Here is a 117,109-nt window from a genome sequence, read left to right as displayed (position 1 = left end):
AGCTACTCTGGAGGCTGAGGCAAGAGAATGGCGTGAACCCGGGAGGTGGAGCTTGCAGTGAGCCAAGATCGCAGCCACTACACTCCAGCCTGGGAGACAGAGCGAGCCTCCGTCTCAAAAAAAAAAAAAAAAAAGGGAAGAAGAAAAGAAAAAAGAGGCCCTTCATCTTATCCTGAGTGAAAAGAAGGTAGAAAGAAGCAAGGGCATCCTGGGATCATCAGCTAAGATATCTCCAGTTCAGTCTGGTCCCTGAAAGTGTGGGCCACCAACCAAAATGCTTGTCCCCAGGCCCCACCCCAGACCTGCTTGATCAGGATAAGTGTCCCTAGGTAGGAGGTAATCTGCATTTTAAAATAGGCAACTGGCCAGGCACGGTGGCTCACGCCTATAATCTCAACGCTTTGGGAGGCTGACCCAAACAGATTGCTTGAGCCCAGGAGTTTAAGACCAGCCCAGGCAACATGGCAAAACCCCATCTCTACAAAAATACAGAAAATTAGCTGGGCACTGTGGCATATACCTGTGATCCCAGCTACTCAGGAGGCCGAGGTGGGAGGACTGCTTGAGCCTAGGAGGTGGAGCTTGCAGCGAGCCAAGATCAGAGTGGGACCCATCTCAAACAAAAAATAAAAAACAAACAGAAAAATAAAACAAGCATACAGTGATTCTTGTATCAGCTGAAACTGAGAACCACTTGGGATGTTTACTAAAAATGCAGATTATGGCTGGGTGCGGTGGCTCACGCCTGAAATCCCAGCACTTTGGGAGGCCAAGATGGGCAGATCACATGACATCAGGAGTTCCAGACCAGCCTGGCCAACATGGTGAAACCCCGTGTCTACTAAAAATACAAAACTTAGCCAGGCGTGGTGGCACACGCCTGTAATCCCAGCTACTCAGGAGGCTGAGGCAGGAGAATTGTTTGAACCTGGGAGGCGGAGGTTGCAGTGAGCCGAGATCGCACCATTGCACTCCAGCCTGGGCGAAAGAGCGAGACTCCGTCTCAAAAAAAAAAAAAAATGCAGATTATATTTTAGAACTGTGGAGGTGCAGAGTCAGCAAGGCTTGACCTACCCTGGAGTCCAATTCCAACTGTACAGATGAAGGAACTGCAGCCCAGAGAAGGAAAGTTACTTGCCAGAGACACACAGCAAGTTGCCTTCTGACTTTCAGGCCTCTTACAGAGAGCTGACCAACTCAGTTAGATGTTAAGAGACTCATTTGCCTCAGAGGCATCAGCTCAAGCAGCTGCTAAATACCAACTCTATTTGATCAAGGCCAAGGAGATATTTACTCCTTCTGAGAAGGCGGGGGAAGTCCAAAGGAGCTTTTTATAGGCCTCTTTAGGGTAAGTGTTGGTGAGGTCACAGAAGGATTCACTTCCCCAAGCTGACGGGAACCGTTACTTTCTGTTTTCTCTTTTCATATTTACTAAACGTATTTAACTTAAAATGAAATGGCCAGATTTCAAATATATAAAAACTACAATCCAGGTCAGCCCAGGAAAACTAGCATCTACCTCCAGTCTCATCTCATCCCACCCACCAATTTGCCACCTGACCTTGAGGGACTGCAGGCACATCTCCTAGTCCTTCTGGGCCCCAGCCAGATGAAATGACCTCCATGAATCTTTCCAGTTCTGACCATCTGTGGTGCCCTGGGTCTAAGTCACCCTACAGTTAGCCTGTAGTCAAAGGTCCTTCCTGGCTTATCTGCTGATTGGCCTTTGAAGAGGCCCATTCTAAAACGTAGGTTTGCTCTAGTTCAGGAAAACAAAGTAGGGCCAAAGATCTCCTTGGCCAAAGAGATGATCTGGAAGGAGGTTAGCAATCAGTTCACAAACTGACCTGGACAACAGATATAAAGCATGAAGGCTGCACTTGCATGGGGCAGTAAAGCAATCCCTAAGCAAGGAGACAGAGGGAGTGAGGGAGGACAGTGCAGCCTGGAAGGCCACAGTGAGGGACGCCTTTGACTAGAACAGGAAGTCAAATTTCTTTTTTAGGTTCTGACCATTATGGGCCAACTTAACATCTTTATTTTTATTTATTTATTTATTTTTGTTTATTTTTGAGATGGGGTCTTGCTCTGTTGTCCAGGCTGGAGTGGAGTGATCTCGGCTCACTGCAACCTCCTTCTCCCAGGTTCAAGTGATTCTCCTGCCTCAGCCTCCTGAGTAGCTGGGATTACAGGTGTCCACCACCACGCCCAGATAATTTTTGTATTTTTAGTAGAGATGGGGGTTTCACCATGTTGGCCAGGCTGGTCTCGAACTCCTGACTTCAAGTGATCCACCTGCCTCGGCCTCCCAAAGTGCTGGGATTACAGGCATGAGTCACTGCACCAAGCCCACCTTAACATCTTTTTTCTTTTTTTTTGAGATGGAGTCTCACTCTTGTCACCCAGGCTGGAGTGCAGTGGCGCGATCTCAGCTCACTGCAACCTCTGCCTCCTGGGTTCAAGTGATTCTCCTGCTTCAGCCTCCTGAGTAGCTGGGATTACAGACACCTGCCACCACGCCCAGCTAATTTTTGTACTTTTAGTAGAGATGGGGTTTCGCCACGTTGGCCAGGTTGCTCTTGAACTTCTGACCTCAGGTGACCCACTCACTTCGGCCTCCCAAAGTGCTGGTATTATAGGCGTGAGCCACCATGCCCGGCAACATCTTTAAATATCTTTTTCCTGTGTGGACAATGCTTATCATTACTTGCATTGAGTGAAAAAAGAAAAAAGGTCATCATTTTGTGTACATATGAACTGATTTTCAACAAACATGAACAAAGCAATTTAGTGGAGAAAGAATAGACTTTTCAACAAAAACAGAGTTCCATGTACTAGAACAATTAAATATCCAAATACAAGAAAAAAAAACCTTCAATATCTCATACCAAACAAAAAATAACTAAAAATGGATCAGAGACCTAGATGTAAAACCTAAAACTATAAAATTTCTATTAGAAAACATAGGAGAAAATCTTTATGACCTTTGACTAGGCAAAGATTTCTTTGGTACAGGCCAGGCATGGTGGCTTACACCTGTAATCCCAGGACTTTGGGAGGCTGAGGTGGGTGGATCACCTGAGCCCAGGAGTTTAAGACCAGTCTGAGCAACATAGGGAGATCCTGTCTCTACCAAAAATTAAGGCCAGGCACAGTGGCTCATGCCTGTAATCCTAGCACTTTGGGAGGCTGAAGCAGGCAGATTACTTGAGGTCAGGGGTTTGAGACCAGCCTGGCCAACATGGTGAAACCCCGTCTCTAGTAAAAATACAAAAATTAGGCTGGGCACACCGGCTCACACCTGTAATCCCAAAACTTTGGGAGGCCAAGGCGGGCAGATCACCTGAGGTCAGGAGTTTGAGACCAGCCTGACCAGTACGATGAAACTCTGTCTCCACTAAAAATACAAAAATTAGCCGGGCATGGTGGCGTGTGCCTTTAGTCCCAGCTATTCGGGAGGCTAAGACAAGACAATTGCTTGAACCTGGGAAGAGGAGGTTGCAGTGAACCAAGACTGTGCCTCTGCACTCCAGCTTGGGTGACAGAGTGAGACTGTCTCAAAAAAAAAAAAAAAAATTAGCCAAGTATGGTGGCCCACGCTTGTAATCCCAGCTACTCAGGAGGCTAAGGCAGGAGAATCACTTGAACCTGGGAGGCAGAGGTTGCAGTGAGCTGGGATCACACCACTGCACTCTATCCTGGGCAACAGGGTGAGACTCCATCTCAAAAAAAATAATAATTTTTAAACGTAACCAGGCATGGTGGTGTGCACCTGTGGTCCCAGGTCTCAGCCTGCCACCACGCCCGGCTAATTTTTGTATTTTTAGTAGAGATGGGGTTTCACCATATTGGTCAGGCTGGTCTCGAACTCCTGACCTCAGGTGATCCACCCACCTTGGCCTCCCAAAGTGCTGGGATTACAGGCCCGAGCCACTGTGCCGGGTCAGAAGGATATCTTGATCCCAGGAGATCAGCGGTCTGGCTCCAACCTGAGTGATGGAGGGAGACACTGTCTCAAAACAAAACAAACAAAAAGATTTGAATAGATACTTCACAAGAAGATATGAAAAGATTTGTGGTCAAACTGGGCAACATAGTGAGACCCTATGGAAAGAAAGAGAAAGACAGAGGCGGAGGAAGGAAGAAAGAGGCCTGAAAAGATACTCAACATTAGTCATTGTGGAAATGCAAATTAATTTCCCTATCACATAATGTGATACCACTGTGTACCTAAAAAAACAGGTAAAATGATAAAGACTAACCTTACCAAGTACTGGTACTAGAACGTCATACATACAGCTGTTGAGAAAATAAAATGGGGCAACCTTTTTTTTTTTTTTTTTTTTTTCCGAGATGGAGTCTTACTCTATCCCCCAGGCTGGAGTGTGCAGTGGAGTCACCTTGGCTCACTGGAACCTTCACCTCCCGGTCAAGCCATTCTCTTGCCTCAGCTTCCCGAATAATTGGGGCTACAGGCGTGTGCCACCATGCCCCGCTAATTCTGGATTTTTTTTGCGTGTGTGTGTGTGTGTGTGTGTGTGTGTGTGTGTGTGTGTGTGTGTTTAGTAGAGATGGCATTTCACAGTGTTGGCCAGGCTGGTCTCGAACTCCTGACCTCAGGTGACCAACCCACCTTGGCCTCCCTAAGTGCTGGGATTACAGGTGTGGGCCACCGCATCCGGCCAGGAATCAATTCTTTTTGGAGACACAATGGCTGTAAACATTACAAAATAACAGACAAGCAGGCATGATGGTGTTCCTCATGGAAACACAACACCATGTAAGTAGTCTCATGAAAAAAAAAAAAAATTGGCTGGGCCCCGTGGCTCATGCCTGTAATCCCAGCACTTTGGGAGGCTGAGGCAGGTGGATCACCTGAGGTCAGGAGTTCAAGACCAGCCTGACCAACATGGTGAAATCCCATCTCTACTAAAAATACAAAAATTAGCTGGGCATGGTAGAGGGCGCCTGTAATCCCAGCTACTCAGGAGGATGAGGCAGGATAAACTGCTGAACCAGGAGGCAGAGGTTGCAGTGAGCCAAGATGTGCCACTGCACTCCAGCCTGGGCAACAGAGCGAGACTCTGTCTCTACAAACAAACAAACAAACAAACAAAAATCAGGCCAGGCACAGTGGCTCACACCTGTAATCCCAGCACTTTGGAAGAGCAAAGTGGGCAGATCACTTGAGGTCAGGAGTTTGAGACCAGCCTGGCCAACATGGTGAAACCCCATCTCCACCAAAAGTACAAAAATTAGCCAGACTTGGTGGCACGTGCCTGTAGTACCAGCTACTCAGGAGGCTGAGGCAGGAGAGTCGCCTGAACCCTGGAGGCAGAGGTTGCAGTGAGCCGAGATCACACTACTGTACTACTGTACTCCAGCCTGGACAACACAGCAAGATTCTGTCCAAAAAAAAAAGGCTGGGTGCAGTGGCTCACGTCTGTAATCCCAGCACTTCGGGAGGCCAAGGTGGGCAGATCATGAGGTCAGGAGTTCGAGACCAGCCCAACCAACATGGTGAAACCCCGTCTCTACTAGAAATACAAAAATTAGCTGGGCGAGGTGGCACATGCCTGTAATCCCGGCTACTCAGGAGGCTGAAGCAGGAGAATCGCCTGAACTCAGGAAGTGGAGGTTGCAGTGAGCTGCGATTGTGCCACTGCACTCCAGCCTGGAGGACAGAGTGAGACTCCATCTCAAAAAATAAATAAATTTAAAAAATCAGGCCAGGTGCAGTGGCTGACACCTGTAATCCTAGCACTTTGGGAGGCTGAGGCAGGCAGATTGCCTGAGCTCAGGAGTTCAAGACCACCATGGGCAACATGGCAAAACCCTGTCTCTACAAAAAATACAAAAAATTAGCTGGATGTGGTGGCGTGTGCCTGTAGTCCCAGCTACTAGGGGCTGAGGCAGAAGGAGAGCTTGAACCCAAAAGGTAGAGGCTGCAGTGAGCTGAGATCATGTCACTGCACTCTAGCCTGGGAGACAAAGTGAGACCTTATCTAAAAAAAAAAAAAAAAGTCAAACCCAGTCTGATCAAACCTTTTAGATATAACTACCAATTAGCAGAGAACACAAGGGGCACAGGGGCCAGGTGTGGTGGCTCACGCCTGTAATCCCAGCACTTCGGGAGGCCAAAGCAGGCAGATCAGCTGAGGTGAGGAGTTTGAGACCAGCCTGGCCAACATGGTGAAACCTTGTCTCTACTAAAAATACGAAAATTAGCTGGACATGATGGTGGGTGCCTGTAATCCCAGCTACTTGGGAGGCTGAGGCTGGAGAATCCCTTGAACCCAAGAGGCACAGGTTGCAGTGAGCTGAGATTGCACCATTGCACTCCAGCCTGGACAACTGAGTGAGACTTTGTCTCAAAAACAACAACAACAACAACAAACAAACAAACAAAAAACACAAGGGACACAGGAAGATGTGGAAACAACTCCATGGGGGTGCTGTCAGCAAAATCCAGACTAGGGAAAATGCCACAGCATAAACCGCTTAATTTCTTTCTTTTTAAAAATGTATTATTTAGTTTTTGTAGAGATGGAGCCTCGCTACGTTTCTCAGGCTGCAGCACAGTGGCTATTCACAGGCACTATTATTGCGCACTACAGCTTTGAACTTCTGGGCTCAAGGGATCCTCCTGCCTCAGTCTCCCTAATAGTGGGAATACAGATGTGCACCCCCAGCCTGGCTCTATCTAGTTTCTTAAAAAAAACAAATATAATAAAATAAAACACAGAAAGAAAGGAAAATGAAAGGAAATGAAAGAAAATAAATTTCAAGGCCGGGCGCGGTGGCTCACACCTGTAATCCTAGCACTGTGGGAGGCCGAGGCGGGCGGATCACGCGGTCAGGAGATCGAGACCATCCTGGAGAACACGGTGAAACCCCATCTCTACTAAAAATACAAAAAAAAATTAGCCGGACATGGTGGCGGGCGCCTGTAGTCCCAGCTACTCGGGAGGCTGAGGCAGGAGAATGGCGTGAACCAAGGGGTCGGAGCTTGCAGTGAGCCGAGATCGTGCCACTGCACTCCAGCCTGGGCGACAGAGCAAGACTCTTGTCTCACAAAAAAAAAAAAAGAAGGACATTTCTTTCATTCAGAGAGGTGTAAACAACTAATTCATATTTGATATTAAAAAAGTATTTTTTTGGGGTCGGAGTGACAGTTTTGTGTATGAAACATAATGTATACGTATTAAAAAGGGAATGCTTGTCCTTTAAAGACATACTGAAATATTTACTGGTGAAAACACATGATGGTATTTACTTCAAAATAACGCTGGGCAGCGGGTGCGAGGTAGGTGCGGAAACAGAGGAAACGAGATTGTCCCATGAGTCGCGTAACCGCTGAGGTCAGAGAGCGACTCTACGCGGCTTCATCGGGTTATTCCACTTCTGTGTATCTTGAAATTTTCTACAATAAAAATGTCTTAAAATTGTGCGTCAAAATGATAACACGAATATAAAAATGCAATTTAAAAGTCAGGAGGCAAAATACTGTCGCGCGAAACCGTGACGCTAGTTGTGTGAGGGCGGTAGGATGAGTCAGTTCCTCCTTCGTTTCTACATTTTCTGTCTATATAATTTTAATATTACTTTTATAATGAGAAATACTAAAACTCGGGGTGAGAGGGGGGGACACTCGTGTTTTTGCCCTCCCTGTCCCCGAGGGGACTGTTCGCATGTATTCTCTCCCCGACGTCCTCCAGGTCTCTGCTAGGCTTCCTGCCATCTTTACCAAGTTGAGATTATCCGGGTTCTGGCATTAACAGAGTTTGAGGAAAGCGGGTCAAGTTTACCGCGCCCTAACCTTGGACCCCGCCTGCAGGCTGACTTTCGAGTCACATGCCAGAGCACAGCGACCCCTAAGGTCGCAGCCCGGCTTCGCAAGCCGCCTCCTTCTACCGCGTCGGTCGCCCTCGCGCGCCCGCGAGCAGCCGGACTACATCTCCCGGGAGGCTGTGCGCCGTCCAGCGGTCCTGCCCTTGGTCGCGAAGGACTACATTACCCAGTGATACCTTGCGGGAGGCGGTTGCCAGACCTTAAGCGCACAACCATTGGTCCAGCGTCTGGAGGGGAGCTGCACGATGATTGGCCCAGGAGCCCGCCAGTTTCGTCCGAGCTCAGTAGAGTTTTGCTGTTAAGACTGCGCGAGGAGCTACAGAGAGCAGAGCGCGCGGAGCCGGGCCGCACCCGCCGAGCAGTGTGAGTAACCTCTACCTCCGTCCTTCTCGCCGCCCTCTCGGGGACCTACACCCTCGCTCCTCAGGGCGGTCGGAAGGGAGCACACGCACCCGGGCGCTCACGAGGGGGCGGGGACTGTGTACACACGTGTCACACCTGACCCGAGAAGCATCTCCAGGGACACCGGCGGCAGAGCCCCGCGCACGCCCTTGAGCACCTGAGCTCCAGGGTGTCCCCTCGGACTCGAGGAGAAAAAAACACACCCCGAGGCACACGTGGACACCTAGGTACCCACACGGGGACCTCTGCAGAGCTGCTGTGCTGAGCCCCTGGGCGCATGGGCACCCGAACACCAGGAGGAGCCTGCTATGCTCCGGTCTCCTCCTGACAGCGATCCAGGACACCTGCCGCTCGGGCTTCCTCCTCCTTCCTGCCCAGATGGGCAGGAAACTGACGCTGCTCAGTGTGACCTGAGCGGTCCCTGGGTAACCCCTGGAGAGGTTTTGCCTCTCAGTCGCTTGCCGCATGTTTAAACTTCCTCATGGGCGCCTGGGGAGGAGTTCCAGGGTGGGCGAGAGGAGAAAAGGAATTGATGTCTGGGGTGGAGGCTGCCATCCTGTAGGCAGTGTCTCCCCTCCTCCCCCACCCCCATCCCCACTACTACAAGTATTCAAGAACTAGGGTAATTCTGAAGTCTAGTTTTAGGGATTTTTTTTTTTCCGTAACAAATTCAAACAGTATAGAATTATCGACAGGTCTACCTTCCTTCTTCCCTTCCCAGCCCTTCTCCCAGTGATCAGTTACCAACACCTGTTGATGTGGGTGTGGTTACAGACTTCTTTCTATGCTTTATACAACTCTACAGAGTGTATGTAGGTATTACTGTTTTTTTGTTTTTTGTTTTTTGTTTTTACAAAAAAGGAAAAAAGTACCTCTCCTGGAAGGGATGCTTTTTAGCTGAGCTCTGGTGGATGAGAGGAGCTAGCCTTGAAAAAGTGAGTAGGGGCGGAGAGTGGGACTGCATTTCAGACGTAGGGAACTGGAGGAGTAGAGGCAAGGCAGTAGATAGGAGTGCTCGCCGACTGTTCCAGGAACTGGGCAGAAGCAGTCAGACCACTCTGGTTAAGTGAGGGAAGGGGAAGAATGGGCCAGAGTGAGGCTGAAGAGGTCAGTAGGTCTGAGTCAGGGAAGCCCAGGAGTGTCATTTTCTTTTTTGTTTTGTTTTGTTTTGTTTGTTTTTGAGACGGAGTCTCACTCTGTCACCCAGGCTGGAGTGCAATGGCGCAATTTCTGTTCACTGCAACCTCCGCCTCCCAGGCTCACGTGATTCTCCCCCCTCAGCCTCCCGAGTAACTGGGATTACAGGCGTCTGCCACCACACCCAGCTAATTTTTGTATTTTTAGTAGAAACGGGGTTTCACCATGTTGGCCAGGCTGGTCTTGAACTCCTGACCTCAGGCGATCCATCCACCTCGGCCTCCCAAAGTGCTGGGATTAGAGGCATGAGCCACCGCGCCTGGCCAGGAGCATCATTTGCTAGTGTAGCATGGCCCCACTGTGCCAGGGCGCCCTGAGGTGTGTGCAGGAGGGGAAAGGGAAAGGTGAAGGGGCTCAGGGCCCCAGGGCTCTTCCTTTGGACAGTGGGGGATTGTTAAAGAATCCCAATCTCCAGCCCTGCACGTCCTTCAGTCTCTCAGCGTTACACACTTGAGTGGGCTCATTCAGTGAGCAGGAGTTTGCTATAAAGTTGCCAGATGTCTTGGAAAACCAGTTGATCTCTGGGACCAACAAGTGCCTATCAAGCCTGTCCATTCAATTCTCAAATATTATTAAGTACTTACCATGATGGGCTCTATTCCAGGAACCGGAAATTTACGAGTGAACAAATGAGACCAAGACCATGTTTCCACGGGCTTACATTCTAGTCAGGGAGAGAAACAAGGACAAATGTACTGTATAAATAACCCATGGCGTGCCGGGCGCGGTGGCTCATGCATGTAATCTCAACAATTCAGGAGGCTGAGGCAGGAGAATCACTTGAGCCCAGGAGTTCAAGGCTACAGTGAGTTATGATGGCACCACTGCATTCCAGCCTGGGCAACAGAGTGAGACCCTGTCTCTAAAAAAGTAAACAAATATGCCATAGTAATAAGTACTGTAAAGAGGAATATAACAAGTGCTATTTTATTTTATTTTTAAATTTTTGTATTTTTTGTAGAGTTGGGGTTTTGCAATGTTGCCGAGACTGGTCTTGAACTCCTGAGCTCAAGCAATCCGCCCACCTCGTCCTCCCAAAGTGCTGGGATACAGGCATGAGCCGCTGTGCCCAGCCCAAAAATGAGTGCTATTTTAGACAGTCTAGTCAGGGAGGGCTGCTCTGAGGAGGTGATATTTGAGCAGAGACTGTAAGAAACTTGCCTGGTGTTTATTCCATATCTCTTGTATTTAGCTTGATACTGATGGACATTGTGTGGGCCAGAGGCAGGGATGGTTGGCTATGACCCCGAACCAGATGGCAGGAATAACACCAAGTTCCAGGTGGCAGTGGCTGGGTCTGTGTCTGGACTTGTCACTCGGGCGCTGATCAGTCCCTTTGACGTCATCAAGATCCGTTTCCAGGTACTCTTCCCCTTTTTCCATGCAATGGACTGGAGGACAAGTTCAGTCTTTCTTCAAAAGCAGTTCCTAAAACTTGGAATTCTATCCAGAAAAAGGGCTTGCCTTTCTGAAAGTTCCCCTTCACATTCCAGCCCACCCCGCTGTCCTGACCTTTTTTATTTTGATTCCCAGCTTCAGCACGAGCGCCTGTCTCGCAGTGACCCCAGCGCAAAGTACCATGGCATCCTCCAGGCCTCTAGGCAGATTCTGCAGGAGGAGGGGCCGACAGCTTTCTGGAAAGGACACATCCCAGCTCAGATTCTCTCCATAGGCTATGGAGCTGTCCAAGTAGGTGGCAGGGGACCTGGCCAGGCCTCTGGGGTCACGTTGCTCAATGGAGGAGCAGAGGGAGGGTGAGGCAAGCAGGAATGCCACGCAGGACAGGACGGAAGAGGCAGGCCCCACACTTCCCACCTGCCTCATCCAGGCGCCTTCCTGACCAGCGGTACCGTAGGCATTCCCCTCCCCCATGTCCCCGCGTCTATCCTGTGTGACTTAGGTGTTGCATCTTGGAGACTGATTTGATGTCATGCCTTCTGTGAGGCTTGGCAGGACAAGGACAGCACTAATGCATTTCAATTTTTGAAATACCACCTTCACATATGTGGTTCATCTGAATTTCACCGCACCGGCGCGAGGAGGGCAGGATAGGTGTCCTGTGGATCTCAGGGAGGAGAAGTCAGTTGTCCGAGGCCACACAGCCTGCACATGGCGGGGCTAGGGTTAGAACTCACGCTTCGTTCAGTGGAGCACCAGTATAGTCCTAGTGCATAGCATGTGATTTTATGCAGTAGACGTGGTAAGAACCAGCCCTGTACAGTGCCAACCATGGGCCAGGCCCCTGTTGGAAGCACTTCACATACACTCTGTCACAGCAGTCCTTAAGGTAGGGGCTGTTGTCCCTCCCATGTCATGCATGAGAAGACTGAGGTGGACAGAGCTTACATAATTAACCCAACCAAAGTCACTGGCTAGGAAATGGCAGAGCCACGACCCCCACCTAGGCAGCTAGTGCCAGAGATGTCCCTGCCTACTCTTCCTGTGACATCACAGTGACCACCCAAGTCAGGTGCTTACTGGCTGGGCATGCCCTGCGATCCTGTCTCTGTACTTGTCTGCAAACAGATATTGCAGCATGATGAATAAATACAGCAACAGGATAGTCTCACGAAGCCAGGCGTGGGCCGGACTCAGTGGCTCACACCTGTAATCCCAGCACCTGAACCCAGGAGGTGGAGGTTGCAGTGAGCCACGATCATGCCACTGCACTTCATCCTGGGTGACACAGCCAGACCCTGTCTCAAAAAAAGAAAAGAAGCCAGGCCATCTTCAGTTGGCTGAAGGAAGATCTGAGCATAGCCCTGCTATAGTGGCTCACACCTGTAATCCCATCACTTTGGGAGGCTGAGGTGGGAGGATGGCTTGAGCTCAGGAGTTTGAGACCAGCCTGGGCAACATAGCGAGACCTCCTCTCTACTAAAAATAAAAAAAAAAAAATAGCCAGTTATGGTGGTATAGGCCTATAGTCCCAGCTATTCCAGAGGCAGGAGAATAATTTGAGCTAGAGAAGTCAAGGCTGCTGTGAACTATGATCGAGCCACTGCACTCTAGCCTGGGCAACTGAGCACGACCTTGCCTCAAAAAGCAAAACAGGGCCAAGCTCGGTGGCTCATGTGTGTAATCCCAGCACTTTGGGGGCCCAAGGCGGGCAGATCGCTTGAGCTCAGGAGTTTGAGACCAGCCTTGGCAACATAGTGAAACCCTGGTTCCACAAAAAATACCAAAATTAGCTGGACACGGTGGCATGAGCCTGTAGCCCTAGCTACTTGAGGGGTTGAGGTGGGAGGATCACTGGAGCCCGGGAGGTTGAGGCTGCAGTGAGCCGTGTTCGTGCCACCGTACTCCAGCCTGGGTGACAGAGCGACACTCTTGTCTCTAAACACAAAAACAAGAAAACAAAGATCTGAACGTAAGGGGGTCACCCTGTGGAACATGCTCCCAAAAGAATCTGCCCCAGAAAAGAATAATTCTCGGACAGTGCCACCGCCAGCTGCACTGAAGGAGTCCCTGCAGGAATCAGAGCGTGGCCCTCTTTCCCAGTTCTTAGAAAACTAAGTTAGCCAGTGACATTTTCTGATATACATTGTTCTCATGTATCTTTTTTATTTTTTCTTGAGACGGAGTCTCACTCAGTCGCCCAGGCTGGAGTGCAATGGTGTGATCTCGGCTCACTGCAACCTCCGCCTCCCAGGTTCAAGCGATTCTTCTGCCTCAGCCTCCCAAATACCTGGGGTTACAGGCCCACGCCACCATGCCTGGCTAATTTTTGTATTTTTGGTAGAGACGGGGTTCCACCATATTGGCCAGGCTGGTCTCCAACTTCTGACCTCGTGATCTGCCCGCCTCAGCCTCCCAAAGTGCTGGGATTACAGGCGTGAGCCACTGCGCCCAGCCCCCATATATCTTCTTAACCCTCTGAGTGTCTGACTCTACTCAAGTATCAGATGGTGTCTGAGTTTTGCATGGAATGTTGTGGTTCCTGACCTTTTCCTCGCCCCGCCAACCTGGGCCCCAGCCGGGTCACGGGTGATGTATTTGGGGAGTATTTGGTCCTCGCCCTCATCCTTTGGGCTGTCAGTGACTTCTTCACTTACTCTTGCAGTTCTTGTCGTTTGAAATGCTGACGGAGCTGGTCCACAGAGGCAGCGTGTACGACGCCCGGGAATTCTCAGTGCACTTTGCGTGTGGTGGCCTGGCTGCCTGTACGGCCACCCTCACTGTGCACCCCGTGGATGTTCTGCGCACCCGCTTTGCAGCTCAGGGCGAGCCCAAGGTGAGTGGCCAGGGGCCAGACCAGGGGAACCCAAATAAGGAAGGTGTTGTCACAGGGGTTGTATTCTTTATTATTTATTTATTTATTTATTTATTTATTTATTCATTTATTTTTGTTTTGTTTTGTTTTGTTTGAGATGGAGTCTCGCTTTGTCGTCCAGGCTGGAGTGCAGTGGTGCAATCTTGGCTCACTGCGAGCTCTGCCTCCCGAGTTCAAGCGATTCTCCTGCCTCAGCCTCCCAAGTAGCTGGGACTACAGGCACCTGCCACCACGCCCGGCTAATTTTTTTTGTATTTTTAGTAGAGATGGGGTTTCACCATGTTAGCCAGGATGGTCCTGATCTCCTGACCTCATGATCTGCCTGCCTCGGTCTCCCAAAGTGCTGGGATTACAGGCATAAGCCACCGCGCCCGGCCTATTTTTTATTTATTTATTTATTTTGAGACGGAGTCTTGCTCTGTTGCCAGGCTCCGTGGAGTGTAGTGGTGCGATCTATTTTTTTCGTAAGCATGTTTTTTTTTTTTAAATATATAATTTTTTTTTTTTTTTTTTTTTTTTGAGAGACAGAGTCTCGCTCTTATTGCCCAGGCTGGAGTGCAATGGCCAGATCTCGGCTCACTGCAACCTCTGCCTCCTGGGTTCAAGCAGTTCTCCTGCCTCTGCCTCCCAGTAGCTGGGATTACAGGTGCCTGCCATCACGCCCAGCTATTTTTTGTACTTTTAGTAGAGATGGAGTTTCGCCATGTTAGCAGGCTGGTCTTGAACTCCTGACCTCAGGTGATCCACCCGCCTCGGCCTCCCATAGTGCTAGGATTACAGGCGTGAGCCACTGCGCCTGGCCTATATATATATTTTTTGAGACAGTGTCTTGTTTTGTTGCCTAGGCTGCAGTGCAGTGGCACGATCACTGCTCACTGAAGCCTCGACCTCCTGGGATCAAGTGATCCTTCTGCCTCAGCCTCCCCAGTAGCTGAGACTACACCTGGCTAAGTTTTATATTTTTTTAGAGACGGGGTTTCGTCATGTTGCCCAGGCTGGTCTCGAACTCTTGAGCTCAAGCCGTCTGCCCGCCTCGGCCTCCCAAAATGCTGGGATTACAGACATGAGCTGCCGCACTCGGCAGAGGTTGAGTTCTTGTCCTTGCAGAAAGCAAAGCTGGGAGAGGTTCGGGTTTTCAGTTTGTCTGGCAGTCAGTTTGTAAAACCCATGACTGTGGGCAGCACCGTGCGGGGTGCTCTATGCCCCTGCCTCAGAGGAGCTCACAGCCTCCCTGGAAGACAGAACCTACTGGTATGAAACAGAACAAATAAATACCCAGCAGCGGGCTGGATCAAGGACTGCATCTGGGCAAGTGGGACTTGAGAACTTACTGCTGGATTATTATGAGAGTGTCTTTGTTTTTTTGTTTGTTTGTTTGGTTGGTTTTTTGAGACAGTCTCACTTTGTTGCACAGGCTGGAGTGCAGTGCGGCAATCTCAGCTCACCGTAACCTCTTGTCTCCTGGGTTCAAGCGATTCTCCTGTCTCAGCCTCCTGAGTAGCTGGGATTATAGGCACGTGCCACCATGTCCGGCTAATTTTTATATTTTTCATAGAGACAGGGTTTCACCAAGTCGGCCAGGCTGGTCTCAAACTCTTGACCTCAGGTGATACCCCGGCCTCGGTCTCCCAGAGTGCTGGGATTCCAGGCATGAGCCACTGCGCCCGGTCAATTGCGAGTGTCTTTGGTTTCCACCAAGAGTGGGGTGGTGGAAATGGGATAGACTCAAGGAAGAATTTACTGAGTGAAAACATGGGATTAAGTCCTGAAATAGACCTCCCCACCATAATCTCTGTTTTCTGGACATGTTTAAGAATAGCATTATATGTGTGTGTGTCTGTGTGTTCTCAATCAAGAAAGAATAATTTTATTGTTATCATTTATATATATATATATTTCGAGATAGGGTCTTGATCTGTCACCCAGGCTGGAGTACAATGGCTGCAATAGCTTGCTGCAGCTTCCAACTCCTGGGCTCAAGCAATCTTCCTGCCTCAGCCTCTCAAGTAGCTAAGACCACAGGTGTGTGCCACCACACCTCACTAATTTTTTATTTTTTAATTTTTTGTAGGGGCAGGGTCTCATTATGTTGCTCAGGCTCAGGCTGGTCTTGAACCCCTGGTTGTTTTTTGTTTTTTGTTGTTGTTGTTATTTGTTTGTTTTTGAGACGGAGTATGGCTCTGTCGCCCAGGCTGGAGTGCAGTGGCACAATCTCAGCTCATTGCGACCGCCTCCCAGATTCAAGTGATTCTCATGCCTCAGCCTCCCAAGCAGCTGGGACTACAGGTCCGCTACCATGCCCGGCTAATTTTTTTTTATTTTTTAATTTTTTTTCAGATGAAGTCTCACTCTGTCGCAGAGGCTGCAAGCTACACCCCCCGGTTTCAAGTGATTCTCCTGCCTCAGCCTCCCAAGTAGCTGGGATGACAAGCGCCCACCACTGCGCCTGGCTAATTTTTATATTTTTAGTAGAAACGGGGTTTGCCATGTTGGCCAGGCTGGTCTTAAACTCCTGACCTTGTGATACACCCATCTCTGCCTCCCAAAGTGCTGAGATTACAGGCGTGGGCCACCGCGCCTGGCCATGCCCGGCTAATTTTTATATTTTTAGTAGAGGCTGGTCTGGAACTGCTGGCCTCTAGTGATCCGCCCACCTGAGCCTCCCAAAGTGCTGGGATTACAGGCATGAGTCACCATGCCTGGTCTTTTTTTCTTTATTTTTAAGGCAGAGTCTCACTCTGTTATCCAGGCTGAAGTATAGGGGTATGATTACAGCTCACTGCAGCCTCCACCTCCTGGGGTCGAGCAATCCTCCCACCTCAGCCTCCCAAGTAGCTGGGACCATAAGCACTCGATACCACACCTGGCTAATTTTTGTGTTTTTTGTAGAGATGGAGTTTCACCATGTTGCCCAGGCTGTTCTCGAACTCCTAGGCTCAAGAGATCCTCCAGCCTTGGCCTCCCAAAGTGCTGCGATTACAAGGCTGAGCCACCAGACCTGGCTTAGAAACAATAATTTTTCCACTGTCTCAACTCTGCTTTAGGATACTGTTAGTGGGAAAGGAAGGATACTTTGTTTAAGAGTTTGATGTGGGCAACATGGGTCTCTACAAAATACAAAAAAATTAGCCAGGCATGGTGGTGTGCACCTGTAGTCCCAGCTACTTGGAAGATTGAGTTGAGAGGGTTGCTTGAGCCTGGGGAGTGAGCCATGATTGCACCATTGCACTCCAGCCCAGGCGACAAAGTGAGATATCCTGTCTCAAAAAAAAAAACAAAGAATTGGGCTGGGTGCGGTGGCTCACGCCTGTAATCCCAGCACTTTGGGAGGCCGAGGCGGGCGGATCACGAGGTCAGGAGATCGAGATCATCCTGGCTAACGTGGTGAAACCCCGTCTCTACTAAAAATACAAAAAAAAATTAGCTGGGCGTGGTGGCGGGCGCCTGTAGTCCCAGCTACTCAGGAGGCTGAGGCAGGAGAATGGCATGAACCCAGGAGGCAGAGCTTGCAGTGAGCCGAGATCGCGCCACTGCACTCCAGCCTGGGTCACAGAGTGAGACTCCATCCCAAAAAAAAAAAAAAAAAGAATTTGATCTGGACCAGTGCAGAATAATGTGGATTCAGTTCTGCCAGTTCTTTGTATTGGTTGGGGTGCAGATCCTGGTGGGGAGGCCCTTTTGTTTCGGAGACAGCCTCATGCCTTTTTTTGGTTGAGAAGGGCAAAGTCCCCTGGGAACAGTCTGAAGGAAAAGGATTGAGGCAGGATCGTGTCCATGGAAGTTGAAATCCACTAAGGAATATGTCACAACTCACCTGCCAAAAAAAAAGAAAAAGAAAACCATTGTAGGCCAGGCGCAGTGGCTCATGCCCGTAATCCCAGCACTTTGGGAGGCCGAGGCGAGTGGATCACTTCAGGTCAGGAGTTTGAGACCAGCCTGGCCAACATGGTGAAACCCCGTCTCTACTAAAAATACAAAAATGAGCTGAGCATGGTAACACGCCTGTAATCCCAGCTACTCAAGAGGCTGAGGCAAGAGAATTGCTTCAACCCAGGAGGTGGAGGTGTGGCAAGCTGAGATTGTACCACTGCACTGTAGCCTGGGCAACAGAGCAAAACTCCATCTAAAAGAAAAAAGATAACAATTGGGGCATAAGAGCTCAATTGCTCTGTGTGATAACTCAGTAGAAAATTGGAGGTTTGGGATGACAGTCCTTGCAGGGAAATGCAATGAGGGACCCTAGGAACTGAAAGCAGAAATGGCGGAGAAGGTGTTTACAGATAGAGAGCACAGACCAACCTCAGCAGCGTGGTAGCCGCAGAGCTGAGGCAGAGATGGCTGCTGACAGTCCAGCTTTCCTGCTCTGGGTCTGCCATAATCCTCCTGTGTTTCTTTCCAACCTTCAGTAAAAGTCTGTGAGGAGGAAGAAGTGAAGAAAATATTAAGAAAAGAGAATGAGCCGGGCATGGTGGTATGGACCTATTGTCTCAGCTATTTGGGAGGCTGAGGCAGGAGGTTTGCTGGAGCCCATGAGTTCAAGGCTGCAGTGTGTTATGATTGCGCCTGTGAATGGCCACTGCACTATAGCCTAGATGACATAGCGGGACCCCCATCTCTTTATTATTTAAAAATAAAAAAAAAATTTTTTTTTTGACTGGGCACAGTGGTTCACGCCTGTAATCCCAACAATTTGGGAGGCCAAGGCGGGCGGATCCTGAAGTCAGGAGATCGAGACCATCCTGGCTAACACGGTGAAACCCTGTCTCTACTAAAAATACAAAAAATTAGCCGGGCGTGGTGGTGGGCGCCTGTAGTCCCAGCTACTCGGGAGGCTGAGGCAGGAGAATGGCATGAACCTGGGAGGCGGAGCTTGCAGTGAGCCAAGATCGTGCCACTGCACTCCAGCCTGGGCAACAGAGCAAGACTCCATCTCAAAATAAATAAATATATATATATATATATATATATTTTTTAGGCCAGGTGTGGTGGCTCACGCCTGTAATCCCAACACTTTGGGAGGCTGAGGCAGGCAGATCACCTAAGTCAAGAGTTCAAAACCAGCCTGGCCAACATGATGAAACCCCATCTCTACTAAAAATACAAAAATTAGTTGGGCATGGTGGCAGGTGCCTGTAATCACAGCTACTGGGGGGGAGGGGGGCTGAGGCACGACAATCGCTTGAACCTGGGAGGTGGGGGCTGCAGTGAGCCAAGATTGTGCCGCTGCACTCCAGCCTAGGCAACATAGCAAGACTTCGTCTAAAAAAAAAAAAAAAAAGATAATAGCATATTACCTCTAGCTTAAACTATTGACATGTTGGATTTTAGATTCTAGAATGATCAGAGAATATCTGGTCATGAAAGTGAGGGGAAGAGACCTGGTTAAAACCTACAGGACTCTCCACCTGCCTTAAGACTAGTCACAACCATATTGTAAACCTGATCTTGAAAGATAAAAGATTTTGCAACATGTAAGATGTATCAAGGTTACAAAGACAGTTCTTCATGAATTATAATTTAAAAAAATACCAGCCGCTCCCTGATTCCGATCCCCAGAGGCGACTACTTTTAATACTTATAGTTGTTTCTTTGATTATTTCCTTCCGTAATTCTAAGTAACATGCTTGGCCGGGTGCAGTGGCTCACGCCTGTAATCCCAGCACTTTGGGAGGCCAAGGAGGAAGGATCACTTGAGGTCAGGAGTTCGAGACCAGTTTGGGCAATACAGCAAGACCTCCTCTCTACTTTATTTTTATTATTTATTTATTTATTTAATTTATTTTTGTTTTTGAGACAGTCTCCGCCTGTCACCCAGGTTGGAGTGCTGTGGTACAATCTCAGCTTGCTGCAACCTCCGCCTCCCAGGTTCAAGCAATTCTTGTGCCTCAGCCTCCCAAGAAGCTGGGATTACAGGCATGAGCCACCACCCCCAGCTAATTTTTGTATTTTTAGTAGAGACGGGCTTTCACTGTGTTGGCCAGGCTGGTCTCAAACTCCTGGCCTCAAGTGATCTGCCTGCCTCAGCCTCCCCAGAGTGCTGGGATTACAGGTGTGAGCCACCGCGCCCGGCCGCACCTTCCTGTTTTAACAGCTGCACTATGTTCTTGTGAGCTGGTGTCCCATAATTCATGTAACCATCACCCACAGATGGACGTCGCATCTTTAGCTCTTCCCCAGCACGCTGCAGTGACTCTTGGACACATACTTTTGTGCACACCTGTGGATATAACAGTGGTATACATGTGTAGAAGGGGGAGTTTCTGGAAAATGCCATCCTTCGAATCTCTGTCCAGCATTTCCCTTGACTGTCTTCCTGGCAGGAGTTTCGCCCCTGGTAGCTGGTATTTTAGGCAAGGGGACAGAGCTATGATGGGCTGTTCCAGGGCTAAAACCACTTCACTGAGCTCATTCAAAGTGCGTGTGTGTGTCCAGGTCTATAATACGCTGCGCCACGCCGTGGGGACCATGTATAGGAGCGAAGGCCCCCAGGTTTTCTACAAAGGTTTGGCCCCCACCTTGATCGCCATCTTCCCCTATGCCGGGCTGCAGTTCTCCTGCTACAGCTCCTTGAAGCACGTGTACAAGTGGGCCATACCAGCCGAAGGAAAGAAAAATGGTGAGGCAGCCCTCACACGAGAGGGAACCCTCCCACCCCAGCCGCCAGAACGCCCCCTTCCAAATCACGAAGCAGCTAAAGTTCTCCTGTCCGAATCGAAGACCGTGGGTCTCTGTACCTGGCTCTGTAATGTGGCAAACAAAACAACTGCAGCTGCTTGGAGAGGACTTGATTTCTTCCAGCTCCTGCCACACCCATCACTGGCATTACTGAAATTTACTTCCAGTGATTGGTCATGGTTTTCACTTTTGTCAGAAGTCCAAATTGCAAATTGCTTGTTTTTTGGTTGAGGTTCTTCGGTTGCTTTTTCCAGGCAGGGAGAGTGGGAGGTGGGGACAGGGGGAGGCTGGGGAGGGGTGGGGCATCCTGGTCCCTCTCCAGCCCTGAACTGAGTCATGCTGCAGAGCCTGAGGCCCATGTTGCCTCCAGCTGGGGGACTGCGGCCTCCAGCCCTTCCAGCCTGGATCACTCCACCAGAAGTGGCTGTGTCTGGCTCTTCTCCCCCTAGATTACATTCCTTTTTGGAATGGGAGGACCAGTGGAGGTCAGATAGCAGTGCGCTTGTGGGGTTTGGTTTGTGGTGTAGGATTAGCCCTGATGCCTTTTAAGTTGTCACCCATAGACTGTGTTTCTCTCATCTGTTCTCCCAATCCCACTTCTCTGGTTCAGAGAACCTCCAAAACCTGCTTTGTGGCAGTGGAGCTGGTGTCATCAGCAAGACCCTGACATATCCGCTGGACCTCTTCAAGAAGCGGCTCCAGGTTGGCGGGTTTGAGCACGCCAGGGCCGCCTTTGGCCAGGTGAGCCGTTCACTCGCAGGCAGACAGCTCCGACCCCTGCCATCACTGGGCACATGAGGGAACCCGGAGTCACCTCCTACCCATTGGGCAACATCACCCCTGGCCATGGCCCCTTCACCTCCATTCCATCCCTTGAGATCCCCAAGCATGTGGGAAAGCTGCATGCAAGCCCTGGGTCCTGAGCACTGTGGAAGGATCTGGGCCAAGGACATACAGTGTCTGCTCTTTTTTTTTTTTTTTCCTTTAAAATAGAGGCAGGGTCTCACTCTGTTTCCCAGGCTGGTCTTGAACACTCCTGACTCCACCTCCCAAAGTGCTGGGATAACAGGTGTGAGCCACTGCACCTAGCACAGTTTCTGCTCTTAAAACATGTCCTGGCCGGGCGCGGTGGCTCATACCTGTAATCCCAGCACTTTGGGAGGCCAAGGCGGGTGGATCACGAGGTCAGGAGATCGAGACCATCCTGGCTAACGCAGTGAAAGCCCATCTCTACTAAAAAAAATATATATATATACAAAAAAACTAGCCAGGCGTGGTGGCCGGCACCTGTAGTCCCAGCTGCTCAGGAGGCTGAGGCAGGAGAATGGCGTGAACCCGGGAGGCGGAGCTTGCAGTGAGCTGAGATTGCGCCACTGCACTCCAGCCTGGGCAACAGAGCGAGACTCCATCTCAAAAAAAAAAAAAAAACATGTCCAGAGGCTGGGCGTGGGCGTGGTGGCTCACGCCTGTAATCCCAACATTTTGGGAGGCTGAGGCCAGTGGATCACCTGAGGTCAGGAGTTCCAGACCAGCCTGATCAACATAGTGAAACCCCGTTTCTACTAAAAATATAAAAATTAGCTGGGCATGGTGGTGGGCGCCTGTAGTCCCAGCTACTTGGGGGGCTGAAACAGGAGAATCGCTTGAACCTGGGAGGTGGATGTTACAGTGAGCCACGACCGCACCACTGCACTCCAGCCTGCGCAACAGAGCAAGGAAGGTCCCCAAATATTAAAGAACACAGAAAAGGGGTTTTGCTGTAGCTGTTCTGGAATGGGGTGAATTTGAGCAACTAAGTTATATATATGTATTTTTTTGTGTTTTTTTTTTTGTTTTTGTTTTTGTTTTGAAACAGAGTTGCTCTTGTTGCCCAGCCTGGAGTGCAATGGCGTGATCTCAGCTCACTGCAACCTCTGCCTACCAGGTTCAAGCGATTCTCCTGCCTCAGCCTCCCAAGTAGCTGGGATTATAGGCACGTGCCACCACGCCCAGCTAATTTTTTGTATTTTTAGTAGAGACAGGTTTCACCATGTTAGCCAGGCTGGTCTCGAATTCCTGACCTCAGGTGATCCACCTTCCTCGGCCTCCCAAAGTGCTGGGATTACAGGCATGAGCCACTGTGCACAGCCATATATATATGTATTTTTGAGATGGAGTCTCGCTCTTTTGCCCAGGCTGGAGTGCGGTGGTGTGATCTCAGCTCACTGCAGCCTCCGCCTCCCTGGTTCAAGTGATTCTCCTGCCTTAGCCTCCAAGTAGCTGGGATTACAGGCGCCCACCACCATGTCCTAATTTTTGTATTTTTAGAAGAGACAGGATTTCACCATATGAGACAGGGTTTCACCACGTTGGCCAAGGTGGTCTTGAACCCCTGACCTCAGTTGATGCATCTGCCTCAGCCTCCCAAAGTGCTGGGATTATAGGCATGAGCCGCCACACCCGGGCCTCAGTTGTATTTTATGTGCACTAGGAGAGTTGGCCATTCAGAGAAGCCCCATGCTAGGTCATGTTGTACTCTTAGTAGTCACTCCTCCGTTGCTCAGATTTTTACATACTCCCTTTCTTTTGGTCATCAATGGGTAGGGTTAGGGGTAGGGTAAGGATGGGCAATTCCAGGGCTTTCCCCTCTGTATCCTGGGAACCTGAGATGTGGAGGCGTGAAAAAATATGCCTGACAATGTCAAAGGAGAGGGATGGCATGGAATGGGAGGCAAGGTAGGGAGACAGCATTCCTTCCTTGGGGGAAGAGAAAGAGTTGGGTTTATAGTTATAATGCATTTTCTTTGTAGGAAACTTTAGAAAATTTAGATAGACAAAAAGACCAAGCCAGCTGCAGTGGATCACTCCTGTGATCCCAACACTTTGGGAGGCCAAATGGGAAGATCAGTTGAGGCCAGGAGCTTGAAACCAGCACGGTCAACATAGCAAGACCCCATCTCTATAAAAGAAAAATTAAAAAAATTAGCCGGGCATGGTGATGTGTACCTTTAGTTCCAGCTACTGGAGAGGCTGAGGCAGAATTGCTTGAGCCCTGGAGTTCGAGGCTGCAGTGAGCTATGATCACACCACTGCACACCATCTTGGGCGACAGAGTGAGACTCTGTCTCAAAAAAAAAAACAAAAAACAAAAATCCCTTGTAATTTCACTACCACAGATAACCACATGGAACCTTTCAGTGTAGTTTTCTTTCTTTTCATAAATACACATGTACATTTTAACAAAAATAGGGATACACTGTATACAAGGTTTGTAACCTCCCTTTTCCACTTACCAACTTGTCCTGAAGGGAGAGTTTGTTTTCTTTTCTTTCTTTCTTTTTTTAAATGGGATATCACTCTGTTGCTTAGGCTGGTCTCGAACTCCTGGGCTCAAGCGATCCTCCCCTCTCAGCCTCCCAAGTAGCTGGGACTGCAGGCATGCACCACTGCACCTAGCATGAAGGGACAGTTTGAATTTGGACAGGGAGCGATGGTGAGAGCCCAGGATGGCAGAGGGAGGCCTTGCTGGTAACGAAGACTAGTGTAATCCAGTTTGGCCGGAGGTGGGAAGGGTGCGTGGGAGGACCAGTGGAGGTCAGATCAGGGAGGGAAATCAAGGCCGAATGGTGCAGTTCCTTGAATGGCAGATCTTGGGGTTTGGACTTGATTTCTCATGATGTCATCACTAGGAGTTACTGCAGCTTTTGGAGGGAAGCCAGGCCTGAGGAGGGCTGTGCCTGGGGATGAATGTCTGGCAGCAGTGTGTGAGGTCAGCAGGAGAGGGGGAGGCTGGAGGCAGGGAGGCCCGGCTGAGAGCTACTGAGGGCCAGGTTCAGATCTGCTGCCCAAGGGGGATCAGGTGGGATGGGATGAAGGGTCAGAGACGCCTCTGGGAAGAGGTTCTGGAGCCACTGCTGGATCCTTTGGAGCCACAGGCAGCCGTTCTTCCTGGGCAGGAAGGAGCTCTGTCCAGCTGCTGATTTCTAGGCCTGTCATCTGTTCAGTCTTAACCCAATTACAGTAGAAAGAATGAGATTAATTTATTTGCTATTTTGAGCTGGGCATGGTTGTCCATGCCTGTAATCCCAGCACACTGGGAGGCTGAAGCAGGTGGATCACCTGAGGTCAGGAGTTCAAGACCAGCCTGGCCAACATAGCGAAACTGCATCTCTACTAAAAATACAAAAAATTAGCTGGGCATGGTGGTGTGTGCCTGTAATCCCAGCTACTCAGGAGGCTGAGGCAGGAGAATCACTTGAACCTAGGAGGCGGAGGCTACAATGAGCCAAGATTGTGCCACTGCATTCCAGCCTGGGCAACAGAGTGAGACTGCCTCAATGAAAAAATAAAACAAAAATATTTGCTATTTTGCATTCATTCCTTTGTCCAGCAAGTACTTCTTAAGAGCTGTGATGTGCCAGGGGCTGTGTTGACAGGAGCAGAGCGGACATCCATATTTTCATTCCTTTCCTCTCCCCAGGTGCGGCAATACAAGGGCCTCATGGATTGTGCCAAGCAGGTGCTGCAAAAGGAAGGCGCCCTGGGCTTCTTCAAGGGCCTGTCCCCCAGCTTGCTGAAGGCTGCCCTCTCCACGGGCTTCATGTTCTTCTGGTATGAATTCTTCTGTAATGTCTTCCACTGCATGAACAGGACAGCCAGCCAGCGCTGAGCGCAGGAAGGACCCCAGGTCTTCCCTGGAGGCAGCCTCCTGAAGGAAGGAAGATTCAGTCTCCACTGAGAGATGCCGCCTGGCCCTTCCTTGTGGGCCAGCTGCCCCGAGCGGGGTGGCAGCCTTGAACCCACCCGGCTGGGACGCCACCAGAAGGTCCAGGGCTCTCCCCATGAGAGAATCAGAGGGAATGCAGGACGTGGTCTACGGTGAACCAATGACACAGCGAGAAGGAGCAGGAAGTTGCTGTTTCTCCTCTGACCAGCCCACACTCCAAAGGAAACAGACGCCATCCTACACCTGTCAGCCCTGTCCGCCAGGAGAACAGAACGCTCCTGGTCTGGATGGGGCTGCTGCTTGAGTGCAGAGGGCTGCGGTAGGCCCTTTGCAGGAGTCAGGTCCCTATACTTGGCCTGTTTTTCCCAACCTATTTAATAGACATTAAAGCTAAACGCACATTCCTTATCTTACTCCATCTCCCTTGGCACATCTGCCTACTCACTTAGTATGAGGGAAAGGACTCCTGCCTTCCTCAAATCCCATGTTCTCCATAGCGGCAGCCCTTCGCAGCTCTGCTTCTAGTGCTGGGGGAGACTCCAGGCTGAGCCAGTCACTTCCTAGGCCCCGTGCCCAGATCGTGTCTGCAGACACACCACCACCCAGGCCGTCCTCTCCCAGGACCGGGCTGGTCATGGCCGTGGAGCTCCATGGAAAGCAGATCCCAGAGCCCGTGCAGGAAGTGGACGGGCCATGCTGTGGGCAGGCCTGGGTGAAGGTGCAGCCTCTCCCCAGTCCACCTCACTGGCTCCTCTTCCACCCAGGGCTGGGTCGGCCTTGCTGGGTGAGGAGCTGTCAGTAGGACAGGTGGCATCAGCGCCCACTGCCTGCTCCTCAGTGCAGAGCATGCTGCGGGTGCATCCTCCCCTGTAGCCCCAGAAGGGCCGGGGCTCTGAAGCAGCCCACTGATGGGGATGGCAGAAGGAAGGGGCGGGCAGGTAGCCTGGTGAGGGCACAGCTGGTGCCTGGGGTGTTACCAGAGCACAGGGGCACCCACAGGCGGAGAGGCAGAGGAGAAGCCAGTTTCAGGCTGAGGGGAGGTCTCCAGGACATGCCCTGCACCCTTCCCTCCACCTGCCCAGCCTGTAGGGTCGCTCCGACCTGGGAAGCCCTCCATTCTGCCTCCCTCTCCAGCCTTGGAAGGAGGCACCCACTGGGAGCCGGCGCTGGCCCTGGCCCTGGCGTGTGGGTCCTGGGCTCCTCCTCGCACCATCCTTCCCTGCCTCTGGTCTGGGATTTTGGGGTCTGTCTGGGCCCTGAATGCTGGGGCTTCCTGGCTCTGGGCTGCTGGTTCCCAAGGTCCAGGCTGCGGCGGGGGCCGCGAGGATGCAGCTGCCTGAGTGCATTTTTTTAAATGAAATTCCGTTAAAGTTTCTTCTCTTCATCTCTCCTGCCCATTGGTTTCTTTTGCTGCAGCTGAGCGTTCTATTCCTCCTCCGTTTTCGGTGACCACTTTGGCGGTTCTTTTAAAAGGAGGCGAGAACGCGGGCAGCGCCGGCAGCACTCCTCCCGGTCGCGAGGAAGGAGCGGCGGCAGTTCTTCCCCCACTTCTAGGTGCCCTCCTGTCACCCAGGGCAGACGCCGGGCGGTGGGGTCCGCGCCACTTCAGGGGCACTCGCAACAACCGACGGCCGCGAGTCGCCCATGGGGCCTCTTTCTCGGGGCTGCCCCTATGACTTGAAACTCGCTTCGCCTATGTCCTCCTCGGAGCGGGAGAGGGTTGTGGCTGGCCCTGGCCCTGCAGCCCCCGGCCCTGCAGCCCCTGCCTTCTCTACCTGGGTGGGGGGAGCGGGGAAAGTGGTGCGACCAGGGCTGATGCTGTTCCTCCTGCCACCGGGTCCCCACCACGCCCTCTGCAGGCTCCTCCCACGCCGCGCAGCCCAGCGGTGTCTCCCGGCCCAGTGCACCTGAGCTCGGGGGAGGGCTGGGTGCGGGGCCACGCGCAAGATCGAGGGTCCGGTGTGGGCCCGGACACGGCCCAGGCGCACCGGGTGAAGGGGTGACGAGCCGAGCGAGTTCCGCCTGCGGCCTGGTGGCAGCGTCGCAGGGTCCCACGCAGGCGGCGCGGCTTCCGGGGCGGCCTGGAGGCCAGGGCAGTGTCCCGGGGGCCCGGCAGGTGGCGCGGGCGAGCCGGCCCTTCCCCGGCGCCGCGCGAGGAGATGAGCTCACGGCGGCCCCCGCAGCGCCGGACGCTGGTTGCGCGCTCCCAGGCGCCGAGCGGCCCGGGCACGCGCGCGCGCCACCGGCCCGGCAGGTGGGTCCCGGCGCCCACGCCGCCTCTCCCGCCCGCGGGACCTGGGCCGTGGGCTCAGCAGCCCGCCCTGTGCCTCCGGGAGGGGAGTTCCGGGCGCGGGGGTAGCGGCCGAGGGCTGGAGACCTTAAAGGCGCCTCCTATGGCCAGAGGGGAGCCTCCGGCGGGAGCCACCTCTCGGGGGCGCATCATCCTGCCCCCCTGTAAGAGGAAGGCTCCAGAATGGAGCTCAGGAATTAGGAGTCTCGAGTGCGTAGGGCCGGGTTACTGCCACTCGGGAGCCGATCCGACCAGCCTGTCCCGGGGAGAGAAGCTGGCACGGGTCTGGGGAGTTCAGGCTGCTCCCGGCAGGGGCGGCGGACAGGGCGCCTGCATCCCCACCCACGCAGGCCGGCCCCATCCGGGGGATGCAGCGGCGGGTGTTGAGACCGAAGGACTCGGCGAAAGCCAGAAAGAGAGGGTTGGGGAGAGGGTCTCGGAACCCTGCTGGGGACAGAGTCGCACCGCTTGGAGTTCCCAGCCTGGCCCTCACCCGGCATCTTCCTGGGCCAGCAACGTCAGGCCGGTTTATTTAAGCAACTGTAACGTCCGCCCGCACACACCCTGCCCCAGTCCACTCCTGCCTCCTGCTGGGACTGGAGGGTGGGCGCTTTCCTGCTTCAGCTTCTCGCTCTTGTGTAATCCCACAAGCGAGTGGTTTCTAAACTGAGCAGCAGGTGCCTGGCTGATGCCCAGTCCCCGCCAGAAGCCAGAGCCTGGTGGGCCCTCAGCCAACCACCGCACGCCACGGACCGCCCAGGAGCCCCTGTCCCGAGCGCCGACAGCCCCGTCCAGGGCCTGCAGGACGGAACCCGCCCTGCGCTCCACACCTGAGGCCGCTCCCTTCGCCTCTTCTCCTCCCCAGGTGCTGTCCTTATTCCCAGCCCAGTCAAGAGCTACCGGGGCTGGCTAGTCATGGGGGAGCCCAGTAGAGAGGAGTATAAAATCCAGTCCTTTGATGCAGAGACCCAGCAGCTGCTGAAGACAGCACTCAAAGGTGAGCACGGGACCCCCTCCTGAGCTGGGGTCAGGAGCCACAGAGAAGGGTCCCTGTGGGCAGCACCAGAGGCTGAGCCTGGTGAATGCCTCCACCCCTCCTCCCCTCATTCTCTGACGATAGGAGTCGGCAACGTAATTCTTGAACTGGAAGACAAGCTACATTGAGGCCATTATTTTGGAGTATGAATCACAGTCACTTCTCAGACTGTAAAGACTTTTTTAAAAGTTTAACCATAGGGCTAGGCGCAGTGGCTCATGCCTGTAGTTCCAGCACTTTGGAAACCCAAGGTGGGCAGATTGCTTGAGTCCAAGAGTTCAAGACCAGTCCGGGAAACATGGTGTAAACCCCATCTCTACAAAAAAAAAAAAAAAAAAAAAAAAAAAAGTCGGGCATAGCGGCACGCACCTGTGGTCCCAGCTACTTAAGTTGCTGAGGTAGGAGGATTGATTGAGCCTGGGTGGGTGAGGGTGCCATGAGCCATGATCCTGCCACTGCACTCCAGCCTGGCTAACAGAACGAGACCCTGTCTCAAAAAAAAAAAAAGTTTAACCATAAAAAAAGAACACGGCTCCTGCCCTTAAAGCGCTTACATTTGAATCGCTCGTTTCTGTGCTGCCATAGCCCCGTCTCTTGAATGCACAGCTGCCTGCTTTGAGACAGAAGATGGAGAATATTTCGTTTGCCAGAGGAGCTATACTAATTGCCCTCACCTGATGCCTTCCCGCTGTGACACGCAGGACAGAAGTTTGTCTTCAACTAATAATTAGCAACACCCATCATGTGTCAAGCCGAGCCTGTTGGGAGGCCCTGTGTGGCCCTCTCTTGTCGGGGGTTTGCATGTGTGTAGTATAAGAACACTTTTTCTTGTGAAATTGCTGCTGGAGGCATGTCCTGGTCGGTATTCCTTCCTCAACCTAGTGCCAGGAAAAGATGTGTTTCCTGAGAAACTACATTCTTACTTTGATTGGTCCCTACTAGCCACATAACCCTCCCCATTTTCTCTGACTGGGCAACCAGAAGACAGACAGCTACAGCTGTTTGTTTGTATGGTTACTGTCCTCTGTATGGATTCTTTTCTCTTTTTTGAGACAGTTTCGCTCTTCTTGCCCAAGCTGGAGTGCAATGGCACGATCTTGGCTCACTGCAACCTCCGCCTCCCAGGTTCAAGCAATTTTCCTGCCTCAGCCTCCCAAGTAGCTGGGGTCACAGGCGCCCGCCACCATGGCCAGCTAATTTTTTGTATTTTTGTAGAGACGGGGTTTCATCATGTTGGCCAGGCTGGTCTTGACCTCCTGACCTCAGGTGATCCACCCGCCTCGGCCTCTCAAAGTGCTGGGATTACAGGCATGAGCCACCACACCAGGCCCTCTGTATGATTTATTTTATTTTTCTTTGCTTTTTTTTTTTTGAGATGGAGTCTTGCTTTGTCGTCCAGGCTGGAGTGCAATAGCATGATCTCGGCTCACTGCAACCTCTGCCTCCCAGGACCAAGTGATTCTCCTGCCCTAGCCTCCCAAGTAGCTTGGATGACATGAGATGACGCATAAGCCACCACACCCGGCTAATTTTTGTATTTTTAGTAGAGATGGGGTTTCACCATGTTAGCCAGGCTGGTCTCAAACTCCTGACCCCAGGTGATCCACCCACCTCGGTCTCCCAAAGTGTTGGGATTACAGGCATGAGCCACCGCACCCGGCCATGGTTTCTTATAAGTACCATGCGCTAACCGATTGCACCACTGGAGCCACGGTCCTCTGTATGATTTTTGATCTCTTTCACTTCAAGCATATGAGTGCTCTACTGTAAATATCTCAAATTCTTAGAAGCGGGTGGAGGCAAATGTGATAAAGCAGCAGCTCTAGACTCCCCTCCTATCTCTACCCCTAGATCCGGGTGCTGTGGACTTGGACAAAGTGGCCAATGTGATCGTGGACCATTCTCTGCAGGACTGTGTGTTCAGCAAGGAAGCAGGACGCATGTGCTACGCCATCATTCAGGTTAGGGGTTGGGAGAGTAAAGGAAGCTGCTTTGAGGAAGGTGCTTCAGGAGTGGGCAGGAGGCCTGGCCTGCAGGACAGAGATGCACAGGGTCTAGCTCAAAGACAGAGAGAGGCATAGGATGGGTGGGGTTGCAGGGGCACTGCCCCCCACCCTTCACCTTCCTCTCCCTGGCTCACAGGCAGAGAGTAAACAAGCAGGCCAGAGTGTCTTCCGGCGTGGACTCCTCAACCGGCTGCAGCAGGAGTACCAGGCTCGGGAGCAGCTGCGAGCACGCTCCCTGCAGGGCTGGGTCTGCTATGTCACCTTTATCTGCAACATCTTTGACTACCTGAGGGTGAGGCCCCGGCAGCCACCCAGGGAGGCAGACATAGCCTGTCTCCCGAGGCCCAGGTTGGACTGCTCCCCTTGGCCACTAAGCCTGGTGCTCTGACCCCTCCTCTTCCTCACAGGTGAACAACATGCCCATGATGGCCCTGGTGAACCCTGTCTATGACTGCCTCTTCCGGCTGGCCCAGCCAGACAGTTTGAGCAAGGAGGAGGAGGTGGGTGGCCCCAGCCCCGGCACAAGCACAGAAGGCTGCAGGATGGACAGTCTGGCTCAGCCGATTGTCAGCCCACTGCTCACGGAGGTCTTTGAGGACTGTGTCACTTCTGGGGCAGGAGTGTGGGGGTGTTTAAGGCCTGTCAGAGTTATAGGGCAAGCTGCCAGGTCTGGAATTTATCCAATACAGAGAGCAGCCAAAACCTACTGGCTCAGCGGCTTCCTTCTCCGTCAGAAAGCCAACCTATGATGGCAGCTGTGTGAGCCATGGCTAGCTGTGGGTACAGACTGCCCCAAAGCCAAACCAGGGTCAGGCAGTGTGCAGGAGGCAGGAGAGTGGGATGAAGAAGTGGTTTGGAGACAGGCTTGAGTGGAGCCTGGCCAGATGAGGGACCTCAGGCAAGTCCTGGAACTCATTTCTTTCTGTGTAAGACGTGGAAGTACCCACTGGATGGTGAGGAGGGAGCAAGGGAACGAGTGTAAAGGCAAAGCATAGCACCTGGCACTTGGCAAATGCTGTATGAGAGGCTGGCCCTGCCCCAGTTCACTTGTGTTACCTGCACTGTCCCCTGCAGGTGGACTGTTTGGTGCTGCAGCTGCACCGGGTTGGGGAGCAGCTGGAGAAAATGAATGCGCAGCGCATGGATGAGCTCTTTGTGCTGATCCGGGATGGCTTCCTGCTCCCAACTGGCCTCAGCTCCCTGGCCCAGCTGCTGCTGTTGGAGATCATTGAGTTCCGGGCGGCCGGCTGGAAGATGACGCCAGCTGCCCACAAGTATTACTACAGCGAAGTCTCCGACTAGGCCTCCAGATGAGCGCTGCCTCGCCAGCACTGGCCTTTCTTCTACCCACCTCTGAAGCTGGCAGTGGAGTCTCTGCCTCACTCAGACTTTTCCCTTCCAGACTTTGAGTGTCTTCCCTTCTAGACTTTCCCATCTCCTGGTGAGATGTTTCCCACTTATGCTGTGGTCCTACCCTGAGCCCCTTTCCCCACCACAACCCACCAGGGCCAGGCAGAGAAGGGCAACTCCCAAGAGCCACTGCACTGTGTAACCATTAGTGCAACTACTACCTTGGTGCCTCAGTTTACCCATCTGTAAAATGGGTAAGCGTAGCCATTGGTGGGGTGCTTTGGGATGTCAAGGGGCAGAGGCAGAGCACAAGTCACACCAAAAACTGCTTTTTATACATTTTGTACAAAGACAACTATGGAAACAAGCCTATTTCCTCCAGCCAGTTTCACTGAATGTTGCACCACATGCTACACCAGTTGAGCGTTGAGAATTTTCTAATAAATCTTTTCTGATACTAAAACTGCTTCCTTTTATATCCAAAGGTCCACCCCAACCTAAGGGAAGAGAAGACAGCCCTGAGTTTCCTGGAGGAAATTCCCAAGTCAATGTGCTCCCTCTTTATAAGGAAATGGAGGCAGAGAGAACAAGTTCCAGCCTCAAAGAAGGAAGGATTAACGGATAGTGAATATGCTGCTCCATCTTTCTTATGAGGCCTGCCCACCCTTACAAAGGAACTACATCCTTAACCCACAGGTAGTTTTCAGCGTGGCAGTGGCTCACACTGTTTCTTGTGGCAGAGGGCCCTGGGCTCCTCCTGGCGACTCTACCACCAGCGGTAGTGGGCCAGGGCACGGTTGGCCTCTGCCATCTTGTGCAAGTCATGCTTCCTCTTGATCACGGGGCCCTGGTTATGGAAAGCCTCCAGCAGCTCATGTGACAGCTTCTCTGGCATCAGTGTCCGCCGGTGCTTTCTATTCCGGCACTCAGTGATCATCCACTTCATAGCTAGGAAGCGGCGACGCCGGTCGGGTAGGGGTACAGGGACCTGGGTGAGACATGACATAGGCAAGTTGGTCCAAGAGTCTGCCAGGGTTTGGGGCCTCCTGCCTCCCTGAATTCTAAGGAGTAGCCACATGTTCACTCTGGACCAGCCCTGGTCAGGCCTGGGGAGAAGGGCCTGTCTTTTCTTCTTTGAGCTTCCCTCACCTTCAGGTGACCCCAGTGTAGCAGACATAAGAGGCATTCATTCAGCAAATACTCATTAAGCACTGGCCTCTCCAGGCACAGTGGCTCACACCTGTAATCCCAGCACTTTGGGAGGCTGAGGCAGGAGGATCGCTTGAGCCCAAGAGTTCAAGACCAGCCTGGTCAATATAACAAGACCCTGTCTCCATATACTAAAAAGAAAAAGAAGGCCAGGCACGGTGGCTCACGCCTGTAACTCCAGCACTTTGGGAGGCCGAGGCAGGCGGATCACCTGAGGTCAGGATTTCGACACCAGCCTGGCCAACGTGGTGAAACCTTGTCTCTAGTAAAAATGCAAAAATTAGCTGGGCATGGTGGCAGGCACCTGTAATCCCAGCTACTTGGGAGGCTGAGGTAGAAATGCTTGAACCCAGGAGACGGAGGTTGCAGTGAGCCAAGATTGCACCACTGCACTCCAGCCTGGGCAACAGAGCAAGACTTCGTCTCAAAAAAAAAAAAAAAAAGAAAAAGCAAAAGAAGAAAAGCACTGGCCATTTTCCCTCCTAAATGGTAGTCCTACCAAGTTGTTATACGAACCAAATAGGAAAAGCCCCCTTAGCTGGGGTAACTAATCCACCTCAGACCATAGATACCTAAAAACAAGACCCCTTCAGTCTTCAGACACAGCAAAACTCTATCTCTACTAAAAATACAAAAAAATTAGCTGGGCATGGTGGCGGCCACCTGTAATCCCAGCTACTTGGGGCGGGCAGGGGCTGAGACAGGAGAATCTCTTGAACCCGGGAGGCAGAGGCTGCAGTGAGCTGAGACCCGAGAGCCGAGATTACGCCACTGCACTCCAGTCTGGGCAACAAGAGTGAAACTCCATCTCAAAAAAAAAAAAAAAAAAAAGTTAAAAACAATAAGACCCTATACAAACAGTTAAAGAAAACCAAAAAGCAAGACCCCGTGTCCAAAAATCATTTGTCAGGCCCTCACTATGCGTCAGTACCATGCCAGACACAAGAGTGCAGACAATAATGAAGTCCCTACCCCATGTAGTTGATATTGAAAAAGGAGAACACGAGAAAACCAGGACAATAAAATATAATTAAATGCTATGAAAGAGATACCTAGTACTGTTCAGCAAACACTGATGAAGCATCAGTTATGGGTCAAGCACTATGCCAAACACTGGCCTACAAAGACAGGATATGAATAGTCCCTCACCATGACAATTTGACAGGTTAGGACACACAGGATGCTTGACAGAAAAAGGCAAAGGGAGGTGGGCTGCCAGATGTCATTTAGAAACTTTTTTGCTCTTCCATCTTCTGCCTATAATTTTTACGCTACAGGACTCAGACGAGTGGACCATGACAGTCTCAACCTTTTTTTTTTTTTGAGACAGCGTCTTGCTCTGTTGCCAGGCTGGAGTGCAATGGCGTGATCTCAGCTCACCACAACCCTGCCTCCTGGGTTCAAGCGATTCTCCTGCTTCAGCCTCCCAAGTAGCTGGGATTACAAGCATGCGCCACCATGCCTGGCTAATTTTGTATTTTTAGTAGAAACAGGGTTTCTCCATGTTGATCTCGAACTCCCGACCTCAGGCAGTCCACCCACCTCGGCCTCCCAAAGTGCTGGGATTACAGGTGTGAGCCACCGTGCCCAGCTGTTTTGTTTTTTTTTTTTTCCCTGAGACAAGGTTTCTCTCTTGCCCAGGCTGGAATGCAGGGGCGCAATCATAACTCACTGCAGCCTTGACCTCCTGGACTCAAGTGATCCTCATACCTCAGCCTCCTGAGTAGTTGGGAGCACAGGTGCACACCACCACACCTGGCTAATTTTTTTGTTTTTGTTTTTTTTGTAGAGACGGGGTCTCCCTATGTTGCCCTGCTGGTCCCTTAACTCCTGAGCTCAAGCTATCCTGCATTAGGCTCCCAAAGTGCTGAGATTACAGGTGCAATCCCACTGCACCAGCTAGAAAGCTATCAATCTTGACCCAACTCCCAAGCACCACCTATCTTGTTTCACATGTAGAGGGCCCTGCTTTCTTGCCCTGGCCATTCATTCACCTGGTAGAAATGGCCTCCCTTGAGGATGGGTACCAGCCCAATCAGAGGCTCACAGTTTTTCAGTGCTTGATGGAAGATGGTGTAGGGGTTGCGTTCGATGGTTGCCTGTTCCTCTGCAGAAGCAGCATGGTACTTCTCAAACTGCTTCCTTTTCAGAGCTTCCAGAGTCTGCAAAAGAATACGGTGGAAGAGGCTGCCCCAGGCTCCCTAAAGGGTTTACCCAGCCAAGCTAGTACCTTGCCCTTTACTCCCATCCTCCAGTTCTGCTCTGGCAATGCAGCTCCTCTCACAGCACATCCAAAACAAAGTTTTTAAGTGCCTCCCCCTTTGCTAGACTAGGACAGAAAGAGTGGACTGAGATTTGTGGCGTGGAGGGGGTGGGGGGTGAGGTGGGGAATGGCAGTTGTTTTATTATTTTTTTCCTTTTTTTTTAAATTGTGTGTTTATTTCCGAAACACCAAGGAATAGCAATTGTTGACTCCTACGGGGCTTCATTAAAGCCCGTACACATGCAGGGAAGCTAATCTTAGTAATAGATATATGAATCCATTTGCTCTTAAGCTACACTGAAAGTACTAAGCACAAGGCTACGGGGTGGGGGGGGGGGGCAAGAAAGATGACTGAGGAGGGAAGTGCTGGTTACCTGAGTCATGAGGGATCTGGCCAGTACTTTGTTTCCTCCTATCATCATCATGTTGGTGAATTTACTTCAAAGAGAAAAGCAACATGTTTAGCTCTCCAAGGCTGTATCACGGAATCCTCACCAGAGACCCTCCCTGGGATAGTCCCAGTCCATGTAACAAGTGTTTGTTTCCATCTAACCTGATGATTGGGTCTTCAAACACAGAACTTGTTTTCCCTGCTGGAGCAGCTTTGATGAGCTGAGTCTTCTTGAGCTCCCGATGGTACTTCTCCTCCTCAGTTAGCTCCTCCACAGGCTTGCGATAATATTCCTTGTCAATCAAGGGATCCTTGAATTCAGGACTATAGCGGCTCCACCTCACCTGAATTAGCCTGGGAGGGGGAAAAGGAGGAGACAGGCAAAAGCTGACTCCACAAGCGAGTAGGTTTGACTTAACAATAGGCATGACTGCCAGCGCGCCGACGAGGGAGAGCGGCGCGGAGACCGCGAGCTAAACATGAGCCACAACAATTCAGGCCCTTGTCCCAAGAAGTAGGAGGACATCCCCCAAGCAGGCGGGTAAAGTCTCCTCCTGGTCAAGTACTAACGGTAAGAATGGGCTTGGCGCCTACACATCCATCCCAATTCACAGGCGATCCCAGCTCTGAGCTCTTTAGCTGAACCGCACTTTCGGCTCCGCGTTAGAACCCTAGATCAGCCAGACTCGTGAGGCGAGAGGTAGTCACTAAACCTTCGGATTGGCCCAGGGTCACGCAGCTAACTTAGAAGCTTGAATCCAGATACTCCGGCCCCCAGGGCAGTGCTCTCTCTAGGGCCCCACGAGGCCTGCCTGTGGCCTCCGTCCTCCCTCGCAGGTCCCTCCGTGTAGAACCAAGCGGCGCCCCCCGGCTGCCCGCCACCCTCTCACCCTGGAAGCTGCAAGACAGCCCGCCGCACGCCCAACGCCAGGCCCGACCATTCTCGGGCAACCTTCACTGCAGGGACAGCCATCTTGGCTGGCCACGAGGACCCCACATGGACTGCCCTCGGCGCGCCTGAGCGAGTGACGGGAAACGGGTGAAAAAGACTCCTCAAGGTCCTAAATCTGCGTTTCTCTCCACTGATCTGGACGTTAGAGTTTCTCACTCCGGGGTCCAAAGGGAAGCGCCAAAAGGAAACACTTGCCCTCCCAGTAACCGTCGCAGCCTTGCGCGGCCCTCGGTGACGGCACTCACTCCTCTCAGGACCCCATGCAGGCCCCGCCCCGTATCAGCTCGTGCAGACTCTCGCGAGTTTTGAAGCCGCGGGGCCGGCCCGGGCGGCTGCAATATGGCGGAGGCGGAAGGGGAAAGCCTGGAGTCCTGGCTGAGTGAGTAGCCGTGGCCGTGTCTGCCTGCCCTCGAGCCACTGGGCTGCCCCTCTCTTCACCCCCACGTCCCCTCCCCGGGATCCACGGCGTCGCCTCTTGGCAGCCCACGCCCGGGCTCGCCCTCGCCGCGAGCAGCCTGTGATCACGCCCCTTCCCTATCAGGGCGCCGGGGCCCCAGTCCGGCCCTCGCTTCCCTCGCTGCGGCGCGTCCTCTTGCTCTGGCGCGCGGCGGCGTGAACTCGGGGTACCGTCGGGCACCGCAGGCTCGGGGGAAGGCGACAGCCAAGATCTTCGGGCTGACATGCTTCGGCGCTTTGGGGAGATCGTCGTGGGGTCGCCGCCCGGCGGTAACTCCAGGAACCCAGCGCCCCAATCCCTAAGGGAGAAGCTTCAGATTGGGGCTGAGTCTCCGGTAGTGGTGGGTGCTGCCGACTGCGTTCAGTCGCCTGGCAGCTTCAGAATTGTGACCATGTGTTGGAGAAGTGACGGCTTCGCTCAGGCAGAATGCTTGAAGTGAGAATAATATTCCAAAGAGAGCGACGATAGAGAACAGAGAGCTCTACCTTTTTCCTGCAGTGACCACAGAAGCATGGTGAAATCGGTGTCGGGGACTCCCCACACACACACATACATATACCCCCTTGAACATCCCAACGAGTCAGTGTTGATAGCCTATTCTGAGTAAGGCTGAGGAGCACAGTCTGAAGCTGTAGTTATAGAGGCATACTGCTGTCATTGCACTGTGAATTATAGTGCTACGAAGGAAATGTTTGTTAACCTGGTTAGCAGGTAGTACTCTGCCTGAGGGTTAATAAGTGAACTTTCCTGTAGGCTAGACCTGGAAGCCTCCTTTAAGTGGAGAGAGAAATTGGACTGGTAATGGGATAGATGAGATACCTAGTACTGCCTTGTTCTGAGGTCTCTTATTTAGTACTGCTTCCGGGATCTTGGAGGTGATAGCTATTTCCTCAAATTGTCTGATTTTTCCTGGTAAGAAACCCCCTTCAGGAGGTTGAGCTTCAGTTTAAAGGGGAGCATATCCCAAAAGAGAGAAAAAGTAAGATCACGTTTGCAAAATCTGCAGTTGCAGGCAGGTCATAAGGCTTCTTTATATATGGAACTGTTCTCCAAGGAGCTCAAAGTACTTTACAGATAATTCATTAAATTGGTTTACCAAGTATCCTAGCAAAGCAGGTACGACTGCCATAATTTCACAAAAAGAGGACATCCTGACTCCAATCAAACCACTTGCCCAGAAATGCCTAACTTGCTATAACCACAGTGGAATTAGTTTGCTTTGAAGATACTAATATGGGTATTGAATAATTTAAATGACCTAAGCTGAGTTTAATAGGCTACAATTTAGAGTTACATTTTGTTTTTGTTACTCGTTTTTGAGACAGAGTCTCGCGTGCTGTTGTCTAGGCTGGAGTGCAGGGGTGTGATCATAGCTCACTGCAGCCTTGAACCCCTGTGCTCAAATAAGTCTTGTGCCTCAGCCTCCTGAGTAACTGGGACTATAGGCACACGCCACCACGCTTGGCTAATTCTTTTGATTTTTAGTAGAGATAAGGTCTTGCTATGTTGCCCAGGCTGGTCTCAAACTCGAGTTCAAGTGATCCTCCCACCTTTCCCTTACAAAGCACTGGGATTACACACGTGAGCTACCGCACCCAGCCTAGAGTCACATTATGAAATGAGAAGGACACACTTGGTTGGGGGGAGTCACATGGTATCTGTAGAGACATAAGCTTCACAGTTGTTATGCCTTAATAATGTGAACTGTACCAGTTGAACAAACCAGCAGTTGGGATTCAGCATCGTCTCAGTCAGGGTCCTTGTCACCCCATGTTTGCCTGAATTGTTGCAGAAGCCTCTGCTTGGCCCAGAGACTCAGGTGTCTCCCGTCCTCACCTCTCCTCAGTCCCTTCTGCTCCCAGAAGCGCACTTGTGTTGAATCAAGTCATTCCACTGTTGTCTGTAATCTGGCCTTGGTTGTTCCAGGCCTTTATCTCTGTGGCTTCTACGTTTTTCTGCTCTGCTCAGTCTGATGTTCTTGGTTTACCAATACACGTTGCTCTCCATCCCTGGAAGCCCTGCTTGCCTTTCCTCAACTAAATGCTTGAAAACCCATCTCAGATTCTCTTTTCTCACAAACCATCTCTTGATGACTTCAGTCTTCTCTAAAGTCCCACCATGATCGATCAATCAATGTTTAATGAGTACCTGCTATGTGAGGTGTTATAGGAGTTAGGAAGTTTAAGAAGATTTTGCCTTTAGTTGGATGCAGGTGATGCTGGAGTGGATAAAGAACTCTTTTTTTTTTTTTTTTTTGAGACCGAGTCTCGCTGTGTCCCCCAGGCTGGAGTGCAGTGGCGCGATCTCAGCTCACTGCAAACTCCGCCTCCCAGGATCACGCCATTCTCCTGCCTCAGCCTCCCGAGTAGCTGGTACTACAGGCGCCCGCCAACACGCCCGGCTAATTTTTTGTATTTTTAGTAGAAACGGGGTTTCACCGTGTCAGCCAAGATGGTCTCGATCTCCTGACCTTGTGATCCGCCTGCCTCGGCCTCCCAAAGTGCTGGGATTATAGGCGTGAGCCACCGCGCCCGGCCGGATGAAGAACTCTTAAAGATACAAGGCAGTGCTAAAACGCAGGCATTCTCTTTAGGGAACTGGGGATAGGGGAAGAGATGATTCAGTGAGGATACTCCATTTTAGCTAGCCATTAAAGAATGGGAAAAGTTGGAAAAAAAAAACACTAGATGGTGATGTGGAGAGAGCAAACCTGTTTGGGGCACACAGTAACAGGTGTTTGGGAATGAGGGAAGATAAGGCTGGGAAGTTAGGACCAAATTCTACCAAGTCTCCAATTTCCAGCCCAAGAAGCTTATTTTATTTATTTGTTTATTTAAGACAGAGTCTTGCTCTGTCACCCAGGCTGGAATGCAGTGGCACAATCTTGGCTCACTGCAACCTCCGTTGCTTGGGTTCAAGCGATTCTCCATCCTCAGCCTCCCAAGTAGCTGGGACTACTGGTACGTGCCACTACACCTAGCTAATTTTTGTATTTTTAGTAGAGATGGGGTTTTACCATGTTGGCCAGGCTGGTGTCAAACTCTTGACCTCAAGTGATCCACCTGCCTCAGCCCCCTCCAAAGTGTTGGGATTACAGGCGTGAGCTACCACGCCCGGCCCGGCTGAAGAAGTTTAAATTTCCGCAGTGATCAGGCCCTCATTCCTTCTGCACTAGATGAAATCAGTGTTTTGGTGTCTTAAAAGGCTTGATTTGATATAGGGACTTTACATAGGATTAGGATTAGGATTAGAACAGAAGTTCTAGAAGCAGGTGAGAAGGAGTGGAGGGTAGGGATAAAGGAAGGAAGGGATTTAAAAAGACATTGAGAAGGAAAGGACCATAGGACTGAGAGGAATGGATGAGGAGAGAGGGAAGAAGGAGTCAAAAAAGGTGGGGGCATAGGGGACTTTTGGAAGGTGCACCATTTATAGGAATAGTGACTTAATAGGCTACATACAGTGGCTCATTCCTGTGGTCCCAGCTACTCAGGAGGCTGAGGTGGCAGCATCGCCTGAGCCCAGGAGTTGGAGGCTACAGTGAGCCATGATCGCCTACTGCAGCCTGGGGCAATAGAGTGAGACCCCCGCCATCTCTAAAAAAAGAACAAGCACACGCCTGTGGGTGGTCCCAGCTACTCGGAGGTTGAGGTGGGAGGATCACTTGAGCCTGGGAGGCAGAGACTGCAGTGAGCTGTGATGGAGCCACTGCACTCCAACCTGGGTGACAGAATGAGACCCCGTCTCAAACAACAACAAAAAATGAAAGACGCCAGGCACTGGGACTCACACCTGTAATCCTAGCACCTTGGGAGTTAAAGGCAGGCAGATTGCTTGAGCCTAGGAGTTCAAGACCAGCCTGAGCAACATGGCAAAATTCTGTCTCTACCAAAAGTACAAAAAATTAGCTGGGCGTGATGTGAGCGTCTGTGGTCCCAGCTAGGCTGAGGTAGAAGAATCATCTGAGCCTGGGAAGTTGAGGCTGCAGTGAGCCATGATCCCACCACTGCACTCTTGCCTGAGTGACAGAGTGAGACCCTGTCTCAAAAAAAAAAAAAAGAAATGGGGAAGTCAGGAAAAAGAAGTGATGCTTTTTTTTTTTTTTTTTTTTTGAGAGGGAGTCTCACTCTAGTGGCCCAGGCTGGAGTGCAGTGGCACAATCTCAGCTCATTGCAACCTCTGCCGCCTGTGTTAAAGCGATTCTCCTGCCTCAGCCTCCCAAGTAGCTGGGATTACAGGCGCCTGCCACTTTGCCTGGCTAATTTTTGTAGTTTTAGTAGAGACAGGGTTTCACTATCTTAGCCAGGCTGGTCTTGAACTCCTGACCTTGTGATCCACCCACCTCAGCCTCTCAAAATGTTGGGATTGTGGGTGTGAGCCACCATGCCCAGGCCATACATTTGTTTTTACACTCATTTCTGTACCAAATTAGCCCAATTATCTACTGTCTTGTTTTTTGAACTGATTTTTTTTTTCTTTTTTTTTGAGACGGAGTCTCGCTCTGTCGCCCAGGCTGGAGTGCAGTGGCGCGATCTCGGCTCACTGCAAGCTCTGCCTCCCGGGTTCACGCCATTCTCCTGCCTCAGCCTGTCCGAGTAGCTGGGACTACAGGCGCCCGCCACCACGCCCGGCTAATTTTTGTTTTTTTGTATTTTTAGTAGAGACGGGGTTTCACTGTGGTCTCGATCTCCTGACCTCGTGATCCGCCCGCCTCGGCCTCCCAAAGTGCTGGGATTATAGGTGTGAGCCACCGCGCCCGGCCTTTTTTTTTCATTTTCTGAACCAGGAGAGCACAGCCTCCTCGAGGGTAAAATCTGTGTCTGGAACTTTTTCTGTAGTCCCTCTAGGGTCTGGCATGCTGACATGCTGTTTACTTCATTGTCTGCGAGTTGCTTAACAAAGACTTGGTGATTGACTAAGTTTGTGTTTCCGTTCAGGACCCTAGTGAAGGTTGACCTTTGCTCCCTTTCCAGCCCATGTTCTTGCCTCAGCTTGTTCGTAAGTCATTTGTTACGTAGATTTTTCTTTTTGGAGATGGAGCCTCACGCTATGGCCCAGGCTGGAGTGCAATGGCCTGATCTCAGCTCACTGCAACCTCTGCCTCCTGGGTTCAAGTGGTTCTCCTGCCTTAGCCTCCTGAGTAGCTGAGATCAAAGGCACGCGGAACCATGCCCAGCTAATTTTGTATTTTTAGTAGAGATAGGGTTTCACCATGTTGGTCAGGCTGGTCTTGAACTCCTAACCTCACTCAGGTGATCCTCCTGCCTCGGCCTCCCAAAGTGCTGGGATTACAGGCGTGAGCCACCGTGCCCAGACCATATATATATATATATATATTTTGTTTGTTTGTTTGTTTGTTTGTTTTTTGGAGCTGGAGTCTCACTCGCTCTGTTGCCCAGGCAGGAGTGCAGTGGCACAATCATGGCTCACTGCAACCTCTGCCCCCTAGGTTCAAGCAGTTCTCCAGCCTCAGCCTTCAAGTAGCTGGCATTACAGGTGTGTGCTACCGCGCCTGGCTAATTTTAGTATTTTTAGTAGAGACAGGATTTCACCATGTTGAACAGGCTGGTCTCAAACTCCTGACCTCAAATGATCCACCTGCCTTGGCCTCCCAAAGTGCTGAGATTACAGGCTGAGCCACCGCATCCAGCCTGCTATGTAGATCTTGTTTTCTCTGGAATGTTTGAGCCATGCTGGAATGGGGTACCCAATGCTGCTGTTTCCATGCCCACGTGACGTTTTAAGTCCCACGAGAGTCTAGGCTAGCGATGGAGTGAAGCTGAAAAATGAAGGCAGGAAATCCAGAGACACAGAAACAGATGAGGCTTTCAACAGAGACCCGAAAATAGACAGAAACCATGAGTCAGAGCAGAGCCCGGAGGGGCGGTTCGGGAAGGCAAGGTCTATAGGGGAAGCTCGGGTGTCACCTCTGTGCCAGGTGAAGGAAATATTGAGTGGGTGGAAGGCTGTGTGCATCTGCTGGGGAGGCAGTAGGCAGATGGAGAGATCAAGTCACCCAGAATTATCCCCAGAGGTTCCTTCCCGTTTCTGTGGGCGGGTGAGCTCTGCTTTCTGAGCTGCCCAGAGAGCTGGAGGAAATAGACATGGAACTGACCATTGCAGAAACTAGGGCTTTTTGTGCCTGTGAGTAGGCAAAGAGCTCCCTGTGGATTTGCCATAAAAAGGTCTATCAAGGTGGAGGAAAGTGAGATTCTAGAGAAATTAATACAAGTGAAAAGTGGGCAGGAGTGTTCGTGGAAGCAGAAATGCTGTTGGAACTCTGATAGGCTTGGGAAGGAGATATCGTATGGTGAATACCAATTGTTTCGGGGGTTGGGGGATCCACATTTTACTCTGTACTCGGAAGATGCTTTTCCCCGTGCAAAAAGTGAAAGTGAGTGGGCCAATTTTTCTTCTATCACAAGGTGTATGACTGTTCCCAAAATAATAGCCCTGGGGGATGCGGATGGCTCCTCAGACCATTCAATTTTTGTACCCTGCAGCCTTTTGGTGTTATGTGAGAACTTTAAGCACCTGATAGGAATTACTAACAGAGCTACGCTAATGCCTGAGAAAGTTTCAGACAATTGGTGGGAGAGACTTGGCATTTGGAATGTGATAGCTGGTAGGCTACCATACAGTAATGCAGGATTGCCAGACATTTCTTTCCAAATGGCTATCCTTGATTACATTCAACTCCCCTCCTTTCAAGCTCCAGATTTTGAAGGACCTGCTAATTCTCTTTCAAGATTGAAGACAGACACCTTCTTTTCTTCTAAATAGGAACCTAGGTGGGGTGCGGTGGCTCCCACCTGTAATCCCAGCACTTTGGGAGGCCGGGGCTGGTCTTGACCTCCTTACCTGAGGTCAGGAGGTCAAGACCAGCCTGGCCAACATGGCGAAACCCCATCTCTACTAAAAATACAAAAAGTAGCCAGGCATAGTGGCGCATGCCTATAATCCCAGCTACTTGGGAGGCTGAGGCAGGAGAATAGCTTGAACCTGGGAGGTGGAGGTTGCAGTGAGCCTAGATCGCGCCACTGCACTCCAGCCTGGGTGACACGGTGAGACTCAATCTCAAAATAAATAAGTAAATAAATAAGAACCTAAACCATCAGAATCTTCCCCTTGCAGCCAGAACAGAAACACTGCCGGGGAGGCCGAGCCCCAACCTGGGAAGCAGGGTGATACACTGGGTGCCACGGGCCTTCCCTCTGCCTGGCAGCTGTGGCTACTCAGATCCCTGCAGCCCTGTTCCCAGTGAAGGAGCTGGAGTCTCTGTTAGGATTTGCTCATCCAGCTGGTGATTTTTTTTTTTTTTTTTTTTTTTTTAGACAGAGTTTTCACTCTTGTTGCCCAGGCTGGAGTGCAATGGCACGATCTCGGCTCAAGGTAACCTCTGCCTCCCGGGTTCAAGCGATTCTCCTGCCTCAGCCTCCTGAGTAGCTGGGACTACAGACATGTGCCACCATGGCCAGCTAATTCTGTATTTTTAGTAGAGATGGTGTTTCTCCATGTTGGTCAGGCTAGTCTTGAACTCCTGACCTCAGGTAATCTGCCTGTCTCTGCCTCCCAAAGTGTTGCAATTACAGGCGTGAGCCACTGCACCCGGCCCAGCTGGTGATTTTTTTTTTTTTTTTTTTTTTTTGAGACGGAGTCTCACTGTCGCCCAGGCTGGAATGCACTGGCGCGATCTCGGCTCACTGCAGACTCCACACCCCGGGTTCACGCCATTCTTTTGCCTCAGCCTCCCGAGTAGCTGGGACTACAGGCGCCCGCCACCTCACCCAGCTAATTTTTTGTATTTTTAGTAGAGACAGGGTTTCACTGTGTTAGCCAGGATGGTCTCGATCTCCTGACCTCGTGATCCGCCCGCCTCGGCCTCCCAAAGTGCTGGGATTACAGGTGTGAGCCACCGCGCCCGGCCCCCCAGCTGGTGATTTTTACAGTTAACAAAATACAATTATGAGGAATCAGAATTCAGAAAGTAATGACAGAGAGGGGCTTGTCGGGAGGGGCTCTGATGCCCTGCTTTGGGCCCTCATAGACATCTGGGGAGGGAGCAGGAGTGTTTTAAAGGGTGTGCGTCTTCAGCCTTCCATTTGTCTTTGGAACCCAAAACCCTAAATTTAGCAAACAGCTGGAGAGTGCTTTCTGAAGAGGGAGCCTCTGGATCTGAATCAGAGATGGGAACCCATGTAACCACCCTCAGCTGGGCTCTTCGGTGTATTCACAGGTTTGGTGGGAAGGTAACAGGGAGGAGAGCCCATACCAAATATCAGAAGTTTGCATTTGGTGCCTGGATTTTAAATCCCAGTGGCCATCTGAGAACTCTAGTACTTGTGTTTGTGCTTGACCATGGAAGGCCATTAGAGCCTGGGGGTGCTAGATACTCAAGCTGCAATCCCAGGCAAGTTGCATGGTGACTGGGGCTTAGTAGGGGCTAAGTAAATTTTGTTGGCTTGACAATGATGAGCATTGTGTGCAATTTCAAAAGCACTTAAAGCATTATGGAAGGCTAGGTCTGGAAAAACCTTTTGACAGGTATGTGGAAAATACTCGCTGGGCGTGGAGGCTCACGCCTGTAATCCCAGCACTTTGGGAGGCCGAGGCGGGCGGATCACCTGAGGTCGGGAGTTTGAGACCAGCCTGACCAACATGGAGAAAGCCCGTCGCTACTAAAAATACAAAATTAGTTGGGCATGGTGGTGGGCACCTGTAGTCCCAGCTACTTGGGAGGCTGAGGCAGGAGAATCACTTGAACCTGGGAGGCAGAGGTTGCAGTGAGCTAAGATCGCACCACTGTACTACGGGCCTGGGCAACAAGAGCGAGACTCCATGTCAAAAAAAAAAAATTCATGGTTATAAATATGTATATTTTTTATCTAGTTCAATCTGATTTCAGTTTCCCCAAAAACCCTTCTTGACCATCTCCACTTGCTTAACACTGAGCTCATTTTTGTATAGCTGGAGTTCCCTTTATTATATTCACGTCTTATGTAGGCATTTTTTGGGGGAATATTTTAATTATTTGTGTTTGTCCTTTTGACCTTGATTCCACTCTAAGCTTTACGACACAGAATTTGTTTTCTCTTTTATTTGTGACTTTCAAAATACTGGACAGAAAGCAGTATTTGTATGTGCTCTCCGACTGAACCTTTTTTTTTTCTGTCTCCTTGCTACTGACTGTTCTACTGACGCTTCTCTATTAGAGAGTAAAGTTGAAAGCAAACTCTTAGTGCCTAAAACTTGCGAAGAAAACCTTCCACTGCATCCTCCTTGCTCTTCCTAACACTTGTCCTCTTCTTTGTTCTGTCGCAAGATAAAGCCACCAATCCTTCCAACCGCCAGGAGGACTGGGAATACATAATTGGCTTCTGTGATCAGATCAACAAGGAGCTCGAAGGGTGAGTCTCAGCACTGTGGGGGCAGCTGAGAGGGAGCGGACTGGGAAGGGGAACAACCATGGCCAAGGAGGGCCAGCCAGGTAGCCCCAGGCTTAGTGCACTGAAGTGTGTTCTGCTTGTCCCCCAGGCCACAGATCGCCGTCCGACTGCTGGCCCACAAGGTCCAGTCCCCGCAGGAATGGGAGGCACTCCAGGCCCTGACGGTAGGTCCTTCACTCTCCAGAGGTGAAAACTGCAGCCCTTCACCTGCCCACACCATTCCTCGTGCCCCCATAGCGGTTCTCAGGGCTCATGCCAAAAGCCAACAGAAAGTCCTTGATACAGACTAGATAGATCTCGAATCTGTTCAGCCAGCTGTTCCACAAATGTGTGTGCATTGTGCCAGGCCCTGAGGCCTCAGAGGTGACTGCGGTACCATCCCTGCCAGCACACGGCCACATGCTTAGTGTGTGAGGCAGAGGGGCTAAGGCAAGCAGCCCAGAGTCAGGGCCCTGAGCCCCATGTGGCGCAAGAGAAGGCTTCGTGAAGAGATGCTGACAAGGCTGTGCTGATAGTTCAGAGCTGGCCAGCTGAAGAAAAGAGGGGTCAGTCCAGTTCATTCTGTAGTTAAACAATGCCGGTCACTAGCGAAGGTGTTGCACTGATGGCTGAGGCCCCTGGGGCAGATCTTGGTGTCTATTCAGACTGAGGGAATTTAAGGTGTGGAATGGTGCCTGGCCCTCAGTGCCTCCACATGCTCCAAAAACAAAGAGCAGCCGAGATCTGAGGAATCCGGGACTCTAGCCTGACTGCATTCAGGTCCTAGAAAGAGAAAAGAGGAAATATCATCTGGTTCACGTGCACCCCTCAGTCATGTTTGCTGTAGAACGAATTCCTTAAAACAGTGATTCTCAGCGGGGCATGGTGGCTTGTACCTATAGTCCCAGCACTTTGGGGGGCCTAGGCCGGGAGGATCGCTTAAGGGAATTCAAGACCAGCCTAGGCAACATAGTGAGACCTTGTCTCTACAAAAAAAAAAAAAAAATTAGCCAGGCACAGTGGCACACACCTGTGGTCCCAGCTCCTCGGGAGGCTGAGGTTGGAGGATGGCTTGAGCCTGGGAAGTTGAGGCTAAAGTGAGTGGTGACCACACCATTGCACTCTAGCCTGACCAACACAGCGAGATTCTGTCTCAAAAAAAAAAAAAAAAAAAAAAAAGTAACAAAACCCAGTGATTCCCAACAGGGCCCTCCAGGGAACATTTGGCAATGTCTGGAAACATTTTTCGTTGTCACACATCGGGGTGGGGGTCCTCCCGGCATCAAGTAGGCAGAGGCCAGGGATGCTGCTTGACACCCTATAAAGTGCAGAGTGGTCCCCACCACGAAGAATGACCAGCCCGAAATGTCAGCCAGGCCTCATCTGAGAAACCGTGCTTTAAAATGCAGAAGCCAAGAAAGGGAGCCTGGACAGTGCACTCCCCCTTAGAAACTGCAGTGCCAGGGACCATAGGCAGCACAGGAAAGCCAAAGCGTAAGTTAGGGAGATAAGCGGAGGGAGGAGAAATATCCTGTCATCTTTCTCAAAGATAATAGGATTTAAACATCCCTCCCATTCCCTGCACAATTGTTGGTGAGCTTGTGGAAAGAACCCGGGACACCGAGTCAGAGAAACTTTGTCCCTGGACCTCACCTCCCTCATTGTAAAACACGAGGCCAGAATCTTTAAGGAAGGCACCTTCCAGGACTGGCATCCAGGCCTTCTTGGGGTCGGGGTCTCAGGGTTTCTTGCTTTAGTCCCTGCCCAGCTTCCCCAGCAGAGGTTTGCAGTTGGAGGGACATGGTCTGTGAGCGATCTCATTGCGTAATTACACTGTCCCCGGGCAGTGCACACCGCTTTTTGTGATGAGCTCCTTCCTGTGGGCGTGTTTATTCAGCACTGTCTGGGCGCCAGGGATCTTGCCAGTGCCAGGTCCCAGCCCCGAGCGCGCCCTCACTGAGCACTCTCCTCTGTGCGGCTACAGGTGCTGGAGGCATGCATGAAGAACTGTGGGAGGAGATTTCATAACGAAGTGGGGAAGTTCCGCTTTTTGAATGAGTTAATCAAAGTCGTCTCTCCAAAGGTCAGTCAGTGGCAGATTCCTTGCTTTTAGGGACTGCTTGCGTGTTCATTCCCATCTCCCATCATACTGGCTTTCACTGCCCATCCAACATCTCCAGGGAGCTGAGATTATTTGTGTCTTTTCCTTAGAGAGCTAGGCCCTGGAGGTAACGGGATGACCAAACAGGCCACAGGGACCAGCAGCTTTTTCTGAAGCGCCCTCAGCCCACATCTGACAGGTGATGTGGCAGTGGCTGTGTGTTTGTCCAGGGTGAGGGCCCATGTAGTGTGGGACTCTAGGCGCCTGGCACACGGCAGTTGTGGGTTTTGTGGGTTTTCTTGGCCTGTCTCACGTGGATACGGGGAGCTGGCCTCCGTCATTGCTCCGATGCTCAGCTGGCCGTGTTCTGTTGCACGCTGATGCGGCCCAGCTCTGGGCCGACTTAAAGCAGAGGGAATACTTTTTCATGCTAAAGACATTCTCATGAACAACCTCAAGATAAAATGCAGTTGTGTTTCTGGCAACTTGTGCGTGAAAATGCACATGTTCCTCAGAACTCAAAATATCCACCCAACCGTGGCCTGCACCACATGGGCATCAGGGTCACAAGGAAGCCTCTCTGTCCTGATGTCCCCGAGGCAGTCAGGAAGGGCGGAAAGCAGGGGTGACCACCGAGGGCGTGGGCTCTGGTGTCAGACTCAGGTTTCCATCCGGCCCTTACACCCTGGGCAAGTCAGATGATCCCAGGCGGCAAATGGGGACGCCACCCCTACTGACGTGGCTGCTGTGCAGATGAGTAAGGTCATAAATACACTTACAGGACACTTCTGGACAGAAGGTGATGACCTGCTGGCCCCCTGCCTATCCACAGACTGTATCCAGATGGACACAACCACACCACAGGGAGTCCTTCCCCTCCCCACGCTGTCTCACACATACTTGGACACCTGCGGATTTTGAGGAGTACCACAGCTGCTGAGCAGCCACACTATTGCTGTGGAGGGAGCCTTACACCTTCTCTGCCTCCAAACTGCACTTACTAGGTCCTCTCATTTTCTTTTGCCATGTAGTACCTGGGGGACAGGGTGTCTGTAAAAGTGAAGACCAAGGTTATTGAGCTGCTGTACAGCTGGACCGTGGCCCTGCCAGAAGAAGCAAAGATCAAAGACGCCTACCACATGCTGAAGAGACAGGGTACGTGTCTGCCTGCCCACAGCCTCCAGGCAGCCCTCGAAGGCTGGCCCAGGCAAGGAGAGAAGGGAAGGTTTGGGATCCGCAGAGTCCCTCCTGAAGAGAACAGCATTTCTCCCCAGGCAAGGCTGAGTCGGAGTTGGATGGGATAAGGTGTAGCAGCCTGCCCTCCACCCTGCTACCCTTTGCAGGTCTTGATCACAGGGACGTGGCCCTTGGTGTATGAGGGGTGACAAGGCGACCACAGCCTGAGTGCACGTGCTGCCATGTCCCCTTTCAGGCATAGTGCAGTCTGACCCACCAATTCCTGTGGATAGGACGCTGATCCCCTCTCCACCACCTCGTCCCAAAAACCCTGTTTTTGATGATGAGGAGAAGTCCAAGGTAAAGGACACCCTGGCCCTGGGATTTTCTTGTATGAGAGGGGGTGGCAGCAGGGGAATGTGGTTTGCACTGTGCTGCGGGGAGCTCTCTCGGGTTTCCCTGGGGTAGGGGTGCTGCCTCTTCCCTTCACCTCTGATTTCCTGCTCTCTCAGCTTTTAGCCAAGCTGCTGAAAAGCAAAAACCCAGATGACCTGCAGGAGGCCAACAAGCTCATCAAGTCCATGGTGAAGGAAGTGAGTGGGCCCTGGTCCTTCAGGCACAGGGTAGAGGAGCCCATGGCCACACAGCAGAAGCCGCTTTGCCCCTGGACACAGGCCTATTTTGTTCTCCCCTGCTGCCAGCTGCCCTACCTGTGCCCCGGAGGCTGAGTGGGAGGAGGAGCACAATAGCTTCCACGGGAGCACAGAAGAGAGGACTGGGTTGGGAGCCGGGATGTGAAAGAAGTGTAGATTGGACCCCAGGCACCCCACACTGAAGGGAGCTTCCAAGCCTCTGTACTTGTGTTGGGTAAGGTGTGACCTGGTGCAAGTGGAAAGACACTCAAGTGACGCTCTTTCTCTTGAACTTCTTCATTGGGGCAGGACGAGGCACGGATCCAGAAGGTGACCAAGCGTCTGCACACGTTAGAGGAAGTTAACAACAACGTGAGACTGCTCAATGAGATGCTGCTTCATTACAGCCAGGAGGACTCTTCGGATGGGGACAGAGAGCTGATGAAGGTGGGACCACCGACGGCAAAGGCTGCCTCTTGGGGCTGCGCTGCCCTCCAGGAGCTCAGCCAGCATTTGCTGAGCACCTGCCTTGTCAGAGACCCGGGCTGTGCACTTGGCAGTGTATTCACAACCTTACTCATCTGCACAGCAGCCATGTCAGTAGAGGGTGGCGTCCCCATTTGCCTCCTGGGATCAGCTGACTTGTCCAGGGTGTAAGGGCCGGATGGAAACCTGAGTCTGACTCCAGAGCCCACGCCCTCGGTGCTCACCCCTGCTCTCTGCCTTTCCTTACTACCTTGGGGACATCAAGACAGAGAGGCTTCCTTGTAACCCTGATGCCCATGTGGTGCAGGCCATGGTTGGATGGATATTTTGAGTTCTGAGGAACATGCCAGCCCGGAAGGCAGGAGGGGACTGACTTCCCCTGACCCTCCTGGTGACTGCTACCTAGACAAACATCCTGGGTGACATGGTGTGGTGGTGGCTGGTGGCAAGAAGACGTGCGCTGTGGTCCCAGCTCTGTTGGTAACTGACCGTGGCAATTGGCATATCCCCGTCATTTTCTGGGCATGAACCCTGAGTGAATCAGATGATCTTTAAGGGCCTTTGTGGTTTGATTTTTATGTCTGAGTCTCTTTCAGGAGCTGTTTGATCAGTGTGAGAACAAGAGGCGGACTTTATTTAAACTCGCCAGTGAGACTGAGGACAATGATAACAGTTTGGGTGAGTGAAAGAGTGACTGTCGGGGATAAGCCAGGCGTTCGGATATGTGGGTGGGAACAGTCACAACAGGAGTGAGAAGTCTCTTTCCTGCTCCAGGGGACATCCTGCAGGCCAGTGACAACCTCTCCCGGGTCATCAACTCTTACAAAACAATTATTGAAGGGCAGGTCATCAATGGCGAGGTGGCTACCTTAACCCTGCCTGACTCGGAAGGTGAGATGCTCTGGTCCTCAACTCTAGACTCCTCCAGACCAGCCTCAGGTCCCTACCATGAAGCTGCGGGTGTAGGCTGGCCAGCGTGGTGGTGTTGCACAAGGCCCAAGGGAGTTCTTTGCCATTCCAAGCAGTCCCCCAGCTTCCCGGAGGCCTGGAGATGTGGGTGGGAATTTCCCCGCCTGCTTTCCCAGGCTTGCTTTGCAGCATCCCCTGGTAGAGATGCCACTGGATTAGGCCAGAGGCTGTAGCAGTAACCTCTGTGCCTAGGGTGCTGCCTTCTGCCACACAGCCACTAGAAGACCCCTAATTATTCCTGTTCTGCTCTGTTGACCCATCCAGGAAACAGTCAGTGCAGTAACCAAGGCACGCTCATCGACCTTGCGGAGCTGGACACGACAAACAGTTTGTCCTCCGTGTTGGCCCCAGCACCCACTCCACCCTCCTCAGGCATCCCGATCCTCCCTCCACCACCCCAGGCCTCAGCACCTCCACGGAGCTGCTCCTCTAGCCAGGCCGAGGCCACCCTGGGGCCCAGCAGCACAAGCAACACCCTCTCCTGGCTGGACGAGGAGCTGCTCTGCTTGGGTGCGGCCCACAGGGGGCGTCGGGGGCATCCCCTGACAGGACTCTGGGAGGAAGAAGGGTGTGTGGAATTAGGAAGAGCCCCAGTGTGACTGTTGGGGTGGGCAAAGAACCCTGAGTTGTAGGTAGTCAGTGAAGTTCAGCAACCCTGAGGGCCCCAGGGCCATCCTCCTGGTGGACTCTGCCTCTTGCCCTGCACCCCGCCTCACAGGCCCCCCACTTCTGCATCATGGACTGGAGGGCTCCATTCCCCTCTGGAGGCTGCCTGCAGAACAGCTTCTCCCTACACCTTCACCCATTGATGTCACTTGTCACCTGACTCCTCCTCAGGCAAGGCGGGGCTGGGGCTGCCCAGCTCAGAGCCTCTTCTCATCCGGTTTTCTTCTCTGTTGTCAGGCCTCACCGACCCAGCCCCTGATGTTCCTCCTGGAGAGTCAGCTGGGAACAGCCAGTGGCACCTGCTCCAGGTAGGGGCACAGGATTGGTGACAGCATTACTGTGCCGAGGACCTCTGCTTTCCAGCGTCATGTCTCCTGGGCTGCAGTTAGCTGTCCTTCCCCTCCAGAGCGTGCCAGCTGCAGTGGGGAACAATGGGCGCCTCCGGGGCTGTCTTCTGTGCAGTCCTTGGAGGGCTGCGCCCTGTTCCAGCGGCAGGCCCTCCTCACCCGCCCTCGGTTCACCACCCTTTCTGTTGCTCATAGAGGGAACAGTCTGATCTGGACTTCTTCAGCCCCAGGCCGGGGACCACTGCCTGTGGCACCTCCGACGCTCCTCTGCTCCAGCCCTCAGCCCCCTCCTCAAGCAGCTCCCAAGCTCCACTGCCGCCTCCCTTCCCAGCTCCTGTGGTCCCAGCCAGTGTTCCTGCCCCCAGTGCGGGATCCTTCTTTTCTACTGGCGTGGCCCCAGCTTTGGCCCCAAAAGTTGAGCCCGCAGTCCCTGGGCACCATGGCTTGGCATTGGGCGATAGCACGCTGCACCATCTGGATGCCCTTGATCAGCTTCTAGAAGAGGCCAAAGTGTAATGAGTGGGAGAAGAGGTGGGGTTGCTGAGGGTTGGGCCTGAATGTGTCAGAACCACAGCTAACTTGGAAGGGGTGGGGGTGCCTTGTAGTCCCATCATCAGTCAGGCTGGAAGGGAAGGGGTGGGCCTGGGTGAGAGCATGGCCAGGGGCCTTGGGTGAGAGTCCTGCAGCTCTGGCTGGCTCTCTGATGTGCTTTCCATCTTTCCTGCCTCCCAGGACCTCAGGCTTGGTGAAACCCACCACCTCCCCTCTCATCCCCACCACCACCCCAGCCAGGCCTCTCCTGCCCTTCTCCACGGGGCCCGGCAGCCCGCTCTTCCAGCCACTGAGTTTCCAGTCCCAGGGCAGCCCCCTGAAGGGGCCTGAGCTCTCCCTGGCCAGCATCCACGTGCCCCTGGAATCCATCAAGCCTAGTAGGTGTTGGAGGCTTGAGGTGGGTGGGGCGGTGGGGCCTACAGCCACGGAGCTGTAGGACATGCCACAGGGATGGATCCATGCACTCTTGGCACGGGGTCCCTTAAAGCCAGGCAGGCCACCCTGCCTGCATTCTTGGTCTTAGGCTCCTCACTGAGCGCCTCTCCCAGATTCCGTTAGGAAGCACTGGACTCATCATGACCATGGAGTAGCCCTTTTCTCCTCACCGCCGGGGCTCTGTTGGGTGTCTCTGGTGCTGCTCCTCCCACACTCACATGCCACTTTCTTGCAGGCAGTGCCCTTCCTGTGACAGCCTACGATAAAAATGGCTTCCGCATCCTCTTCCACTTTGCCAAGGAGTGTCCCCCGGGACGACCTGACGTGCTGGTGGTGGTGGTGTCCATGCTGAACACGGCTCCCTTACCTGTCAAGAGCATCGTGCTGCAGGCTGCAGTGCCCAAGGTACCAGTGTCTCAGGGCCAAAACGGCCTTGACCCTGTTGTGTAGAGGCCTTTGCTGCCAGCAGGTGGCAGTGTGTGTGTGTGCACTGCGGGTTCCATCTGGGGCACCTGCCAGTTCTCTTCAAAGGAGCTTCTCTCTCTTTAGTCAATGAAAGTGAAGTTGCAGCCACCTTCTGGGACAGAACTCTCTCCATTTAGCCCCATCCAGCCACCTGCAGCCATCACCCAGGTCATGTTGCTGGCCAATCCACTGAAGGTGAGCAGCAAAGAACCCAGGGGTCCCAGCCTGAGGCCCCAGCTGCCCCAGATTAGGACCTCAGGACCACCACCTCCCAGCTGGAAGTGTTTTGACTGTAGGATTGACATCCCTTTGCTGCCTTAGGTTAAGCGTCTGAGCATGGTTGGGGGTTGCAGGGAAAAGGGACCATTCCTCTAGCACAGAGAGGGTAGCAGAATAGAGGGCATCCTGCCAAGGGGCCATCTGGGCTGGATCTCACTTGCTGCCCTCTGTCACAGGAGAAGGTGCGGCTTCGGTATAAGCTAACCTTCGCCCTGGGGGAGCAGATGAGCACAGAGGTGGGCGAGGTGGACCAGTTCCCTCCTGTGGAGCAGTGGGGGAACCTATGACCCCAGAGGACGCTGTGATCTCCATCTTGAAGCCAGGCAGGCTGCCCTGAGACGGGGAGGGCTCTGGTCCCATCACTCTCCATGCCCTGACGACAGTGCTTGTAGCTTTGATGTGGAACAGGGGCCCTGGGCATTTCTGCTGGGAACCAAACTGCTGCTGTGATAACCTCTCCTTTGGCCCCTAAAAGGACCCGTTTTTATCTACCTGTGTGACTTGAAGTGGCCATATGCTGTCAGGGGTGGGGAGTGGCCCCTGACTTCACTGCTGTCCTGGGAACATGGACCTCCCGGCCTGGCCTAGGTGTTTTCTTCCTTCTACTGGCGTTCACTGAAGCCACCGGGGTGGGGGTGGGAGTCTCTAAAGAGAGACTGTCATGGGTCACTCCCCACAAGAGCCACATCCTCACACCTGACAGATGCACGGCCCAAGGGGCTGCAGCCCTGTTGCAATTCCATGCTTCCCCTGCCAGCCAGCTCCTGCTGCCATCCCCAGGGAGGTGGGCCAGGAAGGTGCCTGGCCCAGAATAAGGAACTGGCATACTGCAAAGTCCCCAGCCCTGCCTCTGGTGGACAGCATTGTCCTGGAATGGCTACGGAGTGATGAGTTGTGTGCTTGTCCCTGGCAGTGGCAGGCTGTGTCCTGTGGACATCTTGGCAGGACATGGAATTTGGCCTCATGACAGGCCCAACTAGGGATAGGAAGGAAAATGAAGAGAGCCAGTATTTCCCCTTCTCCAGAAGCAGGTACTCAGCTTTCTGGGAAGAGCGTGCCTCCAGCCGTGGGGACAGGCCATCCTACTGACTACCTCTTGCTTGGCATGAAATAAACTGCTATCCTCCCCTTGCAATCTCCTGCCACTCTACATCCTACTGCTTTGGCCTCCCTCTCCTCTCACCAGATGGCATGTGGTGTGGCACCTGTGGCTGGACATAGGAGGCCTCAGGATCACAAATGTTGCACTAGACATATGTCCTAATGTGCTGCCCAGAAACCTCAACTGTTCCCCAGCTACTGAGGGGCACTGTCAGCGAGATGCTGGGTCTGGAGGTAATGAGATCAGGGGACACACTTACTTGAGCTGAGTCACCAGACCCTGTTGCTTCAACAGTGCTTGGCCCCAGCCAGTTTGTCCCGGCCACTCTAGCTGCTGGATATGATCCTGGGACATGGACTCCAAGCCTCCCTCACAAAAAAAAAAAAAAAGGAAACAAACAATCACCAGCTGCCATAGACACGGGGGAAGCTTGCGGAGCTCAGGTGAACAAGCTCAGCAATTGGACATCTCTGGGGAAAGGAAGGTGGCACAGACCATGTTCCCTGGTTCCTCCCTGCTCCCTTGCCAGGCTTCCGTATTCCTTACTATGGATCAAGAGGTCATATCCCTTCCCTGCCCCTCACTGTCTTTAGCAAGCAGGTTTCACTGCTTCATTAGGAGAGAACAGGTCAAAAGTGAATCATTTTTTAGTACTTAAGGAATAAATCCAAGAGCTTTCCAGAGACTGGCTGCTGCAGCCCTGGGAATGTCTGTGGAATTACTATGTGGAAATGGAACTTTCTATTATGCTCTAGACATTACAATTATTTGAGTGTTACTCGTTACTATTGAGGTCAATGCTTCGTGGCAAATGGCTGTACTGGATATACCAACTCTGCTGCCCTTGTTTTGCTGCATGTTAAATAAAACCATTTTCACTGTACTTGGAATTTTCCTAGTATAGACGCCATTCACCCTGATGGAGGAAAAGGTACCACCTATGAATTCTAGATATACATGAGAGGATAGCCTATGATAGAACTGCCCAAGGTTCTTGTTAAAAGTGCAGGTTGCTGTATGCTTATATTTTAAGGGAACTAAATAACCAAAATGTTAAGTGTTCCAGAAGGGGTGAGGCAAGATTTCAGAAGCACAAGTATACCACCAAGGGCTCTTGTTCAGATTCCCAAGACAACTGCAGTCACCGTAACTTTGGGGGTTTCTTTTTTTTTTTTTTTAATAACAGAGATGGAGTCTCCCTATGTTGCCCAGGCTGGTCTCAAACTCCTGGGGTTGAGGGATCCTCCCAAAGTGCTGGGATTATAGGCATGGGCCACTGCACCCGACCTGGGGGGTGATTTCTTATCTAAGGAGGCACAGGAAAACAGTTCCATATCAGAACATAAAACAAGGCCGGGTGCAGTGGTTCACGCCTGTAATCCCAGCACTGTGAGAGGCCAAGGTGGGCAGATCACAAGGTCAGGAGTTCGAGATCAGTCTGGCCGACACAGTGAAACCCCATCTCTACTAAAAATACAAAAAAATTAGCCGGGTGCGGTGGCTCAAGCCTGTAATCCCAGCACTTTGGGAGGCCGAGGCGGGCAGATCACGAGGTCAGGAGATCGAGACCATCCTGGCTAACACGGTGAAACCCCGTCTTTACTAAAAATACAAAAAAATTAGCCGGGCGTGTTGGCGGGCGCCTGTAGTCCCAGCTACTCGGGAGGCTGAGGCAGGAGAATGGCGTGAACCCGGGAGGCGGAGCTTGCAGTGAGCCGAGATCGCGCCACTGCACTCCAGCCTGGGGGACAGAGAAAGACTCTGTCTCAAAAAAAAAAAAAAAAAAAATTAGCTGGGTATGGTGTGCACCTATAATCCCAGCTACTTGGGTGGCTGAGGCAGGAGAATCACGTGAACCCTGGAGGCGGAGGTTGCAGTGAGCTGAGATCGTGCTATAGCATTCCAGCCCAGGCGACAGTGCAAGACTCCATCTCAAAAAAAAAAAACATAAAACAAGCATTTTTTAATCTTACTATCTCAGGTTCAGACTAGACAGATGAAAAATTCCCTGAGTGTACTCTAAGAACCTACATTTGCATAACAACATTTATTCTTTTAAAAAATCTATATACATTGCCATACAAAGATACCACATTGAAGCAGTTCTCAGGAACCTTCCAGTGAGCCTTCTCTTACAATTGCCCGAGCAAGATTTCGTGCCAGAGCAAGTCTCAGCATTTCCACCTTGGTGGTCTCTATGTCATCATCCTGCAAAGCAGAGAGCGCCAGCATGAGATAAGAGCAGGAAGGAGACCTTTCACACTCCCGAATGTTCGTTCTAGCTAATCCAAAGGTAGAGGGCACTTAACATTCATAGTAGCTTCCAGCAAATTATCAATATAAAAGAAAGCAATACCAAAGGGCCATACTGGAAATGATGAACAGCAAAGAACAAAATGTAGAGATCAGAATACTAGGGTCCCTCATTTTCTCCTAAAAGAAGGTGGTGTGTGAATTACACAGGTTAAGGGGAACAGAGGCACATGTGTCCATAGGAGCCAGTGTTTCTGGAGGGAAGGGGAAGCCTGAGATAGAGGGAGCCTTTTCCCACCTCCATGTGGAACCATCAACCCAAAAGTGAAAATGACCTGGAGCTGCTCGGTATCAGATTCTCCACGCACAGGTCTTCTTGACGTCAAGTCCTCCAGACACCGCATCAACTCGTAAGTCTGTTCTGCTGAGAAAATCACCTAAGGAAGAGAGCCTGCCTTACTTGGCTGCCCCCAGCCCTGGCCTGCACTGGTTGGGGCAGGGGCCCGTGTTCGGACGTTCTTCCTTTCATGCCCTTCGCAAGAGTGTGCTTTGTATACGAATACCTCATTTCAAATCGAGCAGTGTTTCCTGTGAGTCTGGAATTCCAGAGAGGGTGCTAAGGGGAATACTCGCACACAGGCAGAACGACAAAGGAGGAAACGTGCATTGGCAACAGCTATACGACTAAGCTCCAGCAGGGACTGACAAGCAAAGAAAACCACCGCTGCTGCAACCTTCACCTGTTTCTGTTCCAAAAGGGGCAAGGCATCTGTCAGCAGAGTCATCCAGAAAGACCGAGGGGCAATCCGAGACGTCATCAAGGACAGAAGGAGAGAAGCTGCGTCGGCAAAACGCTTCTCTCCGTACATACGGTGGAACTCGCGATACTTTCCTATGGTGAAACGAGAGCACTGGGTAACCTGCGTATTCCCCCAAATTGCCCAGGTGCCACCTACAAAAGTCACCCTGGCCCTAAACAAGAAAAACCTCAGACCAGCCACTCCACAAAGCAGAAGATTTTTTCTGTCTCCAAACTCATAGGTCCCAATGAGACGCAAACCAAGAGCATTCAAAGCACACTTGGAAGAACTCCAAAGAGCCAAATCTGGAGAAACATCAGAGTCAAAATACCTAACAAGAGTCATGGATTAAAAGAGATTGACCAGGCCAGGTGCAGTGGCTCATGCCTATAATCCCAGCACTTTGGGAGGCCAAGACAGGTGGATCACCTGAGGTCAGGAGTTTGAGACCAGCCTGGCCAACGTGGTGTAACCCCATTTCTACTAAAAATACAAAAATTAGCCGGGTATGGTGGCATGCACCTGTAGTCCCAGCTACTCGGGAGACTGAGGAGGGAGAATCGCTTGAACCCAGGAGGTGGGGAGGTTGCAATGAGCCAGGATCGTACCACTGCACTCCAGCCTGGGCGAAAGAGTGAGACTCTGTCTCAAAAAAAAAAAAAAATAAAAGAAACATGGAGGCACTGGCAAGGCGCGGTGGCTCACGCCTGTAATCCCAGCACTTTGGGAGGCCAAGGCGGGTGGATCACAAGGTCAGGAGATCAAGACCATCCTGGCTAACACGGTGAAACCCCATCTCTACTAAAAATACAAAAAATTAGCTGGGCGCAGTGGCGTGCGCCTGTCATCCCAGCTACTTGGGAGGCTGAGGCAGGAGAATCGCTTGGACCTGGGAGACGGGGGTTGCAGTGAGCCAAGATCACGCCACTGCACTCCAGCCTGGGTGACAGAGTGAGACTCTGTCCCAAAAAAATAAATAAAATACAAAAATTAGCCAGGCGTGGTTCCGCATGCCTGTAATCCCAGCTACTTGGGAGGCTGAGGCATGAGAATTGCTTGAAGTCAGGAGGTGGAGGTTGCAGTGAGCCTGGCAGCCTGGGCCACAGAGCAAGTAAGATTCTGTCTCAAAACAAGAAAGAAAGAAACATGGAGGCACTAAGGAGATGTGACAGCCAAACTCATGATCCTGGACATGACGGAAGATGTTTCTGGGACCACTGATGCAATGGGAATATATGAAGGAAGTGCTGGGAGAAGTCTGACGTGATCCCTCCAACCTCCCCAACTACCCGCTTGTGCCCAAAGCACAGGGCACAAAACCCAGAGACTCACCCAGGAATGTCAGTCGGTCACTGAGCATCATGGCTGGCCCCAGGTTGTCAATGAGATCCAAATCAGAAAAGCAGCCTCGCTCACAGTAATCCCTGAGGAACCTGCAGGGCCCAGCCCAGAGATCAGAGTAGCAGTCTCAGGCCCACCTCAACCACCCAGTCCCTGGGAAGCCAACACCAGCGGCACCCACCTGTCTGACACGAGCGTGGCAAAGGCGGCATCCTTAGCACGGATGCTCCAAGAGAGGGCAGAACCCAGGCGATTGTTGCGAACAGCTTTCATGGCTAAGATCTTACAAATGCTGCGAACTTTGCAGGGGAAAAGAAAAGGTAAACAGCTTTCACTCCACAAATCACTCCATTCCTGAGCCCTGTGGGGACCGGAGTGGCCTCACAGCCTCACTTCACCCCAGAGCCACTCTTTGGGCTCTAAACGCAGCTGGATCGGCAGAGCTAAAAACTCAGGCTGATTGACAGTGTCTGGGATCTGCTAAGTGTAAGTGCCCATCAGAGCAGGACTGGCTCTATGAGTGTGTGTGGCTTCAAGGGTAGCAAAATGTTTCTCCCTACATGTCAGCTCTTCTATTACCTCTCCAGATGCCTCAAATCACATCTCCCTGTGGATGGTGAATACCATATGCTTTCAGAAATGGTGGTGAACATGCAACTGCCTCTATGCAGGGTAATAACTCATGTTTACATCACTCAACAGTGAGGGGAGAAAGGAAGGGGCAGACTTGGTCATCCTCATTCCACTCTCTCTGCTTTTCCGGAGCCTCCTCCAGCACTGCTTCCCCACTGAGCCAGGCTGAGCTAGCAATAGCAACCCACCTGGACAGGGAAACAGCGCCAACCCCCAGCCCTGACCTCGTGGAATCAAGTGTGTGAGAAAAGGGGCGGCTCAGGCCTTTCCAGGTGGCGTGTAGATTTTGTCTGGGTTCCACTGGATCCCTAGCTTTCCTGTCCCTCCCAAATAATTATCCCATCTCTTAGTTTACCTCTTGGCATCCACAGCCCCGAGTCTCCAGTGTGGCTTGTGAGGAGGAGGATGGCTGGGGTAGGCATAAAGTGTGACCTCAGGATCCCCTGACTCCTGCGTCCCACAGATGGTAGGCTGGGAGCAGGGCCAGCTCACCTTGTTCAGTCATCTGCCGCTGCTCACAGATCCGCAGCACCTTGAGGGCTTTCTGCTCGGTGTTCAGAGGTATCCGCTCAATGTGGAGCTCCAGGGAGACTCGGCCCAGCTCGGGACAGTAATCAAAGTAATCCACCCCCAGCTGCCACAGGCTGCAAAGGTTCGAGGAGGACAGACATGAGGTGCTGCCTCATGGCTCTGAGGACTGGCACTTGCAGCTCCCTTTCACTGACCCTTCCGAAGCCTTCAGGGAGCCAACTGGGAGAGAACAGTCCAAGCTCCAATGGCACCCGCATGCTGAAGAGCGCCCGGCATAGCCCGCACCCATGGGGTCCTTCCTACCTGGGATGAGCGAACAGTCCCGAGGCGTACTCCAGCAGGAGGAACTCTCTCATGTTGGAACCGAAACTGGAATAAAACATAACAAAAGACCAAGACTCCTGGCCTGCCCTGTTCAGGGCCCCCTTAGCCCAACCTCCCTTTCAGGCATTCAGTTCACCCCACCCTTGAGGGCTTGGTGGTAAGAAGAGGATGATCGGTGCCTCCAGGCCACTTACTAGAGGTTGTGTGACTGGAGGAGCTTGCAGTGGTCCAGCAGGTCTGTCAGGTGGGCCACAAACCACCAGTTGCTCAGGGCGATGCTGCAGATTCAGACACCAAGGCAAGAAGGAAAATCAGGGCAGAGGCCACGTCACACAAGAGTGGGGGTGAGCAAGAACCCCACATGTCCTGTCCCTCAAAGAGATGGGGCCGGGCGTGATGGTAGCTCATGCCCGTGATCCCAGTACTTTGGGAGGCCAAGGCAGGCAGATCACCTGAGCCCAGGAATTTAAGACCAGCCTGGGCAACATGGCGAAACCCCATCTCTACAAATACAAAAATTAGCCAGGCGTGGTGGAACACACCTGTAATCCCAGCTACTCGAGAAGCTGGGGTGGGAGGATTGCTTGAGCCTGGGAAGAAGAGGCTGCAATCGGCTGAGATCACACCACTGCACTCCAACTTGGGTGAGAGAGCACAACCATATCTCAAAAAATAAAAAAAAAATCGCTTAGAAAGTAGTTGAGACGGAGTCTTGCTTTGTCACCCAGACGGGAGTGCACTGCTGAGATCTCGACTCACTGCGACCTCTGCCTCCCAGGTTCAAGCAATTCTCATGCCTCAGCCTCTTCAGTAGCTGAGATTACAGGCATGCGCTACGACACCCAGCTAGAAAGTAGCTTTTGAATGTTCTCACCACATGCACACCAAAAGGGTCACTATGTGAGGTGACAGATGTGCTCACTAGCTTAATTTCTCAATGTATACGTCTATCAAAACACGTTGTTGGCTGGGCACGGTAGCTCACACCTGTAATCCCAGCACTTTGGGAGGCCGAGGTGGGAGGATCACGAGGTCAGGAGATCGAGACCATCCTCGCTAACATGGTGAAACTCCATCTCTACTAAAAGTACAAAAAATTAGCCGGATGTTGTGGCGGAGACCTGTAGTCCCAGCTACTCTGGAGGCTGAGGCAGAAGAATGGCATGAACCCAGGAGGCGGGGCTTGCAGTGAGCCGAGATCGCACCATTGCACTCCGGCCTGGGCGACAAAGTGAGACTCCGTCTTGAAAAAACAAAACAAAACAAAAAAAACATGTTGTACACCTTGGCCAGGCGCAGTGGCTCACTCCTGTAATCCCAACACTTTGAGAGGCCGAGGTGGGCGGATCACTTGAGCTCAGGAGTTCAAGACCAGCCTGGCCAAGAAGGCAAAACCCCATCTCCACCAAAAATACAAAAGTTAGCTGGATGTGGTGGCGTGTGCCTGTGGTCCCAGCTACTCAGAAGGCTGAGGCAGAAGATCGCTTGAGCCCAGGAGGCAGAGGTTGCAGTGAGCTGAAATCGCGCCACAGCACTCCAGCCTGAGTGACAGCACAAGGCTCTGTCTCCAAAAAAAAAAAAAAAAAAAAAAAAAAATGTTGTACACCTTAAATACATACTACTTTGTTAATCACACCTCAATAAAGCTGGGGAAAAAAATGGGAGGGAGTGGGCTGGGCCAGGGGAAAGGACACCTCAGCTTCCCAAAACAGCTGTTGCTACCCAGATTTCTAGCTGATGGTTATGTTGAAACCGTTAGAGAAGCCAGTGAAAAGGCTATAGGGGACCCAGGCTAAGGGAGCCAAAGCCTTAGCCTGCATGAAAGCCACCCACAAGTGGACGGAAGGGCTGAGACGGTGCCCGGTGTCTTCCCAAAGGATCCAGCAGCCTCCAAGGCTGGAAGGCAGCAAGCACTGAGAGCAGAGAACTAACGACACAACTCAAGTGACGGAGACCAGACATAGTGCTGCACAAGGCCACCACGGTCTCCCTACAGGGCCCAGCAGGCCTGAACCACACAGTTAGGTCTTAGATGACACACGCACACACGCCCACTCTCACACACTCTCTCTCTCTGTCTCTCTCTCACTCTGAAGGATTCTGAGTGAGCAGCCGAGACACAGAGCAGGCGGGCATCCTTAACATTCCAGGCGGGAAAGGCCTAATTATCAGCTCCAAAGTAGCCCTCTGCTGAAAGCGAGAGAACGCTGTGGAGTTGGGAAGACCAGCCACGATGAAGGTGACCCCTCTGAGCAACTGTAGCCCCAAATGAGCTGTTTGTCCTGTACTAAGGTCACTGTCAACTCCTTACCCAGGCCCCATGTTGCTTGTTGGGGGCTCTGGAGTAATCAAAGCTCCAGTGCCTCTGCCTGCTATTCTGGAAATGGGGTGTGAGGTTTGTAAACACTGCTGCACCCTGCATCCAAGGTTGTGGGCTGGGCCAAAATACAAGTCAGAAGATTCTAGATTCAGCAGACATTTAGCTGGAACTCTTCTTGGTTATTGAAGGAAGACTTGTCACCTTTTAGCTCGATACTTTTGGAGGACTTGAAGGGCACCAGGAAACTGCCGACATCTTGCCCAACTCCCAGTGAAGTGCACCCCAGCTGTCTCCTCTTGCCAGACAGCAAAGAACTGGCCCGTCTTCAGAGGAAGCTGTAAGCCAGGAGGGAAGAAGGGACCCTATGGAGGACCCTGTGGAGGACTCCTGGCATCTCCTTTCAGCTGATGGGTTAGCAGTCAAGCATGCCCACCCAGGCACTGAGAGACAAACCCCTGGCCCTTTAGCAGGGCTGAGGAACTACAGCCTCTGAGTCAGGATCCCCTGGCTGCCTTTTCTGCCCCTTAGGGTCTGGCATGATTATTGACATAGGAGTAAATCAGAGACCCACTTAGAAACCTCCCTTCTCCATGTTCATATGAAGGTGGTGTGAACAGGAATGGAAAAAAAAGAAAGAAACCTTCTTTCTAATGCCTTTAAAAAGGCATGCCAACAGCCCACTGGCTCAAGTCCAGAAAGAGACACACTTCCCTGCCGCCCAGAACTGTGCATGGGTTTCACTGATACATCCCATGAGAAAACAAGTGCCTACAAGACCCCAATTCAACCTTTCCCCAGAGCCAGGAGGGCACACTTCCTAAAACTGCTACTGTCTCTGAAGACATTGCAGCCCATTTCACAATTCCTGGGACAAGCTCTGCTTTTCTGTTCCTCTTTCAAAACAGGATAGGAGGTAGCCTCGCCATCAGAGAAATGCAAACTCCAAGATTTCCCACGAACAGAGCTCAGATCCCTTCCTGCTTGTGAGAGTGGAGAGAGGCTGAGACTGGGGGGCTGCAAGCCTAACCCTTCCTTGTCTGTGTCCGGCACGAGAGTGATGTTGTTTACCCCTCTTCACTGGTACTTCTCTTTCTCTTCTGCCACTGGAAACAGCAGGACGCTTTCCCCTTTTATACTCCCTGCATCCAAGAGACTTGTTCTGCTCAAATCTGTTTTATTCCGAAAAATCCAGATACAGCTTATAAAGGAAGCCCTGGTGAAACTCACTCACTGTTATGACACAGGACATTTAGAATACTCAACTATGGGCAGAGACACCAACAAAGCCAAATGATGGTGTGTTTGTGTGTTTTTAAGTTATTCTCACTAATTCCTCCATGCAGGGACTTCTCACGATGTTTACAGGCCTGTGAAAATATTGACACAAAACTTGACTTTCAGGCCAGGCACGGTGGCTTACGCCTGTAATCCTAGCACTGTGGGAGGCCAAGACAGGCAGATCGCTTGAGCTCACGAGTTCCAGACCAGCTTGGGCAACAACCTCATCTCTCCAAAAAAAAAAAATAATAATAATTAGCCAGGCATGGTGGTGCATACCTGTAGTCCCAGCTACCTGGAAGGCTGAGGCAAGAGGATCACTTGAACCCAGGAGGTCAAGGCTGCAGTGAGCTGAGATCACTCCACTGCACTCCAGCCCAGGTGACAAAGTGAGACCCTGTTTCGAAAAAAAAAAAAAAAACACAAAAAAACTTGGCAGGGTGCAGTGGCTCACGCCTGTAATCCCAGCACTTTGGGAGGCCGAGATGGGCAGATCACCTGAGGTCAGGAGTTCCAGACCAGCCTGCCTAGGCAACATGGTGAAACCCTGTCTCTACTGCAAAACAAAAATTTGCTGGGTGTGGTGACGGACACCTGTAAATCCCAGCTACTTGGGAGGCTGAGGCAGGAGAATCGCTGGAACCCAGTAGGCGGAGGTTGCAGTGAGCCGAGATCACGCCACTGCACTCCAGTTTGGGTGACAAGAGCAAAACTCTGTCTAAAAAAAAAAAAAACCCCCAGAAACAAACACACAAAAAAACTTGTTTTTCATTCCCCAAATCTAGTATCATTTTCTTGAAGCCCTGGCATTCTTTTGGCCAAAACAAGAAGAGCAGGTAGGGCGAAGGAAACTCTTCCCATGCGTAGATCTACAAAGAGCCAGTTGAGGTCAGTGAATCTGACACCTGAGAACACAGTGTTCAAGGTGCCATCTTGGAAGCAGAGAGCAGCCCTCACCAGCCACATTGCCAGTGCCTTGATCCTGGACTTCCTAGCCTCCAGAACTGCGAGAAAATAATCTTTTTCTTTATAAATTACCTGGTCTCAGGTATTCTGTAATATCAGCGTGAGATGGACTAAGATAGCAGGTCTGAGGGAAGAAGGGTAAGGAAGGAACAGGCCACTCTAGAAACAAAAGGTGGTGATATTTGTACAGCTAAAAATGGTTAGAGTGGGCGGTGACAGAGATCCTACCTGCACTCTTTGATTACTTGATGGATGTCAAACTCAAAGGCCGCCAACAAGATGTTGTCCAGGGGTTCTGGGCTGCTCTCACCTCCCAGAAACAGGTCCAGGCTGGACTGTGGAAAGGTGATGAGACACTCAATCCCGAGGATGGAAGCAGAGACTCAGGGGGCAGGCAAGGCTGCTGTATAAGGAACCCCAGAGAAGGGTGCCATGTTCTTTCACTAAGGGCCAAAGGAAAGGTCTTCCTGTTCCTCAGGGAGGAATTCAAAGAGAATGACCCACGAGGGCGCTCCCAGGACTCCTACCCCCACCCTTGCCCAGCCCGAGCTCACTCACCTGGGCGTAGTAGTGCAGATCAATGGGTTTTACTGTGGGATTGGAGTACAAGAGCCGAGTCACTAGGAAATGATACCAATTACTCAGAAGTTCCTTCTGCTCTAACAAGGCAGCTTCGTCTCCCAGCATAATCTGAGGAGAGAGACATTTGTGCTGAACTCTGTCCTCCTCTCAGGGGCACCTTCTCCATAATGCCCCTGCTCTCAGCTAAGGGCACTGGATTTCAACTAGTCTGAAAGCTCTCGCCATCATGGCAGAGCGACAGACAGCCCTATCCAAGGAGGACCAAGCTCCTGCCACTGCTGCACTGGAAGCCACAGCCCCCACAGGAAGCCAACATGGATGCACTCTGAGCTGCTTCCCAGACCTTCAAGAGAGACTCCAGGTGAGGGCTGGTGGCGAATGTGCTGTCCTGGAGGTACCGCTCACATTCCTCGTGCCAGTGCTGCCACTTCAGCTCCAGCTCGGTCAGTGTCTGGGTGTTCCCGGGCTAAGGGGGAGACCAGCCATGAGACATCATCCCATCCAAACCCTTTATATTTAGTGAATCATGCATCTCCTGTGACCCAGCAGAGTAAAGCTACCCCACGTACACTGAGAATGGGCATTGTCCTCATCAGGTCCCCCATGGTTCGGCACATGCCTGCAGAGGCGGGGCTGGCGTCGGCTTCCTTGGAGAGCATCTGTCGGGCCTCATCCAGCCGGCCCTGCAGCACCAAGATGGTCACCTGGGAGGAGATCCAGGCCCATGAGCACTGGCAGGAGGCCTGGCCCTGCTGAGGCGTAAGGAGGCCAGTCCCCTCACCCCACACTTTGGCTTTTTAACTCCTCACACATAGGCTTCTTTCTGCCCCTCAGTCTGCCCTGGGAAGAATGATGGCTCTTTCCCTCCAGAAGTAATCTATCACATCCAATCTCATGGCTTTGTCACCTCCACTATGTTTTTCAAACAGCCAGCTGTAGTCCATTATAGCCTGTGACCACCTTTTTTTTTTTTCCAGAGTTCCACTCTTGTTGCCCAGGCTGGAGTGCAATGGCATAATCTCGGCTCGCTGCAACCTCCACTTCCCGGGTTCAAGCAATTCTCCTGTCTCAGCCTCCCGAGTAGCTGGGATTACAGGCACATGCCACCACGCCCAGCTAATTTTTGTGTTTTTAGTAGAGATGGGGTTTCACCATATTGGCCAGGCTGGTCTCGAACTCCTGACCTCCAGTGATTCCCCACCTCAGCCTCCCAAAGTGTTGGGATTACAGGTATGAGCCACCATGCCCAGCCCCAGCTTTTCAAAGATAAAAGAAACAGAAAAACACGTTCCTCTACCCGCTTCCCCCCACCCCTTTTCCACCATCATGGTGTGTGCTGTTGATCATTTCTCCCACCGTCTTCTCACAAAACGTCAAGGGTCATGCAATTCCTGGCCAAGAAACAAAAGCAAAATTGTCCCATTCACCAGTGGATTCAGATTAAAACTGGTAATACAAGGCCGGGCGTGGTGGCTCACGCCTGTAATCCCAGCACTTCGGGAGGCCAAGACAGGCGGATACCAAGGTCAGAAGATTGAGACCATCCTGGTTAACATGGTGAAACCCCGTCTCTACTAAAAATACAAAAAATTAGCCAGGCGTGGTGGCAGGCGCCTGTAGTCCCAGCTACTTGGGAGGCTGAGGCAGGAGAATCACTTGAATCTGGGAGGCGGAGGTTGCAGTGAGCTGAGATTGCGCCACTGCACTCCAGCCTGGGCAACAGAATAAGACTCCATCTCAAAAAAACAAAACAAAACAAAATAAAACAAAACTGCTAATACAGTTAGCTACAACCCCAAGAGGAGGGACTGGAGAAGAACCAGGCTGGGTCTGCCAGGAATTACACATGAGATGAGTCCACACGTAAGACTATCATCTTATCACAGCAAGCCGAAACTGTCACCACTACCTGGAAAGGTGGACATACTTTGTTGAGAAAATAGTTTTTCTCTGATTATAAGCTCTACAATAGTAGGTTGGTTCAATAATAAATATGTGAGAAGTTTTGTTTGGAAAAAAATTAAAATGAAATAATAGAAAATATCAGAACGCATTAAATAAAATGGTTCATAAAAGTTCCAGTTCAAATATAAATATGTAAAATAAATACACTCAGGCCAGGCGTGGTGGCTCATGTCTGTAATCCCAGCACTTTGGGAGGCCGAGAAGGGTGGATCACCTGAGGTCAGGAGTTCGAGACCAGCCTGGCCAACATGGTGAAACCCTGTCTCTACTAAAAATACAAAAATTAGCCTGGCGTGATGGTGCATGCCTGTAGTCCCAGCTACTTGGGAGGCTGAGGAAGGAGAATCATTTGAACCCGGGAGGCAGAGGTTGCAGTGAGCCGAGATCACGCCACTGCACCCCAGCCTGGGTGACAGAGTGAGATTCCATCTAAAATAACATAACATAACATAAAATACACTCAATGCAAATAGTCCTCACTGTTCAGTCTTTATCTGTGAATCTGCCTACTCACTAAAATTTATCTGTAACCCTCAAATCAGTATTTGTGGTACTTTCAAATCAAAATTCAGAGTGGCAGGAATATTGAGTTGCTTGACACACACTAAACAAGGATTTATCGTGATGCAGTTAGTGCCACATTTTTTTAATTTTTGTACATTTTCTTGGGTCCCCAAGTGTAGTACTGAAGTGCTTTCTAGTGTTGCTAAGTGCAAGAACTATGGGAGGTGTTAGATAAGCTTCATTCAGACACAAAAATTATACTGCTATACTGCTGTTGGCCCTGAGTTCTTTTTTTTTTTTAGACGGAGTCTTGCTGTCGCCCAGGCTGGAGTGCGGTGGCACGATCTCGGCTCACTGCAAGCTCCACCTCCCAGGTTCACGCCATTCTCCTGCCTCAGCCTCCCGAGTAGCTGGGACTACAGGCGCCTGCCACAATGCCCGGCTAATTTTTTGTATTTTTAGTAGAGACGGGGTTTCACCATGTTAGCCAGGATGGTCTCGATCACCTGAATTCGTGGTCCGCCCACCTCAGCTTCCCAAAGTGCTGGGATTACAGGCGTGAGCCACCGCACCTGGCTGACTTCATTGTTAATGAATCAACAATATTATGTCAAGTAAGTTGTCTCTAAACAGATACACACATAAAACAAGTGATCAGTTATATATTGATTGGTTGAACAAAATGTGACCAAAGGCTTGCAGGACCCTAACCCTGTATTTCCCCTAGAAGCAATGGTTCGATATTCACTAATTCAGTATTCAAGGCACTGCACTCCAGCCTGGGCAACAAGAGCAAAACTCTATCTCAAAAAAAAAACACAAATATATATACATATACATACTGATAACTCCCAACTTTTCCTCTCTAGCCCAAACTTCCTTGTCTGAATTCCAGCTTTGTATATCCAAGTGCCTAGTCAACATCTCCACTTGGATCTTGAATAGGCATCTTAAAACGTAACATGTCGGACAGGCATGGTGCCTCACGCCTGTAATCCCAACACTTTGGGAAGCCAAGGAGGGTGGATTGCTTGAGCCCAGGAGTTTGCGACCAGCCTGGACAACATGGCAAAACCCCATCTCCACTACAAATACAAAAATTTAGCTGGACGTGGTGGCACCCCTTTGTAGTCCTGGCTACTTGGGAGGCTGAGGTGGGAGGATCACCTGAGCTTAGGCGGTCAAGGCTGCAGTGAGCTGTAATCCGACCACTGCACTCCAACATGGGCAACAGAGACTCTATCTCAAAAAAAAAAAAAAAAAAAAATCCACACACACACATAAGAAACATAACATGTCTAAAATTAAGTAACAGTTTGCCTCCAATTCACCAACCTCATCCTCCCACATTCTTCTATTTCTTGCATGCCCACATCAAATCAATCCATCAGCAAACTCCATCAACTCCCTTCAAACATCTCTAGCCTACACCACCACCATCTTTTGCCTGGCTTAGTACAGCAGAATCCAGACTGGCCTATTTCCATCCTTGCTGTAGTCTCAACATGGCAGCCAGGACAGCCTTTGGGAACCTAAGATCTCGGGCTTCCTCTGCTCAGCTCTCCAATGCCCCCTCACCCCATATAGCTTAAGAATTAAAAGACTAGCTTTTACTGTGCATCAACCATGTCAACTACTTCACCCACATTTATGTCCTTTAACTAATTTAATGATCACAACACCCCCATGGGACAGGTATTATTATCTCCACTGGACAGAAGAGGACCCTTAAGGCCGTTAAGTAGCTCACTCAAGATCTCACAGCTAGTGGCCGGGCACAGTGGCTCACACCTGTAATCCCAATACTTTGGGAAGCCAAGGCAAGAGGACTGCTTGAGGCCAGGAGTTCAAAAGATAAAAAAATTTGGCTGGGCATGGTGGCTCAAGCCTGTAATCCCAGCACTTTGGGAGGCTGAGGCAGGCGGATCACTTGAGGTCAGGAGTTTGAGACCAGCCTGGTCAAAACAGCAAAACCCCATCTCTACTAAAAATACAAAAATGAGCCAGGCAAGATGGCGAGAGCCTATAATCCCAGCTGAGATCGCCCCACTGCACTCCAGCCTGGGCAACAGAGTGAGACTCTGCCTCAAAAAATAAATAAAAATTAAAAATAATTGGGTTAGCCAGGCAGGGCGGCTCACGCCTGTAATCCCAGCACTTTGGGAGGCTGAGGCGGGCAGATCACGAGGTCAGGAGATCGAGACCATCCTAACATGGTGAAACCCCGTCTCTACTAAACAAAATACAAAAAATTAGCTGGGCGTGGTGGCGGGTGTCCGTGGTCCCAGCTACTCGGGAGGCTGAGGCAGGAGAATGGCGTGAACCCGGGAGGCGGAGCTTGCAGCAAGCCGAGATCGTGCCACTGCACTCCAGCCTAGGCAACAGAGCGAGACTCTGGCTCAAAAACAAAAACAAAAAACATTGGGATGGAGGGAGGCAGGCAAATCACTTGAGGTCAGGAGTTCAAGACCAGCCTGACCAACAATGATGAAACCCCATCTCTACTAAAAATACAAAAAAAAAAAAACAAAACACAAAAAAACCCAGCTGGGCATCATGGCGTATGCCTATAATCCCAGCTACTCGGTAGGCTGAGACAGGAGAACTGCTTGAACCAGGGAGGCGGAGGTTGCAGTGAGCTGAGATAGCACCACTGCACTCCAGCCTGGGCAACAGAGCAAGACACCATCTCAAAAAATAAATAAATAGATAAATAAATAAATAAATAAATAAAAACTTTAGCTGGTGGTGGTAGCACATGTCTGTGGTCCCAGCTACTTGGGAGGCTAAAGTAGGAGGACCACTGGAGACCTGGAGGCCAAGGCTACAGTGAGTGGTGATTGTGCACTGCAGCCTGGGGAACACAGTGAAACCGTATTTAAAAAAAAAAAAAAAAAAAAAAAGGCCAGGCATGGTGGCTCATGCTGGTAATCCCAGCACTTTGGGAGGCCAAGGTGGGCGAATCACAAGGTCAGGAGTTTGAGACCAGCCTGGCCAACATGGTAAAACCCCATCCCTACTAAAAATACAAAAATTAGCTGGGCATGGTGACACGTGCCTGTAGTCCCAGCTACTCGGGAGGCTGAGGCAGAAGAATCACTTGAATCCCGGAGGCAGAGGTTGCAGTGAGCTGAGATCATGCCACTGCACTCCAGCCTAGGTGACAGAGAGAGACTCTGTCTCAAAAAAGAAAAAAACCCACCTCACGGCTAGTAAAAGGCAGAGCTGGAATGCTAACCCGGGCAGTGTGGCACCACAGACCATGTTGTTAGTCACCCTGCTATGTAGGCTGCAAAAAGCTAAAGTCTCAGTGACAGCCCAGTGGGCCGTCTCAGACCTGGCCTGGTATCTCTCTGTCTTTATCTCCCCAGCTCATCCCTCCCACCTACCCCTACACAGCACAGCCCCTCTTGCCCCACCCTGGCTCTAGAACACAGCATCTACAAGCCCTGCTATCTGGAATGCTTTCTTCGGCCTGGCTCTCCTCACCTCCTTCAGGTCTCACCTCCAATCTCTCATGAGGGAGGCCTTCTTTGATGCCCCTCCAGCACTTGCAGCCTCCCCTTCCTTCTTGGCACCTTGCTAGGGCATTTCACTATGTGCCAGGATACATGGTACTAGCCTATGTGTTGCCATTCTGTCTCCACACACAGGATATAAACTCCATAAAGGCAGGAATCTTTGCCTGTTTTAGTCATGGTGTCTCCTTGGTGCCTTGCCAATAGTAGGGACTCAATAAATACTCAGTGAATGACCAGGCATGGTGGCTCACACTTGCAATCCCAACACTTTGGGAGGCCAAGGTGGGAGGACTGCTTGAGCCCAGGAGTTCAAGACCAGCCTGGGTAATACAGTGAAACCTCACCTCCATAAAAAATAAAACTAGCTAGGCGTAGTGGTGTGCGCCTGTAGTCCCAGCCACTCAGGAGGCTGAGGTGGGAGGATTGCTTGAGCCCAGGAAATCAAAGGTGCATTGTGTCATGATCGCGTCATTGCATTCCAGCCCAGGCCACGAAGCGAAACCCTGTCTGTAAACGACAACAACAAACCTTGGCGAATTAATCAGAGACTCAAACATTTGGCCCACTACTTCCTGTGAGCCACCATGCCGGGCCGAATTCCAGGTTTTCTTTTCTTTTCTTTTTTTTTGTCCTCACAATCTGTTCCCAATTTCAGGTTTTATAAGTTTAGTCAACTTTCCATTATCCCAGTCAACCAGCCATCTCCTCCCTGCCACCTCCCAATTGGGTCAGTCAGCAGAGGTGAATAGAAATACCTAACCATAGAAAATACATCCATATACCCACATACAACATGCTGACTTCGAAATTGATAATCCAAAGTGACGTGCAAGCTCATTTACATCCAACCCCGTATGCACCCCAGCCCCTGTCAATTGGTTTTATATCATTAGCCAGGCATGGTGGTGGCTGGGACCAGACCTGTGGTCCCAGCTACTTGAGAGGCTGAGGTGGTAGGACCGCACAGGAGGTGGAGGTTGCAGTGAGCAAGATCAGGCCACTGCACAACAGCCTGGGGAACAGAGTCAGACTATCTTTTTTCTTTTATATTTTTATTTATTAATTTATTTTGAGATGGAGGGTCTCACTTTGTTGCCCAGGCTAATCTCAAACTCCTGGGCTCAAGATATTCCTGACTTGGCCTCCCAAAGTGCTGGCTGGAATTACAGGCATGAGCCACCGCACCCAGCCAAGACCCTGTCTCGAAAAAAAAAAAAAAACCGGTTTTGTATTCCCTTTTGTGTCTTCTCTTCCTTAGATCCACAAAGAAATCAAATTTCCTTTTACCCTGGAAAATCTTCAAAGCATTATTTTTCTTACATGGTACCTCAGTTTTAGACTCTCCCAAAGAGCAAGGAAGAAAAGATCCAAAAGAGTCTCCATAGTAACAGACTCCAAAAGCCAGCCTACTGCTGGGGGCTCGGTGGGTGTCCTCAGACCCACCCGGCAGCACCAGGGACAGTAGGACACATGGTGGGAGGTGGGGGCCCGGCCTGTCTTACCAAGTTCCAGAAGCTGTCATGTTTGCTTGGATTCTCACTGCCCAGAACATCTGCCGACAAACTGTCCACCTCGCACACATGGAGCCGGACCCAGTCAAGGAGATGGAGGAGGAGAGGGCCAGCTGGGAGGAGAGACTCTCATCACACACAAAAGCCTCAGCTTCATCTGCAGCAAGTTCCTTTTCCAAGGAACAGAGAACATTAAGGCAGACAAGCTGACTACATAGGTTTATCCCTTTTAAGCAGTCACACACATGGTCTTGAATGAAGGACTGTGCTAGGAAAAGGCAAATGCACTTTCACCAAATATTACTTCTGTGCCAGGCAGCTCCATCTTTAACTGACCCCAGAAAGGGGTGAACATGGAATGCAGACCTCACTACCCCACACTCCAGATTCTTCACAAATACTTAATAGCTACATAAGTAATGGCTGTTTAGGAACCGACAGTGACTAGCTAGCAAGCAGCCAGGTATGCAATGATGATAAAAACATATGGCCAAGGGGCTGGTGGCGCACACGTGGAATCCCAGCACTTTCGGAGGCTAAGGCAGGTGGATCATCTAAGCTCAGGAGTTCAAGACCAGCCTGGACAACATGGTAAAACCCTGTCTCTACTAAAAATACAAAAATTAGCTGGGCGTGGTGGCACATGCCTGTAATTCCAGCTACTCAGGTGGCTAAGGCAGAACTGCTTGAACCCAGGGGGCAGAGGTTGCAGTGAGCCAAGATCGCACAACTGCACTCCAGCCTGCGTGACGGAGTGAGACTCTGTCTCAAAAAACAAAACAAAACATATGGCCGGGCATGGTAGTTCATGTCTATAATCCCAGCACTTTGGGAGGCTGAGGAAGGCAGATCGCTTGAGCCCAGGAGTTTGAGACTAGGCTGGGCAACATAGGGAGACCCCATCTCTACAAAAAAAAAAAAAAAAAAATTAGCCGAGCCAGGAATGGTGGCTCACACCTATAATCCCAGCATTTTGCGAGGCCAAGATGGGCAAACTGCTTGAGCCCAAGAGTTCAAGAACAGCCTGGGCAACACAGCGAAATTTCCTCTCCACAAAAAATGCAAAAATTAGCTGGGTGTGGTGGTGCATGCCTGTGGTCCCAGCTACTTGGGAGGCTGGGCAGGAGGATTGCTTGAGCCCAGGAAGTCGAGGCTGCTGAGCTGTGATCACGCCACTGTACTCCAGCCTGGGTGACAGAGCAAGACCCTGTGTCCCCTCCCCCAACATAGACACACAAAAAATTAACCTAGCATGGTGGCCTGTGCCTGTAGTCCCAGCTACTCAGGAGGCTGAGGCAGGAGGATCACTTGAGCCTGGGAGGTCCAGACTGCAATAGCTGTTGACTGTACCACCACACTCCAGCCTAAGTGACAGAGTGAGAACTTGTCTCAATCAATCAATAAAAATAAAATGAAATAAAATGGCAGAGTACAGCCGGCGCTCTGTATCTATGATGTAGAACCTGCAGATACAAAGGGCCAACTGTAACCTCCTCAAAAATCCACTGGAGAAGGGAGGCTTCTGAACAACCAACTCTAATTTCAAGTTCCCCGCTTCTTTAGCGAAAGTATGAATAAAATACTAGGGCTACACAGAGGTTACTACTCATTTATGGAAAATACCAAACATAAATCCTTAAAAGAAATGCAAAAAAGCTGCAGCAGATCCACAGAGAGCTCATACAGGCCATGACACTATACTGACCACAGTTTAATTCAAGATCAACAGAAGGCCGGGCACGGTGGCTCGCACCTGGAATCCCTGCACTTTGGGAGACCGAGGCGGTCGGATCACCTGAGGTCGGGAGTTCGAGACCAGCCTGACCAACATGGAGAAACCTCGTCTCCACTAAAAATACAAAATTAGCCAGGCGTGGCGGCGCATGTCTGTAATCCCAGCTACTCAGGATGCTGAGGCAGGATAATCGCTTGAACCCAGGAGGTGGAGGTTGTGGTGAGCTGAGATCACGCCACTGCACTCCAGCCTGGGCAACAAGAGCGAAACTCTGTCTCAAAAAAAAAAAAAAGATCGACAGAAAAATTCCCATTGGCAGAGTTAATACCCACTGGCAGAGTTAACACACAGAGTTGCCCTGTCCCAAAGATTCGTGACAGAATTCCCAACGTGACTTTGCCTCTCACCACCTAATCCCACCCCACATTCATAAAACTTTCTTAAGCTTGGCCAGTCCATGATGTTAACACTGACACCCCCTTTCACACACTAGTTTAATATTTCTCAGTACTTGTCAGGGTTTAGGTGTCTTGGAGGCACTCTGCATGATTCTTTTGGCAGTACTTGACAAAATGGTCAGGTTTCTTTGCGTGTTTTCTAACGACTTCCTGTGGCTATGATGATGGGAAGAACATTCTCAGGAATAAAACGCTCATAACCATGCACAGCAAAGATGAGGAAAGAGCAGAAGACGGAAGGGGACACCTGTGACATTATGGTGAGATATTCCCCGCTTACCTGGGGCCACTTCAATAAAAAGGATCTCACACAGGTTCCAGATGAGCTCCACTGCTGACAAAATGGAGACCTAAGGAAGAAATGGGGACAGGTTTCACCTGAAATGATTCCTGAGCTTTGCTCTCAGAGCCAAGGGATAAAGCAGACCTTGAGTCACATGACAGTCATTCCTTAACCCAAAGGTTACTGCAGTCCTACCAGAGGATTTCCCACAGGGGAGCCGGCGCGAGGATGTTAGGTGGTGGGATGGAGACCAACATTATTTTGTTTTAGCAGTTGTGATTTTATTTTACTGTGCATTATAAAAATAACTTGGCCAGCTGCAGTGGCTCATGCCTGTAATCCCAGCACTTTGGGAGACCAAGGCAGGTGGAATGCTTGAGTCTAGGAGTTTGAGACCAGCTTGAGCAACGTGGCAAGATCCTGTCTCAAGAAAAAATATAAAAATTGGCCAAGTGTGGTGACACATCCCTGTAGTCTCAGCTACTCAGGAGGCTGAGGTGGGAGGATCACTTGAGCCCAGGAAGTTGAGTCTGAGTGAGCCACAGTCGTGCCACTATTCCAGCCTGGGCAAGAGTGAGACCCTGTCTCAAAATTAAAAAAAAGAAAAAAATATAACTTGCATGTCACCAATTATTATTATTATTATTATTATTATTTTTTTTTTGAGATGGAGTCTCGCTCTGTCACCCAGGCTGGAGTGCAGTGGCGCAATCTCTGCTCACTGCAAGCTCCGCCTCCCGGGTTCACGCCATTCTCCTGCCTCAGCCTCTCCGAATACCTGGGACTACAGGCGCCTGCCACCACGCCCGGCTAATTTTTGGTAATTTTAGTAGAGACGGGGTTTCACCGTGGTCTCGATCTCCTGACCTCGTGATCCGCCCGCCTCGGCCTCCCAAAGTGCTGGGATTACAGGCGTGAGCCATTGTGCCTGGCCAACACCCAGCTTTTTTTTTTTTGAGACAGAGTCTCACTCTGTCAGCCAGGCTGGAGTGCAGTGGCATGATCTAGGCTCACTGCAACCTCTGCCTCTAGGGTTCAAGCAATTCTCCTGCCTCAGCCTCCCGAGTGGCTGGGATTACAGGGGCACACCACCACGCCTAGCTAAATATTGTATTTTTAGTAGAGATGGGGTTTCCATGTTGGCCAGGCTGGTTTCGAACTCCTAACCTCAAGAGATCCACCCACCTCGGCCTCTCAAAGTGCTGGGATTACAGGCGTGAGCCACTGAGCCCAGCCTATCTCGATGAACTGATGCTTTAGCAAAGTGCTTCATTTGAGTAAAAGGAAGAGACAATATTTAGAAAAATATTCAGTAGATGACACAAAACACGTAGACAGAGCAAGAATTGGGAAGTTGGTATTCCAAGGACTGAAGTTTTGGAAACAGTCTATTAATGGGAAAGCCCAATATAAGACCCTGAAATAAATCAGACCTGGACCTTGCCCTTAGGGATATGCAGGCTTCCCTTCCTCACCATCCTTCAGTCCACAGACACCATGAGGACTTGTTCATAAGGGTACTTCAGAGACAGTGAATTACTGCCTAGTCACTACTGACTTTGAAAAGTATCTAATATGAAGCATCTACTAAGGAAAAAAGATACTGTAAGTCATCTTCCAGCTCCAAGTAAAGTAGAGCCACTTGCAACTCAGTAAAAACGTTGAGTTTGGCCGGGCGCAGTGGCTCACACTTGTAATCCCAGCACTTTGGGAGGCCGAGGCAGGCAGATCACAAGGTCAGGAGATCGAGAGCATCCTGGCTAACACAGTGAAACCCTGTCTCTACTAAAAATACAAAAAATTAGCCAGACGTGGTGGCGGGCGCCTATAGTACCAGCTACTCGGGAGGCTGAGGCAGGAGAATGGCGTGAACCCAGGAGGCGGAGCTTGCAGTGAGCCGAGATCGTGCCACTGCACTCCAGCCTGGACGACAGAGCGAGACTCTGTCTCAAAAAAAAAAAAAAAAAGAAAAAAAAAAATCTTGAGTTTCGCCAGGTGTGGCACCTCACACCTATAATCCCAGCACTTTGGGAGGCCAAGGCAGGAGGATCACTTGAGCCCAAGAGTTTGAGACCAGCTTTGACAACATAGAGAGACCCTGTCTTTCAAAAAAATAAATAAATAAAATAAAATGTTGAGTTCAAGAAGTGAGTAGTGTTTATGAGACCAAGCAGTGATCTCACAAGATTAGTTCTCCATTTCAGGTGACAACCCCTCAACACAATTTGGTCAGGACATATATGTTCCATAAGAACGGAACATTGAGGGCCAGCACGGTGGCTCACTCCTGTAATCCTACCACTTTGGGAGGTGGAGGCGGGTGGATCACTTGAGATCAAGAGCTCAAGACCAGGCCGGGCGCGGTGGCTCATGCCTGTAATCCCAGCACTTTGGGAGGCCAAGGCGGGCGGATCACAAGGTCAGGAGATCGAAACCATCCTGGCTAACACGGTGAAACCTTGTCTCAACTGAAAATACAAAAAATTAGCCGGGCGCGGTAGCGGGCGCCTATAGTCCCAGCTACTCGGGAGGCTGAGGCAGGAGAATGGCGCAAACCCGGGAGGTGGAGCTTGCAGTGAGCCAAGATTGTGCCACCGCACTTCAGCCTGGCGGACAGAGCCAGACACCGTCCCAAAAAAAAAAAAAAAAAAAAAAGAGCTCAACACCAGCCTGGCCAACATGGTGAAACCCCATCTCTACTAAAAATACAAAAAGTAGCTGGGCTTGGTGTGGCACACACCTATAATCCCAGCTACTCGGGAGGCTGAGACAGGAGAAATGCTTGAACCCAGGGCACTCCAGCCTGGGTGACAGAGCGAGACTCCATCTCAAAAAAAAAAAAAAAAAAAAAGGAACCGAACATTCACTCAAGTATTTAACAAGCACTTCCTTGTGAGCTAGACCTTGAAGGGGGCAAGACAATCACTGTCACCCAAAGGAGCTGCCTATCTACAAGAGACTTCTGCCATAACAGGAACTGCAAAGCCACCCCAGGTGGGTGCCCAAGACACAGGACACAGTGGTGCTAAAACAATAAAGGTGACTCCCCTTACCTGGCTGCTGAACTGGCGGCCATTGGCTGGATCTTTAGCAGCGACTAACAAAACACAAAACATTTTAAGTGAGCAATGGAACTCTTAGGCTTATTGTCATAGCTGAATATTCCAGAGTCTATGGCTTGAGCCTTTGTTTCTTTTAATGACAATTTTTTTTTTTTTTTTTTTTTTTTTTGAGACAGAGTCTTTCTCTGTCCCCCAGGCTGGAGTGCAGTGGTGCGATCTCGGCTCACCGCAACCTCCATCTCCTGGGTTCACATCATTCTCCTGCCTCAGCCTCCCGAGTAGCTGGGACTACAGGCGCCCGCCAACACGCCCGGCTAATTTTTTTTGTATTTTTAGTAGAGACGGGGTTTCACCGTGTTAGCCAGGATGGTCTCGATCTCCTGACCTTGTGATCTGCCCGCCTCAGCCTCCCAAAGTGCTGGGATTACAGGCTTGAGCCACCGCGCCTGGCCTTAATGACAAAAATTAAAAGACATTATAATCTCTCCTAATTATGGATTTTTTTGTTCTTCAATTCTCAAACCAAAGGCCCTCAAGTTACAAAATGGCACTTTCAACTGCAACACAGCTACCATAAAGGTCTCTGACATGCCAAGCACAGTGGCTCACACCTGTAATCCCAACACTTTGGGAGGCTGATGTCAAAGGACTTCTTGAGCCCAGGAGTTCAAGAACAGCCCGGAAAAATTAGGGAGACCCCGTCTCTACAAATAATTTAAAAATTATCAGAACAAAGGTCTCTGAGGAAAAGAGGGGACAAAAATTGTTTAAATTAGCTGGGCATGGTAGTACACACCTGCAGTCCCAACTACTTGGAAGGATGAGGTAGGAAGATCACCTGAGCCCAGGAGGTGAGGTCATGACTGCAATGAGCCATAATGTGTCTTTGCACTCCAGCCTGTGCAACCTTGTCTCAAAAAAAAATAATAGTAAGTCCAGGCACAGTGGCTGACTCCTGTAATCCCAGAACTCTGGGTTTGGTGGTATACAACTGTAGTCCCAGCTACTCAGGAGGCTGAGGCTAGAGAATTGCTTGAACCTGGGAGGTGGAGGTTGCAGTCACCTGAGTTCGAACCACAGCACCTCAGCCTGGGCGACAGAGCAACACTCAGTCTCAAAAAAAAAAAAAAAAACTCTAAATGATTACTAAAAAAGTAAGGATTATGAAAGATGGAAAAGTAAGTTTTGGACTGGAATATCAATCAAACTTTACCTCACAGTATTTATACATAAATACTCAAAATACCCCCCCCCCCCACACACACACACACACACATGCACGCACGCACAGTCCTTACTTGCAAGCTGGTGCATTTCCTCCATACATGCTCTTATGACTGATCGGTAGTTTTTACTCACTCGAACCAATCTACAAAAAATAAAATAACACACAAGGTGAGCCTGGAACATCTTGTAGTGCCACAAAGGAAGGAAACACTCAAATAAATGTAGAAATTTGCTGGAAGAAAGAGGAGAGGTGTTGTGAAGGAGCTCCTAACCTTCGGAAGCTGGAACTTGGGCAACAAAATAAAATGCCACAAAACAACCCATGGGCTAAAGTTAATATCCACAAACCCATACTGACATTAATTGTTGCAGATGAAATCTACCGGTCAGACCTTGTCTCAAAAAAATAAAAAACATACATAAAGATATTTACTGGCCGGGCCTGATGGCTCAGGAGTATAATCCCAGCACTCCGGGAGGTGAAAGCGGGCGGATCAGCTGAGGTCAGGTGTTTCAGACCAGCCTGGCCAACCTGGTGAAACCCTGTCTCTACTAAAAATACAAAAATCCCAGCTACTCGGGACGCTGAGGCAGGAGAATCTCTTGAACCCGGCAGGCGGAGGTTGCAGTGAGCCAAGATCATGCCATTGCACTCCAGCCTGGGCGACAGAGTGAGACTCCATCTCAAAAAAAAAAAAAAAAAAAAAAAAAAAAGAAGAAGAAGAAGACAGGGTCCCCTGCCATGAAGGAATTACAGGACTTTTGACATGTTTTTTTCCTAGAAGTGACAATAGGTTTCTCAAACTCACCAATATTCTCCACCAGAGTCCCTTAAAACCAATAATCAGGCCAGGCGCAGTGGCTCATGCCTATAATCCCAGCACTTTGGGAGGCTGAGGTGGGCAGATCACTTGAGGTCAGGAGTTCGAGACCAGCCCAGCCAAAATGACGAAATCCCATCTCTACTAAAAATGCAAAAATTAGCCAGGCGTGGTGGCTCACATCTGTAATCCCAGCTACTCGGGAGGCTAATGCAGGAGAATGGCTTGAACCCAGGAGGCAGAGGCTGCACTGGGCCGAGATTACGCCACTGCACTCCAGCCTGTGTGACAGAGTGAAACTCTGTCTCAAAAAACAAAAAACAAAAAAAAAAAAAAACAGGGCCAGGCATGGTGGCTCACGCCTGTAATCCCACCACTTTGGGAGGCCGAAGCGGGTGGATCACGAGGTCAGGAGATCGAGACCATCCTGGCTAACACAGTGAAACCCCGTCTCTACTAAAAATACAAAAAATTAGCCGACGTGGTGGTGGGCGCCTGTAGTCCCAGCTACTGGTGAGGCTGAGGCAGGAGAATGGCGTGAACCCAGGAGGTGGAGCTTGCAGTGAGTGGAGATTGTGCCACTGCACTCCAGCCTGGGCGACAGAGCGAAATTCTTGTCTCGAAAAAAAACAGAAAAACAACCAACAGTCACTCACACACACACTCACACAGAAGCTGACCTGGGTCTTGTCCAGAATGATTCATCTGTGAAAAGCTTATCAAGGAAGTAATATACCAACACTGCCCATGCCCTCGCCATCCATGTGAAGGGACGCTGACAAAAATCTAACACAGGAGTTCTTAAACTCCAGTGTGCTGGAGATTTTAAGATCCAACCACAGAGATTTTGATTTTGATGATCTGAGGTGGGTCCCAAAAGTCTACAATTAACAAGTACCACTCTGAAAATGATGAAGTTATGAACTACAATTCAAGAAAATCCTAATCTAAAAACAGTACAAGAGTTTTCTGGTCTGTTGTCAAATAACGTCTGAACCGTTATTTTTTAGAGACAAAACTGTTAGGTTTATATTAATTTTCAAATCTCCCAACAATGTTACCTCATTCAATGACTCTCACATGCTTGTGTGGCCTAAATTTTCTTCTTTGGAGGGTAAGTAAAATATGAATATAAATAAAGCTTGTCAAGCCAGCCAATCAATAGCATTTGCATATTCCCGCTAAGTCTTCCCATCACTGCTAACGTACACTGTCCAGTACTCATGCCTCAACTAGAACCAGGAGTCTCTTATTTCTTTACGCAACCCATAAAACACACAAAAAGACAACAATGTACTTCATTTGGCTTTCCACAGTGTAGTGTGGGCTTCAACACCAAACAGCAACCAACTTACTGAGATTTTCTGGATTTTCCAGTCAACTCTTCGTCAATTCTCTGGAGGCCCAGAAAGATTCCATGGGATTCATTGAAGAGTTTTCTCAAGATTTGAGAGTAAACATCTACATCCTTACGGATGATATAGATGAAGGGGCAACTTGGCACCATCTCTGATTTTTCTGAAACGAAACAGAAAAAAAAAATTTAACACCTATTATGATCATCTCCAAAAGTGAATCTACTCTAAAAAAATTTTTTGTGGCCAGGCATGGTGGCTCATGCCTATAATCCCAGCACTTTGGGAGGCCGAGGCAGGCAGATCACGAGGTCAGGAGTTCGAGACCAGGCTGGCCAACATAGCAAAACCCTGTCTCTACTAAAAATACAAAAATTAGCTGGGTGTGGTGGCGCATGCCTTCATTCCCAGCTACTCAGGAGGCTGAGGCAGGAGAACTGCTTCAAACTGGGAGGCAGAGGTGGCAGTGAGCCGAGATCGCACCACGGCATTCCAGCCCGGACAGAGCGAGACTCCGTCTCAAAAAAAAAAAAAAAAAAAAAAAAAAGCAAATCAAATGTCAAGATTCCAGTTTTATCCTTCTACTGGAGGGAGACCGTATCACCGTATCAGGAAAAGAAGATTCACATCCCATCCAATAGCTGATGGAACTTAGGAAAATCAAGCCAAGGACAAGCTATGTCACTCTCCAGCTCCATCTGTGCCTTGGATGCTACGGCTCAGCTCAACCTACAGAACTATTATTCAGCTGAATCCATGGTGTGGACACAAAAGTGACGGCCAAGCATCTGCAAGGTTCACAATAAGGGAGCTACTGATAGGAATTTGGTCACTTTGGACAAAGAAAAAGGGATAAAAAGCTTGACATTTTAAATATGAAGAAGATAATTTTTCATGAAAACAATTGTTAATTTTTTTCCGGGATTCAACATCTTCAAGATCTCAAAAATCAATGAAAATCTCAAATAGCTAACATTTCAAAAATAAAAATGCTGAAATGCAACAGGATTGCTTGAGGCCAGGAGTGTGAGACCAGCCTAGGCAACAAAACGAGACTCCCATCTCTACAAAGAAAAAAAAATTAGCTGGGCGTGGTGGCATGGTGACCTGTAGTCTCAGCTACTAGGAAGACTGAGGCAGAGGATCACTTGAGCCCAGGAAGTAGAGGCTCCGGTGAGCCATGATCGCACTGTACTCCAGCCTGGGTGACACAACAAAACCCTGTTGTATCTTGAAAACAAAATAGAGAAAATTAAAATAGTACAAAATAAATTCAACTGTTTCAGTCCACAACTAGTAAAACCTGAGTTAATAAACAGAAAAACAACCAAATGTCCCAACATGGATAATTTGGAAGAAAAAAAACCCTACCTTTTTTGTTGAAGGAGGTTTCACACACCAGCATCTCCCCTGGACCCCAGTCAAAACACATTTGGTTCTTCTTGGAATTCACGCCTGGAATCAACTAGTAAAATAAGGCATAGAAATCTAAAATGAGGGGGCGGTGGCTCACACTTGTAATCCAGCACTTGGAGGCGAGCGGGGATCACGAGTCAGGAGATCGAGACCGGTGAAACCCGTCTCTACTAAAATACAAAAAATTGCCGGCGTGGTGGCGGCGCCTGTAGTCCAGCTACTCGGAGAGGCTGAGGCAGGAGAATGGCGTGAACCGGGAGCGGAGCTTGCAGTGAGCGGATTGCGCCACTGCACTCCAGCCTGGTGACAGCGAGACTCCGTCTCAAAAAAAAAAAAAAAAAGAAATCTAAAATGAAAAATGTTCTTCTTACTGAAGTCGTTCCATTCTTTTTTTTTTTTTTTTTGACACAATGATTCACTCTGTCTAACAGGCTGGTGTACAGTGGTGCAATCTCAGCTCTCTCCAATTGCCGCCTCCTGGGTTCAAGGGCTTCTCCTGCCTCAACCTCCTGAGTAGCTGGGACTACAGGTGTGTGCAACCACACCCGGCTATCTTTTTTTTTATTTTTAGTAGAGACAGAGTTTCACCATATTGCCCAGGCTGGTCACAAACTCCTGAGCTCCGGTGATCCATCCGCCTCAGCCTCCCAAAGTGCTAGGACTACAGGCGTGAGCCACCGTGCCCACCCTGCTGAAAAACACTTTAAGTGAAGAGCACAGCTGGCCCTCTAATAACACTGTATCCTTCAATAACATTTCCTTATAACAGTGGTAAGACAAATTCATTTTGGGCCGGCGGCACGGTGGCTCCCGCCAACACTTTGGGAGGCTAAGGCGGGCAGATCATCTGAGGTCAGGAGTTCTAACTCTTGTTGCCCAGGCTGGACTGCAGTGACGCGATCTTGGCTCACTGCAACCTCTGCCTCCTGGGTTCAAGTGATTCTCCTGCCTCAGCTTCTTGAATAGGTGGGATTACAGGCACGTGCCACCACACCAGGTTAATTTTTGTATTTTTTTTAGTAGAGACGGGGTTTCACCATGTTGGCCAGGCTGATCTCGAACTCCTAGCCGGGCGCAGTGGCTCATGCCTGTAATCCCAGCACTTTGGGAGGCCGAGGCAGGCGGATCACGAGGTTAGGCGTTCGAGACCAGCCTGACCAAGATGGTGAAACCCCATCTCTACCAAAAATACAAAAATTAGCTGGGTGTGGTGGCACGCACCTGTAATCTCAGCTACTCAGGAGAGTGAGGCAGAAGAATCGCTTGAACCCGCGAGCCAGAGGTTGCAGTGAGCTGAGACTGCACCACTGCACTCCACTCTGGGTGACAGAGTGAGAATCCGTCTCAAAAAAAGAAAGAGGCCAGGCGCAGTGGCTCACACTTGTAATCCCAGCACTTTGGGAGACTGAGGTGGGCAGATCACCTGAGGTCGGGAGTTCCAGACCAGCCTGACCAACATGAAGAAACCCCATCTCTACTAAAAAAATTAGCCGGGCATGGTGGCACATGCCTGTAATCTCAGCTACTCAGGAGACTGAGGCAGGAGAATTGCTTGAACCTGGGAGGCGGAGGTTGCAGAGAGCCGAGATCGCACCACTGCACTCTAGCCTGGGCGACAAGAGGGAAACTCCGCCTCAAGAGAAAAAAAAAAAAGAAGGCCACATATCTCCCCAGACAGCTTCCCTCACAAATTGCTCACAAGGAAATTCCTTGTGAGCCTCTAAAATTTTCAGGATACACATCGCCCCTATAAACTAGTCCTAAAATCAAGATCTGTTGATTCTGACAATGTCAACTACCAGCTTATCTTCACAAGTAAAAGACCAGAAATCGGCCGGGTGCGATGGGTCATGCCTGTAATCCCAGCACTTTGGGAGGCCAAGGCGGGCAGATCACGAGGTCAGGAAATAGAGACCATCCTGGCTAACATGGTGAAATCCAGTCTCTACTAAAAATACAAAACAAAATTAGCCGGGCTTGGTGGCGGGCACCTGTAGTCCCAGCTACTCGGAGAGGCTGAGGCAGGAGAATGGCATGAACCTGGGAGGCGGGGCTTGCAGTGAGCCGAGATTGCGCCACTGCACTCCAGCCTGGGCAACAGAGCAAGACTGTCAAGACTGTCTCAACAATAGCAACAACAAAAAGACCAGAAATCAGCCAGGCGTGGTGGCTCACGCCTGTAATCCCAACACTGTGGGAGGCCGAGCTGGGTGCATCACAAAGTCAGTTCAAGACCAGCCTGGCCAACATGGTAAAACCTCATCTCTACTAAAAATCCAAAAAAAAAAAAAAAAAATTAGCCAGGCGTGGTGGCACACGCCTGTAAACCCAGCTACACAGGACACTGAGGCAGGAGAATCGCTTGAACCCAGGTGGCGGAGGTGGCAGTAAGCTGAGATCAAGCCAATGCACTCCAGCCTGGGCAACAGAGCGAGACACTGTCTCAAAAAAAAAAAAAAAAAAAAAAAGCCGGGCGCCATTGACGCCTGTAATCCCAGCACTTTGGGAGGCCGAGGTGGGCGGATCACGAGGTCAGGAGATCGAGACCATCCTGGCCAACACGGTGAAACCCCGTCTCTACTAAAAATACAAAAAATTAGCCGGGCATGGTGGCAGACACCTGAAGTCCCAGCTACTCGGGAGGCTGAGGCAAGAGAATGGTGTGAACCTGGAAGACAGAGGTTGCAGTGAGCCGAGATCACGCCACTGCACTCCAGCCTGGGAGACAGAGCGAGACTCCGCCTAAAAAAAAATAATAATAATCCCTCTACCTACCCGGAGATGAATGCAAACATAAATTTTTCCTCTGCTCCCTCTTTTCGCAGGTAAAATGCAGATTTACTGAGGCTAATCACCGACTCACAAGAATGTAATCATTTGCCTCCTCACTGCCTAACCTCCCTTTTTTGCCCCTCCTGCTAGCTCCTTCCTCTTTAACTAGTGATGTTCCCGGCCGGGCGCGGTGGCTCACGCTTGTAATCCCAGCACTTTGGGAGGCGGAAGCGGGTGGATCACGAGGTCAGGAGATCGAGACCACGGTGACACCCCGTCTCTACTAAAAATACAAAAAATTAGCCGGGCGTGGTGGCGGGCGCCTGTAGTCCCAGCTACTCGGAGAGGCTGAGGCAGGAGAATGGCGTGAACCCGGGAGGCGGAGCTTGCAGTGAGCCGAGATTGCGCCACTGCACTCCAGCCTGGGCGACAGAGGGAGACTCCGTCTCAAAAAAAAAAAAACAAACTAGTGATGTTCCCAAAACCATCTTCGGAAAAAGCACAGGTCTCAGATCTTCCTGTGACCTGTGCTTTTTCCCGGTTGGATCCTCAACCTTAGCTAATTAAACCTTTATCGGTTGAGACCTGTCTCAGTCACTTTTGGTAAACAAGAGAAAGAGGGAAAACAAGAGCAATCCAAGTAGCAGAAATGGTAGGTATCTCGTACATAAAGTGCGTAATTTTTTTATACACATCACAGATCATCCACAGTTGACATACTGTCTTCAAAGCTCAAATGGAAGTGAATGCACAGCGATAAAATAGGAATAGTCTCCTGAGAGAATACGCTGAATAAACCTTAGGCCTCTCAACGTGCCGCGATGCAGAGCTTAATACGGCTGGAAGAAAAATATAAATTCCTCTGCTTGGGCTGAACCCACTCTAATGCCCAAGAGGAAAAGCGAGGGAAGTAGAAAGGCCAGGAAGACAAAGGAAGGAAAGGGACGGAGTGGGACCTTCGAGGCCGGGGTTTGTGACTGGTGGCAGAAACCCCGTGACCACTGCGACCCTAGGGCAGCTGTCAGGCCTCTGAGCCCAAGCCAAGCCATTGCATCCCCTGTGACTTGCACGTATACACCCAGATGGCCTGAAGTAACTGAAGATCCACAAAAGTAGTAAAAATAGCCTTAACTGATGACATTCCACCATTGTGATTTGTTCCTGCTCCACCCTAACTGATCAATGTACTTTGTAATCTCCCCCACCCTTAAGAAGGTTCTTTGTAATTCTCCCCACCCTTGAGAATGTACTTTGAGAGATCCACCCCCTGCCCCCCAAAACACTGCTCCTAACTCCACCGCCTATCCCAAAACCTCTAAGCACTAATGATAATCCACCACCCTTTTCTGACTCTCTTTTCGGACTCAGCCCACCTGCACCCAGGTGCAATAAACAGCCATGTTGCTCACACAAAGCCTGTTTGGTGGTCTCTTCACACGGACGCGCATGAAAGCGGGCACCTCGTTAACATTGCGACCCCGGAAAATGGCAACTGAGTCGAGGGAAGGGGACGAGCGCCTCGCGACCACTAGGGAAGCAGACAAGCCTAAAGTAACTAAGCAGACGCAGTTCTCAACCCGCAAGGACGAGCAAGCCTGTTCGGGGTGCTCTTACAGTGACTGTTGGCTCGCCATCTAGCTCCTCCATAGCGCCGAACCTCAGCCTCCTAGAAGTCGCCGGGACGCCAATGCTTCCCGCTCAGGCCTCCCGCTCAGAGCTAGCTGCGAGACAGGACCCCGCCTGGGCGTCCCCTGCTGCGCCTGCAAGCCCAAACCCTCAGTGCTGCGGCGCTGTCTCCTCTCAGCCACGGCCACCCCTCTGCGGTCCTCTGCACGCGTCCTTCCTTCCTGGCGTCGACAGCAAATCAGGGAAGACAGCGCCGAGGACTGACTGCACTCACAGTACCGCGCTAACAGGATCAGGCGGCGCCGCGGACACCCTGGTGCCCAGCGGAGAAAAGGCCCCCGGAGACGGCGGGAGGGGCAGGAGGACCCCGGGGCCAGAGATGGTGCGACTGCGCGTGCGTGGGCTGGGGCAGCGGCAGTTGGGTGGGAACTCGTGCGGGACTTAACCTCTCCCAACTCTGGGAGTCATCGCTCCATCCCGGTCTCCACCTTAGTGTCGTCGCAGCCATTTGTCCCAACCCCGACAGTCAAACAGGCTTGTGCTGTAAAACAATCGCCTCCACTCCCACACTAGAACACACACAAGAGGCACGGGAACAAAATCGATACCTCCGGGCGCTGTGGCTCAAGCCTCTGATCCCAGCACTTTGGCAGCCAGAGGTGAGCGGATCACTGGAGGTCAGGAGTTCAAGACCAGTCTGGCCAATATGATGAAACCTCGTCTCTACTAAAAATATAAAAAATTAGCCGGGCGTTGTGGCGGACACCTGTAATCCCAGCTACTCGGAAGGCTGAGGCAGGAGAATTGTTCCAACCCGGGAGGTGGAGGTTTCATTGAGCCAAGATCGCACCACTGCACTCCAGCCTGGGAGACAGAGCGAGACTCAGTTAGCCGGGCTTGGTAGCGCGCGCCTGTAATCCCAGCACTCCCGGAAGACGAGGTGGGTGGATCACCTGAGGTCAGGAGTTCAAGACCAGCCTGCCCAGCATGGGGAAACCCCGCCTCTACTTAAAAATACAAAAATTAGCCGGGAGTGGTGGCGGACACCTGTAATCCCAGTTACTTGGAAGGCTGAGGCAGGAGAATTGTTCCAACCCGGGAGGCGAAGGTTGCAGTGAGCCAAGATTGCGCCACTGCATTCCATCCTGGGCGACAGACTGAGACTCCGTCTCACAAAAAAAAAAAATAATTATTATTATTTTGCTGAGTCTCAAAAAAAAAAGTATTTTGCTCTTTTTCTCTTAATAAGTTTCTGGTTTTTTTTGTTTTTTCTGTTTTTTTGTGGTTTTTTTGAGAGGGAGTCTCGCTCTGCCGCCCAGGCTGGAGTGCAGTGGCGCGATCTCGGCTCACTGCAAGCTCCACCTCCCGGGTTCACGCCATTCTCCTGCCTCAGCCTCTCCGAGTAGCTGGGACTACAGGCGCCCGCCACCACGCCCGGCTAATTTTTTGTATTTTTAGTAGAGACGGGGTTTCACCGTGGTCTCGATCTCCTGACCTCGTGATCCGCCCGCCTACGGCCTCCCAAAGTGCTGGGATTACAAGCGTGAGCCACCGCGCCCGGCCAAGTTTCTGTTATACCTCAAGTTGGAGTTATCGCCTGTGTAATTGAAAACTTTTCCAGAGTTAAATACAATTTGAGAGTTAAATCAACCACTCTAGAGAGGGGAAGGAGTCACTGGTGGAGGAGAGGAAAGAGAAAAATAATTTGTAAGATAATCGTTTCATTTTTCCAACGGTTTTCCATTAGGATTAACTGAAAAAGAAGGATACATAAACTACTTCATCACAACCTTATTCTTAGAAATCTATAGAAAGGTTGAGGAAGGAAAAGGTCCATATATAGTATGCGTAGTCAGTTTCTAGAACAAGGATAGGCAGGGCACGGTGGTTCACGCCTGTAATCTCAGCACTTTGGGAGGCCGAGGCGGGTGGATCACGAGGTCAGGAGATAGAGACCATCCTGGCTAACACGGTGAAACCCTGTCCCTACTAAAAATACAAAAAAAAAAAAAAAAAAAAAAAAAAATTAGCCGGGCATGGTGGTGGGCGCCTGTAGTCCCAACTACTCGGGAGGCTGAGGCAGGAGTATGGCGTGAACCTGGGAGGCGGAGCTTGCAGTGAGCCGAGATCACGCCACTGCACTCTAGCCTGGGCGACAGAGCGAGACTCCGTCTAAAAAGAAAAAAAAAAAAAAAAAAGGCTGGGCAGGGTGACTCACGCCTGTAATCCCAACACTTTGGGAAGCCGAGGCGGGGAGATCGGGAGGTCAGGAGTTCGAGACCAGCCTGGCCAACATGGTAAAACCCCATCTCTACTAAAAATAAAAAAATTATCCGGGCATGGGCCGGGCGCAGTGGCTCTCTCCTGTAACCCCAGCACTTTGGGAGGCCGAGGTGGGTGTATCACGAGGTCAGGAGATGGAGACCATCCTGGCTAACACGGTGAAACCCCATCTCTACTAAAAATACAAAAAAAAAAAAAAAATTAGCTGGGCATAGTGGTGCGTGCCTGTAGTCCCAGCTACTTGGAGAGGCTGAGGCAGGAGAATGCCGTGAACCCAGGAGGCAGAGCTTGCAGTGAGCCAAGATTGCATCACTGCACTCCAGCCTGGGCGACAGAGCAAGACTCCGTCTCAAAAATAAATAAATAAAATTATTCGGGCGTGGTGACACATGCCTGTAATCCCAGCTACTCAGGAGGCTGAGGCAGGAGAATTGCTTGAACCTGAGAGATTGCAGTGAGCTGAGATTGTCCAGCCTGGGCGACAGTGCAAGACTCTGTCTCTAAAAATAATAATAATAATAATACAAAAATTAACCAGTCATGGTGGCATAGCCTGTAATCCCAGCTACTCAGGAGGCTGAGGTGAGAGAATCACCTGAACCCAGGAAGTAGAGGTTGCAGTGAGCCAAGATCCCACCATTGCACTCCAGCCTGCGTGACAGAGCAAGACTCCGTGTCAAAAAAAATTTTTTTTATTCTTATTTTTATTGATTTTATTTTTTATTTATTAGAGACGGAGGTTTTGCTATGTTGCCCAGGCTGGTCTTGAACTCTTGGCCTCAAGTGATCCTCGTGCCTTGGCCTCCCAAGCTGCTGGGATTACCGATATGAGCATATGAGCCACCGTCTCCTAGCCCACTTTCTTTTTCTTTTCCTTTTTTTTTTTTTTTTTTTTTTGAGAGGGAGCCTAATTATGTCATCCAGGCTGGAAAGCAGTAGTGCGATCACAGCTCACAGCTCACTGCAGCCTTTGCTTCCTGGGCTGAAGTGATCCTTCCATCTCAGCTTCTTGAGTAGCTCGGACCACAGGCAAGCGCCACTATGCCTGGCTGATTTTTTGTATTTTTCATAGAGACGAGGTTTCACCATGTTGCCTAGGCTGGCCTCGAACCGCCCAACTCGGCCTGCTAGGCCTGCCAAAGTGCTGGGATTCCAAGGGTGAGCCACCGTGCCCAGACCCACTTTCTTTTTCTAAAGCATCCTTTTTCAGTGCACAGCTATCCCTTTCCTCCCACCCCTATAAAAATGATGGAGGGAGAGGTGCAGTGGCTCACGCCTGTAATCCCAGCACTTTGGGTGGCCGAGGTGGGTGGATCACAGGGTCAAGAGATCGAGACCATACTGGCCAACATGGTGAAACCCTATCTCTACTAAAAATAAAAAATTAGCTGAGCATGGTGTCGTGTGCCTGTGGTCCCAGTTACTCGGGAGGCTGAGGCAGGAGAATCGCTTGAACCCGGGAGGTGGAGGTTGCAGTGAGGCGAGATCGCGCCACTGCACCCCAGCCTGGCTGCAGAGCAAGATTCCATCTCAAAAAAAAAAAAAAAAAAAGTGGAGGGAGAATATTAATAGGAAATTTCCATCTCTTCACAATTTTTTCCTGGAAATTGCAAAAGGATTTTCAGAATATAATTTCAGTACATTCCCTAGACCCAGCTCCCAGAATTTCAATGTGTCCTTGGAATATATATTGCTCAGACATTTGAACACATTTTGTTTTTTTTTTTGAGACGAAGTTTTTCTTTTGTTGCCCAGGCTGGAGGGCAGTGGAGTGATCTCAGCTCACTGCAACCTCTGCCTCCCAAGTTCAAGTGATTCTCCTGCTTCAGCCTCCCGAGTAGTCTTCCCAGAAGGTTGCGCTGGCTGGTGAGTGATCCTGTCCTCTCCACCTGCAGGGCTGCGTTCGCACCAAAACCGTGAAGAAGGCAGCCCGGGTCATCACAGAAAAGTACTACACACGCCTGGGCAACGACTTCCACACGAACAAGCGCGTGTGCGAGGAGATCGCCCTTATCCCCAGCAAAAAGCTCCGCAACAAGATAGCAGGGTGAGGCCGGGCGCGGTGGCTCACGCTTGTAATCCCAGCACTTTGGGAGGCCGAGGCGGGCGGATCACGAGGTCAGGAGATCGAGACCACGGTGAAACCCCGTCTCTACTAAAAATACAAAAAAAAGTTAGCCGGGCGTGGTGGCGGGCACCTGTAGTCCCAGCTACTCGGAGAGGCTGAGGCAGGAGAATGGCGTGAACCCAGGAGGCAGAGCTTGCAGTGAGCCGAGATTGTGTCACTGCACTCCAGCCTGGGCGACAGAGCGAGACTCCATCTCAAAAAAAAAAAAAAAAAAAAAAAAAAAAAAAAAAAGATAGCAGGGTGAGTCGGCCGGGGCCCCGCGGGTCTGTTTGTGTGCTCTGCCACCCTCCGACTGGGGAAGAGACGGTGCTGTGGTAGTTTCGTTAGCCTGAGACTCCCTGGTGTCCCGGAGAAGGGCTAGAGCTCTGCGTGTGCAGGATTTCTGTTGTGAACTTAGGCCTGTGTCATGACTGGCCACGGTGACACTGGGTCGAAGGTAGCCACCGTCAGACCTCTTGTCTTGAAGCTACGTTGCTTTTAGGTGTCAACTTTCTTTTCTTTCTTTTTTTTTCCTTTGAGACGGAATCTTGCTCTGGTACCCAGGCTAGAGTGCAGTGGTGCCATCTCGGCTCACTGCAACCTCCGCCTCCAGGGTTCAAGCGATTGTCATGCCTCAGCTTTCCGAGTAGCTGGGATTACAGGCATGTGCTACCACACCCGGCTAATTTTTAGTAGAGACGGGGTTTCATGATGTTGGCCAGGCTGGTCTCGAACTCCTGACCTCAAGGGATCCGCCCGCCTTGGCCTCCCAACTTGCTGGGATTACAGGCGTGAGCCACCGCGCCCGGCTGGGTGTCAACTTCTAATGCGTTCTTCACAGTTGCAGTTACTGTTCGAGAGATTTGTAGGAATATGGCCTGGAAGAATAGTGCCAAAGTCAACCTATTAATTGCCAAATTATGTGAATTTGAAATTGGAAGAAAGTGAAGGCTGTGAAGGGTCGTGAAACTGCGGGGCGGGGCAGGGTGAGTGGGGGGCGGGGCGGTTGATCATCATGAAGGAGAGTTTGAATAGAGAGTGAGAAACCGAAGGGAAGGAATGCTCAGGCCAGTGGAGGTTCTGTGTGTAGGAGATCCCAGGATAGTGAGTCCTCTCCCTTCTCACTGTGGAAAAGAACTAAAGCAGGTGTTTATATATCCACATGTGCTGAGTACCAGGTGGGAGTTCATTTGTCTTCTCACTGTTCTCTTTGGCTATGTGTGCTTTGTAGCTATGTCACGCATCTGATGAAGCGGATTCAGAGAGGCCCAGTAAGAGCTGTCTCCATCAAGCTGCAGGAGGAGGAGAGAGAAAGGAGAGACGATTATGTTCCTGAGGTAAACTTTCTGGATATTTGGGCTTCTGGCTAATCCTCAAATGATAAAGCTGTGGGTTCCTGGCTTCCAAAGGGACCTCAGCTGAATCTGAGGAGACCTTTTATCCATACATTCCATAACCAGCTGTGGGTGCCCATAGGCTCCCTACCAGTTTCTTAGCCTCCATTCTGCTCTCCTGGAACCAGTTAAGTCTATTCCATATTTCATGAGAGCCCTTAATAATGTTGATTTGGGGCCGGGCGTGGTGGCTCACGCCTGTAATCCCAGCACTTTGGGAGGCTGAGGTGGGCGGATCACCTGAGGTCAGGAGTTCAAGACCAGCCTCAACATGGAGAAACCCCATCTCTACTAAAAATACAAAAAAATTAGCCAGGTGTTGTGGTGCATGCCTGTAATCCCAGCTACTCGGGAGGCTGAGGTAGGAGAATTGCTTGAACCTGGGAGGCGGAGGTTGTGGTGAGCCGGGATCGCGCCATTGCACTCCAGCCTGGGCAACAAGAGAGAAACTCCGTCTCAAAAAAAAAAAAAAAAAAAAAAAAAAAATGTTGATTTGATGACTGCTGTCGTGGCTTGATTGTTTGCCCCTAATATAGTATTCTTTGGTGTAAACACAGACTTCAAGTGTTCTGAATACTGAATAGATGTAATGAGGGCATGGGAAGGTAAGACCAGAAGAACAGGTTATTGGGGTCTGTAATACTGTAAGAGACTGCTCGCCTTGTGAGAGGACTGCTATCCTTGTGCAGCTCCTCTTTCCCATATTTAAGAACCTGGGGAGAGGAGGAGGAGAGGTGAGTGATAATCTCATTGATTGGTATTTTGAGCCTACCTCGTTTCCTTCTAGGTCTCCGCCTTGGATCAGGAGATAATTGAAGTAGATCCTGACACTAAGGAAATGCTGAAGCTTTTGGTAAGTGTTTGCTGAACTCCTAAAGTGGTATTTTCCTGGTCAAAAACCATCAGTAGGTCTTATTCTCCAAGGTCACCCAGCTAGTAAGTGGCAGAGTTGGGAATCCCATCTAAACTTCTAGCTACTAAACTGGACTGCTTTCATAAGGGGTGTAGCGGAAGTTGTGTGCATTGAGTTTGCTTGCCACAAGGTCATGATTCCCAAATCTAGCGGCTGCCAGGACACCTTTTCTTTCTTGGCTGCTTCTGTTCTTGGTTTTATAGCTGGCTTGCGTTGCCCCCTTTGTGTCAGCCCTGGCTGAATCTGCCTGCATTTCTTCTGTGAAGGCATTCGTTTGGCGTCTCCATGCTAACCACTCAGAAATGAACCTTGATCCATTTCCAGGTACATACAAGGCACTACTCAGGTAGTTCACGAGTATCTTCATTGCACTTTGATGTTTTTTCTGTGGCTTATCTTAGCCCTTTTGCATACTCGGGTGAAAGCATGGGCTTCAAAATCCATTGGGCGGTTGGCGATTTTGAACAACTTCATTTATCCTATTTTTATGGTCATTAAATGTTTAAGACGCTCAAAAAGGTAATAGCAAAATGAACTCACGTGTACTTTCCCAGCTTCAGAAAAACATCACCAGTACAGCTACAGCCCCGCTGTGGGTCTTTTCTTCCTGAGATAACCACTACGCTGAATGCAGCTTTTTTGTTGAAACTAAAATGGGTTTCTGAGGACCAAATAGGACGTGAAGTTTTAGGTATAAGGTGGGCCCTTTGGCTTCTTGCCCTGCCTACCAGCCTGAACTTGTTTGAGGGCAGGGTCTGCTCTTGCCTCCCTCCCTTCTGCTTGATGCCTTGTGTACTTGGACCCTTCACAAATGTTGATTAGATTAGTCATAGCTCTTACCCGGGGCTGATCCTGGAAAGTAAGTGGCACTGTGTATTCTCAAAGGGACAGAGTTTTGCTTTAGAGGACATTTGGCAATGTCCAGACACATTTTTGGTTCTCATAGCGAGGGGATACCTGCTAACTTCTAATGGGTAGAGGCCAAGGATGTTGCTAAACTTTTGCAATACACAGTACAGCCCCCTATAACAAAGAATGTCCAGCCCAGGATGTCTACATTGCCAAGATTGAGAAATGGTGTTTTAGAGTGATTGATAGGAAGGGGTTGTGAAAACAGATACAAATGGCATGGTACATTGGGTAAAAGTCATGGAGTTGTAAATGGGGATACCACATGGTCAGGTGTGTGTTGAAGGAAGATCACTCTGGAAAAGTGGGAGGCATTGAGAACCCTGTTGGCTCTTAAAGGGTCCTTCAGGTCGCCTCTGGACCCCCTTGAGAGTGCTGTGGCTCTAGGGGCCTCTGTTTTCTTCTGGGGTCCACCCACACATCTCACCAGTAATTGCTCACTGAATCCATTTTCTCGTTCCAGGACTTCGGCAGTCTGTCCAACCTTCAGGTCACTCAGCCTACAGTTGGGATGAATTTCAAAACGCCTCGGGGACCTGTTTGAATTTTTTCTGTAGTGCTGTATTATTTTCAGTAAATCTGGGACAACAGCCTTGCCTGTGTCATCTTTGCAGTTGTGTGTGGGTAGAGGAAAGGCAGGAGCTCTCAAGGCAACACATCAGCTGGCACTTGCCTGGGGTTCAGGTGCTGCTTCATCTGGTTTATGGCGAGTGGGTTCACCAGAGTTTAGTAAAGGAGCAAGGGCAAGCCTGAGCGTGTCGAGAGTGGTCTGCGGTATGAGCCTGGAAGGCTGCTTTGACAGCTCCACCCTGCTTCCCTGGGTCTTCAGCCCCTGCTGGGTACACACAATTTGGGCCAACTTGCCCACGTTCAGAAGGTAGCAACAGGATTATCATGTGTATCAGGGTTTGACTTTTCTTTCCGTGGGAGGTAGGATGAATGGTGTCTTTGTGTCCAATGTTGAGCCCAATGCCTAGAATATAAGAGTTCTCAACAAATGTGAATAAATGTGTATGGGAGGATCGATACTGGGATGCTTCAGCCTAACCAGAGGCAGAGCTCACCAGCTGCAACCTGGGTAGACTCCCCTGGACTCTGAGCTTTAGGATCTCTGTCGCTGTCAGTTAACCGCGCGCGTGTGTGTCTCACAGGAGCTGGGCTGCACTTGGTTGGTTCATGCCCTTGCATATGAGGAAAGTTGTGGGCTCCGTGTTTCTCCAGTGGGACAAGGAGCTGTTGCAGAGCCAAGCTTAGCTGGATGGGTGTCCAAGAGAACAGGCAGGGCGGCTCACACCTGTAATCCCAGTACTTCAGGAGACTGAGGCGGGAGGGATTGCTTGAGCCTGAGAGTTGGAGACCAGCCTGGGCAATAGCAAGACCTCCTCTACTAAAAAGGTAGGAAATAAGTTGGGCATGGTGATGTGCATGTGTAGTCCAGCTACACATGCTTAGGCGGTCGGCGGGCTGCCTAAGCCTTGGGGGTGGAGGTTGCGATGAGCCGAGGTCATGCCACTGCACTACAATCTAGGCGACGAAGTGAGACCCTGTCTCCAAAAAAAAAAGCAGCCAGGAAGTGGCAAAGCTCTAGCCTTAAAGTGATTCTTGCATATCTATTTCTTTCAAGCAGATAAATACAGCAGACATTTTTAATGTGTTTTGTAACTTAATTTTTGTATAATTTCACACTTACAGAGAAGTTGCAAGAATAGTACAAAGAACACCCAGGTTTACCAGTTCACATTTTGCCTCAATGGCTTTATCTTTTTTTGGGGGGGAGACGGAGTCTCACTCTGTCACCCAGGCTGGAGTGCAGTGGCACAATCTTGGCTCACTGCAACCCCCATCTCCGAAGTTCAAGTGATTCTCCTGCCTCAGCCTCCCGAGTAGCTGGGATTACAGGCGCTCACCGCCACACAAAGCTAATTTTTTTTTTTCTTTTTGGAGACAGAGTTTCGCCTTTGTGGCCCAGGCTGGAGTGCAATGGCGCGATCTTGGCTCACCACAACCTCCACCTCCCAGGTTTAGGCGATTCTCCTGTCTCAGCCTCCCAAGTAGCTGGGATTACAGGCATGCACCACCACGCCTGGCTGATTTTGTATTATTAGTAGAGACAGGGTTTCTCCATGTTGGTCAGGCTGGTGTTGAACTCCCGACCTCAGGTGATCCACCTGCATCAGCCTCCCAAAGTGCTGGGATTATAGGTGTGAGCCACTGCGTCAGGCCATATATTCTTTATATATATATATACATACACACACACACAACTTTTTATATTCAAGAAAATCTATTACACTTATTTTTTTCTTTTTTTCTTTATTTTAACGATTTTTTTAAAATTATTATTATACTTTAAGTTCTAGGGTACATGTGCACAACGTGCAGGTTTGTTAATATGTATACATGTGCCATGTTGGCGTCCTCCACCCGTTAACTTGTCATTTATATTAGGCCTATCTCCTAATGCTATCCCTCCCCCCACCCCATGACAGGCCCCCGTGTGTGGTGTTCCCCACCCTGTGTCCAAGTGTTCTCATTGTTCAGTTCCCACCTACGAGTGAGAACATGTGGTGTTTGCTTTTCTGTCCTTGCGATAGTTGGCTCAGAATGATGCTTTCTAGCTTCATCCATGTCCCTACAAAGGATGTGAACTCATCCTTTTTTGTGGCTGCATAGTATTCCATGGACACACACAACTTTTTTTCTGCTCCACTTGAAGTTAAGTTGGAGATGTGCCCATTTACTCCCAAATATTTCAGTGTTACTTCCAGAACAAGAACATTATTTTATATAACCACAATACAATAGTCAAAATCAGGAAATGTAACATTGATATAATACTATGTAATTCAGTCAGTCCTTGGTCACATTTTGGTCACATTCACAAAATGTGAAAAGTTATGGTTGATTTATTTTGTCCTTCAATTTGGGCTTTAGTAGCCGGAACCACAGGTATGGACCACCATGCCTAGCTAATTTTTAAATTTTTTGTAGACGTAATATCTCCTATGTTACCCAGGCCGGCCGTGAACTCCTGGCCTCAAGTGATCCTCCCGCCTCAGCCTCCCAGAGAGCTAGGATTACACTGGTGTGTGAGCCACCACATTCAGCCATGTACTCTTATCTCTGTTAATCTGTTAGCCAACCTTTGGCTGCCCCCTCCCCCTTACTCTTCCTCACCTCTAGTAAACACTATTCTAAGCAAATAGATCTTAAAGGAGACCACCCAGAACCTGGTAGACTCCTATATGGCCATTGTCAACAAGACAGTGTGGGACCTCATGGTTGGTCTCATGCCCAGGACCATCATGCACCTCATGATCAACAATGTGCATGCACTGCCCCATGGGGGCAGGAGGCAACTGTGGCACTGGGGACGGAGGTGGCCATGTTGGCCTGGGAGAGATGCCGACCAGCCTTATGGGACCTGGTCCAGGGAGGGAGGCACGGTCAAGACCAGAGCTGTCCCATAGAAATATAACATGGGACTGGGCACAGTGGCCCATCCCTATAATCCCAGCACTTTGGGAGGCCAAGGCAGGAAGATCGCTTGAGCACAGGAGTTTAAGACCAGCCTGGGCAACATAGTGAGACCTGGTCTGTACATAAAAATTTTAGGCCGGGCGCGGTGGCTCACGCTTGTAATCCCAGCACTTTGGGAGGCCGAGGCGGGCGGATCACGAGGTCAGGAGATCGAGACCACGGTGAAACCCCATCTCTACTAAAAATACAAAAAAAAAAAATTAGCCGGGCGTGGTGGCGGGCGCCTGTAGTCCCAGCTACTCGGAGAGGCTGAGGCAGGAGAATGGCGTGAACCCGGAAGGCGGAGCTTGCAGTGAGCCGAGATCGCGCCACAGCACTCCAGCCTGGGCGACAGAGCGAGACTCCGTCTCAAAAAAAAAAAAAAAAAAAAAAAAATTTTAAAAATAGCTGGGCTTGGTGGTGGCACATGCCTGTAGTCCTAGCTACTCGACAGGCTGAGGTTGGAGGATCACTTTGAGCCCAGGAGGTTGAGGCTGCAGTAAGCAGTGATCTCACCCACTGTGCTCCAGCCTGGTGACAGAGTGAGATCCTATCTCCAAAAGTAGAGTAGACAGGTGTCCTCGTGGCATGATAGGTCCTGGGTCCCCTTCCAGATCTGTAACCTTGGACAGGTGACTTCTCCTCTGGACTTCAGTGTCCCCATCTGAGTGAGAAAAGGCAGTGGGGAGGCAGATCTTCGAGTCTAAGTGGTGTAGAAGCTGCATCTGAAAAGCCATACTCGGGAATCCAACCCCAGCGCACAGTCCCAGCAGGACCCGGCAGGGCAGCCAGGGCGGCACAGGCATCAGGTTCCACCCTCCTTCCCTCTTTGCCCACTCTCAGACCAAGGAATTCATCTTCTCGGAGCCGCCGTCCAACCTGTACTCGCGTAGGGACCAGAACACGCTGATGGAGGAGTCTGCAGAGCAGGCACAGCGGGGCGATGAGATGCTGTGCATGCACCACGTGCTGACAGAGGGGCTCAGCATCATCAGCGACATCAACACCATCACCATCAGCATGCCCATGGGGGCCCGTGGATGACTCCTGGCTGCAGGTGCAGAGCATCCCAGCTGGACGCAGGTACCAGGGCCGGCCCCCATGGTCCCAAAGTCCCCCAGCCTCCATGACTGAGCCTGGGGGCTCTTGGAACGGGCTCCATGTCCAAGCTGGCAGACGTGGGTGCTCTCTGGAGCCATCAGAGAGGGCAGAGACCCCATGGTTTATGGTGTAGGGGCTGGGAGCTTGGAGGGGGTTGTGTGTGGGGCTGGATTCTGAGGCGGCCAGAGGCCTAGGAACATCATCCTGGGCACACCGTACCTGTCGTGCAGTCTGAGTCATGCTGCCAGGGCACAGTATCCAGCTCCCGGCCTGGGAGTGCCGAGGGCCAAATCAGATTAGGGTGATACTCAGGGTCCCACCTCCTCTATTTGTTGGCAATCCGGTGGCGATCTAGGATAAAAGCCTGAGAGTCCTATACACACGGTCATCCCACAACATACTTCACAGGCCAGGCAGGGACACACAGCGCCCATCTCTCCCTCCCAGATACCATCATAGCTGCTAGTGTGTGACCGAAGGCAGGGTCCCTGGCCCCCGCTGAAGCACTACTGCCAGCCAGTGGGCTCATGCACCTTGGCCTGTTGCCCCTAGAGGTCACCTATGCTATTCAACCAAGGGGACCACAGTGCCTGCTGGCCCGGCTGAGCTCTGTCCAGTGAGCCTGCCCGCCTCTCCTGCCACAGACTCTCCCTCTTCTGCTTTTCCCTGCAGGAAGGGCCCAGCCTCACCTATGTGACCTGCAGTCCCCCAACAAGCTGAGGCTCCCCTCTTAGACTTATAAGTCTATGGCCAGTGGCATCTGGCTGCCTGCCCTCCCTGCCTCCCCCAGGGTCCTCTCAGAGGGTCCTGGGCTTTCTGATGGCCCAAAGGGGCCTCCAGTGCTCACTCCAACCATCCATCCCTTTTAGCTTCATCATCCTGGTTCAGGCAGTGTTCCTTCTCTATCAGGCCTGGTGGCTGTTGCTTGGGGCTCCCCAAGGCGAGCGATGGCCCTGGGCCAGTGGGTTGGAAGACAGGGTGACCAGAGAAAAGGGAAGCCTGAGGGGGCTGAGCATTGGTCTGAACTGTGGGTACACTGCCTGGATGCCATGGGAGAGGCGTGTGTGGGGTGTGGAAGGCCGCCGCAGCCCCCAGGCACTACCTGTGAAGCTCCGGCTTCTCCCTCCATCCTCCTCCTCTTTCCCTTCCAGCCCCTTTTCCAAGAACCCTACTACACACCTGCACCTGTGCCCTCCCCTCCCCGGCCCTCCCACAGCTGCTGTGTCACGCCCATACTCTGCACTTGCCTCACCAGCAATCCGCTCGCTTTTCTCTCTCCTGTTTTCTCTCTGCTTTCTCTCCACATGCCAGCTGATCGGGTCAGGCAAGTCCATCCCGTCCTGAGAGCCCCAGGCCCCACTTCGACCTCTAAACAGATCTCTCCTCTTCTCAGAGACCTCCCTTTCTGAGCCTGCCTGGGCGGGTGCTCTGTGACTTGACAGTGGCTCTCCAGCCCCAAAGCCAGCCCCCTTCATCTGTGACTTGGTCTGCTGTAGTGGTGAGCTGACACATCCAGGTGTGACCGTTGCTGAAAACTTGTCCCCCCTCTGTGCTATGCCACTGCCCTGTTCTATAAATAGCTATATATATATGTATATATGTGTGTGTATATATATATATGTATATACATGTATATATGTGTGTGTATATATATATATATATATGCACCTACACATGGCTGACCGCCTCGCATCTAGCACTAGGAATAAGTCCCCGTGCTGTCCTTTTGGAGTCTTGTGGCCCAACAAGAGAAAGCTGTCCCCTGACATCGCCCCTCCAAAGTGTGCCACCTCCAGTGAGCCTCCCTGTCATGCCCAGCCTGTGGACAGCCAGCCCCCACCATCCCTCCCACCCTCCACCAAGCACGGGGGTGCTGTGCAGGCAGCCGTGTGGCCTGACAGTCACTAGCAGTCCTGCTGTCCCTCGGCTGAGAATCAAACCCATTTCCGGATGACGGAGAATGTGTCCTCTGCTGGCTGTGTTCTCTGTGGAGCTCAGGGAAGGGGAAAGGCCAAGCCATTGCTCGGGTGCTGTTGGGAGCAAGTGAAAAAGCCACATCCTTTCCAAGGGACACTTTTCCTGGAAAGTCCCTGGAGCTTAGCTGGCTTTTATCCTGTGAAGCCGGCTCCGTCCACTAGGGGGCAGGGTCATGATCTCAGCCGGGAGGGAGACTGAGGGGCAGCCGGCATTCCGGGAGGACAGAGAGAACAGGCCACCATGTGCACTGGAGGGACAGACAGAAAAGGCCACCCGGTGCAGACAGGAGAGGGAGGCGAGGGGACGGAAGGGAAGACGCCTGGGGTGGATGGAAGTCAGTGCCCTTGGGTGCTGGTATCTGTCTTCCCAGCCACTGCTAGATCAGGCTTCTGAGCCTGTTGGCTGTCAGGGCTGGACTGTGCCCCATAGGTGCCATGACAGTCCCCGTGAAATCCACCAGGTGTCACCAGACAGCATACAGGTAACAGGCCTGGAAGATCCCCAACAGCCCAGCTGGACATGCTCAGACACTCTGGGGCTCCTCACTCGGCGGGACAAACTCCAGGACCCAGTGAAGGAAACGGGAACACACCAGGCTGAGCAGTATGGCTAAATCCATTTATTCCAAAATGAAAAGCAAATTAAACAGGAGTCGCATCACCAAGGGAGCCACGACCCCATCCCCGCCTCCTTCCTCCGTCCTATGCTAGCAATAAATACGTTTCCCAGATGCAAATAATTATTAGAACCTCCTCCCCATATGCCAGCTCTAACCTCCACTAGGTAGGATACAGGGGCGGCCCCACCCCCCAGAATATACAAAATGTTACACAGATACAATATATACACTGGGGAAGGGGGGGTCACCCCAGCAGCCCGTGCCCTCGCCTGGTCTACTGTTAACCCCGCTGTCCTGCCTCAGCTGCCTCTCTGAATAAGAAGATGGGAGCCCCCCTGAGGGAAAAGTTGCTTTGGTGAGAGTAAGGAGGCCATCAGACCTCCTCCAAACAAACCAACTCCACCAACCTCTGGCTCTTAAATAACATCATCATCCAGAAATTTAAGGACCCAGCCCTGGTCAAGGTGGCAAAGGGTCTGTCTCCCCCCATTAGACAGGGGTCTTGTCTTGCTACCCTAATGGTAAACGGGTGACTGGGAAGGGGTGGTAGGGACATGGTGGGGGCGGAGACTCCAGACCCACTGGCTTATGGTGACAGGGGCCTGCTTTTATTTATTTTTATTTATATCCCGTGACTTTTTTTTTTAATCCCATAACTTCTTTTTCATAACTTTTTAAATAACTTTTCATACAAGTTTTTTCTTTTTTTGACACACTTTTCCACATTTTTTTCCCATAACTTTTTCATCTCATAACTTTGTTTGCTCTCTTAATAAACACACTTATATAGTTGCAATTTTGTAAAAATAAAAACAGATTATCTCATGCCTCAAAGCCCTTCCATCCACCCACCTCCCTGGGGCATTCTAAGTCACCCTTACAGACCTCTGATGCCAGTCCTGCTCCCAAGTCATGCCAGCCCCATCTTACCCGTCTGGTGTTTTAACTTGAACAAGCTCCTCCCGAGCTTCTGCAACTGTTGCTTCCACTCCTTCAACATGCGAGGAGCCTGCCCAAAGCACAGGGGGAAAGGGCCCTGGAGAGAGGGGCTGGTGAACCTCTAGAGACAGACTTTGAGGAAGGCCCACCCCCCTTCTGCCAGCTTGTGATTTAGAAAGGTGCATTCATTCGACAAACATTTACTGAGCATGTACAGGCCAGGTACAGTTCTTCATAGCAGAGATATAAGACAGCAAAGGACAGACGGGAGCCCTTGGCCCTGAGGTTTCCATTCTAGGGGCCTTTAAACCTCAGACTTTCAGAGCTAACGGAGACCTTTGATACTCTCTACCTCCTCCAGAAACACGAGCCTAAGGAGGAGAGATGGCTTGTCCAGACTCAAAAGCAAATTAGGGACTGAGGCAGGACAGAAATTCCAGCCCCTGACAAACAGTCAGGCTAGTGCTTCCCTGAGAGGTGACAACTCCAGGGCATGTGTGGCAAGGACTAGAGCAGGGGTGTCTGGAGAAGAGAGAATCAGCAAAGAGGGCAATGCAGAAGAGCCATGCTGCATGTTCTGTGCTCTGGGGTCCCTCCAGGTGAAACCTGGGTACCCCAGCTCCCCATTTGCCCTTGGCATCAGGGGCCCCTAGCCCCTTTCTTCAGGGCCCCAAGGGGAAACCGGAGTCCAGGATTGACAGGCTGGAGTCAGGGGACCCCACTGGACTCTTCCCAGTGAATTGATGTTTTCGCTGAGTTGGCCGATTATTGTGGAGCTTGAATCCAGGGCTACCTCTAGTTGTTGGTGCTGGCTCTGAGGTGCATGCAGAGAGGAGGAGTTGGAGGAAGAATGTGGGGAGGGGTAGAGAGAACAATCATTAGGGCTGGGGGGGTGTGGGCTGTCTCAGTTGGCAGAGGGGTAACAAGCCCCTGCTGTGGGAGGAGGTTGGAGGGCTGGCCTGCAGGGTCACTGCACCTCGGCCCAGGGCCTCTTACCTCCAGATCCTTCAGGGTAGATGACGCAGGGCCCTCCCTGTAGACACCTGTTGCTAACTGCAAGAGATGAGAGTGCACATGGAGATGTTCTGTCCCCCCTCACTGTCTAAGCCCTCTGACTTCCTTTCTTCCCCATCAACTGACAAAAGCTTCTTTTCTGCCTATCTTGGACCCTTTGTCCTATAACTCCTTTGTGCCAACTTCTCTCATGGTTCTTATCTCCCCGCCATCCCACCGTGGGGCCCTTTCAGTGACTCCTAAAGGGACGGCCTGATGGCAAGTGGCTCTTCTTATTGGTCTGGCTTCCCCTTGAGACTGGGGATGAGGAATATCAAACAGCAATGACCATTTCCTGGCTGTCCTGGGTGTTTGCAGCAGGCCATGTACTAAGGATGCACATAAAAGCAACAATAACGAATCTCATTTAAACTTCACAAATGGAAGTCAAAAAATACCATCTCTATTATACAGATGTGAAAAGAGAGGCCCAAAGACCTCAAGCAACTTGCCCTAAATCATATCCTAATCAATCCCTAATCAATCCTTAGCAGACAGAGAGGCAGGATTCAAACCCAGGATTCTTAACCAGTACCCAACAGTCCATCCACAATCTTAACAATTACCCTCTACTGCCCCTTGGGCCCCCTGTCCCCAGGAGCCTGGCCAGCCAAGACTCACATCCCCAGGTGAGTGGTGACCACAAGAAGTGGATGCGTCAGGGCTACTGCTATTGATCTGCTTTCCTCCTGGAATGCCAGGGCTCTTCCTCTGCCATAATTGTTTTAGCTGTGAAAAAAGAGCAGTAACACTCGTGAGAACTATCAGCCCCTATAGCCACATCCTCCTTTTTTTTTTGAGACGGAGTCTCGCTCTGTCTCCCAGGCTGGAGTGCAGTGGCGCAATCTCAGCTCACTGCAAGCTCCGCCTCCCAGGTTCATGCCATTCTCCTGCCTCAGCCTCTCCAAGTAGCTGGGACTACAGGCGCCCGCCACCACGCCCGGCTAATTTTTTTTTGTATTTTTAATAGAGACAGGGTTTCACCGTGGTCTTGATCTCCTGACCTCGTGATCCGCCCCCCTCGGCCTCCCAAAGTGCTGGGATTACAAGCGTGAGCCACCGCGCCCGGCCTCACATCCTCCTTTACAGTTTTGACAAAATACTCTTATGCACCATGTGATTTAATGCCACCAACCGCTGTACAAGGTGTTGTCACAATCATTTAGTGACTGAGAGGGATTGATATCATGGATAGAAAAAACAAAAGAAAGAAAGAAAAAGGCAATACTGGAACTTAAACTCAGTCCTCTGACTCCAAGCTCTGGGGTTTTGCCTTGAATCAGCAGCTGCCAGGGACCAAAACCAGGGGCAGAGGTAGAAAAGTAAGCATTAAGCAGGCAGGAACTGTAGGCCGTGTGGTTTAGAGTCATACATCCTCACACGTCTGTTGGTGTGAAGAAGTGCACCGGTACCTCTCACACTTTCATATCAATGTGTCCTCATGGCCGAAGGCAGCTTTTCTGTTAAATCTGGGAATTTATCAGGAAGATGACAACCCAAGCCTCATTTCAGAAAGAAGTCTGGTATATGCTTGGAAACCTATGTGTCTGTCATCTCTAAGTACATTAATGTTTCTTCTCAAGAGAATCAAGGGAAAATGATGCTTCAGAAAGATGTCCCACATTTATCCTGTGGCACTCAAAGTACCCCAGGTTGAGATGATATAAGGAAGATTCAAGCTGTCAAGTTCAGTTTCCCAAGATCTATTCTGCAGAAGATGGGCAAATCTCATTTCAGAGGCCACTGACTGAAGGGCAGTCTGGTCCCAGAAGCGTGGAGAACTCAGAAAAAAATGTTAAAGTCTCTCTGGAAAGTAGAAGCCTGGGAGAAAACCAAACCAAACCCATTCTCCCATTGCCACCCAGAGATACTGTCAACATTTTGAGCTCACGGGCGAAGTGTAGGCTTTTCCCACCGACAATTAGACATTGTTAAGGGAGTAAGGCAGCCTGAAACCTCTTGCTCCTAGGTCCCATAGTCTCCACTTCCCTTCCAGCTGGAAATTTGTGCTGCAACCAGAGGAACCAGAAATGGGGTGAGAAAACTTAGGGGACTGGATTGTAAGATCAAAGGCCGGTCTTGCAGCAGTAATGACAGTTCCTAGGGGGACTGTGACATCACTACATTCCACTCCTCCCAGGGGAGGGGACCACATCAGCGCGATGCCCAAGTAGCCGCTCCACGATGGGGGAGGGAAACACATGGTTTTGACCCAGGTCCTCGGAGACGCCAGCCCAAGAAGCCCAGGGAGGTCGAGCTTGGGGCAGCAAGAGGGGAGGGCAGAGTCTGCAGTGGGGAGCCCCAGGAGTCACCAGCCCAAAGTCACCCAGGGATGACTGGCGAGGGCAGGGCCTGGGGCTGGGGGACCCAGGTCCTGGGAGACACAAGCCCAAAGAGCCCAGGGAGGTTGGGCTTGGGGTGGCAGGAGGTGAGGGCTGAGTATGGAGCAGGGAGCCCCAGGAGTCACCCGCCCAAAGTCACCCTGGGGTGATTGGCAAGGGCAGGGACTGGGCTCCTTGCTGAAGGGGTGGGGCTGACTGACAAGACTTTGGTCGGGGGAGCCCAGAGGCGCTGGGGTTGGGGGGCCCAGTCTGGTATGCCTCAGGAGTGGTATGGACTCTGGCACCAGTCTTGTCATCAGAGGGGCTCTGTGGCTGGGTTGGGGGCCATGACCTGGTGCGTTTTTACCTTTTTCTTGGCTGTGGCCAATTTCCCCTGTTGTGTTTTTTCTGACATCGCAGGGTGGGGAGGGAGGCGGGGTTGGGGCCACGTCAGCAAAATCCCAGTGAGCACTGCTGAATGCCTCCAGTCAACAACCAGGCAGCTCTGTGACTGAGCCACAGGAGGTGTAACCAGGGCCCCACTAGAACGCAGAATAGGGGGCGTGGCCTGAATACTCCAAGCCCATTGGTCAGTGAGAAAGATGAAAGGGAAAGGAGGCGTGGCCAGGCAGCAGCCTGTCCAGAGGGACCTGTGACATCATAAGGAAAGCAGCCCATGCAACCACTGTCCCCGCCCACTCAGAGAAAGGGGAGGGGCTGTCCACTCTGGGAGAGGGGAGGGGCTGGATTTTGCTTTAAAAGCTTTGAAACTGTAAAAAGTAAACTTTAAAAAGCATATGTGTGTCTACTTTATATATATGTGTGTCTCTGTGTGTGTATCTATGTGTTCCTCCAGAGCTGTCTTCATTATCCAGCTTCTATGCAAAGTCTATGAATTTGGCCTATATTTTTCATCTTCAAATGGAGCACAAGAATTACCAGTATTACCTTAACTTAGATATAGATCCTATAAAAACGGAAAATCCATAGCATGTTTGATGATTAATGAAGCCAACTATAGTATCCAACATTCCAATAAGACAAAATAATCACAATGATTTCTCTTTTTTGGAAAAATGTTTGTCTTATTCTCCTCCATTATTGTTAAGATTTTTTTAAAAAACAAGAAACATGTCTAATATCTTTAAAAGCACAAAGCTTTTGGGCCAGGTGCGGTGGCTCATGCCTGTAATGCCATCACTTTGGGAGGCCGAGGTGGGTGGATCGCCTGAAGTCAGGAGTTCGAGACCAGCCTGGCCAACATGAAGAAACCCCGTCTCTACTAAAAATACAAAAACTAGCCAGGTGTGGTGGTGGGTGCCTGTAATCCCAACTATTTGGGAGGTTGAGGCAGGAGAATCACTTGCACCCAGGAGACGGAGGTTGCAGTGAGCCAAGCTCATGCCACTGCACTCCAGCCTGGGCGACAGAGCAAGACTCCATCTCAAAAGAAATAAAATAAAATAAAATAAAATACAAAATCAGTAAGAACACAAAGCTTTCAATTTAATAAGCACCTAAAGCTCTTTACTGGTTTCAAACAAACACAAGGCCCATTTTTCTAGAATCACCTGGCCTCTCTAAGCCTTGCAAATGAAACTGAATTTCTCACTTGATACCTGGCTATGACTTGCAATCATTTTCATGTGCGTCCGTGTGAAGAGACCACCAAACAGGCTTTGTGTGAGCAACATGGCTGTTTATTGCACCTGGGTTCAGGTGGGCTGAGTCTGAAAAGAGAGTCAGCAAAGGGTGGTGGATTATCATTAGTGCTTACAGGTTTTGGGATAGGCGGTGGAGTTAGGAGCAATGTTTTGCGGGCAGGGGTGGATCTCACATAGTACATTCTCAAGGGTGGGGAGAATCACAAAGAACCTTCTTAAGGGTGGGGGAGATTACAAAGTACATTGATCAGTTAGGGTGGGGCAGGAACAAATTACAATGGTGGAATGTCATCAGTTAAGGCTATTTTTATTTTTTTGTGGATCTTCAGTTACTTCAGGCCATCTGAGTGTATACGTGCAAGTCACAGGGGATGCAATGGCTTGGCTGGGGCTCAGAGGCCTGACATTCCTGCCTTCTTATATTAATAAGAAAAATAAAACCAAATAGTGTTGAAGTGTTGGGGCGGCGAAAATTTTTGGGGGGTGGTATGGAGAGAGAACAGGCGATGTTTCTTAGGGCTGCTTCAAGCGGGATTGGGGCAGCATGGGAACCTAGAGTGGGAGAGTTTAACCTGAAGGGAGGTCTTGTGGTAAGGGATGATATTGTGGGGATGTTAGAAGAAACATTTGTCGTATAGAATGATTGGTAATGGCCTGGATATGGTTTTGTATGAATTGAAAAACTAAATGGAATAAGAGAAGGAGAAAAACAGGTATAAAAGGTCTAAGAATTGGGATGACTCAGGACATCTGATTAGAGAGTGCCTAAGGAGGTTCAGCATAGTCCTGCCAGCAAAGATTATTTATTTACTTTAAGAGCTAAGAGTGGCAGTTTGGGGATAGCACGAGGAGATTATCAGCTGTGATAGCTTGGAGAAACAGTGTAAACCCACAGTGTAAACAAGAGCAGGGCATGTATGAGTAGTTGAGAACGGTGAATAGGAGTATGACTAGACAGAAGATAGTAGGGATGACAAGTTTTTTGGGGGCACAGTCTAAGTTGGTCCGGTGTCTGGAATGAGACTGGGACCTAATAAAAAGGAGCTCAAATGAGCTGTACCTTGTAGCATTCCAAGGACAGGCCTGAATTCTGAGAAGCGAAAGTGGTAAAAGTATTGTCCAGTCCTTTTTAAGTTGGTGGCTGAGCTTGGTGAGGTGTGTTTTTAAAAGACCTTTAGTCCGTTCTACTTTTCCTGAAGACGGAGGACTGTAAGGGATATAAAGGTTTCACCGAATACTAAGAGCCTGAAAAACTGCTTGGCTGATTTGACTAATATAGGCTGGTCTGTTATCAGACTGCATAGAGGCGGGAAGGCTAAACTGAGGAATTATGTCTGACAGAAGGGAAGAAATTACTGCGGTGGCCTTCTCAGACCCTGTAGGAAAGGCCCCTACCTATCCAGTGGAAGTGTCTAACTAGACTAAGAGATATTTTAGTTATCTCACTCGGGGCATGTTGAGTAAAGCTAATTTGCCAGTCCTGGGTGGGGGCAAATCTTCAAGCTTAATGTATAGGGAAGAGAGGGGGCCTGAATAATCCCTGAGGAGTAGTAAAATAGCAGATGGAACACTGAGAAGTTATTTCCTTGAGGATAGATTTCCACGATGGAAAGGAAATGAGAGGTTCTAAGAGGCGGGCTAGTGGCTTGTACTGTAGCATAGCCTGCCTTTGCTGGTGTGTGGCGATTAGGCCTGCTGGAACTGCCATCAATAAATCAAGAGTGATGAGGGTGAGGAACAGGAAAGAAGGAAATATGGGGAAATGGAGTGAATATCAGGTGGATCACAGAGATGCAGTCATGAGGGTCAGGTGTGGTATCAGGAATAATGTGGGAGGCCAGATTGAAGTCTGGGCCAGGAACAATGGTAATTGTGGGAGACTCAACAAAGAGTGAGTATAGCTGAAGGAGCCGGGGAGCAGAAAGTATATGTGTCAGGTGTGAGGAAGAAAATAGATTTTGGAAATTATGAGAGCTGTAGAGAGTGAGTTGAGCATAGTTTGTGATTTTGAGGGCCTCTAAAAGTATTAGGGCAGCAGCAGCAGCTGCACGGAGACATGATGGCCAGCCTAAAACAGTAAGGTCAAGTTGTTTGGACAGAAAGGCTACAGGGTGTGGTCCTGGCTCTTGGTAAGAATTCTGACCACACTAACCATGCCTAGGAAGGAAAGGAGTTGTTGTTTTGTAAGGGATTGAGATTTGGGAGATTAATCGGACACGATCAGCAGGGAGAGCACGTGTGTTTTTATGAGAATTATGTCGAGATAGGTAACAGATGAGGATGAAATTTGGGCTTGATTGAAGTAATGGGGGCTGTCTGTGAAGCCTTGCGGCAGTACAGCCCAGGTAATTTGCTGAGCCTAATGGGTGTCAGGGTGAGTCTAAGTGAAAGCAAAGAGAGGCTGGGATGAAGGGTGCAAAGGAATAGTAAAGAAAGCATGTTTGAGATCTAGAATAGAATAATGGGTAGTAGAGGGAGGTATTGAGGGTAGGAGAGTATATGGGTTTGGCACCACGGGGTGGATAGGCAAAACAATTTGGTTGATAAGGCACAGATTCTGAACTTGTAAGCCTTGTCTGGTTTTAGGACAGGTAAAATGGGGGAATGGTAAGAAGAATTTATAGGCTTTAAAAGGCCATGCTGTAGCAGGTGAGTGATAACAGGCTTTAATCCTTTTAAAGCCTCATCTTAAAGATCCCATCTTGGCATTGAGCGGGGTAAGGGTGATTAAGTTTTAACGAGATGGTAATGGGCATGTGATCGGTTGCCAGGGAAGGAGTAGAGATGTCCTATACTTGTGGGTTAAGGTGGCGGGATACGAGAGGAAGACGCGAAGGAGGCTTTGGATTGGGGAGAAGGGCGGCAATGAGATGTGGCTGTAATCCAGGAACAGTCAGGGAAGCAGATAATTTAGTTAGAGTGTCTCAGCCTGATAAGGGAACTGGGCAGGTGGGGATAACTAAAAAGGAGTGTTTAAAAGAGTATTGTCTAAGTTGGCACCAGGGTTGGGGAGTTTTAAGAGGCTTAGAAGCCTGGCCGTCAATACCCACAACAGTTACGGAGGCAAGGGAAACAGGCCCTTGAAAAGAAGGTAATGTGGAGTCGGTAGCCTCCATATTGATTAAGAAGGGGGCGGGCTTACCTTCCACTGTGAGAGTTACTTCAAGCTCAGCGTCCGTGATGGTCTACGGGGCTTCCGAGGCGATCAGGCAGCATCAGTCTTCAGCCGCTAAGCTGAGAAGATCTGGGAAGGAGTCAGAGAGCCTTGGGCCAGAGTTCCAGGGGCTCTGGGAGTGGCTGCCAGGTGAGTTGAACAGTCAGATTTTCAGTGGGGTCCCACACAGATGGGACGCAGCTTAGGAGGAATCCCGGGCTGTGGGCATTCCTTGGCCCAGTGGCCAGATTTCTGGGACTTGTAGCAAGCTCCTGGGGGAGGAGGTTCTGGAGGAACGCCTGGATGCCGCGGTTCAGGCATTTGGAATTTCTTGTGTGCCGGAGATGTGGCTGGGGTTTGTCTCACAGTGGAGGCAAGGAATCGAAACTTTTTTCTATTATTGTACACCTTGAAGGTGAGGTTAATTAAGTCCTGTTGTGGGGTTTGAGGGCCACATTCTAATTTTTGGAGTTTAATGTCGGGAGCAGATTGGGTAATAAAATGTATATTGAGAATAAGACGGCCTTTTGACCTTTTAGGGTCTACGGCTGTAAAGCGTCTCAGGGTTGCTGCCAAACAAGCCATGAACTGGGCTGGATTTTTATATTTGATGAAAAAGAGCCTAAACGCTATCTGATTTGGGATAAAGAAAAAGGAGCATTAACCTTGACTATGCCTTTAGCTCCAGCCACCTTTTTAAGAGTAAATTGCTGGGCAGGTGGGGGCGGGCTAGTCACGGAACGAAACTGTCAGCCGGACCAGGTGTGAGGAGGGGAGGTGATAAAAGGATTATAGGGTGGAGGAGCGGAGGCTGAGGAAGAATTGGGACCTAGCTGGGCCTGGCGAGGAGGGGGAGAGGTCAGATGGGTCTGTAGAAAAGGAAGATTAGAAAGACTCAGCGATGCTTGGGGTTGGGACTGAGGGGACAGGTGGGAGGGAAAGAAGGAAAATTTGGGACGAGTTGCACTGGGCACAGAGACTAGGAAGGGACTGATGTGTAAAAGAATGCCTGGATGTCAGGCACCTCAGACCATTTGGCCATTTTATGACAAGAATTATTTAGCTCTTGTAGGATGGAAAAAATGAAAGTGCCGTTTTCCGGCTATTTGGAACTACTGTCGAGTTTGTATTGGGTTTCACGCGCGTCCGTGTGAAGAGACCACCAAACAGGCTTCGTGTGAGCGACATGGCTGTTTATTTCACCTGCGTGCAGGTGGGCTGAGTCCGAAAAAAAGAGAGTCAGAAAAGGGTGGTGGATTATCATTAGTTCTTATAGGTTTTGGGATAGGCGGTGGAGTTAGGAGCAATGTTTTGCGGGCAGGGGTGGATCTCACAAAGTACATTCTCAAGGGTGGGGAGAATCACAAAGAACCTTCTTAAGGGTGGGGGAGATTACAAAGTACATTGATCAGTTAGGGTGGGGCAGAAACAAATCACAATGGTGGAATGTCAGCAGTTAAGGCTAGTTTTACTTTTTTGTGGATCTTCAGTTACTTCAGGCCATCTGGTTGTATACGTGCAAGTCACAAGGGATGCAACGGCTTGGCTTGGGCTCAGAGGCCTGACAATCATGAAAACCGAGAATTGTGTTATGTCACTGTGTATTGCTTGTTACCTGAAATCCACACTATGCTGGGATCAAGGGTTGAATCCTTCATGATTTTCTCCATAACCTGTGTGGTTCTTATCCCAGATCAAACTAAGCTTTTTTCTAGAGCTCTACAATTTACAGTTAATAGACAAGAGTGGTTCTCAAAATGTAGTCTATGGACTAGCAGCACCAGCAGCACCTGAGACCTTTTTATAAGTGCAAATTCCCAGGCCCCGCCCTGGACCTGGTGAATCAGAAACTCTGGATTAGGGTTCAGCAATCTGTGCTGCAGTAATCCCTCCAGGTGTTCAAGAACCTCTGGCATACAGCAGGTAGTAAAATGTGTTTCCTTCTGTAGGTCCAAAGCCAGGGTTACCATATGTTCTGCCTTGTTATGAAACAATGACATGCAATTAAAACACATCAATCTCCTTTCTACTCCCACCCTCCACCCAATGTGTTTTATTTTTATGAGTTCAATAAGAAAACAAGTGGCCATCAGAGATTTAGTCTAAAAAGTATGTTTACAAGTGTCCGTTCTCATCCAGCCTGATCTCCTACAAAACCATTTACATCCTTACATCTCAAGTTTTAAAAAAGTATCTTCACAACGTAAGACTCAGGCACACTAGCAGTTCTATAATGAAACACCAAGTAAATCAGAATGTCCAACCTTACTAGAGAAGAAAAGTGGAATCAGTGGCTATATTTTCAATTGCGTTCAACAGGAAATTTAAGTTTTGAATTTTTTTTCACCTTCACACTTCCAAGTTAATAGAATTAAACCAGAATATGCCATTCTTTCAAAGCCTCTAGCCAGGCAAAGTTTTACTGTATTATTTCTTGCTTTCAATGGATATAAAGCAGATTCCTGGTAGGTACATTCTGTATACCTGCAAAGATGCCGAACTAAACAGTTCCATCTGTTCAATATTAAACCAAAAGTGCTGTAGACCTCGGATGGTGAGTGTAATACTTCAGCACTAGCCCAAAGCCTCAAATATGAAAAGATACCAAGAACGCCACTAGCAAACAAAACTAAACTCTCGGCCAGGAGCAGTAGCTGACGCCTGTAATCCCAGCACTCTGGCAAGCCAAGGTGGGAGGATTACTTGAAGTCAAGAGTTCAAGACAGCCGGGCGCGGTGGCTCACGCTTGTAATCCCAGCACTTTGGGAGGCCGAGGCGGGCGGATCACGAGGTCAGGAGATCGTCTCTACTAAAAAACACAAAAAAATTAGCAGGGCGTGGTGGCAGGCGCATGTAGTCCTACCTACTCGGGAGGCTGAGGCAGGAGAATGGCGTGAACCCGGGAGGCGGAGCTTGCAGTGAGCCGAGATTGCGCCACTGCACTCCAGCCTGGGCGACAGAGCGAGACTCCGTCTCAAAAAAAAAAAAAAAAAAAAAAAAAGAGTTCAAGACTAGCCTAGGCAGCATAGCGAATTCACATCTCCACAAAAATTTTTAAAAATTAGCTGGGTGTGGTGGCACACAGCTGTAGTCCTAGCTACTTGGCGGGCTGAGGTGGGAAAATTGCTTGAGGCCAGGAGTTCAAGGCTGCAGTAGCTATGATTATGGCACTGCATTCCAGCCTGGGTGACAGAACGAGACTTAGATAATTAAATTTTCTCCTGCTCCTGTTTACACTAAAATCACTAAGTTAAAAGGCTTTCAAATTTGGCAGGATAAAAATTAAGTGAAATGTGACTTTGGAGCTTGGCTAGTGAAGGAAAGAAAAAAAAGGAAGGAAGGAGGGAGGGAGGGAAGAGAAAGGAAAGGAAGAAAGAGAGAAAGAAAAAGAGAAAGAGGAAAGAGTGAAGGAGGGAAAAGAAAAGAAAGTAAGAACGGAAAGCAAGAAAAAAAAGGAAAGGAAAGAAGGGAGAAGAAAGAAACCTGCCCTTCTTCCCCCTGCCCTGGCTTCCCCTCCTGGGTGGGGAGCTCTGTGCAGTGGTCCCCTCCACCCCTCCATTCTGCCCTGCGGCAGGTGTGTGTGCACTCATGAACACCCTGCCCCACACTGGACTTCGGGCTCCTTGAGGGCAGACACATCGTCTCAGAGACCTCTGCCCACCCACCCACTCGGGGTCTCACCCCTTCCACAAACAGCCCTTAAACTAATGTTTGACAAACACAGAGATCCCCAAAGAGCCCCGGAGAGGATGGCAGTGGTCAGTCCTGCAGGATACAGCAGCATCTGGAAGGGTCTGAGCACCTTCCCAGGCTGGAGGCCTTCTCCTTCCCGGGTCCTCACAGCTCGGCCAGACCCCCTGACACGGACCTGCACACACATGCACACTCCCGCACTCACACCCGCTCACATCCGAGATACCGATGGCTCTCCCTCTCCCAGGCTAGGAAACTCGGTCACAGGAGTCCTCCCCACCCACCAGCAGAGCCCCCCACCCCCTGCCCTTCCGGGGAGCCGCCCCTCCTTTGCCGTCGGGTTTCCCTCCCTCCCTTTTGCCCAGCCAAAACCCGAACCCAGGCGCCAGGGGAGAGGACCGCCGTTCTAGCTTGCTCCACTACTGGGGGCACGGAGTTCTCGCTCCTCCAAGGCTACGGCCCCTGTCTCCGCGGAACCCGCCCGGACTCC

General features: G+C 50.6%; 5 protein-coding genes, 2 long non-coding RNA genes and 2 pseudogenes across 14 annotated transcripts; 4 read left to right on the top strand and 5 right to left on the bottom strand.

Annotated features, from left to right (window-relative positions):
- Window positions 1-8,118: 8,118 nt before the first annotated feature.
- SLC25A19 (solute carrier family 25 member 19) lies at window positions 8,119-25,516 on the top strand. The gene is made up of 7 exons (XM_003279054.4): window positions 8,119-8,214; window positions 10,643-10,812; window positions 10,984-11,139; window positions 13,514-13,684; window positions 20,156-20,339; window positions 21,009-21,139; window positions 24,858-25,516. Exons 2-7 carry the CDS (start codon window positions 10,681-10,683, stop codon window positions 25,044-25,046), a joined length of 963 nt encoding a protein of 320 aa, XP_003279102.2. The 5' UTR covers window positions 8,119-8,214; window positions 10,643-10,680; the 3' UTR covers window positions 25,047-25,516.
- Window positions 25,517-25,640: 124 nt separating this feature from the next.
- LOC115838302 lies at window positions 25,641-27,009 on the bottom strand (annotated as a pseudogene). Its single transcript, XR_004033306.1, has one exon. The product of XR_004033306.1 is annotated as an uncharacterized LOC115838302 (transcript).
- A 267-nt stretch (window positions 27,010-27,276) lies between these two features.
- Window positions 27,277-32,343, top strand: MIF4GD (MIF4G domain containing). 4 transcript variants are annotated; one of them, XR_004033304.1, is made up of 7 exons: window positions 27,294-27,357; window positions 28,259-28,390; window positions 30,281-30,390; window positions 30,572-30,727; window positions 30,843-30,935; window positions 31,510-31,876; window positions 32,271-32,343. XR_004033304.1 is itself a non-coding variant. In XM_030827521.1 (6 exons), exons 2-6 carry the CDS (start codon window positions 28,309-28,311, stop codon window positions 31,735-31,737), a joined length of 669 nt encoding a protein of 222 aa, XP_030683381.1. In that variant the 5' UTR covers window positions 27,277-27,357; window positions 28,259-28,308; the 3' UTR covers window positions 31,738-32,248. The 4 variants fall into 4 exon arrangements, 3 of the variants coding, with proteins under 3 accessions (XP_030683381.1, XP_030683382.1, XP_030683384.1); XM_030827521.1 differs by lacking the exon at window positions 32,271-32,343 and having other exon boundaries at window positions 27,277-27,357; window positions 31,510-32,248; XM_030827524.1 differs by lacking the exons at window positions 27,294-27,357; window positions 32,271-32,343 and adding an exon at window positions 29,015-29,137 and having other exon boundaries at window positions 27,371-28,390; window positions 31,510-32,248.
- MRPS7 (mitochondrial ribosomal protein S7) lies at window positions 32,102-36,849 on the bottom strand. The gene is made up of 5 exons (XM_030827520.1): window positions 36,539-36,849; window positions 35,811-36,002; window positions 35,632-35,695; window positions 34,989-35,156; window positions 32,102-32,773 (listed from the first exon to the last, which is right to left on the bottom strand). Exons 1-5 carry the CDS (start codon window positions 36,619-36,621, stop codon window positions 32,552-32,554), a joined length of 729 nt encoding a protein of 242 aa, XP_030683380.1. The 5' UTR covers window positions 36,622-36,849; the 3' UTR covers window positions 32,102-32,551.
- A 2-nt stretch (window positions 36,850-36,851) lies between these two features.
- GGA3 (golgi associated, gamma adaptin ear containing, ARF binding protein 3) lies at window positions 36,852-56,572 on the top strand. Of its 2 annotated transcripts, XM_030827518.1 has the most exons (17): window positions 36,852-36,979; window positions 46,377-46,461; window positions 46,589-46,664; window positions 48,464-48,562; window positions 49,612-49,735; window positions 50,013-50,116; window positions 50,269-50,349; window positions 50,698-50,835; window positions 51,471-51,552; window positions 51,649-51,765; window positions 52,108-52,353; window positions 52,747-52,817; window positions 53,052-53,368; window positions 53,589-53,785; window positions 54,079-54,248; window positions 54,393-54,503; window positions 54,764-56,572. In XM_030827518.1, the coding sequence occupies exons 1-17, from the start codon at window positions 36,940-36,942 to the stop codon at window positions 54,872-54,874; spliced, it is 2,169 nt and encodes a 722-aa protein (XP_030683378.1). In that variant the 5' UTR covers window positions 36,852-36,939; the 3' UTR covers window positions 54,875-56,572. The 2 variants fall into 2 exon arrangements, with proteins under 2 accessions (XP_030683378.1, XP_030683379.1); XM_030827519.1 differs by lacking the exons at window positions 36,852-36,979; window positions 46,377-46,461; window positions 46,589-46,664 and having other exon boundaries at window positions 48,490-48,562; window positions 49,362-49,735.
- LOC115838301 lies at window positions 46,137-56,032 on the bottom strand. Its single transcript, XR_004033305.1, has 2 exons — window positions 55,949-56,032; window positions 46,137-47,262 (listed from the first exon to the last, which is right to left on the bottom strand). It is a non-coding gene; the product is annotated as an uncharacterized LOC115838301 (long non-coding RNA).
- A 1,144-nt stretch (window positions 56,573-57,716) lies between the features above and the next one.
- On the bottom strand, window positions 57,717-89,306 carry NUP85 (nucleoporin 85). 3 transcript variants are annotated; one of them, XM_012512477.2, is made up of 19 exons: window positions 88,962-89,306; window positions 84,531-84,624; window positions 83,160-83,322; window positions 81,055-81,125; window positions 79,748-79,791; window positions 76,692-76,761; window positions 74,210-74,331; window positions 67,287-67,421; window positions 67,061-67,183; window positions 66,694-66,825; window positions 66,364-66,470; window positions 61,766-61,849; window positions 61,551-61,616; window positions 61,209-61,360; window positions 60,265-60,382; window positions 60,075-60,175; window positions 58,683-58,834; window positions 58,278-58,379; window positions 57,717-57,897 (listed from the first exon to the last, which is right to left on the bottom strand). In XM_012512477.2, the coding sequence occupies exons 1-19, from the start codon at window positions 88,992-88,994 to the stop codon at window positions 57,796-57,798; spliced, it is 1,971 nt and encodes a 656-aa protein (XP_012367931.2). In that variant the 5' UTR covers window positions 88,995-89,306; the 3' UTR covers window positions 57,717-57,795. The 3 variants fall into 3 exon arrangements, with proteins under 3 accessions (XP_012367931.2, XP_030683376.1, XP_030683377.1); XM_030827516.1 differs by lacking the exon at window positions 88,962-89,306 and adding an exon at window positions 88,757-88,939; XM_030827517.1 differs by lacking the exon at window positions 74,210-74,331 and having other exon boundaries at window positions 57,718-57,897.
- Window positions 89,307-95,544: 6,238 nt separating this feature from the next.
- LOC115838299 lies at window positions 95,545-97,172 on the top strand. The gene is made up of 2 exons (XR_004033301.1): window positions 95,545-95,610; window positions 97,043-97,172. It is a non-coding gene; the product is annotated as an uncharacterized LOC115838299 (long non-coding RNA).
- A 10,715-nt stretch (window positions 97,173-107,887) lies between these two features.
- Window positions 107,888-108,425, bottom strand: LOC115838266 (annotated as a pseudogene).
- Window positions 108,426-117,109: the final 8,684 nt, after the last annotated feature.

This window comes from Nomascus leucogenys, chromosome 14, assembly GCF_006542625.1.
Source record: "Nomascus leucogenys isolate Asia chromosome 14, Asia_NLE_v1, whole genome shotgun sequence".
Taxonomy (NCBI): Eukaryota; Metazoa; Chordata; class Mammalia; order Primates; family Hylobatidae; genus Nomascus; species Nomascus leucogenys.
This window is presented reverse-complemented; position numbering and strand designations above follow the sequence as displayed.

Coding starts and splice junctions, on each gene's coding strand:
- SLC25A19 (XM_003279054.4), top strand. CDS start 10,681: ATGGTTGGCTATGACCCCGAACCAGATGGCAGGAATAACACCAAGTTC. Junction 11,140..13,513: donor TAGGCTATGGAGCTGTCCAA/GTAGGTGGCAGG, acceptor TTACTCTTGCAG/TTCTTGTCGTTTGAAATGCT. Junction 20,340..21,008: donor AGCCGAAGGAAAGAAAAATG/GTGAGGCAGCCC, acceptor TCTCTGGTTCAG/AGAACCTCCAAAACCTGCTT.
- MIF4GD (XM_030827524.1), top strand. CDS start 28,309: ATGGGGGAGCCCAGTAGAGAGGAGTATAAAATCCAGTCCTTTGATGCA. Junction 29,138..30,280: donor CTGTGACACGCAGGACAGAA/GTTTGTCTTCAA, acceptor CTCTACCCCTAG/ATCCGGGTGCTGTGGACTTG. Junction 30,936..31,509: donor GTTTGAGCAAGGAGGAGGAG/GTGGGTGGCCCC, acceptor TGTCCCCTGCAG/GTGGACTGTTTGGTGCTGCA.
- GGA3 (XM_030827518.1), top strand. CDS start 36,940: ATGGCGGAGGCGGAAGGGGAAAGCCTGGAGTCCTGGCTGA. Junction 52,818..53,051: donor GCCAGTGGCACCTGCTCCAG/GTAGGGGCACAG, acceptor TGTTGCTCATAG/AGGGAACAGTCTGATCTGGA. Junction 53,369..53,588: donor CTTCTAGAAGAGGCCAAAGT/GTAATGAGTGGG, acceptor CCTGCCTCCCAG/GACCTCAGGCTTGGTGAAAC.
- MRPS7 (XM_030827520.1), bottom strand. CDS start 36,621: ATGGCTGTCCCTGCAGTGAAGGTTGCCCGAGAATGGTCGGGCCTGGCG. Junction 36,003..36,538: donor GCTGTCTTGCAGCTTCCAGG/GTGAGAGGGTGG, acceptor TCCCCCTCCCAG/GCTAATTCAGGTGAGGTGGA. Junction 32,774..34,988: donor AGGGAGGCCATTTCTACCAG/GTGAATGAATGG, acceptor TGTCTCACCCAG/GTCCCTGTACCCCTACCCGA.
- NUP85 (XM_030827516.1), bottom strand. CDS start 88,795: ATGCGCGTCCGTGTGAAGAGACCACCAAACAGGCTTTGT. Junction 67,184..67,286: donor GGACAATGCCCATTCTCAGT/GTACGTGGGGTA, acceptor TCTCCCCCTTAG/CCCGGGAACACCCAGACACT. Junction 66,471..66,693: donor ATCTGCACTACTACGCCCAG/GTGAGTGAGCTC, acceptor ACCTTTCCACAG/TCCAGCCTGGACCTGTTTCT.